Genomic DNA, 144,179 nt, shown 5'->3' on the forward strand with positions numbered 1-144,179 from the left:
TGCCCACCTGCATTTTTTATTTCCTTCACAAGCTAATTGTACAATATTTCAGTCTGATTCTTTTTGTACAGCAAAATAACGGTTTGGTCATGTATACTTATTGTGTATCTAATTTATATTTTAATATATTTAACATCTACTGGTCATCCTGCCATCTAGGGGAGGGGTGGGGGGGGGTAAGAGGTGAAAAATTGGAACAAGAGGTTTGGCAATTGTTAATGCTGTAAAGTTACCCATGCATATAACCTGTAAATAAAAGGCAATTAAATAAAATAAATAAATAAAATTCCACAACTTTTAAATCTAAACAGGAACCTTTAATATCAACTTTAGAGAACAACCCACTATCATTACTGGACTAGAACCATCATTTCCGATCCAATAAACATTTATTAAGCACATACTATGTGATAAGCACTGTACTAAATCTGATATTATTATTATTATTATTATTAATTCTAAGGAGGACCATACACTTAAGACAAGTTATTAATTGGGGTCCATGAATTTGGGGTTTGTTAATCTATATTTTGGTAACTATATTTAGTTGTAGGAATAGTTATGTAGAGTATTAGATAGAGTACCAGGTCTGGAGTCAGGAAGACTCTTCTTCCTGAGTTCAAATCCAGCCTCAGACACTTACAAGTTAGGTAACCTTGGGACAATCAATCCTCTTTGCCTCAGTTTTCTCAGCTGTAAAATGAGTTGGAAAAGAAAATGGAAAATCATTCCAGTATCTTTGCCAAGAAAACCTCAAATGGGGTCACAAAGAGTCAGACGTGACTGAAAAACAACTGAACAAAAACATATTTAAATGTAATTGGTTTTATTTGTAATCCTATGCATTTTCTTTTCTGCATTTAAAAACATAATTCTGAGAAGGGATACATAGGCTTTACCAGATTGCCAAAGGGATCCATGAACAAAAATGATTTAAAAACAACAGATGGTAGGAGAAAAGGACCCAGTTGAGGAATCTCAAAGACTTTGCCATGATATTCTTTTTTAACTATTTTATTTCCCCCCAATTACATGTAAAAATAGTTTGAACATCTTTAAAGTTTTAAGTTCTAAATTCTACCCTTCCCTCTTTGTTCCTCCCTGAAATACTAAGCAATCTGATATAGGTTATATGTGTGTAATCATATAAATTATTTCCATATTAGTCATTTCATGCAAGAAGACAGGAGAGAAGGAAGGAAGGAAGGAAGGAAGGAAGGAAGGAAGGAAGGAAGGAAGGAAGGAAGGAAGGAAGGAAGGAAGGAAGGAAGGAAGGAAGGAAGGAAGGAAGGAAGGAGAAAGAGAGAGAGAAAAAAGAAAGAGAGAGGAGAGAGGGAGGAAGGATGAGAAGGAGTTCTTTTTCTGGATAGCATTTTTCAACAGGAATCTTTTGAGATTATCTTGGATCACTGTATTGCTAAGAATAGCCACGTCATTCATACAATATTGCTGTTAATGTATACAATGTTCTCCTGGTTCTGTTCACTTTATTTTGTATCAGTTCATATAAATCTTTCCATTTTTTTCTTAAATTATCCTACTTGTCATTTCTTATGGCATAATAATATCCATATAATCATATACCACAACTTGTTCAGCCATTTGCTTCCCAGCTCTGATAAATCCTTTGCTAACGCCTTATTTAAGCACTGAGGAGTGTCCATCAAGGCTAGTCACCTCAGCACACCTTGTCAGGAGCCAGGTAGGATGATCCACAATCCTCCTGCAGTGTGCTGATCCTTGTCAGGGCCCTCTCCAGCCAGACCAGGGACAATTCAGAAGAAGTCATTTAAGGATAGCTTTGGATGCTGCTATCCGTCGAGTTGTCAAACATGAGCTTATTTAGAAGGGCCCTTGAGGTTCAAAGTCCTCTTTCACCCTCTTCTTCTGGTCAATCCTGAAGTTGTCTTTCTTCAAAGTCAGGCCCTGTAAAGAGGGCTCAAAATACAAAGAGCTTGTATAACACTTGAATGATTTCACAGTTGCTGAGTAAGACTTGGAGAAGTGGTTTTGTTTGGCAGGCTGTTTCACTAAAGAGAATTACAAAGGTTTTTTGAAGCAGAAAAAATGGTCAGGGGATAGAAAGCAGAGAAGTGTTTTGGTTTTGTTATTTGTTGTTGTTAAGATTAGAATTACCAAATTCTGCTGGTTCTTTTCTTAGTCTTAATAGCAGCGATCTAGCCCCGGAGGTGACAATAGACCTGCTAGAGTCCTGAGACAGAATGCAGGTCTGTCCTGCTAGTTTTGTCATCTCTAGAGTTAAGAAAAGTGACTGGCAATTTAAAGTTATTTGTGCATTATTTTTGCTTCTTTGAGAATCATGAATAGTTCTTTTTTCCTTTCCTTCTTCTTTCCTTCCTTCCCTAAGTATTATTGTGTCTCAAACCAATTTGATAACTACTGAGGACAACAGAAAAAAAAAAAAAAAAGTAAAATAAAATCTCTTCCTGCATCTATATGCACAAACACTCCACACAGATAAAGAATCTGTCCTGGAATCCAGAAGACCTGAGTTCAAATGTGCACTCAGGTACTTATTAATTGCTACTTTTAACTTCTGTTTGCCTTAGTTTCCTCATCTGTTAAATGGGGGCGATAATAATATCTAACTTGCAGGACTGTTGTGAGTATCAAGCAATATAGTAATTGTAAAGCCATGATCACAAGTTAGTGCTGTATTAGCTATATTATATCAATTAGCTATATTATTATTATTATTATTATCTTAGCTCAGTATGGTATAGGAGAGAAACTAAAATTGGGATTTTTTTTTAATGCCAAAGAAAATGTCCACCAATCCATGGCAAAGAACACCAATTTCAACTACTCCCACTCCTTCCATTTTTAGTTCCATTTGCTTATTGGGGCTTTGCATGGAGATCACACCCTGAAAAGGAAAACAGCAACACTCCACTAAGCATAATTTTATGTTACTAATTGCTACCTTCACCCCAGGCATTAAATGAATATAAATAGCTTCTGTGTCCTCTCTCTAGCTGCCCTGGGATATAAGTGCTTAAGTACCTAAAGATATAACCACTATAAACAAATCAACTTGAAAGATGGTTAAAAGCAAATTAAGCAGTAGCTTTCCTTACCTACTGAAGTTTCCAAGTGCCCCTAAAGCCTCTCTCTGTGCCCCCCAGCCAAAACCTCTTTAATAAATTATACTGAAATAATAGCCATGATCCGGCCTCAAAGAGCACAGGTATTTGGTTTGGATAAGTGCTCCATTTGGTCTGCATTTACACCTAAACCCTCATTCCAAAAACAAACCCCCAAATTATGGAGGCCAATTGAGGTGAGTGCCTGGGCTACAGAGCAGAGGGAGATGGATAAAAGCCAAAGTGGGGCAAGGGGTTTGCTTTCTCACTCTTAAGTCTGTTCTGGTTAGGAAAAAAAAAGAACCACAATTGGCTGCCTGAGATTAATTGTTCTCATTTCTTCATGACTTCTCAGGACAGGCAAAAGTTGGACTCTGATTTTGGCTCTGAAAGCTTAGAGTGATTTCTGTTTTCCTTGAAAAGATATTATATTTGAAAGCACTATATAAAATATACCTCCCAAAGACCCTTACTGTTTGTGAAGGCAAAAACCCGGTTTAAAAAAAAAAAACCCTCTGATGTTGTTGTTTGCTTGCATTTTATTTTCTTTCTCATTTTTTCCTTTTTGATCTGATTCTTCTTGTGCAGCAAGATAATTATATAAATATATATGCCTATATTGGACTTACATATATATTTTACCATGTTTAACATATATTGGATTACTTGCCATCTAGCAGAGTGGGTGGGGGAAGAAGGAGAAATTGGAACACAGGATTTTGCAAGGGTCAATGGTGGAAAATTATCCTTGCATATGTTCTGAAAATAAAAAGCTTCGAAGTCAGGAGGACCTGAGTTCAAATCCAACCTCAGGCACTTAATACTTGCTAGCTGTGTCACCCTGGGCAAGTCACTTAACCCCAATTGCCTCAACAACAACAACCAAAAAGAAAAAAGCTTAAGAAAAAGCTTAAGTAAATTAATTAATTAAATCCCTCCTGACATCATCTGTGTATCCTCAGACTTCTGTTTCCTCATGACTAAAAGAAGGTTGGATGGACCACATGGCCTTCCCTCCAACTCTAGACCTATGAGATAACCATTCCCCAAACCTAGTGATAGATAACTTTAAATACACTTTGTTGATTTTTTTTAAAAAATCCTCCCACAGAAGAATGAATTTTTATATATCCAGTTGCATCCTAGAGTCTCTTAGATGAAAAGAAAATGATGATAGGGATTCAGTTTGAAAAGAAGGCTCCAACTGTCATTAAAAATTGAACTGCTTCCCGTCCTTGTCCCCCCAATCAACTTCTTCAGTTGACAAAGATCACTTCAGGACGATCAAAATGCTGTTAGCTCTTCGCTGACCATTTCTGACAGTGGGTCGTCACTGTTTATGCTTTCAGGTACGTCATAACCCTAGACATTTTTCATCTTTAAACCTTTTCTTCCCTTTTATGAGTAAAAACTCGCCTACTGTGTTACGTTCAGGAGCCACACTTAAACCAACAGATCAATAACTCAACACTGACACCCACTGGTCGGCCTTGAAATGCACAGAACCCATTTCTTTTCCCCCCTCCAGGCAACAGCAAGGCTGCAGGTGGGTAAGATGCACCTAAACACCATCAATAATAGTGGAGAGAGAGCAGGCCTTGGAGTCAAGGTGACTTGGATTCGAGTCTTGATTCTATATATTACTGCCAAATAAACTGGGCAAGTTACTTAATGTCTTCGTGGCTCAGGCACTAAGACTAATGGCTACTTCCATCATTGGAAAGGTTTTCCATTCCAAGGGGGCTCCTCACATCCAATAAATCTCAGATTTCCCCATCCCCTAAAAGAAAAAAATGACAATGGGAAATTATTATAAACCCCAGTTCACCAGGGACTATCTGAAGACTATCCCTATACCAGTATACTGGTATGACTCACTCACAGATGAAGGCTTTGGAGTGTCACATCAGAGAGAGTCAGAGGTAGGGACAACTCAGAGGCTATCTAGCCCAACACATCCTCGAACAAGGTCCTATAGACTCAAAGAGTCTCAAAATTGGAAGGAAGCTCAGTGGCCAACGAGACCAATCCATTCCTGAACAAGAATTTCCCCTACAATATTTTCAATAAGAGGTCTTCCATCATCCATCCTTTACTTACTGGCCTCCAGGGAGAAGAATCCTCACTTGTAAAATGAAGAAGTTGGACTAGATGTTATCTGAAGTCCCTTCTACATTTGACCTTCCGATTCAATGGCCTCCAGGGAAAACTCATTTCACTATGGGATAATTCTAAATTTTAGGAAGGGTTTTTTTTTCCCTTTATATCAAATTAAATTTGTTTCTTGGCAATTTCCATCATTGTTCATTTTTCTGCCTTTTAGGAACAAAGAAAAAAAGAAACCCAATCCGGGGATAGCCCCAATTTATATGCCCTGTGAGTTCAACAGATGCTCAAAGCCCTTTCCTTTTCTGATTGTACAACTATAAATATTCTTCAGCTTATCAATGGCATTCCTAAATTTAGGGACCCAGAACTCAATTCTGGCCAGGGGAAAAAATAAGCAATATTAATCATCTTTCTAGTTCCAGATAATTTGCATCTCTTATTGCAACCTTCGATCACATTAGCTTGTTTTCAGTTGCCATATCAACCAACACTTATCTCATCCTGAGCTTTTAGTTCACTAAAATTCCCAAACTATTTACATACAAATTGCAATGTAGCCATGCCTCACCATCTGGTACTTATGAATATTCTTTTTTAAACCAAAGAATAAAACAAAACTGATTAAATTTATTTCCCCCCCAAAAAATAGGGATAAGAATTCTACAAATTGGATACCAATACCTTCTATACCTTTATCTAGGCTGTTGGCAAAAAAGTGATAGAGAATATAGAATGAAGTACAAATTTTTGTTGCAGTCTAATAGAGACCAGACCTAAAAATGACATCAGATTATTACAGAGTATATTGCTGGTAGCAGCCATTCAACTAGTTCTAAATCTATCTTACTGTACTGTTGTTTAGTCTGTATCTCTCTTTTCCACAAGAGCTCAATAAGATTTTGTCAAATGACTAGCTGTAATCTAGATAAATACACACATTTCTTTCATATGCCAATCTCTGGACTTTGTCAACAAAGGAAATAAAATTTGTCTGGCAAGACCTCTTCTTGAGGAGACCATGATGGCTATATGTGATTTCTGTTTCCTTTTGTAAATGTTCAAAACATCACTTTAATAATGTTATAGAAATCTATCAAAAATTAAAATAAAATTTACTAGTCTATATTCATTTCCCTTTTTATGAAAACAAGATTATAGATTTAGATATAGAAGGGATCTTACAGATCATTTAAAGTAACACATTTCATTTATTTTTTCTTTTTTCTTTTTTTATAATTTTTCCCCATCTACATGTAAAAACTTTTTCTATATGTACATTATTTTTTACATATTTCCATATAAATCATATTGACAAAGAAAAATTAGAGCAAAAGGTTTCCCTTTTGAGAAAAAAAACTGAAGGGAAAAAAGGTGGAAAAGTATGTATTAATCTACATTCAATCTCCATAGTTCTCTGTCTAGATGCTGGTGGCATTTTCCATCCAAAGTTTATTGGGATTGCCTTGGATCACGGAACTGCTGAGAAGAACCAAGTCTTTCATAGCTGATCATCTTATGATCCTGCTGTCACTATATACAACATTCTCCTGGTTCTGCTTGTTTCACTCATCATCAGTTCATATAATACTTTCCAGGCCTTTCTAAAATCAACCTGTTCATTATTTTTTATACAACAATAATATTCCATTACTTTCATATACCACTCATCTTATAAGTAAGATATATGTGCTCATAGAAGCTATGTCACACAGGTTGTCTAAATGCACAAAGACACAGATCACAAGCAGCTTCTTATTTCTCCTTATTTCTCAGCCAATTTCTAATTTTAAAGCTTAGGATTCTACTTATACTTTTTCTTAGTACTATGAGATCTGTTCTCTCAAAATATAAGGCATCTAGTATACTAGACTGTCCTATCCTCTATCACAAATTTTAAGGTTGAATGCTCCTTTTCCCAGAAAATTCCAGTGATTTAGACTTCAGAAATCAGTTGATTCTGTGGCTGAAAATCAGAGTCTGTTAACAAGTATCCATTTTACCATATTTTAGAAGATTAAATAAGGATTAAGGCAAACTAAGAGATTATTGTATGAATTGTTGTATTGGAGGTCCAATAATATAGTGGATAATTGTATTTTTTTCTCCTGTGCCAGGTTTATGATTGGTTTCCCAAACTTCATATTTATTTACTTTTTTTCTCTTCTCAAGAACTATACTCTAATGATAAAATTCAACCCAAATGTTCACTTCTATATAAAGACGTTTCTGAATCTCCCTTGCTTCCTGTCCAACCAAACTGTCAGTATTTAATTATCTTTAAAATAGATTTTTTCTATTTTAAAAATAGATTTGAAATAAATATATTTTGTTCTATCACCTAGATTTCTTGATGCCTTTTCTCTTTCCTCATTATTTCCCAGAAAGCCAACTCTTTTTAACAAAGATTTTTAAGTACAAAAAAAGGAAAAATCACCTAATTGATGAATATATAGGAAAAAAAACCCGATATGCGTAATGTTCCACACTCACAAATCACATCCCGTTCTCCACATCTCTGCAAAGGAAATAAGAAATATTTCCACTATACTAGTGGAAATAATAGGTGAAAACTTTAAACTCAGAAAAGCTGAGCAGTTAGCCAGGCTCTTTCTCATAATGTCTATGGATTTAATTTGGTGCAGGCTCTCCCCTTAGCATGTTGGATGCTGGAGTGTAGTTTAAGCAAGAGCAGAAGCACTTAAGTTTACCATAGATGCCACAAAATTGCAGGAAGGAGGTCTCAATTCATATTTGCTGCAATCTTTGTTTAATTGTTTATTTATGGGTCTGTGGCTTTGGGCTGTTCTAAAATACTCACAGAATCAAAGACTCTTTTGAGTCAGAAGCCATCTCAGGGACAAATTGGTCCACCTTATATCTTCTTTGAAACTCTTAACAGTGGTCATTCAGTCTCTCATTTGCAGAGGAAAGTCCACAGTTTCTGAAAGCAGATTGTTTCATCCTGGGATATCTCTAATTGTAAGGAAATTTTTCTTTACATCAAACCAAAATTTACCTCCTTTGAAATTTCCACCCATTATTCGTACTTGTGTTCTTATGAATGCTAGACTTATAGTCAGGAAGACTTGAGTTCAAATCCAGATTCAGACATTAGCTGTGTGACCTTGGGCAAGTCACTTAATCCAATTTACCTCAGTTCCTCATCTGTAAAATGAATTGTAGAGGGAAATGGCAATTCGTGCTTTGCCAAGAAAACTCCTAATGGAGTTGCAGAGAATTAAACACAACTAAGGTCAAACTGAGCAAATCCAGACCCTCTTTTATACTAAGTAGTAGTATAAATATAGAAAGCATAAATGTGCTTTTTGAGACTTGAATGCTGAAGATGAAAAATATTCCCAGTTTCATCACTTGATCATCATATGGTAAAGGTTGATTATTGAATTATCATATTCCTATTCCTCCCTCACTATTTCACTCACTTTCCTTTATAAACTCTAGCATGGAAATGTTCTTCCTAAAATGTGGCACCTGTATTGAACCCAATTTTACAGATGTGGTCTGCCTGAGACAAAATACAGCAAGGATACTACATCCCTTGTTCCAGATACCGTGTTTTTCTTCACACTGCCTAAGATTTTTTTAATCCATGTAATAATGTTAATTCATGTTGAACTTGCAATGCATTAAAACCACCAGACCTTGTTCCGAAAAGTTATTGTTCAACCATAAATCCACCATGTTGTACTTTTGAAACTGAATGCTTGAAAACAAATGTAAAAAAAGTAGAATTAACCATATTATACTCTATTTTATTTGATTCAGTCTGATAAGCATGTTACTTATATCTTTATACTAGTCAATGATTAAAATGTTTTATAGCAAAGGGTCAAGGAGAGATCTCTGAAGCACTCCACCAGAGACTTTACTCCATTTTAATATTAACTCAATAAAAATCACTCTTTGGCTTCAGTAATTCAACTCTTTCCCAATTTAACTAAATCTGTAATACTTTAACACACACTTCTTTATAACAAGGAAAACGTGAAAAATTTTATCAAATGCTTCATAGAAATCTAAATTAATTTACAATATTGTATTTTTAACATTCTCCTAATTTACTAGTCAGCAACAATTTTTAAAAAGGAATGGAGCTAGTTTTGTATTGCCTGTTCTTTCTGAAGACATGCTATCTGTGAATGATAAACACTTCTTTTTCTAAATGCCTAAAATATGTCCTTTAAATAACTTTTAAAAAAATTTTCAACAAAGTCAAAATCAGAAGCCAATAATCTGAAGATTCCACCACTTTTTTTAAATGGGTATACTTATCCATCTTCAGTTCTGTGGTGTCTCTCTGATTATCCATGAATTTTTCCACAATCACCACTTGTGCTGAGTCACTTGGTTAAATTATGAACAACTGCTTTAAAAAATGGGTTTTCTGAGAATAGGATTTGGAATATAAATATAGAAATGTTATGTTCCTGCCCAAGGATGAAGTGTACTTAACACAGGCCAGTAAAATATTTGTCTGGAACATTGAAAATATAATCTTAAGGAATTTAAACCTTAAGGGAAAGATTGAGACAAAGCTAACTATGTATATCCATTAAGCAATATACTATAAAGACTAAGAATGATATTGGAGGGTAATAAGTGATACACAGAATTTTGGAGAAGATAGTCTAAGAAAACCTATTAAAAACTCCATGGCCCCAAATGAATATTGCATAAAGTATAGTCAATAAAACAAGATGTACACAAGAAGTCCTAAACCAAGGAGGCAAATTTGACCATACAGGGATCACTGAGACTTGAGGAGATGAGACTTATGACTGGAATTTTACTCTGAATGTGTTTAAGAAAAACAAATCAAATAAATAAAAAGAAACCAGGATAGCATTGTACATCAAAAAGGTATACACTTAAGAAGAAATGCAAGAATCAGAGCAGTCAAGTATGGAGGGGGCAATATTTGGGAAGAGATCAGTGGAGTTAGAAAATTAACAACTATGTCATCAAAGTATTCTATTGACCATGTACAAGAAGGAAATAGAAAAACAATTCAAAATCTGGACACAGAGGCATGATATTCAATAGCAATGATAAGTCTTTAATTACATGTATATGTTCTAGAGCTCTCTTTCTGCCAAAAAAATTTAATGATCATAATATCTTTCAAGAGTTGGAAAAACAAAAGGAATGTTTCTTTTCCACATATGATTTTTAAATGTGAGGGAAAAAATATGAGGAAAAACTCATTGCTGAAGTAGAGATAAAGGATAGTATGATAAGTCCTTCTTTTTAGAGCTTCAGATAGCAAAGGTTAAAAAAGTCAGGAAGAGTCTGGCATGTACTTTAAATTTTAGAAAAGCACATTTCAAAGATTCAAAGAATGGATAGGTAAGATCACATGAGCTAAAATTCTATAAATCAAGCCAAGCTTGGACGGATGAGAAATTCCCAAGACTAGAACATTGTGCTAAAACTAACAAGATAAAATTTATTAAGGATGAAGGCAAAGTTTTAAATTTAAACAATTAAAACAATTAATTTCATAAGTCAAGATAAGAGAAACATGATTAGACAGCAATTGGAAAAAGAGCTAGGAATTTAAGAGAACTAGAAAAGTTCACTAAAAATATAATTTTTTTAGTTGCTAAAACTAAAAAATACTGTTTTAACTTTAAACTGCATTAAGAGAAGTATATCTCTCAGGAATAAGCAGGGTGTTGTTTTTCTGTTCTCTGAGCCTTTGTCAGATCACATTGAGCATATCACATTCAATTCTGGAACCACATTTTTGGAAGGGCATTGAGAACATCCAGTAAAATCAAAATGAAGGGGAATAGATTGGTTGATAGAACTGGGGGTGTTTCTCCTAGAGATGTCTCAGAAGAGACATGAAAGGTATCTTCAAGGATATGAAAGTCTATAACTTTGTGCAGCTAAGGGCCAGGTCTGATGTTGAGAAGACTTAACTGGACTCAGATATTTAGCAGTTGTGAGATGCTGGGCAAATGACTTAATTCTGTTTTCCTCAGTTTCCTAATCTATAAAGTGAGCTGAAAAACCCTAAATGGGGTCATGAAGAGTCAGACATAATTGAAATGACTGCACAATAACAACTTGGAAGAATTAATTCTCAGTCTGGTACCAGAGGACAGGACTAAAAGCAATGAGTGGAAATTTCAAAGAGGCAAATTTGGTTTTGTGATATATGAAAAGTCTTAGAGACGTAATTTCTGAGTAATTAGCAATTGTTTTATTAATTATGGTTAGCAAATAATTACTAAAAAGAGGTCAGTGGTATTCTCAGGGACCAAGTACAAATCATGGGGGAACACCCAATCAGAAAAGTGAGTGTTCCCAACAGACAAAAATCAGCTCTAATTAACAATTAATGAAAGAATGAGTATTATAATGAGAGGTGGGATTATTCTAATGAGGTGCTGGGTAAGTGACTGAATCATGTCATAAATGGACAAAGACAGACTCATCTCAAGCCAGACTACCCCCCCCACCAGGTAATCTATACAAAAGGATCTATTCTCCACCAACAATGAATAATGGTGGGGTAAGATGGTCTGGGTATAATGAATTCTTTGGGCAGGATCAAAAGTGCCTTTGAGAGACTGGATTCTGAGTGAAGAAACAGAAAGGAAAAAAAAAACAAACCTGGATTTCTAGTCCCCTCCCCCATACTAATTAGTTTTTAATATAAGAGAAATAAACATTTTAGTTTTATATTAAGAAAAATTTCAATACAAGTAAAGTTCTCCAAATTGAGAATAAATAACTCATTGAATGAACTACTTCAAGAGGCACTGGAGGTCATGATGAAGATATCTACAAAATAAAGATGCTACAGTTGTGACTCTATCTTGGATATGGGTTAGAACAAAATTTCTTAAACTGCAAGTCTTGACCCCATAATTGAATGTGGGAGTCACTAAAACTTGGCAACAGTCAAAGGGATCAAATATTCTGCCAAGATTTAATTCTTTTTGTAAAAATAAACAAGCACATCCATCTCATAAATATGCAGATTTGCTTTTGTCTTTAATAAATGGTAAAATTATATGCATACCAAAGAATTGTTTTAAAATAAATTTATTTCTGATGTATTATAAGTAAATGTTTGATTTGAATTCCTGTGTTATATATCTATATAAATGGCAAAGAAATTTCTCAGGATAAAAGGGGTCATGAATGGAAAAAGTTTAAGAAGCCCTGAGTGAGAAGGTTGCTGAATATTTCTCTGAAATATTATGATTTTAGAGCCTTTGATGAGCTAACTGAAGCTAGATAGGGGCTCTCCAACTATTCCTGAATTTTCTTGCATACTGATTCCCTATTCAGCATTTTTATTCCTCTCCTTGTCTAAAGATAATTCTTCTATACAGGAAAAAAATGCTTTGCTTTCATTCCTTCAGCCTCTGCTATCATATCCATTCCAACCAGCTGTTTCTGTTCAGTTCACTCTTTGATATAGTAAAAGCCTGTTCTTCCCCCTCATTGACAACCTCTCTTCATTATGATCATTAGTCCTCCTGATGAGACTTTTTATCCATCCTCATATTTCTGCTCTCTTAATGCTAATATCTTCCTTATGAGATTATCACCAATTTATCCTGTAGTTTTGGGGGGGGGTTACTTGTACTCCTCCATAAAATTGTAGCTCCAATTGCAGGAAAGGATTTTGCCAATTTTTGACTCCTCACCTCTTAGGATAGTTCCTTAGCATATAATTAGCAACTTTAAAATATTTCATTTTGTTGTTTTTGTGAATTGGTGCATACATTTGACTTCTGTGTCTTGGTTCAGAGGAATATTTCTTGAGTAAAAGAACCAGAAGCCAGTTTTTGAAGGCTGTGTCCAGGGTTCAAGCAGGGAATCAGTTTTCCACTTTATATTAAGAAGACTGTAAACTATGGAAGGATAGGAATGGCTTCTTTGATTTTTACATCCACTACCACAGTGCTCTTCACAAAACAGAACCTTAATAAATGTTGTTCACTGCCTGTTCTCATGACATTTTATTAATAATGATGAGGACTAATGGATTACAACTCAGGCTTCCTCAGGCAAAGTTAATGAGAATCCATTAAAATTCTGGACAGCTGGATGCTAGCTTCTTCTCTGGGGTAATTAGTGACTTCTCAGAGTGTACTGTTAGAAAAAATTCATAGATTCATGAGAATGTATTCTTTTATATGTTTATGAAGGTCGAATGAGGAAAAAATTGGGAAAATTTTTTTTCCTCCATTAGCTGACATGGTGGGAAAAGAGAACCAGTGCCTCAAAAAAAATTGATTATTTTTTATTTTTAACTAGCATCTTTGAAAAACATTTTAATGCCTTTTTAAGACAAGGAGCAATTAATAAGGAAACAGGAGAGAAAAGAGGAAAAAAGACAAAGAAAAGGAGAGAATAGTGTAGAAAAGGAAAGGAGATTCTTCCCCAGTGGAAGAAAAGTTACTATGAAATTTGCTTTTAAATTTCAGAAACTCTCAGTAGTTTCTGAATCCTTGACCACGATGATAATCTTTTTAAAATATTAGATATTCTTTCTCTTCACAGGAGCCTTCATTTGGAACTCTAGGATGGTTGATTTATGACTGATTTTTCAACAACAAATAATAATTAAAAAACAACTCTCATAATAGACTTCATTTACAAGTATGAAGATGAAGAGTAATTTTCTATAATATGGTAATAGGAAAAAAAAATCCGGTGACAGTTGCTTTGAGAAGCCTGAAAATAGTTCACTTTAGGATCTGTTTATTCAAAACAGCCAGTAAATGACTAACAAGTACTAGATTCACCTCACTGATTGGTCAATTGATTGTTATCCTTTGTTCTTGAAGAAAACCAAAATGACCTAAGTTAGGGTCAAGTTAGAGTATGTTCAACTGTGGCTGGTCAGACCAATATGAGCTTGAAATGCTCTGTCACTGGTCAGACACAGATAGGCCCTGTGAACATTTGTAGTGACTTCTCTAACTTTGAACATCTTTCCTTTGGGCTAATTTACTTCATAGAGCACAGAACTTTCCCCAATGAAGGCACGCCATGCTGGGCAGTCCTGGGCCAGTGTTTCCCATGGCATGCAATCAATGCTAAAGTTAATTAAGAGAAACCTTGAGAGTGTTCTTATATCCCCTTTTCTGATCACTTTATGAGTGTTTGCCCTGTGTGAGTTCTCCATAACATAATTATATTGCTAAGCGTACATTTGGCATTTTAAGAACATAAGTGCTGCTTTGATGTCTCTTTTGGACTAGTTATTAGAAACACTCTCATGTTCAAAATTCATAGGACTCTGCACTTCTTGGAGTTCCAATAAAGAAGAGTCTTTTGGTTTGTTTTAAAAGGAAGACCTCTTAGCAAAGTTTTATTTGGGAATTAGAATATAAAGTCTCTTTAGACACAAAATAAGACTTTTGCCCAGAAAACTACAGAAAGCTTTGCAAACAGAACTTTTGAGAAAAAATTGTTTGAACTTTTTTCTTTGTTTTGGAAAATAAAAGGAAAAAAACACAAAAGAATAGAGGTGGGTATGAAAATGGCACCATAGTGAAAAGGGCTTTGGTGGTGTTTTTAAGTATTTGAAGAAATTTAGTTTAAAGATATGTTTAAGATAGAAGAAACCTTGGAGAGTCTGAAGATCCTTTTCTGCTGAATATCTGCTGAGTTCTATAACCTGGTTCAATCTCCTTATTTTGAAAATAAGGAAACTGAAACTTAAAGTCTGTCTCTTGGTAACACTAAAAGAATCACACAAAGTACACCCAATTCAGAGCTGTTATTTTATTTTTTTTTAATTTAAGAGCCTTTTATTTACAGGTTATATGCATGGGTAACTTTACAGCATTAACAATTGCCAAACCTCTTGTTCCAATTTTTCACCTCTTACCCCCCACCCCCTCCCCCAGATGGCAGGATGACCAGTAGATGTTAAATACATTAAAATATAAATTAGATACACAATAAGTATACATGACCAAAACGTTATTTTGCTGTACAAAAAGAATCAGACTCTGAAATATTGTACAATTAGCTTGTGAAGGAAATCAAAAATGCAGGTGGGCAAAAATATAAGGATTGGGAATTCAATGTAATGGTTTTTAGTCATCTCCCAGAGTTCTTTTGCTGGGCAGAGCTGGTTCAGTTCATTACTGCTCCATTGGAAATGATTTGGTTGATCTCATTGCTGAGGATTGCCAGGTCCATCAGAACTAGTCATCATGTAGTATTGTTGTTGAAGTATATAATGATCTCCTGGTCCTGCTCATTTCACTCAGCATCAGTTCTTGTAAGTCTCTCCAGGCCTTTCTGAAATCATCCAGTTGGTCATTTCTTACAGAACAGTAATATTCCATAATATTCATATACCACAATTTATTCAGCCATTTTCCAACTGATGGACAACCATTCAGTTTCCAGAGCTGTGATTTTTTCAAACAACTGCACAAAGGGCTCCCCAAATACCTGAATGTACATAGACATCAAAGGATAACCTTGTCTATAAAATAATGAAGTCAATGGTCTCTAAGGAAAGGGAAGCCTTAAGAACACAGATGATTTGGCCTGCATTGATCAGATTGATAGTGTACATTTGAGGCAAGATTCAAACACAAGAATCCTGACTCATGATATAAATCTTGACTCATGTTTTCTCTCGGTCATGTTGTGTCAGTTTGTGTCTTTAATTTGAATGGAGAATGTTTAAGATGTAAAATCAAAGAAATATGTTATTGTCTATTTAATTCCAAAAGGAAGGCTTCTTCCTTGGAAATTCATCTTGGTAAGAATATTTATTTCATTCATTCATCGAATAGTAAACATTGGGTCTTGGACTAAAGGGAGTCATGCAGGGAGTAGTAAATAATATCACAAATGGAGCTGTGGTCTAAGTCATTATATAATTTTCACTCCAGAAAGTACTTTCCACTTGACTTAGTTATTCTGTTGGTCTGGCAAGTTAAATACAGTAAGGTAATTTTTCACTGTGTCTCATTAGGGTAGAACCTCAACTGTACAAAGGACTGAAATCTCCCACAAATTCACTCTATTTCTTCATTAAACCAATGAATATGTAATCTTATATTCAAGGAGGTCATGGAAGGGCTTTTCAGACAAGAAACGGGGCTCTTTAAGAGAAGTGCATGTAACTCAAGATGGAAACATTTAACCAAGAAAAACAAATTGATTTTGTGGATCTCATGAAAATGATTATACTTAATTGGGTGATCTTATTTTAAAAATCCACATTAAAAGAATGGGGGAAGGGGGAGAAGAATACCTATGTCTAAGTGTCTTTGAAACAAAAATTTAGCTGAGCAGAATGTCAGGATTCATTTAAGAAATCACAGCTGCATAAACAATGTTTATTCACTACATGAAGAGAATTTATAGCATTTGTCATGAAAAAGTAAATACTTTAGAGGCTCTGTTTGTGACATGGTGTCATTCTTCATAATATTTTGAGCCAACAGGCACAACAATAGATCAATGGAAGAAGATTTCTCACGATATTTGGGGGTAGCAAGTACTTTTGAAGTTCAAACATTTCCCATTTCTCATTGTGAAAGGGGTCCTGACATTTAGACAACACCCACACTACTCAGGGGAATAGTCATGTTGGGGGGGTGGAGACACCCCCAGAAAGATGATGTTCTGTGGGGCCATGCTCACCACAAACTCTCTGACCTATTTTCTGAAAGAGGATAATCTCCTGTTGTACCATTAAGATAAAAGAAATGGCTGGATTTTCCAAAGAATATCAGTAGCATAGATGATCATTCTAAGAATTGTTTTCTCTCAGGTCAGAGTGTTTTGAGATCTGTTCCCTCCAAGTAAAGGAAAAATTTCTTCATTATCCACATTATCCAGTCCTATTTTCAAAGGGATAAGGAGGGGGGAAAAGGGAGAAGAAAGAGAATTCAAATGCTCTGAAGTTTATAATTTATTTGAATGTTTTGGCAAAATTTGCATTAAGTATCCCAAGAGATTTTTAAATTACTAAATCCTAGTAGAATTTCAAAGCGATTAATAATGTTTCCTTTTTAATAACCTTGTCCCTAGAATTTCATTATAAAAAAAGAGCTTTAGAAAAGGAAAGATTCTGGACATTTTCAGTAAAAAGTAATGGTGCCAATAAAAAGACACTGTCAAGTTTTGTTTTTTTTTTGGGTGGGGAGAGTGGGGGGGAACAGGGGAGGCCATCAGGATCCAATGACTAGTCCAGGGACCTGAAGCTAAATTTGAATTCAGGTCCTCCTAGTTCTATACTATGTAACCATCTACTCCAAGTTTTATTTCAGATATCTGCACTTAGCCCCATTCACATTGCCTCCTTTTTTTCCCTCACCCCTAGCAATTTCACTGGGAGCATGATGACAAACTAGACATCTAGGGGCTGTAAAGGCTTGATTCCATTCCACATCAGTTAACAAATGGACATCAAGGAACTACTCTGTGCTCAGCCAGGTAGGGGAGCCGGAGGGCGAAGATCTTTGTTTCCCCTTTTCTTCCTTTCTTTGTTCTTCCCTCTCCAGGAAATACAGCCTTCTGTGTCCTCGGAATCCTGCTCCGTCTGTTACCTGTCTTAATCCCATTGAGCATAAGCTTCTTGAGGGAAAGGACAGGTGTGATGTTTGTCTTTATATCCATGACATCTCACCAAGCTTTCAGCACGTGGTCCAGATGTGAGTTCTTTGGTGTCCAGAACCGGAAAGGAAAGTCCCCCATCAATGTCAATCAGCAAGCATCCAGCAATTTAGAATCTTAGCATTGATGAGGTCATTGAATTTGGTTTGTTTTGGGGTTGTTTTTTTTTTGGGGGGGAGATAAGAAGGGAGGGACTATCAAGGTTAAGTGACTTGCCCAGAACCACACAGTAATTGTCTGAGGCTGGATTTGAACTCAGGTCTTCCTGATTCTAGACCTGGTGCTGGCACTGAGATTTTATTATTTTTGTTGTTATTGTTATTTTTTAATTACCTGAGTTAGCGCAGCCAGTTTATGCTAAAGGCTGCACTTAAATCAGTCATCTCAATTTACAGCCTATACCCGACTGCCTCTTCATGGTATTTATGAAGCACATAAATTGAACTAAAATTAAATTAACCAGAGAGTTGTGTTATTTAAGATTTTAATCTGAATGACAACTTAGAATATTTAAGCTGTTGGCTTAAGTCAAATTCTAGCATTAGAAGCAGCCTGACTTTGTTCTTTAGTCATTTTTTAATCGTGTCTGACTTTTTATGACTCCATTTGGGGTTTTCTTGGCAAAGATACCGGAGGGATTTGTCATTTCCTTCTCCAGCTTTATAGATGAGGAAACTGAGGCAAATAGGGCTAAGTGACTTGCCCGGGGTCAGACTTCTAGCAAATTCTGAAGCCAAATTTGAACTCAGGAAGATGAACCTACCTGAGTTCTATCCCCTGTGCTATGTAGTTGTGATAGACAGACAGACAGACAGATAAACAGACAGACAGATAGATAGACAGACAGACAGACAGATAGATAGATAAACAGACAGACAGATAAATAGACAGACAGACAAATAGATAGGCAGACAGATAGATAGATAGATGGATGGATGGATGGATGGATAAATAGCTAAATAGATAGATGGATGGATAGCTGATAGATGGATGGATAGGTAGATAGATGTGTATTCCATAATATGTGATAGCATATGTGTTATGTGTATATATATATATATGCATATATATATATATATATATATATGTATACAATGTTTTTTGGAGATGTTACTGCTATTATTCCCATTACTTGGAAAGCGAGAAGTAAAAAATAGAAGTAAAAAGGAAACTGAAAAGGTCAGTCTAGGGACTAAAACTCTTTCCATACTGAACATGTGAAAAATTACTTATTAAGATCCTCTTTACACATCATCCTCCTAGACAATCTAGACAGAACTGTGCAAAGATTCATTTTTTTTTATTTAATAGCCTTTTATTTACAGGATATATACATGGGTAACTTTACAGCATTAACAATTGCCAAACCTCTTGTTCCAATTTTTCACCTCTTACCCCCCCCACCCCCTCCCCTACATGGCAGGATGACCAGTAGATGTTAAATATATTAAAATATAAATTAGATACACAATAAGTATACCTGACCAAAACGTTATTTTGTGCAAAGATTCATTACTGACTCTTCTACAGTGGGTTTTCTTGCATGTGGTTCCTTTTAGGATATCAGAAAGGCTAAACTGTTAAGATGGAATAAAGATGGAACCATCCAAACATTTTTAATGTGACAAATAAAAAACAATGCTTTGAAAATAATTCAAAAGCAAATTATGAAACTTAACTTATTCCTAACTACAGTCTCCTCTTGATATCTTGGAAGGACCAGAAAAGATTTGAATTATCTCAAATGCTTCACATGTGTATAAATAGTACATTCAAATGAAATTCTTCTTAAAATGAAAATGGACATTTAAAGGTCCAGTTGAAATATTAGTGCAGAAACTAAATGGTTTTGCAAGTTATTTAAAACATTTTCTAGTGAAAATATTATAGACAATTTATCTTATATAAAGCATTACTTATTTTATTTTTTAATTTAAATTTTATTAATCTCACCTTTGAGTTTCAGAATTTTTAATTTGGTATTTAATTGGAGGGTTTTAATTTGTTCTTTTCTAGCTTTTTTTTGTGGCATGCCCAGTTCACTGATCTCCTCTTTTTCTATTTTATTCAGGTAGCTGTTTAGAGATAAATAATTTCCCCTAAGAAGTGCTTTGGTTGCATCCCCTAGGTTTTGTTATGTTGTCTTGTTATTGTCATTCTCTTGGATGAAATTATAAATTGTTTCTGTGATTTGTTGTTTGACATTCATTTTTTAGAATTACATTATTTAATTTCCAATTGGTTTTTAGTATATCATTCCCTGCCTCTTTATTGAATATAATTTTTATTGCAATGTGGTTTGAAAAGAAAGCATTTACTATTTTTGCCTTTCTGCATGTGATTGTGAGGGTTTTATGCCTTAATATATGGTTAATTTTTGTGCTGAGAAAAAGGTGTATTCCTTTCTGTCCCTATTCAATTTTCTTCAGAGGTATTTATTTTTATTCTTATTATTTTTATTCCATAAATATCAAAATTCCAAAATATTAAAAATACATGACAGATGTACTTAGAATCCATACACAACATGAGTTCTCGTTTCATCCCTTTATACTTTTCTTGTCCCAAATTCCCATCCCGTTAGTGGAGAAGCTGAGAATAAAAGCTGGAAACCACTAGCGAAGAGGTCATTGGGGAAAGAAGATATCTAATCCATCCTTGAATAATGAGGAATTAAATTCCCTATAAATGAATTTCATTTTCCCCCCATATGAAAAGTATAGCTACAATGTAGCAGGTTAACTAGAAAAAGGATTTTTAAAGTAGCTCTTAACTGGGTATTCTACAACAACGGGGAACAATAAATAATTTAGGGCCATTTAAGGCTAAGGCTCAGAGTGTTCTATAAGCTCACTTGGTTTTAAGAAGTAGGTGTGAAGAGATTTTCTTTGTTTTCAGTACAGTCTATGAAAACTATACTCTGTCTGGATACTGTTCACCTCCCATAATATACTTATCCCATGTTAATTTCACAATCTGCTTTTCCTGGTTTGGTTTGAAATAGGAGTTCCAGTAAATATTTCTCCATACAAAACAGGAATCTTCATCATGTCTTTTTATATGAAACTCCATAAAAATATACTTTAAGCCATCCAAAAACCAATAATCCACATTAAAGGGAACCAGCTTCCAATTTTTTTTCAAAAAGGAGAAAAAAATAACTTTTTGAAAGCACATATATTCTCTAAATTGGGACAAAACCTCTGTATGTGAATTTTCTTCATATTAGAACACACCTGGGTAGAGAAACTTATAAGGAATGTTTCAGACACTCAGAATGTTTTATAGTCCAGTTGCGAGCACTAGGAATATGCTTTATAAGTGAAAAGGCTGATGCTGCCTTTATCCTAGCTAGGTCAGTGTCACCACTATAATATTTTAAGGAGTCTCATGTGAACATGAAATATGGGAAATCACTTAAAAGGACAAAGTCACATTTGGAAATATTGAGATCATGATGTGTGTGATATTACTTGGGAAAGAGAAATTCACATGTGGAAATGTACTCTATTAGATCAAGATTAATAAAGAACTATCATTTGTGTTTTCATTCATCCATTTTCAAAAATAGGATTTTCCAGAAATCATTTTTGTGTCATGGATGATTAAATAGTGAGGTTTTTTCAACTACCTCTACCCTTTCATTTTACAGATGAGCAAACTGAGACCCAGAAAGGAACAATAATATGTTCAAAGTCACCAGACAGCAAGCAAGTAGAAGAACTGGGTCCCTTCACAAAGCTTTCTAATCTCCAATCTGGGTCTGTTTTCTACTCTGGAACATTCATGTTACATATTGATCCTTCTCTTAGTTATCCACTTCTACAAAAGGCACATTCAAAGGGCTAACTAGCTGAAATTCTACCTGAGGTAAATTCAGTTCAGGTCTGAGGGTGGCAGTAATCCAGCATTGCCTAAAGTGGCAGACAGAGGTAGTTAATATCCCCTACAGTCACAGGACTGGAAGATGAAGCATGGAGGAGGAAACATACCTGCCCATTCTTTCATCCTAATTCCTTAAGTCTATACTGGCTGGGGATAAAGCCCAATATTGTTCTCATTAGTTAACAGGAATTCTAACTTGGTTTTTTTCTTTGTTTTTATTAAAGCTTTTTATTTTCAAAACATATGCATGGATAATTTTTAAACACTGATCCTTGCATAGCCTTGTGTTCCAAATTTCCCCCTCCTTAACCCTACCCCTTCCCCTAGATGGCAGGCAATCCAATAAATGTTATACATATTAAAATATATGTTAAATCCAATATGTGTGAATATATTATGTGTGAATATATCTATACAACTGTCTTGTTGCACAAGAAAAATCAAATAAAAAAAAGAATCATGGAAAAGAAAACTAAATGCAAGTAAACAACAACAAAAAAGAGGGAGAATGTTCTGTTCCACACTCAGTTCCCACAATCCTCTCTCTGGGTGTAGGTGGCTCTCTTCATCATAAGATCATTGGAACTGGTTTGAATCATCTCACTGTTGAAGAGGGCCACATCCGTCAGAATTGATCATTGTATAATATTGATGTTGCCTGTGTATAATGATCTCCTGGTCCTGCTCATTTCACTCAGCATCAGTTCTAAGTCTCTCCAGGCCTTTCTGAAATCATCCTGTTGGGTCATTTCTTCAGAACAATAATATTCCATAATATTCATATACCACAATTTATTCAGTCATTCTACAATTTAGGGGCATCCACTCAGTTTCCAGTTTCTGGCCACTACAAAGAGGGCTGCCACAAACATTCGTTCACATGTGGGTCCCATTCCATCCTTTAAAATCTCTGTGGGATACAGACCCAATAGAAACACTGCTGGGTCAAAGGATATGCACAGTTTGATAGCCCTTTGAACAGAATTCCAAACTGCTCTCCAGAATGGTTGAATCAGTTCACAACTCCAACACTGTATTAGTGTCCCTGTTTTCCCACATCCCCTCCAACATCTGTCATTTATCTTTTCTTGTCATATTAGCCAATCTAAGAGGTGTGTAGTGGTATCTCAGAGTTGTCTTAATTTGCATTTCTCTGATCAATATTGATTTAAAGTACCCTTTTATAAGGACTAGAAATGGTATCAATTTCTTCATCTGAGAATTGTCTGTTCATATCCTTTGACCATTTATCAATTGGAAAGTGGCTTGAATTCTTATAAATTTCTTTATATATTTTTATATATTTTATATATTCTTTATATATTTTCTTTATATTTTATATATTTTAAAAATGAGACTTTATCAGAATCCTTAAATGTGAAAATATTTTTAAAGAAAGGAGACAGGAAAAAAATTTCAAACTCAAAATTTTAGAAAATAAATGTTAAGATTTGTTTTTCATGTAATTGAAAATAATTTTTCTTTAAAAAGAAAAAGAACAAAAAAGGTGATGAGGGGACATAAGCAGAGCTGGTTTATGACTGCTATGATAAATATATGAAGAAGTTCATAGTTTCAAATACAATCCCATTTTTGTTCTTTTTTATATAATGAAATGTTCATATTTTTTCACAGATGCTAAATTCACAATTAAAAGAAAATTTAAATGAAAAGAGGGAAAAGTCTTAGCAAATTGAATTGGAACCTATTCCAACAAATCTCTTCAATGCAACTCAAGTCCTCTCTTTCCCAATCTGTTTCCCACAGAAGCCAGAAGTCATAACTGGTCATAGTTGGTCTGAAAAAGCCCTGAGAATTTGGGTGAATTGCAATCTCAATAGAAGTCATCAGTGTGATATAGCACCCAAAAAATGGAATCTTGGGCTGCATGAAGAGAGACACTGATTCCAGGAAAAAGAAGGTGATTTTTATTTCTGTAGCCTTTTGTAGTGTTTGTTAAAATATCTTTCCCAAAGGTGACAACAGTGATATCACTTTCTCAGAAAAAGAGGGAGAGTGGGGAGAACTGAATAGCAGGAGGGCAAAAAAATGGCTGAAATGACCCTGAGTCCTCAAAATACCAGGCAAGTCAAAACCTAGTAGCTTAGCTCCTTCCAGGTACCATTGCTGTTGGTCTGATTTCGGAGGTTGGCCAACAGTAGCAGCAAGACCAACAAGAAGCCTACTGGGGACAGGGACTATTTTCACATTTTCTTTGTATCACTAAAGCTGGGCAGTGTTTCCGGCATATTGTAAGAATTTATGTTCTCTGATTAATTTATTCCAGTTGATCATGAATGAGATTTATTCTAAGATGACATCTCTGAATATTTACATTTGTGAGTCAACTGCTTAGCAAAAGTGGTGCTTTATCTATTTGGCAAGCTTTATTCTTTACAATAAACCCATTCCAGAAGTATATAGAAGACAAGTGAACTGTTTGGGAAAATGAACAATACATCCAATGATCTCATGTTGCTTATTCTCACAAAAATTCATTCTTTTTAATAAGTGTTCCCATGGCAATGGTATATGCTTTTGAAGCATGGATAATTCTATGATAATTGATCAACTGTTCATCATGAACTGTACCAGTTGATCAACATGAACAATCCCAGGGAATCATCATCTCCAGAATTCCTTCTGTTCCACTCAGGGAATCATACTAATATTCTTTGCTAGGATACCCCCAAAATCACCTCCAGAAATCCTTCTGTTCCATTCAGCAGTACGTGATGCTTATAGCAATTCAATAGATAGCCTGATGGAAATATGACAGAGAAGGGGAGAGTAGAAATATGGTGATGATATATTCCAGATTTTCTAGGGAAAGAAGATTTCAAGACCAAAAAAGTATATTTTCTTTATGAAAGGAATATCCTTTCTTAAATACGTGCCTTGGTTTGGATTTGGAAAACATGGTCACCATAAATTTAAAGGAGATAACAAAACATATCTTAGGAACCACCCATTAATAGTAATCCTCTGATTAAAATCAGGAATCTCTGTACCTCTGAAGCAACTGGATTTTGTTGATTCTTCCTCAGTTGCCTTAATTTATTTAAAATTCCATTTTCATCAGTTAAAAAAAATGATAGGATTCAGTTAACAAGATAACTGGAAGTAATAGATCAGTTACAAAATTTTCCAGCCAGTCTTTTTTTTTTGTTATATGGTCAGTGAATGGCTGGAGTTGGCAGATGTGGCCTTGAGGTCACAGGTGCACAGCTTCTCTGACTCAGCCTATGGGCATGCATCTCCCTAAATGATCAGGCTTGCTAGGAGTAACTTAGGACTGTGAATATTCTTGGCCTGAGATGCTGTTACATTTTGTAGCAAAATTCAGGGTGGTAAGGAAGATAATGAACATAATCAACATCTCCATTTGTTTTAAAGGCCGCAATACTGCTAAATAACGAGATTGCCTGAAGCTTTTTATGGAAAATTCAGCTACTAAGCTAAGGGAGAACTAGTGAACTATGTGCTTGATTAGGGGACCTAGAAATGTTCCTGGGGCTACTGCAAGAATTATGAAATCCCATGATAAAGTGTCATTGAAGCACTACAGAGACAATTTAAATTTAATTTAAGTTGAAGAACAATTTCAACTACATCAAAAATATTGTCATCATCTTCTAGGGATTACCAGCTAGAAAGCTGAATGAGAAAGTAATATAAATCTGTGAGTATCTACAAGGAAGACTATATTTAGTTGAACTAGATTAAAAGAATATAATTCTTAAAAAAAAAAAGAATTAGATCATCTCACACTGTATTAACAGAGAACAAAAAGTCTAAAATACTGAAGGACGAATTAAAAGCGTTTAAGATTTGGAAAAGTTAAAAAAAAAAAAAAAAGGTATACCATAATGAAACTAATGATCATTAATGTAGTCACAATACAAAAAAGGGAGGAAGGAGGGACCAAGAGAAGAAGGGGAGAGGAAAGGGAAGGAAAAAGGTATTTCTTTCAACATTTTTATCTAGGGCTAGTTCATCTCCCTTCCCCCCAAAGAATGATTTGGAAGCAGTTCATAGACTCATCAAATTCTTAGAGATCATCTATTGCACTTTAAGACATGCAAGACCCATTACGTTATCTCAGTTATCACAACTATTTTGTGAAATAAATATTATTACATACATTTTACAGAAAATAAAACTGAGTCTTAAAAAAGTTACACAATATGCCCAGGATCATACAACTAGTAAGTATCTAAGGCAAAGTAAAAAAACAAACAAACAAACAGTGTTTATTAAATGCTTACTGTGCTATGCTAAACTATGCGGATACAAATACAAAAAACAAGATAATTCTTGTCAAGAGGCTTCCAATCTAATGGAAAAAAACAATAAATAAAAAGAAGCTCAGAGCAAAGAGGAAGGCATTTATATAATGGAATGGTGTTGAAATCCAGAGTCAGAAAAAGAGCAAAATGGAGCTCTTGGCAAGAACTCACCAATGGAAAAAAGGGACTTGGGGGGAAGGGCTCATTCTGATATATTGATCAGGTGCTGAGTGAGTTCTAGGATGGGATAGCAGTTGGGGCAGGGTGAGAAAGTCTGCAAAGGCAAATCTAAGCCTCACTCTTATGTCTAACACTTTTTTTTTATTTAATAGCCTTTTATTTACAGGATATATGCATGGGTAACTTTACAGCATTAACAATTGCCAAACCTCTTGTTCCAATTTTTCACCTCTTACCCCACCACCCCCTCCCCTAGATGGCAGGATGACCAGTAGATGTTAAATATATTAAAATATAAACTAGATACACAATAAGTATACCTGACCAAAACGTTATTTTGCTGTACAAAAAGAATCAGACTCTGAAATATTGTACAGTTAGCTTGTGAAGGAAATCAAAAATGCAGGTGGGCATAAATATAGGGATTGGGAATTCAATGTAATGGTTTTTAGTCATCTCCCAGAGTTCTTTCTCTGGGCATAGCTGGTTCAGTTCATTACTGCTCCATTGGAAATGATTTGGTTGATCTCGTTGCTGAGGATGGCCTGGTCCATCAGAACTGGTCATCATATAGTATTGTTGTTGAAGTATATAATGATCTCCTGGTCCTGCTCATTTCACTCAGCATCAGTTCGTGTAAGTCTCTCCAGGCCTTTCTGAAATCATCCTGTTGGTCATTTCTTACAGAACAGTAATATTCCATATATTCATATACCACAATTTATTCAGCCATTCTCCAACTGATGGACATCCATTCAGTTTCCAGTTTTTAGCCACTACAAAAAGGGCTGCCACAAACATTGGTGCACATACAGGTCCCTTTCCCTTCTTTATAATCTCTTTGGGATATAAGCCCAGTAGTAACACTGCTGGATCAAAGGGTATGCACAGTTTGATAACTTTTTGAGCATAGTTCCAAACTACTCTCCAAAATGGTTGGATTCATTCACAACTCCACCAACAATGCATCAATGTCCCAGTTTTCCCACATCCCCTCCAACAATCATCATTATTTTTTCCTGTCATCTTTAGCCAATCTGACAGGTGTGTAGTGGTATCTCAGAGTTGTCTTAATTTGCATTTCTCTGATTAATAATGTATGTCTAACACTCTTGAGGAAATAAAACAAGAATATTTTAGGAGAGTTTGTGATCTGCTCAATCACAGTTGTCAAGAGTCAGAGCCAGGATTTGAAGTTGGGCCTTTGCCCTCAGAGCTGGTATTCTTTACATTGCATTGCTCTGCCGTCATTACTACTAGTAGCTTCCAGCAATAGTCTCCAGCAAGAGAGACTGAGACTTGGGAGTTACTTGATGTGAGCCCCATAGCTGGCACCTGAAACAAAATTTAAACTCAGTGGATAAACTATCAGTGGATAGAGCACCAGCTCTGAAGTCAGAAGGACCTGAATTCAAATCAGGTGTGACAGTTAACCCTTCCTGGTTGTGTGACCCTGGGCAAGTCATTTAATCCCAATTGCCTCTGCAAAAAAAAAAAAAAAAAAAAAAGTAAACTCAGGTTTACCTGATATCAAATCCAGAATGTCATGTAAGAAGTGGGAAGCATGGGAAGTCTCCAATGTGACGATGCAGAGGGAAGTAAGCAACATCAAGAAGATACTATATTAATGACTATAGCAGCATAAATGAAAAAAGCAGAAACAAAAGCCAGAACTGAATTTATGGCCCCAAAGGAGAAAGGCAAGTGTGTACTGCTCTCCATTCTTGGCAGAAGTGGAGGATAATGTAGGTGGAACAATGAATATACTATTTTGATTGATTAATGTGGTGTTTGATTTTGTCAAACTGCTTCTCCCCCTCCCTTTTTTTTATTCTTTCTCATAAGATATGGTTTAGGGGGGACAGGAAGGGTTAGGAATCTATATGTAAATGAATTTGAATAAAATATAGAAATAATTTTAAATTATTGCAATAAAAGTAAAATTTAATTAATAAAAAATTAGGAGAAAATAAAAAATTTTAGGGACAGAAAGGGGCCTTTTATTGTAGAAATCTATAGTTTAATTCCTTTCTATTATAGAAAAGGAAAGAAATCCACAAAAAGATCACACACATAAGTCGTGGTAGAGAGTGAATAAATTCAGGTCTTTTCACTTCAAAAATGTTTTCTCACTACCCCATACATTAAGGCAGATGACATAAAGCATCAGTCTGCTAAAACACTGTATCTTTCTCTACTCTGTATATATGTAGCTATCTGCACATCACCCCCTCCATTCAAATGTAAACTACTTGACAAGGACAGAGACTTGAGTTCACCTTTCGCTGTATTTTCAACATTTAATAATGATTTCCTAATTTCTTGGTATTTATATCCCCAGCCTTTAGCACACAACCTGGTTTGTAGTCGGCACTTAATAGATGTTTATGCAATGAATTATTTTATTGTATTGGGAAAATGAATTATTTTATTGTGGTGGGAAAAAAGTTTGAAGAGCTAGTCAATAACCATGTCATTCCAAGTCTAACAGGAAAAGTCCATTTCAATGTAAATTAACTTGATAAAAGACTAATAAACAAGTTAATTTGAAAGCTCCCAAAGTTTTCAACAAAGTAAAACAGGACATCTCCCTAATTCAAGGATTCAGGGGATTTTTTTTTTCCAGTGGAAAACTTAAAGGAAAGAAGCATTTGTTAAGTGCCTACAATGTAGCAGGCTCTGTATTAAGCAGCTTATTAAATTACTCATTTGATCCTCTCAACCTTGGGAGGTAGGTGATTATTATTATCCCCATTTTACAGATGTGGAAACTGTTGTGATTTTTCCGGAGAGACACAGCTAGGATAAGTATCTGAAACTGGATTTGAACTCAGACCTTCCTAATTTCAGGCCCCATGCTAGAAGAGGAAAAGAGACAGGAAGGGGAGAGAAAGAAAAGGAAAAGCCAGAGGAAAAACCCAATACTATCCTATGGAGAAAAAGACATCCCAGGGACTTGACCTATTTATCTATATCTTCATTTTTCATTTTTATATTCTTAAAAAATGTTTTTAAAAAGTCTGATCTCTGATAGGACTCATTGTTCAGAATTGAAGAAAGTGATTTTCCCAAAGTACAGGTAACCCTGTCACCCCCCTCCTCAAGAGACAACAATGATTCCCTATTATCTCTATGATCAACTAGAAATTCCTCTATTTGGCCTGGTGCAGCATTACTAAATATTACCTTAAATATTACTATTATGCATGCACTTTGTGGTTCAGCTAAAATGACCTTTTTTTTTCTTTTCCTCTCAGCCCAGCACTCCATCTCCCACCTCTTTGCATTTGCACTGGCAGTTCCCCATACCTGGACCACACCTTCCATCACCCTTAGAATGCTCAGTTATTGTTTTTTCCAAGAACCCCTTTAGGTACTATCTTCGTCCATGAAAGAATTTTTGATCTTCCCAGCATAGCAAGTACCTAAATGCTTATGATTGAACCCCACTGTGACTTTGTAAAAACTATTGAACTCTCATGAGCCTCAGTTTCCCCATATGAAAATTGAGAAAGTGAATGTGGATACCTGAGTCCTAGCTCTCTAAGTCTATGATTCTCACTGACTGTGAATGTTGAATCAAAGACATTCCCTCTGCCTTCATTATTCTCTAAATTCTAAAAGAAGTCACCAGCATTGCCGTGGCTAAAGTCCTCTTTGAATATAGACAAGGACAGCCAACAACTACAAAACTTTGACATTTGACTTCCTTTAAAGTTATTTTGTTTGTTTTTCCATTTAAAACTTCTTGATGTGGTCTGCTGGACTGGGGAGAAGGGAATGAAGGCAGGAAGCCTCATAAGATGACCAGAAAGAATCTCAGAGCACACAAACTGCAATCCTTTCATTTTAGAGTTGGGAAAACTGAGGCTCAAAGACATGGGTTTTCTGGTTCCAAATCTAAAGGTTTGTACACTGGGCCATATTGCCTTTGGAACAATGAGGATAAGGGAACAGAGGGAGAAAGGAGGCAAACTGGCCATATTGAGGAAAGTCCAGTTTTAGCTCACTTGAAAATAGATTGTTAATAGAGATCCCTTGAAGTATGAGCAGTACACATCCAGCACACTGTCCCTTAAGCCATCATTCAATCTCATCACCCCAAAAATGTGGAGACTGAAGGTTTACTTTGCATCTCATTTTCACTTAAAATAATTCCTTGAATAATTCAAGAGTGAAAGCATCTATACATTTCCAGCAGACATCTGACTTTGTCAAAAATATTTTAATACCCCCTTCTGTTTTGTGACCATTCATTTTAACATATGTTTGTGTAACTGGATTTTTAAATGAAGGAGGTAAAGCTTCAGAATTGAGAACATAATCATTTTTCCACTCAATTGGATATACTTTTCTGAAAAATCAAAATACTAAATAAATTGAAAAATGCATGTAAGGGGAAAAAAAATGCACCAGACCCCAACTACCTATGAAACACAAGCTATTTTCTCCAAGAATGTTACTTCCCATTTACACTAGATGTAGCTTGTATATACTCATTTTTATATTCTCTCCTCCATTAAAATGTAAGCTCCAAGAGGGAAGGGACTCCTTTTGCTTTTCTTTGTATTCTCAATTTTTAGCATAAGGGTGTTCTTAACAAATGTGGATCAACTGATCTAGTCTCTGAGTATTAGAGGTGGGGGGGGGGGGAATATATCTCAAGAAGTTATCAAGAAATTCCTTCCCTTTGGTCTTTTCTTTCTGCTCCATTTCTATATTTTGTTTTGTCTCTATCTTTCTCTTAGAATTTAGTTTAACATAAATATTCTTTAAGGCAGATGTGTGATTATCTGTAAGGAGAAAAAAGTGTAGACCAGGATTGCCTATCTAAGATCATTGTGAGGAGAGAGGAATCCTGAAAACATTTCTGAGTGGTAGATAGACCTGCTGTAGTTTAAATGACCTGTCTATGCTCCCAGAACCAAAAATCAATATAAAATCTAAGATCCTGATTGTTTCTTATTAATGAGAATGTGCAGCATTTTCCCCACTCCCAACCCTCCAAATACAATTTCCCAATTTTTTAGGAAATGTTACACTCATAAATTTTATTCCTGTCTCATAAATCTTATACTGTTTCTATTAAGTGGTATAGGAATGTCAGAAGTTTAACTGACCTCTGTTCTAGGCACAGTCTGCATGAAAATGCTGGAAACCTAGGGAAAAACTAGCTATGTGCCTATGTGAGCTACTAAAAATCCAAAAGACACTTTTCCTCTCTTGTCAGTTGGAAATGTTTGCGGGAGGCTGGCCTCTACATCCACTTCTCCCTCTTTTATCACAAAATTTCCTACTTTTAACTGGGATGTATAAAAACAATTTTAAAAGAAAGCTGGAAATTTTCATCTCAGGCCATAATGACACAATACTTATATTTTATTTAGCATCTTTTATTCCAAGTACCTTAAATGGGATTATTATCATTTCCAATTTCCAACCAAGGTACTTAAAGCAAAAAAACTTGTAAGCTATTTAGTAATTGTCAAACAGTAAAGACGCTAAACCAGGAACAAGAATCAGAAGTATTAACACAAAGTCTTCAAATTTCTAAAGATTATTCCTTTACTAGGAAATGAAATAAATTGACACTCTCTCTTTTATACACAGCAACAGAAAACATATATTGATTATAAATATCACATTTATGGCTCAGATTTTTATTAATAATAAAACTTTAGACACAAAATAGCCCTAATTAAACAAGAAGACCTCTAATGGAAAAAATATGTAACAGGTCAAAAAGAATATCTGATGTAGAACTTAATGCACTTATCCAATCATATATCCAAAGTAGACTATATTCCTATTCATAACAAGCCAGAAAAATGGCAAAATCCCCGAAAATCCTAACTACCTGCTACTGATTGTTGTAAATGGGGATAGAATTATGAGAGATCTGGATGACAGCCCTCAATTCTCCCAGATGTAAGGATGCTCCGGGTTCAGTTTGTTATCAAGACTTACATACAATATCTACTTGGTTAAAGCTTAAGGCTGGACAGTCAGGGAGGGTTATGGCTTGCGATCCAGAAGATTGCGGAGAATCTGCCTCAGAGCAATGTTGGCCATGGCACTGGGGTCCGGGGGGAGGCTCAGTAATGAATGGATCAGCTTCTTGATGATGGTCTTCAGGCATTGGAAGGCTGCGTTCAAATCTTGGTCAAAGCTGTGTCCCTCTGGCTGTAGGGCCATGTGACTGCAAATGTTTCTAAACTCAACACTATCCTTTAAAAAGAATGAAATAAAGCAAAACCAAAGAGAAGAAGTTAATACAAGGTAATGAAGTAAAAATGGATTCTACTAAATTCACATAATGATCAGGAGGGCTCTCAACTTTGGGCGGGGAGGAAGGGATGTGTGAACTTGTATTTTTTTTAAATAACTATTTCAATATAATTGTTTCCTTTGTAGTCCTATGTATTTTATTTTGTATACTTAAAAACATTTTTCTTAAAAGGGTACATAAACCTCATCAAATTGCCAAGGGTTAAGAGAGGGAAGCATATTAATTTTTTTGGATTCAAATTTTCTACTATAATGATTTATATGGATGTTTTATATGACTGCATATATATATATATATATAAACAAGACAAATTGCTTACTGTCTCAGGGAAGGGGGAGGGGAAAGAAGAAAGAACAAAATTGGAAACTCAAAACTTTTTTTAAGTGTTAAAAATCGTTTTTACATGTAATGGGAGAAAAATAAAATTATTTTTAAAAATGCATTATAAATATTTCAAATCTTTATCAATACATAAAGAACAGAAAAGGGAATGGATAAAAACCATGGAGTTCTAGTATGTAGTTAGTTTTTAAATATGTATTAATTTTAACAAGACAATAGCAAAACAGCTGCTGGTAATATTCCCTTTTCAGCTGCCTGATGCTCACTTCTAAATGTTTTTAAATGTTTCATTGACATTTTTCTTCTTCTTTTTGGTATCACTATTACTAACTCACAACACCTTCCTAATCTCCCACCCCCTAAACCAGGGGTCCTCAAACTACCCAGATGCGGCAGCTGAGGACGATTATTCACCCTTACCCAGGGCTATGAAGTTTCTTTATTTAAAGGTCCACAAAACAAAAACAAAAAAGTTTTTGTTTTTACTATAGTCCGGCCCTCCAACAGTCTGAGGGACAGTGAACTGGCCCCCTATTTAAAAAGTTTGAGGACCCTTGCAAACCCTACCTTTTCCAACAAATAGGTATAATTAAGAAACATGTCAACACTTTTAGTGACTGTCTGAAAATTTGTCTCATTCTGCACCTACAGTCTATCACTTCTTTGCCAATAGGCAGGAAGCATGTTTTATCATAGGTTAACTATCATTTTAGTGCTTAGGAAAAAAGGGGAGGTGTTTGTGTTTTTGTTTTTTTTTTGTTTTTGTTTTTGTTTTTTTGGTGCAACATGGCTATAGCTTCCTACGCAATTCAAGAGCACAGAAATTTGTCTCCATCCATATTAAATGCAAAATAAGCACTTATTAAATGACTTGACTGAACTTGACAATCTCCTAAATCTGCATTTGAGAAGCAGACCAAACTTTTGTACAAAAGGAAAAAAAGAATTCAAAAGCAACAAGCAAATGGACTTTCTGAATGGAGTCACACAATACCACGTGTGGGTAACGTGCCTAACAGGCAGTCTCTGATAGCATCCATCACCCAAATAAGAGGAAGATGCCTTTAAAAATAGTTATGTGGGCTTTACTGAGCTCCTAACACAATTGCAGCTTTTCTTTAGAGAACCTCAGAGAAAGCATCTTTGGGGAAGTCACATACATACATATATACACACACCCCATAAAATTCAGCTGCTGAACTGTATTGCCCCCTTATTCCCTGAGGAAACTTTGAGTCTCTGTTGAGTTCTGCAAGACTATTTTACTATTTTGGTATTTCCTTCCAATTCTCTCTAAAATATATTAAAGGTCAACGAAAACAAATTAACAGGGGAAGCCTTTCCGTGGGACTATTAGGACCCAAGACAGAAAAAGAAAAACAGGTGATTGTCTCTCTTCCTGTCCATAATCGAGAAAATCCAAGGTGGGGGCCCCCGGTTACAAATGACCTCAAGCTGAAACCCCTACTGTTTTCATTTCAGAACAATGGAAGTCCACTGAGAAATCATTTAAGGAACCAGAGTATTAACTGGCCCATACTCTTCTGTCAGAGACTCACATAATAAATATTTGTGATGATTTCATTTAAAGTGTTTTCCATTCAGCCCAGGAGCATATCCCTCCCAACAGCTTTTGTTTGTCAAATCCCATATGTTCACCCAGACAAGTTAATATCCTAGATGGTGATGGGAACCCCTTGCCAAAATTAGAACTCCCTGTTTTTTCCCCCATTTGGATGAATCTAAAACCTAGGTTCAACATGTCCTAATGTTGATGAAAATTTGTGCGAGTGAATATGAAATGTTGAGCCATGAGAACCCTAACACATGGCCATCCTTGGTATAACATGGTGATCTGGAAAGCTGCCCCTCCTTATATCTCCTCCAGCTGATCTTTTTTTGGTACAAGGAAGTAAATCCTCATGTTAATCTCAGAAGACTTCTTTTTTTTCCCCTAATTACATTTTTGTTGTCTTGCTTTATATCACACACATTTCTCCAATGGATTCCCTCCCCTCTCCACTTCCTAATGTCACTTCTTATGAGAAAATAACTAGCAAAACTAACCAAAATAGTCACAGTTTCACATTACATGCACGTTATTCCATACTCAGTCTCCCATCCCTGCAAAATGTGTTGTGGGGTATCTTTTTGCTATTCCTTCTCTGGGGTCGTTTAGTTATTCCCATTTCGATTGTGTATATTATTTTCCTGGTTTTATTTATTTCACTTTCTATCAGTTCACATAAAATATTCCTATGCTTCTCTCTGTATTCATCATATTCATCTCTTCTAACATAGTCATATTCTATTACATTTAATTGGTCATTCCCCAAACAAAAACATCTGTTTTGCTTCCAATTCTTTGCAATTACAAAAGGAGCTTCTATAACATTCTGGCTTCTTTTTATCTATAATCCCAATGAGGTATATGTCTAATTCTAACTGCTTTTTTTCAATACCAGACTCTGCTGTCTGAATCAGGCTACAGATACAGCGACTTTGGTGAACTGATCAGGAGTAACTAAAAAGAGCTCTCTGGGCTCAGTTCCAATAAACATAGCATCACAAAGGTGTGAATCATTTACCCTTTCAACATAAGTGTTAGCCCATAATCATAAGCCTCTGGGCCAGACCTGGAAACTAATTCTCAGATCATCCGTATCACAGGCAAGGGTTCTAAAGCCAGTAAATACTTTGTTAAATCAGGTTTGATGTTGAGATTAAATAAAGTACTTTTTTAAAAAGGTAAGAATAATTCTATTTTATTGCTGGGGAAACTGAAAGATTGAGAGTAAACTGATCTGGCTAAATGGTCCCTCATATGCTATGGGGACTTCAAAAGGTATAGGTAAGCAGAGAAAAGAGAGATTAAATATTTTAAGCAAGAAGAATCATCTTAAAGACCAAATGCTTGGTCTAAGGAATGACTGTATTTTGCCACTTAGTATTATGCCGAATTGAACCCGGGCCCCAAAACACTACCACTTTGTCACCTAGCTGCCTCTAATGGGTCTAAAATCCATCTTAAATCTCCAGCTCTCTCTTCTGCTTTGGATTTCTTTCCCTAATGAGTGAACAGAAATCTTGAGATAAATGCTCCTAGCCTTTCCAGCTAACTTATAAGCAAAACTGGTCACTGAGAGCTCTAGGGCCTGGTTTCCCAATGGGAAGTGCTTCTTGCAACCTTTCTCAAAGGAGCTCTCAATCACCAAGATGGTATGCAGCATCCTCTAGCTGCCCAGAAGATCTGGACCGGAACTGAGTGGCTCAGCTCCCACTTAAAAGTGATATCTATTCTCCCACCATTCTTTATCTCCTAAACAATTATCATAAGACAATGGGATTCTATGGTTACCGTTTGAGTATTCTTTTAAAAATCAAAGTATTTTGTGTTCTAAGCATCTTTAGATATAATCAATAGTTTGCCCTATATCCAGAAGTGTACTAGTAAACAATCAGCTCTCTGGTGGGGAAAGTATGCTTGACATATTTTCAAGTTTAATCTGCATTATTAACATTTTCCTCATCACTTTCTTAAGTCTAGACAATCAATAAAAGAAATCAAGCCCTTCTGGGTAACATCTGCCAATTTCCAAGAGTTTTGTGCCCAAACTGAAATTTAACAACGGGCTCTTGAGAGTTGGTTAGAGCTGGCTCTCTTATGTATGCCCTTGCCTATACTTGATCTACTTTACAGAATGAATGAAATTCTAAAAAAGGTTGTCCTATTAATCCCTTTGAGGGAGAACCTCGCTATCAACCAAACTTGGCATAAGGAGGCTTTCTTGGAATAACTCCAGATGACAGCATGATGGGTTGCCTTTCCTAGTGAAAGCCAAGAGTGGGAAAGGGGAGCCCCTTATTGGATATACAAATTTAAGTAAGTTAGTCAGGCCCTGTCTTCAAGGTGTTTACATTCTAATGGGGGAAGGAAGGAGAGGCATGAAAGAGGGGTTTGCTGCACAGTGTGGCTAATGACAGGAAGAAAGGAAAAGGGCTTCAATTCAGCAAATATTACTAAATACCCTATTTGTAAAAAGCATCACAATTAGAATACCAGGGCAGTCCAGCGCATAGAGTTCTGGTTCTGGAAGGAAAAGCACTTATCTCCCCAAGTTTAAATCCACCCTCAGACACTTATTAGCTGGGTGATCCTGAGCCAGTCCTCAGTTTCCTCATCTGTAAAATGAGTTGGAGAAAGAAATAGGAAACGACTCCAGTATCTTTGCTAAGAAAATCCCAACACAAAGAAGCAGACATAATACAAAACTCCTGAACAACATCCGCTACTTAGGGACACAAAGCTGAAACCCGACAACAGATCCTGTCCTCAAGGAGCATAAATTATCCAAGTGCAGTGATTCTTAACCTTTTGTGGGACATAGACCCCCCCCCACTGACGGACTGGTAAAACTCATCAGAATATTTGTAATTAAATACAGTAAAATAAAATGCTTTGAAAAAGAAAATCAATTATATTGAAATAACCACCAAAATATTTTAAAAACAAGTTCACGGTCCACAGACTAAGGAATCTCTATTATATAGGGATGTGGTATTTATACAGATAATAAGATAATGCAGAATATTAGGAATAAATTAGGAATTTTAGGAATAAAAAAAATCAAGTAAAATTCAAAGAGAAACTTGGGTCACTGATCTCTACATATGGATCCCTATGAGATACTTAATTTTCAAGTTCAGTGTTAAATCTTTTCTTTTTTTATTTTGTTCCATATTTCCCCTATACATTCTATTCCCAATCCATTCTAGCAGTACTGCGAAGCATTGTGGGTCAGCTGCTGCTCATGGACCTGGGGTTTACCCACCCACCCCCCAAGCTAGAACTTGATGAAAAGGATCTTCAGGGAACAATGTTGATGATGAGCAGAGGGACAGATATGGGAGATCAAGGGATAACTCTCCACCTTGGCTAGGATGTCAAATGAGTAAAGAATCATGTCAAATAAGACTAGCAAAATAGATCGCTGATGATCTCCAGGGGTATTAAATGCAAAGCTAAGGAGTTTGTATGCTTTAAGCAAATGCTCAAAGCCTTTCCTCTCTTTTTAAAAAAATTTTAAAGCTTTTTATTTTCAAAACATATGCACAGAAAATGTTTCAACATTAACCCTTGCACAGTCTTGTGTTTCAGATTTTCCCCTCTTTCCCCCATCCCCTCCCCTAGATGGCAAACAATTCAATGTATGTTAAACATGTTAAAATATATGTTAAATCCAATATGTATAAACATATTTATAATACCATTATCATGCTGCACAAGAAAAATCAGATCAAAAAATAAAGTAAATATGTAAGAAAACAAAAATACAAACAAACAACAACAAAAAGAGTGAAAATGCTATGTTGTGATCCACCCTCAGTTCCCATAGTCCTTTCTCTGGGTGTAAATAGCTCTCTTCATCACAAGATCATTGGAAATAGCCTCAATCATCTCATTGTTGGAAAGAGTCATGTCCCTCAAAAATGATCATCGAAAATATTGATGTTGTTGAGGCCTTTTCTCACCCCCACTTCCTGTTATTCTAGAAAGAGATTCTGACATTAAAGTTCTTGCTTCCCAACCCTGTCTCAGTTCCAGTTAGGATTACCCTCGGCTCTCCAACCCCAACCCTGGATATCCCCACCAGCAGCCCCCTGGCTGGAGAAAGGATGCTGAATGGGGCCACTGCGGATTTAGGTTATCTCTCCTCACCTGGGCCTTCACTACCTCCAGGCAATCCTTTCCCTTCCCTAATTGGCTCTCTAGGGCACTCCTTACAAAGCCCATTATTTCACACCTCTTCCCAAGCCTCCCACAAGAACCTTCTCCATTTTCCTTCTTAACACAAGGCCTCCCGCCCAAACTTTACTGAGAAAAATACTACCCTTTTCAATAATACCAACCCTTGGGTTGTTTACTCACCCTATTCCCCTCCCCCCAAAAAAAAATCTTACTGCATTTGTACTTTTCAAGTTCATTTCCACCCTTTCCACCCTAAATCTTCAAAGTCCCCCTTCTGGCTGACATCCTTGCTGACTAAACATTGTTCTATGACAGCCTTTAAAAATTTTTCACTCTACCTTGCCATCCTTCCAAGATATATATATATATATATATATATATCACACACACACACACACACACACACACCAAATTCCTTTACAAAATAAAGCTTTCTACGTTTATTTTTTTTCTGCCTCCTGTCCTTTCAGGCAGCTTCTTTTTCGCTTGTGATTAACCCAAGGAATTTCTTACTACCCAAAAAGTATTATAGCCTGAAGAAATAAGTGCACAAAAACGTTGGGTTCGGAGCGTTTTTTAATTGTCATTTTTTTTTCTTTAAATAAGTCAGATACTTGATACAGATGCTTGAGAAAAAATAGAATGTTTTAGAGAGGAGGGAGGAGTACAGGCGTCAAACTCATTCTACAGTTATTTTAAAGACAACCCTGGAACTGTATTTGGTGACAGAATGGCAGACCTAGGGCCTTAAAAAAATAATAATAATAATAATTGGCACTGACATCCCAACCAAATCAGCATGCAGAGGCACTTTTTTTGTTACTTTTTAAACAAATAAAACAAAGCTTACATGATCATGTTTTTCTCACTATTACCCATTTCTCTGACTTTTATACAAGAGGTGTTCTAGTCTGGCCTGTTGCTCACTGCCTGGTGAATTTTAGACAAAAAGCTCAATTACTTAGGATCCCCCTTGTGACCTCAAGCAAAGTAGGGAACCCAAGTCACAACTGTTCAAATCAGAGCCCTGTGGCTGAAATAGGGAGACCCATGTGTAGACCCCACCACAAAGATAAGACCTGCTACATCAGCTTCCGACACCCTAAAAGACAAGCCCACACCAACCAAAGGAAGAAAGAAGACAAAACTATTTAAGAAAAGCTACTTAAAACTCTCAGCAGAATCTTACCTGCCCCTTGGCCCCCAACTTCCCTATAAACTACATGGTAAATATTCCCCAAGATCGGCCAGTTTGATCTCTTACTCCACCAGTGGTGACTACAGAGCTGACCTAGTCTAAATACGTGTAATCTAGGGGTGTGGATGACCCCAACAGTACTCTTCAGCCACCCCACCCAATCCTACGAGGTGTTAAACATGGGGGACCCACTCATTTTATCTATGGTCAAGGAGCCTCCCTAATAAATTACTTCTTTTTTTGTAAATGGAGAAAACAAAAGCCTGAAAGCCAAAAAGGATTCAAAATTCTTTTTCACTTGACCATTTTCCCCCAATATTAAGAAACTCTCATATAAATTATAGAGTTAGAATGATCGTGAAATCTCACCCAAATTTTATAAATGTCTTTTCAGTATACCTGAAGGGCTTGGTTAACTGGAAAGAATCTAAATGACAAGCATTCACAGATAGTAGTCTATGGTCATAAAGCTACTTATCTGAAGCCACAGAGGGTTATCAAACTGTGTATACCCTTTCACCCAGCAGCGTTTCTACTGGGTCTGTATCCCTAAGAGATCATAAAAGATGGAAAAGGGATTATGTGTGCAAAAATGTTTGTAGCAGTCCTTTTTTGTAATGTTGGCAAGCAACTGAAATGAACAATTCTTAATAAGTGTAACCTTTTACCACTTTAAACATCTCAGATTGACTAAGATGACAGGAAAAGATAATGATAAATGTTGGAGGGGATGTGGGAAAACTGGGACACTGATAAATTGTTGGTGGAGTTGTGAAGGGATTCAGCTATTCTGGAGAGCATTTGGAATTATGACCAAAGAGCTATTAAACTCTGCATACCCTTTGATTCAGCAGTGTTTCTACAGGGCTTATATCCCAAATAGATCTTAAAGGAGAGAAAAAGACTGACATGTGCAAAAATGTTTGTGGCAGCCCTCTTTGTAGTGGCAAGAAACTGGAACCTGGAAAGTAGATGCCCATCAATTGGAGAATGGCTGATTAAGTTATGATATATGAATGTTATGGAATATTATTGTTCTGTAAGAAATGACCAGCAGGATGATTTTAGAGAAGCCTGGGGAGACTTATATGAACTGATGCTGAGTGAAGCGAGCAGAACAGGAGATCATTATACATGGCAACATCAAGACTATACAATGATCAATTCTGATGAATGTGGCTCTTTTCAACATTGCAGTAGTTCAAGGAAATTCCAATAAACTTAGGATGGATAGAGCCATCTATATCGAGAGAGAGGACTATGGAGACAATGTCGATCAAAGCACAATATTTTCACTTTTTTGTTGTTATTATTTGTTTGCTTGGGGATTTTTACCTATTCTCATGGGTTTTTTTTTCCCTTTTGAAATGATTTTTCTTGCCCAGAATGACAAATATGGAAATATGTTTATAAGAACTGCCCATGTTACCCTACATTGTATTTCTTCATGTCTTGAGGAGGGTGGAGGTAAAGAAGGGTGAGAGAAAAATTTGGAACATAAGATTTTGCAAGGGAGAATGTTGAAAACTATCTTTGCTTGTATTTGGAAAAATAAAATGTTAATGAGAACTAGAACCTGTTAGTCATTAGAGTAGAAGCTTTCTGAATGGGTTAAGAGAACTCCATTTCACAGGATGGAAAATACTACCTCTTAAAGATAATCAAAACATTGTCTAAAGTTTTTAAAAATTAATAAAAGTCTAGTTTAACACTTCCAGCTAGACAGTTTCACTATAAGCCTAGAATAATAGCAAAGATAATGTGACTGCTTAAATGACATCCAAATCTCATGGATTCTGAGACAGCATTCAATGAATTTTTTTAGTTAATTATATTTTTTAAATGGTATTTTTAAAAATGAAAGTGAAAGATCACCTGAATCTATTGTCTGGCTGACTAACATCTTGAAAAGATTAGAAAGGAAAATTAAAAGTACAGAGACCACATGTTGACAAAGGCAGAATTCTCATTGAACCTCACTTTAGGATTTCAAAATTTGATTTCGACTGTGTTGGAGGGAGAAGAAAAAAACCTTCCATGGGAATTCATCTCAAATTATAATGTCAATGACTTGATATGTTTTGAATATTCTGTGCAAATATTCACAACATAAATTGAAGTATTTACGAGTCTCTCCCTGCCACTTTTGATTCCATTTTAAAAGTTATTCCTTGAGCTACCTAAATTATAAATCAGTCTGTACTGTTTCTCCTTTCCCCTCCCCCTTCCAATCTCCTCTCTCACTTCCCTTCTATTTCTCCCCATACCTCTCTTTTTTTTTTTTAACAACTCAATTCAGTAATCATTTATTGAGAATCTACTAAATACTCTGAAAGGTACTGGAGGACACAAACATATATAGCACATGGTTCCTATTCCCCTGAATTTAGAGTCTCTCTTATACATGATAATTTTATCTCATGTAGAATTCCAAAGAATTCAATTAGTTTCCCACCATAGACAAAATCTTTGAATTTTAGGATGTGATGGGATCTTAAGAGACATCTAGTACAAACTCTTTATTCTATTTAAAACCTAAGGGATTAGTAATTTGATTGACTCACAAAAAGTCAATGAGCGTCTGGAAAAGGTACAATTTTCTGAATCATGATGGGTTTAAGCCACTGATAGAAATCAGAGGCCAATATCGATAACCAGTGACTAATAAAGTGTCACATTTAATACTTGATATCCACACCATCATATAGGGAAAAGCTTACAAACTAAGAGATGGGAAAGGCAAATAATAATCTAAAATATTTCTCCCAAAGAGGTATGATGCAACTGGGTACAGCAAATTATCCAGGTAAACTCAACTATCTTCAATTTTATGATGTCCCTTTATTGATTTGCACGTCAGATGGCCACAAATATTGTGTTTTTTCCAGAAAGTATATCAAAGACTCACGCCAAGTCATTTCTGTCAAAATGCTGTGAGGAACTGAAATTTATTTTTGTCACCACATGTTATCCAAGGTATGGCTGAATAAAAGATTCTGGAGATGAAATGATTTCCCCTGATTTCTTTAAATAATGAACAGCCTTTTTCCTCCTCCATTTTCTTGTGATGGTGAATATCCTACATTACTCTCTGAGGGAGTCTGGTGGATTCTTTCAACCTAGTCTATCCCTTGATCTTACTCCCTCTGGGAAATTTAATTAAGCAGTTGCTTGAGAAAACAGCAGTTGCTTTTTCTTCACCTTTTTTTGATAATCCAATGATTATTAAGTTCTCTCTCTAAGTAGTATCCTCTAGCTTCATCATCCATGCTTGTAAGATTTTCAAGTCCTTTTTTCCAGTTGAATTGTTTTTTGGTCTGATTTTCAGCCATTTTTTGCCAACTGGTATTTCAGCTTGAGAATTTTATTTCTTATTCCCTTATTCAAATTTTCCATTGCTTTCTCCATGTTATTGACTTTTATAATTTTGTTTTATTTTTATTGATGAAAAATGATATCATTATAGATGCCAGATCTTTCTTTACTAAAAGTTTTATCATCCAAGTTCATGTGTCTTATATTGTTAAGGCCGTGTCATTTCTTGGGATGATACAGTTAATTTGTTATTCCCCCATTCTTAGAATTCTCTCCCTCCTCATCTCTGCCTCCTGGCTTCCTTCAAGTCCCACCTTTGACAAAAAGCCTATAAGCATTAATGCTAATACCACCTTCCCTCTGAGACCACTGATAATTTATCCTATCTATAACTAGCTTATACCTATTTTCTTGCATGTTGTTTAAGATCAGGCAATTTTTTTTTGGCCTTTGTGTTCCTAGCACTTAACACAGCACTCTGACATTTAGTAAGCACTTAATAAATGTTTGTCGATTTGATTTCTTTATAGGACACATTATATTTACCATTTGGGGGAGGATTATTTTCTTCTTCTGTTTGCTCATTTCCTTGCCCTTTCCTCTTCTTTGAGGCTCTCTCTTTGGGGGATTCTTGGGCTGCTCCCCTCCTTTTAATTGATTGTTTAAGAATTTGGCATTTTATCTCTTTCATTTGAGAGTGTTGAGTTCTTCACAATTTCTCACTCCTTTAACTTGTCATAAACCTACCTCTGTTTGTTCTTTCTTATATAGCAGATATATTTTCCCCAGAAAAAATCATATTCCGATTTTTATTTTGAGTTTTCTATCTTCTGCCCATAGGTCCAACTCCTCTTCTCAGACTATCTCCCAAGTCTATATAATCCAGAGCATCAGAGCAGGGAAAGGAAATTCTCCCCAATTTTCAGCAATGGTCATAATGGACACCAATTTACTCAATCCTCTCTGAAGCCACTTATTAGCAAAGTTAAGAATAATCCTGGGCTCAGGCAAGACCCTCTGGAATCCCTCAGGGAGTGGGAAGTATATAAAAGAGAAGAATGCTTCTGTCTTAGAAGAACAACTTTAAACAAATCATTCTCTCAGCCATATTACACTATAACCCTGCATAATGCATAAAATTTTCATAGAACTGGAACTTCACAGAGCACAAAGCAGTCGCCAGTTGTGTTTCATGAACTCAAGGTCACTTCTTTATAGATAAGTAGCAGTGTGTTAATAAAACACCCAATGAAGAGCTCCCCAAAATCTGCCAGTCACCATAAAAAAAAAATCATTGTCCACAGGAAATTAAACATTTTTACTTTGGGATACATGCAATATAAACCCTTCCATAAGCTCTCTATACTCCCATGTATTTGCTTAGAGGACGGTATCATTTTTAATTGGAAAAGCCCAATGAAAAAAGTCATTTGGGATGACCAGTGCCCCCCATTCAGGGACGTTTGCCGAACATTCCCAACAAGGTCAAGTTGACAGAAATGTTTTCAGAGCTTTCTCATAATAATCTTTTCCAATCGTTTGTATTTTGGAAAGCTGGGTTGGGGGGTACTGCTTTTCATATCATTCATATCATAGGGAATTATAGAGCTATAAACGAGTTTCTTGTAAAAGTCAGTGCGCACATGGAAAATACACGCCAGGCAGCCTGTGGTTAGCCACCAAGTCTCTTTCTAATACAGAAAACACAAGTTTGTCCCAAGAACAGAGCAGTCCTCGGGGTACAGAGACGGTTCACATAGCGTAATCATGAGCGCCGATTTCCTCCGTGGCTTTGTAATGATTTTTTGGAGTCACGGTTCCCAAGTTTGCAGAAATTGGCCCTGCTCCTCAGAAGTAAAAACGCAACACACTCGTTATCAATGTCTGTATTTCTCCGGGCAACAGGAGATCCGCTCTGACAATGTGCAAATAACATTAGCAGAGAACTTGGAAGTCAGAGTCCAGAGCCGAGGCTCACACAGAAGGCAGGAAAGCAGTGATTCCTGGGGATGGACAGATGAATGGACAGACGGGGTCAGAAGTGAGGTGACAAATGTAGAATCATAGAAGATGGTGATATACAATAAAAAGTGAAAACCTCTGCCTACCAGTAACCCTTCCTTAGCTCTATCTTTCACAAATATGGCTTTAGAACATTTATTAGATTTGGGGTTGAGAAAGGTGTTTAAATATTACAAAGAGAAGTTCTTTTGAAATGATTTTAAGGTGTCCTCTATCTTTTGCTGCGAGTCACTTAAGTCAAATCTGATTTTCTACGACCACATTTGGGGTTTCCATGACAAAAATACTGGAGCGTTTTGTCATTTCCTTCTCTAGCTCATCTTACAAATGAGAAAACTGAGGCAAAAAGAATTAAATGATTGCCCAGAGCCATAGTCAGTAAACGTCTGAGATAGCATCTGAACTTATGAAGGGGAGTCTTTCTGATTCCAAGCCTAGTGTGCTCTATCCACTGGACCACCTAACTGCCCCAATTATTACTCTATTACCCACATTTAGATTTGTCATCAGGGCAATTAAAAAAAAAAAATTAGCTTCTATCTATCATCTTGCCACTTCTGGATTGCCTCTAACTCTGAACATCACTAGTTACTAATTAAATGTTTTCCTTTTTCCTTCTTGGATCTGGGTCTTTCATTAGCATAGAAAGTTCTGGTGAGAAATGTCCACTACCAATACATGGTCTGCATCTCTAGAGTCTCAGAGGAGTTTACCTAGAATACTGAGAGGTTAAATGACTTGGTTTGACTCACACAGCCATTAATGTGTCAGATATAGGCCCTCCACCTAGCTCTTCCTGATTCTAAGCCAAGCTTTCTATTTCCAGGGCCAAAAGAATTTTGTTTGGATTTAAAAAAAAAAAAAAAAGAACTACAATGAATAATTACCTACATTGGGAAGTATCCAGAAAGGCTTCATAGAAGTGGAAAATGAATTGGACTTTAAAAGACCAAATAGGAATCCAATAGAAAAGAAGTAGAAAGATATTTTAGCCAATGGGGACAGAATGAGAAAAAAGTATGATGTCAGAGAAACTTTTTTCACTTATAAATAACCCTTTCCGAGGAAATGTGTTTGAATTTGTTTTAGAGAGGGAAAGGGAATAGAGACCCTCACTAGCAAAAGGCATAACAGAAGAGAGCCCCGGAGATACTATGAATGCTGCCAGACTGGTCCTCTGCCCTCCAAAGGAGAAAATACTATTTCCACCCTTTTTTTTTTTTTTTTTTTTTTTTTTTTGCTCTTTGCTTTCATTTTGATTTCTTCCTTTTTTTCCTTTTTTATCTGATTTTTCTAGTACAGTATGATAATTGTGGAAATATGTATAGAAGAATTGCACTTGTTTAACATATTACTTGCCATCTAGGAGAAGGCATGAGGAGAAGGGAAGGAAAAAATTGGAACAGTTTTGCAGAGGTGAATACTGAAAATTATCTATGCATATACTTTGAAAATAAAAAGCCATAATTAAAAAAAAAAAAGAAAAAATACCAGATAGAGGAAAACTAATTAGGAAAGATTTGTGTCTAAGAAATCTACCCACTCTAAGAAAAAGAGAGCATTAGAGAAAAACCAGGGTGCTCGGAAGAGCCAGGTAAAAATAACCAGCCAAAGAAGTCCTGTAAGCATAACCCTACTAAATGAAAAAGAATTTTTAATCTGGCATCTAAAACTCAATTTTTAAATTAATATTTTAAAATTTTTAAAATTAATATTCCAATAATTCTATTTTAACATAATTGATTTCCTTTATAACTCTGTGTGGTTTTATTTTCTGCATTTTAAAATGTTATTCTGAGATGGAATCCAGGGCACAGAAAAGGGTAAGTACTCCAATATTAACAGATTTATCAGAACTGGACCCTGGGCTTTACCTAGGGTTTAAGAAAAAGAATTGATGCCCCATGCCAAATTTGCACAAGTATTCTGCCCCTACTTTACAGGTGCAGGAAAATTCTGAATCAAGTAGTCTCAGTATTATTAACAGAAACCGTCTCCCTGATCCAGAACATGGCTCATTATTTCCTCCTAAAAAAAACCCCGATTTTATACCTTGGTGCTATATATTAGGCTCCTTTTCAAAAAGCTCCAAGTTATTGCAGTGTCTATTAGCAATCTTAAATAGTGGTAAGAATACCCTAAGCAAGCAGGCTACTAAGAGGCCAGAGATATTAAATGCATCCTTCCTCTTCCAAGGGCAGAGCAGTTCTGAGGCATTGGAGTTGGAAGGAAGGACAGTGTGAGGGGAGAGCTCTGAATGTAGGAAAGAATGACAAAAGCCAAGAGCCAGGAAAGATATTTGGCATTCAACAGGTCACAATGATCCTCACTCAGCTGTAAAAGAAAGTCTTGGACTGATGTGCTTCAAGCAGCTGCAAGCTGAGCCCATGGTCAAACCGACATTACAGGCTTGGAGGCCCTGGCTTGCATCAATAACCCTGTCAGAGGATCCTTGTTTCCCGTTTTTCCCTCAATATAAACACACAGTACTAAGCCTTTGGGGTTCAGAATACCACGAAAAAGAAAAAAACCCTCTAGGGTCAAAACTCACTCGTGCACAAGAACGGATGGTTCATATTTCTCTTTCAAAAGCACTTTACTAAAGACTTTTGCTACAACTCTGTAGATAGGACCTGCATTATCTCCAATAGCCAATGACAGGGATATTTCAAAAAGGTTAAATGACTTGTGTACAATCAGATGGTTAATTAGTATTAAGATTCTTAGGGACCCGTATGTGCAAAAATGTTTGTGGCAGCCCTTTTTGTAGTGGAACTGGAAAATGAATGGATGCCCATCAATTGGAAAATGGCTGAATAAGTTGTGGTATGTGAATATTATGGAATATTATTGTTCTGTAAGAAATGACCAACAGGATGATTTCAGAAAGGCCTGGAGAGACTTACATGAACTGATGCTGAGTGAAATGAGCAGAATCAGGAGATCATTGTACATGGTAACAAGAATATACAACGATCAATTCTGATGGACGTGGCTCTCTGCAACAATGAGATGATTCAAACTGGTTCCAATTGTTCAGTGATGAAGAGAATCAGCTACACCCAGAGAGAGAACCGTGGGAACTGAGTGTGGACCATAACATAACATTTCCAATTCTTGTTATTATCCACTTGCATTTTTTTTTCCTTCTCAGGTTTTTTTTAACCTTCTTTCTAGACCCAATCTTTCTTGAGCAGCAAGTTAACTGTATAAATATGTATACATATATTGTATTTAACATATACTTTAACATATTTAACATGTATTGGACTACCTGACATCTATAGCAGGGGAATGGGAGAAAGAGGGGAAAATTTGGAACAGAAGGTTTTGCAAGGGTCAATGTTGAAAAAATATCCATGCATATGTTTTGTAAATAAAAAGCTATAATAAAAAAACGACTAAATTATTTTGACTCTTCCATAAAATCTTTCCTTTGTACCATCTTCCCTGATAAAGATAGGAATCCAACACCAAAGCTAGTGAAGTAGATCTCCTATATTCATGATTTCAATGAATCTACTGAACTCTAAGATGTATAATCTTACTTTCCCAGACTGTAAACTACCCAGTAGAATGATCACCAGCTTCAGCCCATGTCCTGTGTTCTCTTAAATAAAGCTATGACTTCATATGGATCATGTTTCTTGCTTTCTCTATGAGTGAGAGAGAGGGTAAAGGAAGGAAGAGCATTTAGAAAAAAAAATTGGTGTTAAATACATAAATAATACTAGGGAAATATTGGAAGGCATGATCTTCAATCTGGCTAGCAACTAACAGAGAAACAAAACAAAACACCATCATACTAAGTAGAAAGAATTGCCAATGCTGCCTCATATGCTGGCCATCATCAAGGTACATTGCCCTAGTCATTGTGTTTGCTGGAGAAAAATAGTTGCTCCTTTAGCCATATGTTTTCCCTCAACCTCTACCCATTTTGCTGATGTTAAAAATACAATTATTTTTGATTCAGCAGTGTTACTACTGGGTCTGTATCCCAAAGAGATTATAAAGGAGGGAAAGGGACCCACATGTGCAAACATGTTTGTGGCAGTCCTTTTTGTAGTGGCAAGAAACTGGAAACTGAATAGATGCCCATCAACGGGAGAATGGCTGAATAAGTGATGGTATATGAATGTTATGGAATATTATTGTTCTATAAGAAACGATCAGCAGGAGGATTTCAGAGAGGCCTGGAGAGACTTAGATGAATTGATGCTGAGTGAAGTGAGCAGAACCAGGAGATCATTTTATCAACTGTGATTGACTTGGCTCTTTTTAACAATGAGATGAATCAAGGCAATTCCAATAAACTTGGGATGAAGAGAGACATCAGAACCCAGAGAGACTGAATATGGATCAAAGAATAGTATTTTCAGATTTTTCCCCTCTTGACCTGATTTTTTTATACAACAAGGCAAAAATGGAAATACTTTTAGAAAGATTACACATATTTAATTTATTGCAGATTATTTGCTGTCTGTAGGAGGAAGGAGGTAGCATAGCAAGGGAGAAAAATTTGGAACACAAAGTCTCACAATAACAAATGTTGAAAACTATAGGCATGTATTTGGAAAATAAAACACTTTTGAAATTTTTTTTTAATAAACAGTCCAGATAACAAATTACAATATCTAAACCATGCTAATTTTAGTGGGATCAGGAGCCCATATGGGATCTCTTAATTGAATCTGGGGGTCCACAAAATTATTATTATCAATAAATGTTTGAAGATTTATATACTTTCATACCTCAAGTCACATAAAAATTTCTTGAACAAAAAGGAGTCATGGATAGAAAAAGTTTAAGAAGCCTCGGACTGGAGCATGAATGGAGGAGAGAAGTTGAAAAAGCAACATTAGTTTGGGCCAAAATAGTATCAGTCTTTGGGATGGGGGAGATTGCACTGAGATACATTATAATGAAACTACATGAGGAGCCTTAGACTCTTGGTACTCAAAATAAAACATTTAAGAATTAAGGAATCAATAGCTGAATTATTAATATAAAGTATTAAAGTGTTATTTTAACAGAAGTTTATATATATATGTATGTATATTATATGTTTTCTTTTTTCTATCTACTTTCTTTTCTGTACTTGCAAACTCATCCATCAGAACAGAAACTCACTATAAATAAGGATTATGTCATTCTTTACATTTATACTCCTGGCACGTAGCAGGATTGATCATTGTTATATCCTCCTCCATACTGAAATGCCAGTCATCCATCATGTAATACACACAGCTCAGTTAACTGCATATGTATGCCCTTAACAATCCTTTCCCTTTCCAGTTAGCATGGGCCTGAGACAAGATCTTCTGTGATTTTGTTGTTATCTCATCAATTTAAAGAATTCCAGATTTCCCTTCTTAGAAATATAACTGTAGAGAATATCTAATCTAACCCTCTCATTTATAAAGATGAGCAAACCAAAGTCCAGGGGAATTAGAGCATAGGGTACCAGTGGTGAGGAAAGCAAGATGGACTTGAAATCAAAGGACCTACGTCTAAATCTTGGATCTTCCACTTGATAACATGGGACCTTTCACAAAGTTACAACCCCTCTAAACCTTAATTTTAAGAAAGGTAGCATGGTGCAGTGGATAGAACAAACTGGACCTGTGTTCATATCCTGATTTTAAAGTTTACTAACTATAGGACCCTGGCCAAGTCATTAAAAAAAAAAATTTGTGCCTCAGTTTCCTCATCTGTAAAAATCAGGTTAGGCTCAACAGTTTTGGATACCTCTTCCAGATCCCTATCCTTTGATCCTAAGTGACTTGCTTAACACAGTAATAAGGAAAGGGAGATTCAAACATCTTATCCAACTTTCCTATTTTATACATGAGATATTATACCTTGATGACTCATTATTTAACATACAGATCTGGAAACAGAGATTGTTTCTGGATTTAATGACTTGCTAAGTTCAGCAAGTCAGTAATAAATGCCAAAGCTGGGCCTCAAACCCAGATCTTAAATTTTCACACAACACACCGACTGTCTCATAACACTTATCTAGGTGTAAGTTTCAATGCAGTTTTTAAAATTTCTATTTTATTTTTAATTTTGGGAACAAAACAATATAGTTTTTAAAAAATATCTATCAGATGACTTAAAGTCACACCTAGTGTATAATAGCTTTCCTTCTAATATATAAGAACAGCAAACGCTGGGTATTACAAAATTTATCTCATACTATCATTTAGCTTCCTGTTAAACATGTTTAAAAAGTCCTTTGGGCACCTGTTTGACCACCAAGACTCTAGAAGCAATACTGCAGCTAGAAGATGCCTTGGAAATTATTTTTATTTTACATTATTTTATCTGAATACTTTCGTTTTACATGTAGGATAACCAAAGAAACTGCTTCATCACCCATCTAAGTAAATAATTGGCAGAGTACTTTATGGAGATACTGCCAATCGGCAGTATTTTTTTAAGCAGTTTGCAACCTTAAGAGGGAACAGGTGCCATACAAACATAAGCTCTTTTACTTAGCAGGCATTTAATATTAATATTCACACTTCAACACTTTGGGCTTAAACCTTCTCAGCCTGCTCAGTAAGTGGCCAGATTATTGACTCAGTAGTCCTCTAAACCCCGTGGCAATCCAGACTAGTAGTGAAAATAAATGTAATTCATGGGTGTGAAAAAAACTTTAAATGTTATAAAGATAATTTAGTGAGGAAAACAGCCAGGTGATTTACTAATCCCACCTGCACCACAGGAAGGCCATAGAAGGCTGAAGCTGAAAGGGGCCTTTGAGACCAGAGACCAACTTTGTATCTTGGAAAGTGAGGAAACTGAGGCAAAGTGAAAGGAAACCTTTTGTCCAAGATTACACACAGTTTAAATTAAGAAACCAAAATCTGAACCAAGCTTCTGTTCCAATCCATCAGAAAATTTAATTCCTGGTATACAAGAAGGGCTATATAAATATTTGTAATATATTAAGGGATGACCTTAATCAACTGTTCTCACATCCATACAGTGAGGGGGTGATGATTTCAAAATCTGGACTCAAGGCCATTCCTATTCACCAGAAAAGTATTTTATAAATGTTAATTAAAATAATTTTTAAGACTCGGACTATTTTCATACCTACAAGCATACAGCAATGGTGTAAATTTCAAATTCTGAATCCAGGGCTCTTTCCAATCCATCACAAAAGTAAGTGCTTGGTGCCCAGCAAGTGCCATATAAAATGTATTAACCTTATATGTGTATATATTTGTTATCATTAATATCATTGATTTTGTGGTTATTAAATGATGAGATTGGCCAATTGTTTTCATACCCAGAAGCACAAAGGAGTGATGACTTCAAAATCTGAACCCAGAGAGCCTCTTTCCAATTCACCAGAAAATTGTTTTACAAATGTAAGCTAATTATTATCAAGCTTACCGTCTGGCTGTTTTCATATTCAGATGCATATGGCTGAGATGCCACTTTCAAAATTAAAATTCTTTCTAATCCACCACAAAATTAAGTGCCTGACACAAAGCAAATACCACATAAACTATTATTATTATTATTATTATTAAAGGGCCTTTCCAAGCCACCGCAAAACTGACTATATTGTAAGCCCTATATAAATGTTGATATTAACGTTATGATTAGCTTGGCCAACGGTTTTCACAACCAGAAGCACAAAGAGGTGGTGATTTACAGCCAGGAGGTAAAAAAGCCACAAGAATAAGCAGGATCACTTGCCCTCTGCTCCCAACTTCCATTTGCGGAGGATGCTAACACAGCAGGAAAAGGGGGACGAGCCAGGACAGGATGCTCTCTTGCCTCCAGGACACGCATGCACACGCATGCACACACAAGCGTGCACATGCACCCCTACGCACGCTTTCCCCGTGCATCTTCACTGGCAGGGACTACTTTTCTTCCAGGATGTTTTTGCAATGCACTGTTCCAAACCTGCCACTGCCCTCCTTCCCTTCGGTGGCTTAACCCCACTCCCACTCGCGCTGCCCCTCGGTTCTGGCCAACCCAGCGTAGGGTCCGGGGGTGAGAGGTCAGGGCTAACCCTGGGGCCCAGCAGGGGATTACCCCGCGCTGGGAGGCGACGAGAAACGGGGTAGGGGGTGGGAGGAACTTACTTTCAAGTAGATGGGGAAGCCCAGTTCCTGATGCAAGGGTTTTAGGATGGTCTGCTCCACCCGGATAAGCTGAGAAGTGGACTCGACGACGCGGCCCAGCGAACACTGACCGCAATCCCCCGCACCTTCCGCCTTCGCCACGGCCGGGCCCCCGCCCTTTTCTCCGTTCTCTCTGGGGCCTGGCTGCCCCGGGGCTGCGGACACTTGCTGGGAGTAAAGCAGGTCGTCCTCCTCGTCCCTCTGCTGCTGCAAGAGCCGCAGGGTCTGCAGGGCCACTATCTGGTGACTGATAGCGACCTGGAGGCTGCCAGTGGGGGCCATGGTTGCCCCGGGGTTTTCTGCCCTACTCCTCGCGCAGGTGAGGAATGAGAGAGGGCAGGAGCGGGTGATTGAGGTCAACAGGGTCACATTTTCCGCCAGTTCCCTTCCCTCCCGCCCCTACTCCCCAGGAGCGCTTCTTTTCTCGCTGCGTGTGGCCGCGGCCCCGCCCCCCTCGACCTGTAATCAATGACTTGTTGGTTTCAGCTCCGGTATGGAGCCCTAAAAGCGGTCCGGAGTCCGCTCGTGCCATACGGAGCGTTTCTTTCCTCCCTTTTTCGTAAGGATCCGGTTGGATGGGGCCCCTTTATTATTTCTGCACATATTTGGGGATGCGAAAAGAAAAGCTCCTCTTTGGGGAGAAAAGCTTTCTCTTCGGCCCTGTGGAGGATAAAACGGAGCGCTAAAGGGACTAAGTGTGAAAGGCCCGCAGGGAAACTCAGAGAAGCGTATCTGGAAATCTAAACTAAAAAGCTATCATTTCTCTCCCGGCTACAGCGGCTTTTTTTTTTTTTCTGGGAACTATTTGCAGCAATACAACATTGCAGCAGTTTGTTTGCAATAGGATTTTCACATGTTCTCCTCCGGTGATTCTTGCTGCCTTTGCACCTGAAAGCCGGATTGCTAGGCTTTCTGGAGGAAAAAAGAAAAAAAAAAAAAAGGTTTAAGAAGGAAAGAAGTTGAAAATCAGAAAGAGGAAAGAGTCGCACCTGAACTAACTCGAGAAGGAGCATTCCTGGCACCGCAGAGTAAGCCAGAGGATCCTATATGTTTTTGTAAGAAGGTCCCAAAGGATTTAAGACAGCAACACTTGATTCTAAATCCATTTCTATGCTGTGAACCCGGGGGCAGCTGTACAAATATTTGCTGTTTTTAATTAAGTCTAACATTGCTACTTCCTTGATTTAAGTTAGGTCAAAGAATTGGCAATTTTATGCTTTGGTAGACGAAGCAAACTAGCGGTGTGCTGTATTGGTGCTTAAAAAAGAATAGAAAGTAAGAAGGAATAGAAGTGGAGCCCCAATTCAAGGTTCCCTAGCTCCCTGTTTTCCTTTCCTCCCTCCTTCCCCCCCCCCCCACAGCTTAAGTGTTCAATTTAAAAAAGGGCCTTAATGGTCTTTGCTTGGGATAATTTTATCTAAACTTGCAGCTTGCTCCCAAATTAAATTTTAAGGCATGTTTTTCATGTTCTTTGAAAAGGCCAAGACCGTTTCTTTGATCAGGATTGTCGGCTCACATTACCATTTTAATCACATCACTGCAAAAGTCCCTTCTTGTTCAGCAGAATTAAGCTGGATAGATTCCGATTTGCTGACTGTGATTACAGGGCAGTTATCTTTCACTGGATCTGTATTTGCAAAGCCACAATTTTGTCTATGGCACATCCTAAGGACCAGATTGTGCATGTAGCAGTTTTCAGAGGAGTAGCACAAAATGTTTCAAAGTAGTTAATTAGTCCCTACAATAAGAACCATGTGTATAGTTTACAATCCCCTCCAGGCACAGCAAAGCTGGAGTAAAAAAAAATTGGGGTTCAAAAATTAAAAAGATGGGATGAGCAGATTTAAAGTTTCGTGGAAGGCAAAACTTAATTTTAAAAAAATTCAGAGCTGTCAAAAGGAAAGTTTTTCAACCCAATACTGGGAGGTTTTCTAGCAGAGTCCTCTGGATTCCTTATAGATGTTCATAGTTAGGTGTTAGTTGGGCCAAGTGACCCTTGAGGAAGTTTCCAAACTTCAATTTATGTAAGTAAAGGAAGAGAAACTGGAAAAGCCAGAAAACAAGATCTCATGTTTCCAGTAGGAAAGATGACTTGGCCTTTGGGGGAAAAAATAATAGTGGTCTCAAATAGGATCTGAAGACAGTTCTGAGCTGAAAAAACCCAGATTAATGAGTGTAATCAATCTAGAGAAACTGCCATTTAATATAAGGGAGGCAGCTGTGGTGTTCTGTAACAGAGAAATCAAGTTGGCATTAACCACATACTAGCTATGTAATATTGGCCAGTCAATTAGTCTCTTCGAGCCTCCGTTTTCTCATAGGGAGTGGGGAGTAGGGATGATAATTATTCTGCTATTTCTGTTGCCTGGTTATTATGAGGATAGCCCTTTGTGAAGTGCTGTACCAGTGTGAGTTATCACCAGGCTGGGTTGTTGCTACAAAGAAACACATTTCTAGCTGAATTAAGGGGCCAAGGTCAGCAGCTCACCAAAAGACAGCCCAGAGGGGAAGGATGACTAACTGTCCCAAGAAAGGAAGAGCGTTAATGGGGTAGTAGCCCAGTGGTCCATGTTAGGAAAGCTTCCAGAGTACTGCTTCTAGAATTACTTTGCGCACTCCCAGATTACCCTCCCATAAAGCGAAAACTGCTACAGATTACTCTCTGTGGGACATCCCACTAACTTTTAGAAGCTCTGCTTCTAGTGCCTGGCAGGAAAGGAGAAATTGTGGGATGGTTGGAAGAAGGAGGAAAGGAATTCCTAGGAGATTGAAAGCCCCCCAAAGTGAAAACCTATTCCCAGTCATTGGGCAAGTGAATACAGTGACAAATCCCTGGCTCTCCCAGATATGGCAAAAGGCTTTTCCCCCTGTAATCCAAAGTGATGGTGTGTTAACAAAGGGTGTTGGGTCTAATATTAAGTTTTTAAAGAAATTTATATCATACATGTGATATAGCAGGACATTCTTGCCCTTGGAGCAAATTCAATTGAGTTTGGATGGTCAGTATCACAGTGGTGTAAGGATAGTAGGGCTAAAGAATATCATCCAGAGAAAGGAAGTGGGAGCAGTTTATGGCCCAGACCATTTATTTATCACTTCCACAGAAAGGTAGCAGGAAGAGGAGGGGAGAAAGGCGCAATAGTGATGGGATCCTGAAGTTGTCTGTTATAAAGTAAAACTAATAAGAATTTATTAAGGAACTACCATGTGCCAGCTAGCGTTCTAGACATTGGACATACAAAACCAAAAATGAAACATTTTATTCCCTCAAAGGATTTTACTCTATCCAGGAACATAACTTCCACATAAATAATTGTGCAATAGTTTGGTGTGATGGATAGAACACTAAACCTGGCACCAAAAAAAAATTAGTTCAAATAAGGAATTTGATTCAATAGGAAAGAAAGAATCATTAGAGGCATAGAGAAAAGTAGAGAGTCTGAAGAATAGGAAGAAGGCCAGTCTAGAAAGAGGGAGATTGGTAAATATCTGTGTACTTAAATACAAATGTATGTGTGTGTGTGTGTGTGTGTGTATGCGTGTGTTTGTATAATATGTATATTTATATATATATATATATATATATATATATATATATGTGTGTATATATAGGTATCTTCCCACATTCTACTATATATATAATTCTATATATTATTTGTAATATTAATATAGTATATACACTTGTATGACTATTATAATATATAGCATAGAAATATTTTATATAATAATAAACATTATAATATGTGTGTAACTTACATATACAATATATATGATGTATATGTTATATATAATATATACTAAATATAGTATAATATATTATAATGTATACATGTTTGTAATATATGTGAATATATACATGCCAGTATATATAATATATACAATAACATTGAAAGGTAAATTGGGGACTGCTTATGAAAGGTTTTAAATGCTATACAAACAAGTATATCTTTTATCCTAGGCAATAGAGGAAGCTATTGGAGTTTATTAAGTAGAAGAGTGACATGGTCAGACCACTTTAGAAAAATGACTTTGGCAACTGTGTAGAAAACAGACTGGAGGATAGGAGGAGAAATTGGAGATAAGTAAATCAATGAGAAAATTATCGCAATACTCCAGGTAAGAGGTGATAAGGATCTGAGATAAATGTATAGAAAAATGGAAATAGACATTTAAAATATTTTAGAGGCCAAGTACATCATAACTTGGCAGCTGATGAGTTATATGAAGTGAAGAAAAATAAGAATTAAAAGATAATGTGAAAATTACAAAGCTGGTTAACTGGAAAGATGGCAGTCTGCTCAAGTGGATTTGGAGTTGAAGAGTAGGAGACAGAATGATGGTTCAAATCGAACATAAAAAGTTTGAGATGGACCATCAGTATAATGTTTCCAATAGTCAATTGGTGAAATAGAACTGGTGCTTAAGAGTCAAGGCAATAAATATGTAAGTATTTATTTTGGTCCAGTCACTAAGCTAAGGTCTAAGGATGTAAAGTCAAAAATAGGATCTTGCACTCAAGAAGCTTACAGTCTGATGGAGAGACAACATAAAAAGAGCTATGTATAAATAAGATATATAGATATAGATGTTTGGTTACCTAGATATAGATATATGATATGGATACACACACACACACACACATATACACACACACACACCTGGAGATAATCACATTAATCACAAAAGGAAGAAGGATTAAGGGAAATCAGAAAAGGTTGGTAGAAACTGAAACATCTTCTGAGATTGAGGAAACCAGGGAATCCAGGAGATGGAGATGTGGAAGAAGAGCATTTTAGACATGAGCAACATCCAGTGAAATGTCATGAATTCAAAGAAGTAATGTGATATGAGGAATATCAAGAAAGCCAGAGTATCCAAATCAAGATAGTAGGTAAAGAGAATAGTAGGCATCTCATTAAACTTAATATATCAGAGATTGAATTTGTTATCTTTTCTCCTAAACCCTCCCTGTTCTAAGTTGCTCTATGTTTGTCAAGGACACCACCATACTTCTAGTCACCCAGGCTTGCAGCCTCTCTTCATTCCTGATCCCCCACTCTCACTTCAAATGCAATCTGTTGCCAAAACCTTCAGATCTTTCCTCCTAACCATCTCTTGAGAATACTCTCTTCTCTCTTTTGTGGCCTTCATCCCCTCAAATCTGAATTATTTCTTTTTTTAAAAAAATTATTTTCCCCAAATTACATGTAAAAACTATTTTTATCATTTGGTTGTTGAAAAAAGGACCCCCATGTGCAAAAATATTTGTGGCAGCCCTTTTTTGTAGAGGCAAGGAACTGGAAACTGAGTTGGTGCCAATCAGTAGAGGAATGGCTCAATAAGTTCTGGTATATGAATATTATGGAATATTATTGTTCTATAGAAACAATCAGGAGGATGATTTCAGAAAGGCCTGGAGAGACTTACATGAACTGATGCTGGGTGAAATGAGCAGAACCAGGAGATCATTGTATATAGTAACAAGATTATATAATGATCAATTCTGATGGACATGGCTCTCTTCAATAGTGAGGTGATTGAGGCTTATTCCAATGATCTTGTGATAGAGAGAGCCATCTGCTCCCAGAAAGAGGACAATGGGGACTGAATGTGGACCACAACATAGTATTTTTTACTTTTTTCTTGTTGTTTGCTTGAATTTTGTTTTCTCTCTCATTTTTTCCCTTTTTGATCTAATTTTTCTTCTGCAACATAATAATTGGGGAAATATGTATAGAAGAATTGTACATATTTAACATATATTGAATTACTTGCTGTCTAGGAGAGGGGGTAGGGAGAAGAAAGGAAGAAAAAAATTGGAACACAAATTTTGCAAGAGTGAATGTTGAAAACTATGCATATGTTTTGAAAATAATAAGCTTTTAAAATTTTGGTTGTATTTTTTATGTTTTGATAGGAAAATTATATTCCTCTCTTCCTGTGACAGTAAGTAAACAGATACAGGTTACATATATGCAGTCATATAAAACGTATTTCCATATAAGTAATTTTTTGAAAACAAAACAGAAGAATTGACGAAAGGAAGGAGGGAAGAAAAGGAAGGAAGGAAGGAAGAGAGAAAGAAAGGAAGGAAGAGAGAAAGAGAAAATCCGTCAGTCTGTATTCACATACCATGCATTTTTCATCATGAGTCTTTTGGGATTGCCTTGGATCATTGTATTGCTGAGAAGAGCTGTCATCCACAGTTGTTCATCATACAGTATTGTTGTTACTGTATTCTACTCATTTCACTCTGCATCAGTTCACATAAGTCTTTCCAGGTTTTTCTGAAATTATCCTGCTCATCATTGTTTATAGCACAATGGTATTCCATTACCCAATTGATGAGCATCCCTCAATTTCCAATTCTTTACCACCACAAAAAAGATGCTACAAAAATTTTTGCACAGGTAGGTGTTTAATAAGTGTTTTGTTGACTGATGATAAATTAATAAGTGTTTTGTTGACTGATGATAAAAAAAATAAAAGAACAGTTTCTGAAAAGCCAAACTCAGGCTAAGAGATAGTATATAGATCTGAGAGTCATCTGCATAAAGATGGTAATTAAATCAGGGGAGCTGTTGAAATCATCAAATGAGAGCTTATAAAGGGAAGAGAAGAAGGTTTGAGAGAGTCTGGAAGTATAATGACAGTAAGGGGACAAGGTTAGACAATTTCTCTCTGAAAAAGCAGCATGGGGAAAGTACATACCTCGGGTATTGATTGATGCCCTGGGAAAATGTCCTAAAATAATTATAGCTATGGAAAAGACAGTTTTAAAACTGCATGTGAGTTACCTAAAAGGGGACAAATTTAAGCATTTTTTGTGTTTGGGGGGGGGGGTCAGCTTTCTTCTGAAGATATCCGGGAAATTCTAAAGTGCTGTCATTAACTGTACCCCAAGATAATTGAATGAAAAGAAAAACACAACCAATGAGCTAGAAGGGGGGAAGTAATTATTACTACTTCAAATTAGCACTGAGGAAAAGCATGCATAAAAGGTACAACTAGATATAAAGATGGAGAGTAAAGCAGAAAATAGAAGAGTTAAGAAAAAATATAAACTCACTAAAATATTATAGGAGTATTTTTTGTAGTTTTAAAGAAATCCGAACAAACGAGATGTCCATCAATTAGGAATTGGCTGAACAAATTGTGATATGTGAGTGCAATGGAAAATTACTATGCTCTAAGAAATAATGAATGTGATGAATAGAGATAAGGGAAGACCAAATGAACTGATACAATGGAAAATAACTTGAACTAGGAAGACAATATACAAAATGATTACAACAAAATAAATAGAACCAAAAAGCAACTGAAATAGAATGTTGTGAAATTACAAAGAATAAGCTTGACCCCAAAGAAGATAAATGATAAGATGGCTCTTCTTATTTCTTCTGCAAAGTTAGGGGTTTACAGATGTAGAATATTTCATATGTCAGATTTCTCTTTGATTCATTGATTGGCTTAATTGAATTTTTCCCTCATCTTTTTAATTTTATTCTTATTCTTCATTGTAAGGAATGGTTCTTTGGGGCAAGAATGATATAGTCATAAAAAGTAAGTAATGTTAAAACAAAAAAATATTAATAAAATCTCTGAGGGGGGGGTAATAAAAATTGAAAAAAAGAATAGATTCAGATCAGAAAAAATTAGCAACTAAAACCATGGTCATTTTTATTTTTTTCACTCAACTATTTTAGCAGATGATGCTGTCAGAACAATTAAAAACCGCCTAGTGGGTATACTCAGGCACTGTGGAGTCCTTGTAACCTTGTTTGGACTTTCATACCTCTTCTTAAGAGAAACACCATCAGCTGAAATGTGGGCTTTATCAGTGGGCCAGCAAGAACTCAGGTCAATACCTGGGTTCCCACTAGTTTTGAAATGTACACCTGATTTTGATCCATGAGTACAATTTTGATGTGAATGCCCCAAATTTGATGATAATGCATGTTGGTGTTGGAAAATGTACATTTCAGAGTCGCTTATGTGACCACAATTTGTTCAACCAGTTCCCAGTTGATGGACATCTATTTTGTTTGGACCTCTTTGAAACTACAAATCCTATAAATATTTTGGTAAGTTTATATTTTTTCTTAACTCTTCTACTTTCTGCTTTACTCTCCATCTTTATATCTAGTTGTACCTTTTAAGTATGTTTTTCCTTAATGCTAAGTAGTGCTGGAAAAATCATTAGCCTTCTATCTTAAAACCTTAAGCCATATAGTGAGTGCCTTGATATTCTAGGCAGTTCCTCACAATGACCTTCATCTCAAAGCCTGACATATAGTACCCATGAAGGAAATAGTTTCAGGGCAGTTAGTCCAGTATTCCTCTCGAACAGAAAAAACTGTGATTTTAAAAACATGTAGTTATTTCTTAAGTCCATGGCTCCTGATTCTTGGCTTCACATGTATTTATTAGTACCTCTTCTAGCTAAGGTGAAATAAAATAAATTATTTTATTTATATAATAAAATAAATTAATAGATATGGAAAGAAGAAAAAAATTGTTAGTTGTTGTTCATCTGGTAGTCCAACCCAAGACTATCATTTCTTTGATGTCATATGTTTACCAATTAATAAATTGGGAACATGGGATGCTGTAAAATACAAAATAAATACTTACTGCACACAGAAACCATTTTACTTGGCACTGATAAAACAACACAAAAATATTGCCTCCAATGGAAAATGTCAGGACTTCCAGAAGATAATTTCAAATTGGAAAAATTGTTCTGATTATTGTAGTGTTAGAATGGTTGAATTTAGCATTCATATCAGAAGTTTTCCAGGTGTTTCAACTTAACCATGATGCAATTTAACAAAGGTTTACTAAGTCTCTGCTATATGGAAGGCACTGAACTACATTAAATGTACAAAGATAAACATAATACAGATCTTGTTCTGGAGGAGCTTGCAATCTAATAATTGGAAAAGACAGACATAATTAATGAGAAAGAGAAAGTCAGAGAAATGCTAAATATGAGTTTGGGTAATAAAATCAGAGGGAAAAGATTGTTTTCAGGATGGGAGAGAAGTCTCAAGGTGATATTGGCGCTAGCCATTGTCTTAAAGGAAGGAAAGTTCCTCAATAAATGGAAACAAGAGTTGGAATGGGGTTCATGAGCACATGCCTAGCAGAGAGAATAGCAAAGAACAGTAAGCAGAAGAGAGCATTTTGAGAGTGATAGAATGCAATCCAGGTGGGTTAACTCTAATTTTGTTTGGCTGACTTTAAATAGGAAGAATTCAGTCTGAGGTGGTTAGACAGATAAGTTGAAATTTTTATCCATTTCAATTTTTAATATTATATAATTGTCCAAAGATACCTCCTTAAGGAGAGGATTTTGCTTCGAAGCCTTGTCACATTTCATTGCTCTATGTCAAGGGTCCTCAAACTATAGCCTGCAGGCCTCATAGCCCGCTGAGGATGTTTATGCGGCCCGCGGGGTTATGGCAAAATCAGACCGGAAGTGACGTTTGACCTAAACTCCCATTAGTGACGCCCACTTCTGGCACTGGGCTAAGGCGGCAAAAACAGTGTGAGACGATACTGAGGTGAGGTGAGTTCCCAGACTGGGGTGTGTGGTGTGGGGAAGGAGAGAGATGCAGAAGATGGAGAACTGATGGCCCACGGCCTTGTACAGTAACGGCAGCCACCACAACAGACAGGCGTGGGGGATGCACAGTGCATGCTGCGTATGTCACCGCCACTGCAGGGGGAATTCACTGCAGCAGTGAAGGTTGGAAGCGGGAGCATGAAGAGCGCAAGAGAGAGTGCGGGGAAACTGAGGAATCACAGCGCAGAGGCAGCTTGGAGGAAGTTGGGCATTACAGTCTGTATGTCTCTGTGTGGGCAAAGTTATTGCTGGTATATTGTTTTGGTAGTGCTGTGTGTGTGTGAGTGTGTGTGTATATATATATATTATATATATATATATATAATATATATATATATATATATGTATGTATTTTATTAATAGCAATCTGGAATCTCTAGGAAATAATGATGTCAAGAAAAAGAAAAAATTGACTCAAGAGTATAGGATATTCAAAGAACAGTGGACTTATGATTACTTTTTCATGCAGTACAAGGAAAGAGCTGTATGTCTGATATGCTAGACACTATATTCTGTGTTCCAAGAATATAATTTGTATCAACACTATGAAACTCAACATAAAGATAAATATGATTGGTTGGAGAAGTGAGAAAAGATAAAAAATTAAAACTTAAAAATACATTGACAACTCAGCAAAATACTTTTGTGAAGCAGAAGCAGCTAAATATTTCATCACTGCGAGAAAGTTTTCAAGTTTCAAGCTAATAGCATGCACTGGCAGACCATTTGTGGAGGGAGAATTTGTTAAAAGAATGCCTTCTTTCTGTTGCCAAAGAGATGTGTCCAGAGAAGGCCAATTTATTTAGTACAATGAGTCTTTCAGGACCTACAGTTACACGGAGGACTGAAGAAATGGGAGACAATCTGCATCAGCATTTGCAAAACTCCATAAAAAAATTTCATATTTTTCCTTGGCACTCAATGAAAGCAATGATGTTCATGATTCTGCGCAACTTCTAATTTTTATTCATGGGATGAATGATTATTTTGAAGTCATAGAAGAGCTTGTTGCACTGCAAAGCATCAAAGGAACAACTACAGGAAAGGATATCTATGAAAAGGTTTGCCAAACTATGAATAGTTTGAAGCTGGACTGGGCTAAACTAGCCAGCGTGACAACTGATGGTGCTCCTAGCATGTGGGGGTCTAAGAAAGGAGTAATTGCTCACATTAATCAACAGATGGACAAACATAACCATTCTCCTCCAATATCCATACACTGCCTCATCCACCAACAAGCGCTGTGGAGTAAATCACTGAAGTGGGACTCTGTTATGAAAATTGTGGTATCTTGTGTTAACTTCATTAGAGCTAATGCACTAAATCACAGACAATTTCAGGAATTTCTGTCTGAGCTAAATGTTGAGTATGAAGATGTTCTATATCACACAAGTCCATTGGCTGAGTCGAGGGAGAGTTTTGAAACGTTTCTATGACTTACTTCCACAGATTACAACTTTTCTACTTTCAAAAAACAAAGAAGTACCAGAGCTCAATGATGCAGAATGGAAATGGCACCTTGCCTTTCTGACAAATGTAACAGAGCTACTCAATAATTTCAATATGCAACTTCAAGGAAAGGGGAAGCTCATCTGTGATATGCAATCACATGCCAAAGCATCTGAAGTAAAATTAGGCCTCCTCATCAAACAAGTGAAGGAGGAAAACTTCTGCCATCTCCCCACAACTCAAAATCTGTTAGCAGAAAAACGCTAATTGCATTCCCAAACAAAACATGTGTGGATTCACTGGAAAAATTGCAAAAGGAGCTCCAATTAAGATTTAAAGAGCTTCATCTCCATGAACAGGACATACAGCTTTTCCATAGCCCATTTTCTATTGACATTGAAAATTCCAATTTACCAAATGGAACTGGCTGAACTGTAGAATTGTGACTCTCTGAGAGACATATTCAAGTCAACCAGCCTTCATAATTTCTATGCATCTCTCCCCTCTGAGACATATCCTCATCTCAGGAACCATGCACTCAAAATGGCAACCGTCTTTGGCAGCACTTATGTCTGTGAACAGACTTTTTCTAGAATGAAACATTTGAAATCTCCAACCAGATCAACTGGTTGCACTTGCATCACTTGTTACGACTAGCAGTGACAAATATGGAACCAGACATTGGCCATCTCATTAGTCAAAAGCAGGCCCATAGTTCCCATTGAAATACTGGTAAGTTTGTTGATTTAACTTTACTTCATTTTAAATATTGTATTTGTCCCCGTTTTGTTTCTTCACTTCAAAATAAGATATATGCAGCGTGCATAGGAATTTGTTCATAATTTTTGTTTTTCCTATAGTCCGGCTCTCCAACAGTCTGAGGGACAGTGAACTGGCCCCCTTTTTAAAAAGTTTGAGGACCCCTGTTCTATGTAGATACAGTCATAGTAAGAAAAGGCAATGTATGGAATAAAATGGAGACTAAAGGGTGACAATAACATCTGTGTCTTTCCACTCCCTTGCCCCACCACATCTAATGAGTTATCAAACTTTGTCATTTCTAACAAATATTTTTCACATTCCTCCATCTCTACTCACACTGCCATTCACCCTAGTTCACACCCTCATCAGCTCTCTTTGACTAATGAAATAACTTCCTGATTTCCTGTAGTCTCTCCTACTTGGCTAGAACTTATCTATCCTTGGTCATCTCATCATATCATACCCATGTGTTGTGATACGGGAGCCACCTGCCAGTGGCTGCTGGAGGTCTAATTCAGACCTGTAGAATGGATCTCTTTATGTGAGAGGATGATGATAATGATACAAGGAGACTGAGAAGCAGTTGCTGTTCTCTGACCTCTCTCCTCTTCCCTTTGCCTCCAATTTATTCCATTCCCAATTCACAAGGAACATCTGTGAAGGCTGCTTTGCAACTCCTTCAGAGGTGTTATGATCCACAGCTGCGGAGGCTCTCAGAGAATTGACCTGCCCCCTCACCTAGGCATGGTCCTTAATTCCCTGTTTTTTGTTTTATGGAATTACTATTATTTCCCCCCCACAGCATGGTCAGTAAGTTTGTGCATTAGCTATTATTTGAGTCCACATGCTAAGGTATCTGAGTCCACATGCTAGGGAGTCCAAACAGCACTATAGCAGGTGTTGAAGCTTGTGAAATGCCATGGAGGCAAACTTTCAAATGGAGAAGAGGACTGTAGTCAGAACAGGCATTTAAGTCTCGCATCAGTCTCTTGGCTTCACCCTTTGATGTGTTGGCTCATTTAATTACCCCAACTAAAAAAGTCTTACTGGGGCTCTTCTCCCTTTCCTTCCCATGGGTTACCAAAGAAACTCTGGGAGGATCTTACTCACAAACAGCTCTCAGGTGCTGCTGGTTCTTTGTTTCTTGTGATTCTTGTGTCCCACCTTTGAGCACCACTTGTGTATTAATAATTCATATTTGTATAGAAAAGAAAATATACAAAACTCTTTTTCCATAAAAACCATAAGTGCTGGTTTTGTTGCAAGGGTAGGCATTTATACCTCCATTTAATATAATCATATAAAATGCAGACTTTCAATGAACCAAATATCAATCAAAAGACTAAAGTACTAGGAAATACTATCTCTCCCATTCTTCTCCATCCATCTCCCCCCTCTTCCTCTCTCTTCTCTTCTCTTTTCCTCTCTCTCTTTTTCTCTTTCATCTCTCTGTTTCTCTGTCTCTGTCTCTCTCCTCTCTCTCTCTCCCCCTTTCTCTTTCTTTCCCCCCAAGAAGTCATTCAGAAAAGAAGAGGCTATCCCTAGGAATAGAGACAGCTTAACCATTGACAACTTGGACACAGATGGTTACAGAGGGGAGGAAGTGGCTTCAAAGAGTGTGATCTTTTGCACCAGAGGAGAATAGTAACTATAGGGATGCACTACTGTTTAACTATTTGCTCACCAAAATTGCATGACACATTTTTTCTCCATTACTAAAGTGTGGTGGTTTTCTGGAGGCAGCCTTAGTCTCAGTTGAAATAAATAATTACTCCAAAATCACAGCCAGCTGATAAAAATGCAAACGTTTATTTCTCCTTCCAAAATAGCTTGGTTAGTTGAGGTCTAACTCTCTGCTTGGTTCCAAGAGATCTTGCAGTTTTGTCCTTGGCTTCTGCCTCTGCTTTCTTCAACCTCCAGCCAGCACCAAGTTGGAAGATGCAATGAATCTCTCTTGCCTCGAAGATAGGGCTTGTAGGCTTTCTTCCAGAGTGCTCTGCTCCGACCCCAGTCAATATTCACAAGAGAACTCTTTCGAGAGGCTTACTGGAGCTGTATTTATGCTACTTCTCTGAGAGTGGGATTGTGGGATATCTCCCAGCATGCTCTCTGAAATCTCCCAAACATGTGAGCTCCATTGAGTACTTAGATACTTATAAGCTCTCTAAAGGTGTGAACACAAGCATTGTTTCCATCAGTTGTACTTAGTACCTAGTTTCAAGTTCTGGCCCAAAATATCTTCTTCTAAGATCAAATCAATCATATTGAACCATACTAAATTAGATAATTATTGTTTCTATCAACTCTAATGGCTTAATACTTTGTAAAGATTCCAACACTAAAGTCTACTCCAGAGAGCATAAGTGCTGCAAATCTCCCAGTAACAAAACCAGATTCAAATATAATGAAGAAATATGAAAATCAATAAAAATAGAACAAAGTTGGTTGTTTTCTAAGTCACCAGTGATGTTTCTTTCTTAAATTTAATGCTACTGCTTTAGATGATCTAAAAAACAATAAATCAAGCCCTGATTTGTAGAATTTGCTGATTTCTGAGGTATAAATGCTAATGCTAAAATTTAACAATTGACTTTGAAACCAGCCTAAACTGGTTGTGAACCCTAAAAAGACATTTGTTTTCAGAGTCCAAGAGCTGCACCTAAGGGGAACTTGGTGAGCATTTCACAAAGAGGGAAAAGGACTTCTAGAAAGCAAGGAGTTGTGATTTACTCTTTGCCACATGTGCTTTCCATACTTGTGACCTCCTTTGCATTTTAAGTTTGACTCTATTATCCCTAGCAAGAATATTTTTATAACTATTCTCATTATACCAGGTCAGGAAATATTTTTTCCAAATTTTAATTGTTTGCCTGTTTGCTCATGGGGAACATGGGTTTTCTGAGCATGAATACTAGGAATATTAGGCCCTTCCCATAGAACTGACAATAAAAGTAGCATCTATGATCTAGAAATCTGGTCTACCAAAGTGAGTGGGAATTGGATAAGTGACCCCAGAGGGGTACTACAATATCAGTTCTGCAAATTAAGAAATTGAGACACTGATACTTGTCTTGGGGTCATATAGGTACTAAATATCCAAAACAGAATTCAAATACAAGTCAAGCCTAGCATGCCATCTATTACACTATGTTCCTTCCTCCTTCCTTAAACTAATCTCATCAGTGACAAATATCAGGTTCTTTTTTTCCACCATGTTTGCAGAACATGACACAGAGCCTTTCACATAGTAAGTACTTACTAAGTGGTGTTGACTAAAGTGAATTGACTTTTAAGATGCATTTTATTGTTCTGGATAAGGCAAACACTGAGACTGTGGGTAGCAAGGTGAGTTGCAACATTCTTTTAGGCCACTGAAACGCTAGTAACAGGGACATGTAAGTGGTTTGTGAATACCAGACTGAAGTCAGAAAAACCCATCTTTATAAGTGGAAATCTGGCCTCAGATACTAGCTATATGACCCTGGGCAAGTCGTTAACTATATACATACATACACATACACATGTATATCTGTGTATGTATACATATATATTATATATATCACTAGATATAGATATATCTCTTTATATACATACATTATATATATATATATGTAGAAATTCATTTGTTTGTTTGTATATAGTTCCTCATGTGTAAAATGAACTAGAGAAGGAAATGACAAACTACTCCTGTGTCTTTGCCAGTGAAAGCCTAAATAGGGTCACAAAGAGTGGACATGACAGAAACAACTGAACAATAATAACAAACTCTAATGAGCTATTGTGACCCTCCCCTTAGTTCTACTAGAGTCCTCTCTGCTTGCACCATTTTCATAGTGTTGATAGAAGAAAAGATTATTTGGATTGTATCCAGACACTTAAAGACCATTTTCCTATTCCATTTTTTTTCTTTCATTCTTTTTCTTTCTTTCTAAGAAAATTTCTTCTCATGTGCTTTGCTGTAAGTCTCCCCTGTCAGTCTTTGCTGAGTGAACAGACGTGAATTTTATCTACCCTCTCATTATGGGAATTATCTGCCTCCCCTACTCCCCCCCTTTGATTTCCCTGAGCCCTTCTCTGTAGCAGTGGTAATGAGAGATGGGCACATGGCTCTTTTGTGTAGTTTCTGATACAAGACCACAACAGGGGATCCTTCCATGAGGTCCAGATTTCATACTGAGGGATTCAATAGACACCTTTGTAAGTTTCTGGCTCTTAAATGGTGTTTGCACCAAGGGAGAACTAAATAAATCAGTTTTTAAAACTGGATTAGTGCCTCCACACTGGTCCTTGGTGCTAGGAAAACAAGAAAGACTGACGAAAAATTGCTTATTTCATTTGTCTCATCTTTTTTTTGGTTTTAATCAAAATATTATTAAGTGCCTGAAAGAGTTAAAATCAGGGAAATACATATTTTGAGAATAAATATGTTTGTAGAAAAGGAAAAAAATTACTATTTTGTTGGAAGAGTAAAATGATATTTGAAAATGTATCATATAAAAAATTGGAAAAGTTTCTTATTAAAAAAAATTGAACTTCTTCTAGCATCTTCCCTGTCAGTGACCACTTATTGTTTGCTAATAATGGACCATGTGAGCCCTTGCAGAGACTAAGATGCCAATCAAAGCTTAATTAGAGAATTGGCCATATAGCAAACATTGGTTAAAGAAATTATGTGAATTGAATTCCTTTCCTGCTGGTACTTCCCATCTAACTGCTAAAACTACAGTCAAAAAATTTAAGTATTTATATATGCCTCAATTCAATAAATCTATATCTCCTATTAGAAAAGGTAACTTTTGGTGTCTCATTCCTGACTAAGGATGGAAAATAAACATTTCCCCCTCTAAGCCTCGGGGAACTATCTGAGACAACACATTTTAGACTGGTTTTAAGCTACTATAGTGAAAGAAGTTCTTGAATTGATGAAATATAGGACTCCTTTAGCAAGAAAGAAAATGGAGTCTTCTTTTTTCAAGGTATCACTTCGCATTTGGACGCATTTAAAGGTATTAAACATTTATTAAATAATGTCTTGCCTTGAAAACTCTTTCTGAGACTGCTATAGGGCTTAGAGGGGGAAATGATATGCCCATGATCAAATATTAGGTGTCAAAGATAGGATTTGAATTCTAGTCATTTCAAGTCCAGAATTATTTTACCTTATGAAATGCAGCTTTACCAGTTTTTTGAAAATGCTTCACTATTGTACATATATAAACTAGCATTTACTATGTATCATAGCATTGGAATAAGCAGCTTTACAAATATAGTATCATTTGATCCTTACCAAAACTCTGGGTGCTAAATATGCTCATTATCCCCATTTTCCATTTGAGGATACTGAGGTAAACAAAGATTAAGTGACTTACCTAGGGTGACACAGCTAATAAATTATTGAGTAGGTTTGAATTCAGATTTTCAAGACTCCAGGCCCAGTACTCTATCTATTGTTCCACCTAACTGCTTAAATCTTGAATAATTCGATTTCCCACAATTCATATTTTCCAATTTTTATAATATCTCTTCCACCCCAACTCAGTCCCTGGAAAAGCATAAAAGAGATTTTTTTTTTACTGTAGCTTTCCCCTACCTCATGCAGCAATAGTATATGAACCTAAGAGGAAACTAAAGAATACGTATTTGCTGTAAAGAATTTGAAATCTCAGAATCCGAGAGTTAGAAGGTAACTCAGAAGTCATCTAGTTCAATCCACACAGAGACTCTAATTGTTAGAAAGATTTTGCTGACATCGCAGCTCTAGATTTCCTTCTTTGAAACTTCCATATATTTCTTGGTCCAGTTCCCTTTCCACGCCTCACTCCCATTTCATTGCTTATGTCTTCTCCAGACTAACTATACCCCCAGTTCCTTCCAGTGATTCTCCTATGACATGAAGCTGAGGCTCTTCACCATACTGGTTGCACTTCTCTGGATGCTTTCCAGCTTATCAATGGCCTTCTTAAGCAGTGGTACCCAGAGCTGAACATAATAAACTAAACAAAGGCTAGTAAAATGGAACCATCCTCCCCCCATTCCATGTCTTTCCTAAATTCAATCTGAGATGACATTTTCTTTTTGTTGCCCATATTGTACTGATCATTCTTATTGAGTTTTCAGTCTACCAAAATATCCAGATCTTTTCCAGACAAGCTCCTAACCATACCACCTTATTTTATGTTTGTGAATTTGATTTTTTTGTACCTAAATTAAAAACTTAACATTTTTATTTCTACTCCTCATTTAATTAGATTCAGCCCATTGTTCTAGTTTATCAAGATCTTTTTTTTAGATCCATGTGTTAAAAAACCAGAGACCAAGATCAGACGCATTAGGAATTCTGCAGGAGATAATTTGACATTAAATGAATGAATACTTTTGAGACTGGCCATATAACCAGTTCTGAATCCATTTAATTTAGAGATTCTTACCTGGGGCCCATAAACCACCAAGGGTTCCTTGGTCAAATTTTAGCTGATTAATGATTTGATGAAAAAAATTGAATTTCTCTTTCAATATAATTGGTTTCTTTTGTGATTCTATGTAATTTATTTTATGCTTTAAAAAAATATTCTTCTGAGAATGGGTTCATCGGCTTTACCAGATTTCCAATCGCTCAGTCATTCAAGAGATATTCATTAAGCAGCTTCTATGTGTTAGGCACAGTGAAAAACCCTGGAAATACAAATATGAAAAAAAAAAAAAAGAAATCCCATGCTCTCAAGGAGTTTACTATCTAAAAGAGGATAATACCACACTAAAGAAAGCTGAACAGTAGGGGAAGGAGAGAGGATACCCAGTGCAAAAAATTAGGGAGACTAGCCCAAAGGAGAGCATCTGGGGGAAAGAGAAATCTAACCTGGAAGCCCTCTTTGAACAAATATTTTCCTAGGAGTCCTTGTTCTTCCCTCTAGGCTTCCAATTGGAGGAACATCAATGAAGATACTGATGAGGTATTAGTAACAAAGCTAATGCTACTCAAAAGATTTCCTAGTGGTAAGATTTCCTAGATGCATAGTACCATCCAATCCAAAGATTGGTGGGAACCAACCTGATAATGGGAAATAATAGCTGAAGGGAAATAAATTTTCAAAGAGTCCCCGATCAAATAATATAAAATAAAGTAAAATAAAAAGAATAAGAATAGTATAAAATTTTTTATCAAAATATGCTACAAGACATACTTATATCTAGGACATTCATATATATTCCCCTACCATATAACCATGTAATTTACATATCATATATAAATAAATATGTAGATAGAGCATACATTTATAGTCTTCTATCATATAATATATATATATATTAAGTAGATATTACTAAATACATTAATATTAGATTACTAATCAATATCTAATACATGCATATCTTTATGCATGTATATGCATATCTCATATATCTCATATAATACATATAATATATTATTTATGTTATATATATCTCATATAATGTATCTATACATTATCTATATCTAACATATCTCATATAATACATAATAGGTATATATTACATAAGACATAATTTGTTGGCGTACATAGACATTATATCCATAAAGAGTGATCAACAAAACTACTTCCTCGAGCAGATCATTTTTTTTTTTATTTAATAGCCTTTTATTTACAGGATATATGCATGGGTAACTTTATAGCATTAACAATTGCCAAACCTCTTGTTCCAATTTCTCACCTCTTACCCCCCGCCCCCTCCCCCAGATGGCAGGATTACCAGTAGATGTTAAGTACATTAAAATATAAATTAGATACACAATAAGTATACATGACCAAAATGTTATTTTGCTGTACAAAAAGAATCAGACTCTGAAATATTGTACAATTAGCTTGTGAAGGAAATCAAAAATGCAGGTGTGCATAAATATAGGGATTGGGAATTCAATGTAATGGTTTTTAGTCATCTCCCAGAGTTCTTTCTCTGGGCATAGCTGGTTCAATTCATTACTGCTCCATTAGAAATGATTTGGTTGATCTCGTTGCTGAGGATGGCCTTGTGCATCAGAACTGGTCATCATATAGTATTGTTGTTGAAGTATATAATGATCTCCTGGTCCTGCTCATTTCACTCAGCATCAGTTCGTGTAAGTCTCTCCAGGCCTTTCTGAAATCATCCTGTTGGTCATTTCTTACAGAACAGTAATATTCCATAATATTCATATACCACAATTTATTCAGCCATTCTCCAACTGATGGACATCCATTCAGTTTCCAGTTTTTAGCCACTACAAAAAGGGCTGCCACAAACATTCGTGCACATACAGGTCCCTTTCCCTTCTTTATAATCTCTTTGGGATATAATCCCAGTAGTAACACTGCTGGATCAAAGGGTATGCACAGTTTGATAACTTTTTGAGCATAGTTCCAAACTACTCTCCAAAATGGTTGGATTCGTTCACAACTCCACCAACAATGAATCAATGTCCCAGTTTTCCCACATCCCCTCCAACAATCATCATTATTTTTTCCTGTCATCTTAGCCAATCTGACAGGTGTGTAGTGGTATCTTAGAGTTGTCTTAATTTGCATTTCTCTGATTAATAATGACTTGGAGCATCTTTTCATATGACTAGAAATAGTTTCAATTTCTTCATCTGAGAATTGTCTGTTCATATCCTTTGACCATTTTTCAATTGGAGAATGGCTTGATTTTTTATAAATTAGAGTTAATTCTCTATATATTTTGGAAATGAGGCCTTTATCAGAACCTTTGACTGTAAAAATATTTTCCCAGTTTATTGCTTCCCTTCTAATCTTGTCTGCATTAGTTTTGTTTGTACAAAAACTTTTCAGTTTGGTATAATCGAAATTTTCTATTTTGTGATCAGTAATGATCTCTAGTTCTGCTTTGGTCATAAAGACCTTCCCCTTCCACAGGTCTGAGAGGTAAACTATCCTATGTTCCTCTAATTTATTAATAATTTCATTCTTTATGCCTAGGTCATGAACCCATTTTGACCTTATCTTGGTGTACGGCGTTAAGTATGGATCAATGCCTAGTTTCTGCCATATTAGTTTCCAATTTTCCCAGCAATTTTTATCAAACAGTAAGTTCTTATCCCAAAAGCTGGGATCTTTGGGTTTGTCAAAGACTAGGTTGCTATATTTGTTGACTGTTTTATCCCTTGAACCTAATCTATTCCACTGATCAACTAATCTATTCCTTAGCCAATACCAAATAGTTTTGGTAACTGCTGCTCTATAATATAATTTTAGATCTGGTACAGCTAAGCCACCATCATTTGATTTTTTTTTCATTAATTCCCTTGAAATTCTTGACCTTTTGTTTTTCCATATGAACTTTGTTGTTATTTTTTCTAGGTCATTAAAATAGTTTTTTGGGAGTCTGATTGGTATAGCGCTAAATAAATAGATTAGTTTAGGTAATATTGTCATCTTTATTATATTTGCTCGCCCTATCCAAGAGCATTTAATATTTTTCCAATTGGTTAGATCAGACTTAATTTGTGTGAAAAGTGGTCTGTAATTTTGCTCATAAAGTTTCTGATTTTCCCTTGGCAGATAGATTCCTAAATATTTTATATTATCAGTAGTTACTTTAAATGGAATTTCTCTTTGTAACTCTGACTGTTGGATTTTGTTAGTGATATATAAGAATGCTGATGACTTATGTGGGTTTATTTTATAACCAGCAACTTTGCTAAAGTTGTGGATTATTTCTAATAACTTTTTAGCAGAATCTCTGGGGTTCTCTAAGTATACCATCATGTCATCGGCAAAGAGTGATAATTTGGCTTCCTCATTGCCTATTCTTATTCCTTTAATCTCTTTCTCAGCTCTTATTGCTATAGCTAGCGTTTCTAATACAATATTAAATAGTAACGGTGATAGTGGGCAACCTTGTTTCACTCCAGATCTTATTGGGAATGGTTGCAGTTTGTCTCCATTACATATGATGCTTACTGATGGTTTTAAATAGATGCTGCTGATTATTTTAAGGAAAAGTCCATTTATTCCTATACTCTCAAGTGTTTTTAATAGGAATGGATGTTGGATTTTATCAAATGCTTTTTCTGCATCTATTGAGATGATCATATGGTTTTTGTTAATTTGGTTATTAACATGGCCAATTATATTGATAGTTTTCCTAATATTGAACCAGCCCTGCATTCCTGGTATAAATCCTACTTGATCATAGTGTATTATCTTGGAGATGATTTTCTGTAGTCTTTTTGCTAATATCTTATTTAAGTTTTAGCATCAATATTCATTAGGGAGATTGGTCTATAATTTTCTTTCTCTGTTTTCAGCCTACCTGGTTTAGGTATCAGTACCATGTCTGTGTCATAGAAGGAATTTGGTAGGACTCCTTCATTCCCTATTTTATCAAATAATTTATATAGCATTGGGGCCAATTGTTCTTTAAATGTTTGGTAAAATTCACATGTAAATCCATCTGGTCCTGGGGATTTTTTCTTAGGGAGTTGTTTAATTGCCTGTTCTATTTCTTTTTCTGAAATGGGACTATTCAAGCAATTTACTTCTTCCTCTGTTAGTCTGGGAAGTCTGTATTTTTGGAGGTAGTCATCCATTTCACTTAGGTTATCAAATTTATTGGCATAAAGTTGAGCAAAATAACTCCTTATTATTTCTCTAATTTCCTCTTCATTGGTGGAAAGTTCTCCCTTTTCATTTTTAAGACTACTAATTTCATTTTCCTCCCTCCTTTTTCTAATCAGATTTACCAAAGGCTTATCTATTTTATTGGCTTTTTCATAGAACCAACTCTTAGTTTTATTAATTAGTTCAATAGTTTTTTTACTTTCAATATTTTTAATTTCTCCTTTTAATTTTAGAATTTCCAATTTAGTTTGATTGGGGGTTTTTAATTTGGCTTTTTTTTAGTTTTTTTAGTTGCAAGCCCAATTCATTAATCTTTTCTTTCTCTGTTTTATTCAAGTAAGCCTCTAAGGATATAAAATTCCCTCTTATTACCGCTTTGGCTGCATCCCACAAATTTTGGTATGATGTCTCATCATTGTCATTATCTTGAGTGAAATTATTAATTGTATCTATAATTTGCTGCTTCACCCAATCATTCTTTAAGATGAGATTGTTTAGTTTCCAATTACTTTTTGGTCTATTTCCCCCTAACTTTTTGTTGAATGTAGTTTTTATTGCATCATGATCTGAAAAGAAAGCATTTACTATTTCTGCTTTCTTGCATTTAATTTTGAGGTCTTTATGTCCTAATATATGGTCAATTTTTGAATAGGTTCCATGAACTGCTGAGAAGAAAGTATATTCCCTTCTATCTCCATTCAATTTTCTCCAAAGATCCAACATACCTAATTTTTCTAATATTCTATTTACTTCTTTAATTTCTTTCTTATTTGTTTTGTGGTTTGATTTGTCTAATTCTGAGAGTGCAAGGTTGAGATCTCCTACTATTACAGTTTTGTTGTCTATTTCTTCTTGCAACTCTCTTAACTTCTCCTTTAGGAAGTTGAGTGCCATACCACTTGGTGCATATATGTTTAATATTGATATTGCTTCGTTGTTTATGCTACCCTTTAGCAGGATGTAGTTTCCTTCCTTATCTCTTTTAATTAGATCAATTTTTACTTTTGCTTGATCTGAGATAAGGATGGCTACCCCTGCTTTTTTGACTTCACCTGAAGCATAATAGATTTTGCTCCAGCCTTTTACCTTTACTCTATATGTATCCCCCTGCTTTAAATGTGTTTCTTGTAAACAACATATTGTAGGGTTCTGACTTTTGATCCAGTCTGCTATCTGCCTCCTCTTTATGGGGGAGTTCATCCCATTCACATTTACGGTTAGAATTACTAAATCTGTATTTCCTGCCATCCTAATAACCCCAGATTGTGCTTTACTTATTCTTGCCTCCCCCAACCCTCTTTCCCCCTTTTAAACTTATGTACCCCTCTTGTATCACGATACTTATCCTCTTTATAATCCCTCCCTCCCCCCCTTTGAGTCTTTCCCCCTTCCTTCCCTTATTACTCTTTTTCTTTTCCCTTTTCCTCTCCCCCGTTTTTAATGAGGCGAGAGAGAATTTTCTCTAAAACAAATGTCAATTATTTTTTCTTTGAGCCAACTCTGATGAGAGTAAGATTCACACAATGTTCCTCCCCCTCTCTAAATTCCCTCAGATATGATAAGTTTCCTTAGCCTCTTTGTGGGATGTGGTTTCCCTCTTTTTATCCCTCCTTCCCACCTTATTCTGCCATCATCCCTTTTCCATATCTACTTCCCTTTTTTATGTTATATCAGTACAATCAAATTATACATGTATTCTTTTTGTATATCCACAACAGAAATACAATTCTCAAGAGTTATTTTTACCTTTTCTGCATCTCTTGAGTTCTATTCTTGGAGATCAAATTTTTTGTTTAGTTCTGGTTTTTTCTTCAGAAACAAATGGAATTCATTTGTTTCATTAAATGTCCATCTTCTTCCCTGGAAGAAAATGCTCAGCTTAGCTGGGTAGTTTATTCTTGGCTGCATCCCAAGTTCTTGTGCCTTTCGGAATATCATATTCCAGGCCCTTCTTTCCTTTAATGTAGAGGCAGCCAGATCTTGGGTGATCCTTATTGTGGCACCTCGGTATTTAAATGGTTTTTTTTTGGCTGCTTGTAAAATTTTTTCCTTAATCTGATAGTTCTGAAATTTTGCCACAATATTCCTTGGGGTTTTTATTTTAGGGTTTCTTTCAGAAGGTGTTCGATGAATTCTTTCAATGCCTATTTTACCTTCTGATTCTATTACATCTGGGCAGTTCTCTTTGATGATTTCTTGTAAAATAGTATCTAGGCTCTTTTTTTCATCATAGTTTTCAGAAAGTCCAATAATCCTCAGATTATCTCTCCTAGATCTATTTTCCAAGTCTGTCGTTTTTGCAAGTAGATAATTCATGGTTTTTTCCAGTTTGTCATTTTTTTGTTTTTGCTTGACTGATTCTTGCTGTCTCAATGCATCATTAGTTTCAATTTGTTCAGTTCTAATTTTTAAAGAATTATTTTCTTCATTAGCTTTTTTTACTTCTTTCTGTATATGTCCAATTGAGTTTTTGAATGTATTGTTTTGGTCTGTGGAATTTTTTTCCATTTCACTAATTTTTTTTTTAGTGAATTATTTTCTTTTTCCAATTCACAGATCCTACTTTCTTGCGTGTTCTTTGTCTTTTCCAATTCACAAATCCTACTTTCTAGTGAATTCTTTATTTTTTCCAATTCACAATTCTTACTTTCCTGAGATTTTTTTATTTTTTCCAATTCACCAATTTTGTTTCCCTGCACTTCCTGGGAATTTTTTAACTTTTCCAATTCGTATTTCAGGAAGTTGTTGCTCTCTTGTAAGGCTTCTCTTTCCTTTCCCCATTTATCTTCTAACTCTCTTTTGAGACTTTTAATGGTCTCTTCTATGAGAGCATTATGTAAAGGAGGACAGTCTGATGCATTTTTGCTGTTTGAGGTCTCTTCAGGTTTGCTGACCTGCTCTTTTTCTGCATAGAAGCTGTCGATCGTTCTTTTCATCTTTTTATTCATGTTTTAAAGCCTTTAGGGTAGGTCTCCTAGGCAAGGGGGTTACCAGCTTCCTCTGCAGAGCAGGGAGAGATGTAAACCGATTTCCAGCTCCGAGGTATGGGAGTGCTCTGAGTGAGAGTTTTCCCTTCCCCCAACAGGAAGTGGATTCAGCACTGGCCGAGCTATTGAAGTGCCCAGTTGGGCTGTGTGGGTTAGCGATTGCCCTGGGCTAGAGACTAAGGGGTGAAAGTGTCACTGCCCCAGGCTGGAGCCTCTTGTGGGACTGTGAGTATTAGCAGCTGACCACAGACCGCCCTGAACTCTGCCCCAGTGTCTCTGCCCAATGCAAATCGGCCCTGGAAAAGCTTTATGGCCCCAAGCCGAGCTCCCCACTGGGCAGATTGGAGGCTAACCCGGGCTGTGTCCTCCTGCCCTGCAGGATCACAACTGCCCCAAGGAAAAGCCTCATACTGTGGGTTGGGGCTGCAAGCTTGTGCTGAGATCTGTGCTTTCACTTTCGGTTTGAGGCTCTCCTCGGAACCTAATTTCTCTCCCCGTCTGTGCTGATCTTCCAAGTGAAATTGATGAATACTGAAATAGTCCCATTTTAGAAAAAGAAATTCAACAAAATCAACTCTGTAAGAAAAAAATTTCTAGGGCCAGACGGATTTACATGTGAATTCTACCAAACATCTAAAGAACAATTAATTCCAACACTATAAAAACTATTTAGGAAAAGAAGGAATCCTACCAAATTCCTTTTATGACATAGATGTGGTGCTGATACCAAAACCAGGTAGCATCAAAACAGAGAAAGAAAATTATAGACCAATTTCCCTAATGAATATTGATGCAAAAATCTTAAGTAAATGCTATTAGCAAAGAAATTACGGCAAGTTATCCCCAGGATAATGCATCATGATCAAGTAGGGTTTATATTAGGAATGCAGGACTGGTTGAAAATTAGGAAAACTATTAGCACAATTGACTATATCAATAATCAAACTAACAAAAATCATGATTACCTCAATAAATTCAGAAAAAGCATTTGACAAAATCCAAAACCCACTCCTATTAAAAACACGGGAGAGTATAGAAATAAATGGAGTTTTCTTTAAAATGCTCAATAGCATTTATTTAAAACCATCAGCAAGCATCATATATAATGGGAATAAACTAGAACCATTCCCAATAAGATCAGGGGTAAAACAAAGTTTTCCACCATTATCATTCAATATTGTATTACTATTATAATTCAATATTTATTTAAAATATTAGCTTTAACAATTAAAAAAAAAGAAAAAAGAAATTAAATGAATTGAGAAAACCAAATTATCACTCTTTGCAGATGATATGATGTTATACATAAAGAATCAACTGAAAAACTACCAGAAACAATTCACAACTTTAGCAAAGTTGCAGGACATAAAATAAATCCCCATAAATCATCAAATTTTTAAATATTACCAACAAAGTCCAGCAAGAAAGAGATACAAAGAGAAAAATTCATTTAAAATAACTATAGATATTAAAAATATTTGGGAGTCTACCTGCCAAGGCGAAGTCAGGAACTATATGAACACAATAACAAAACACTTTCCACACAAATAAAGTCAGCTCTAATCAATAGGAAAAACATCAAGTGCTCATGGGTCGGCTGAGCTAATGTAATAAAAAGTACAATACTACCTAAATTAATCTACTTATTTAGTGCCATACCAATCAAAGTCCCAAGGAATTATTTTATAGAGCTAAAACAAATAATAACAAAGTTCATCTGGAAGAACAAAAGATCAGGCACTTCAAGGGAATAAATGAAAAAAATGCAAATGAAGGTGGTCTAGCTGTACCAGACCTAAAACTATATGATAAAGTAGCAGTCATTAAAACCATTTGGTAATGGCTAAGAAATAGATTAGTTGATAAATGGAATAGGTTAGGTTCATAGAACAAAATAGCCGATGAAGAGCAATTTAATGTTTGACAAACCCAAGGGCCCCAGCTTCTGGGATAAGAATTCACTATTTGACAAAAATTGTTGGGAAAATTGGAAAATAGTAGGGCAGAAACCGGGTATTGACCCACACCTAATACCCTAACACCCTATACCAAGATAAGATCAAAATGGGTTCATGATTTAGACATAAAGAGTGATACTATAAGCAAATTAGAAGAACAAAGAAAGGATAGTTTACCTCAGATTTGTGGAGAAGGAAGGAATTTGTGACCAAAGAAGAACAGGATTCATAATTGAACACTAAATAGATAATTTTGATTATATTAAATTAAAAAGGTTTTGTACAAATAAAACTAATGCAGACAAGAATAACAGGGAAGTGATAAACTGGGGAAAAATTTACATCTAAGGGTTATGATAAAGGTCTCATTTCTAAAATATTAAGAGAATTAACTCAAATTTATAAAAATTCAAGCCATTCTCCAAATGATAAATGGCCAGATGAAGAAATTGAAACCATTTCTAGTCATATGAAAAATGCCCTAAATCACTATTGATCAGAGAAATGCAAATAAAGAGAACTCTGAGGTACCACTACACAGCTCAGATTGGTTATGATGATAGGAAAAGATAATGACAAATGTTGGAGGGAATGTAGGAAAACTGGGACGCTAATACATTGTTGGTGGACTTGTAAACTGATTGAACCATTCTGAAGAATAATTTGTAACTATGCTCAAAAAATTATCAAATTGTGTCAATCCTTTGATTCAACAGTGCCATTACTGGCTCTATATTCCAAAGAAATCCTTTCTGTAATGACAAGGAACTGGAAATTTAGTAAATGCCCATCAGTTGGAGAATGGCTGAATAAGTTATGGCATATGCATGTTATGCAATATTATTGTTCTGAAAGAAATGATCAGCAGAATGATTTCAGAGAGGCCTAGAGAGACTTAAATGAACTGATGCTAAGTGAAAAGTGCAGACCAGGAGATCATTATACATAGCAACAAGACTGTGCCATGATCCATTCTGATGAAAGTGACTCTTTCCAAAAATGAGATGCTTCAGGCCAGTTCCACTGATCTTGTGATGAAGAGAGCCATCTACACCCAGAGAGAGGACTATGGGAACTGAGTATGGATCACAACATAGCATTCTCACTTTTTGTTGTTGTTTGCTTGCATTTTTTCTTTCTCATTCTCCTTTTTTAATCTGATTTTTCTTGTGCAGCAAGATAATTGTGGAAATATGTAAAGAAGAATTACACCTGTTTAACATATATTGGATTACTTGTTGTCTGGGGGAGGTGGTAGAGTAAAGAAGGGAGAAAAAAGTTGGAACATAGGGTTTTACAAGGGTGAATGTTGAAAATTATGTATATGTTTTGAAAATAAAAAGTTTAAAAATAAATAAATGGATGGATGGATAGATGGATAGATGTATAGGTAGATAAATAAATGAATGAATGAATGAATAAACAAGTAAATAAGAAATCTTCTCAATGTATTGAAGGCCTTCTTCACATTCTCTTGATGTCAAAAGAATACTAACAAAAGTGAAAGCCTGTAGACTATCCACTATTTCCCTCATTGTGGCACCATGATCACTTCAGCCACAACCACATATTATAGATTAGCTTAAATAAATTAAGGTCAAGAACCAGCTTTCCCATTCACTGTAACTGTCTCTTTTTCTTTCTCTGTCAGCCTTTCTGTCTCATCTGAATCCAAGCTCTCCTACTTAACAATCAATGTGACTTTCAGGCAAGTTTGTTGATTTCTACGGACCTCAGTTTCCTGATCTGTAAAAGTAAGGGTCCTAACTAACTGATCTTTAAAGTCTCTTACAACTCTAAAATTTTGATTCCTGAATGCTGGATCAATGAAGTTGAGCTTATGGTTTTTAGGATGTCATATAATCATGGTAATGAAATCCTAGACCAAAGCTTTATCTTATTTTATCCCTATCCCCTCAAAACTACAGACCACCTATTTTTAGGACAGTGAAAGTGTATGTGCTCACTAAATCCTAAATGTAGTCTGAAACTAAATCCTCCTCACTCTAAATACCCGCCCTATCCCTTCAGAGCCAACACCCAGTATGTACATGTTGCTGAGAAACAAATGTTCATGGTGCTCCTGTGGGGTTTTCAATGTTATCAGAGTTGTTAAAAAAGACTCCACAGCTGTTATTTTCCCTGGCATGTGAAGTGCACAGTGGGTGTTCCTGCAATATTTATAAGCACTTACCAATATGCCTCAAAATAACCCTAAGAATGCAATTACCCACAAAGAAGCTGGTTCTTAAGCAAGTTCCTTTAATGATACCTTTTATTATGTAAAGAGATGATTGTTGATTGTATTTTTGGAATATTATCTATTCTGGATCAGTATCAACACAGATTGCCACCTTCTTTGCCATTTATAGTTTTAAAGAATTGTCCAGAATTACTTTTACCCAAGTAATTTTGATACCCCATTAAGATACTTCAGTTATGATCTGATATACCAAACAGGATTTTCCCAGTCATAGAACATCTGGGACTGGGAAGTCTGGAATTATCAGGTATGTCTAGAAAGAAATCAGGAAGAAAAAAAAAAAGATTCTTTTGTCCCTCAGGCCAACCATCAGATTACAGGATTTGGGGTTGAAAGGGACATTAGGAAGCACTTAGTTCTACTCCCTCACCTTACAAATGAGGAAACTGAGGTTCAGAAAGTTTGGTTGGCTTGCATAAAGCCATATCATTGAGTAAAAGGATGTGGGGGAGAGAACAGAGTCAGAGAGAATTTCTATCTTCTGACTTTGAAGTTTCCTATCTTTTTCAGGAAATGCCAATAGCTGAGGAGTAGTCAATGGTAGTGAAGAGATAAGTGAGAGATGTTTTATTTTTTGTCTGTGTGTGCCCAGCACCCAATACTAGTGCATTATGATCAAAAACCTTCGATTTTGAATTAAGAATCATCAGTGGACAAGATACAGGTCTGAACATCATCTACATCATGGGTAAAATAGGTTTAATAATACCTACACCCCTATCCCAGAGGGTGATTGTAAAGTTCAAATGAGGTAATTCTGTCTTTTGTTTCTTAGCCTTTGTACGTTAATTATTCCTTGAACGAATATCTTCATCATCTCCTTCTTAGAATCCCTAGATTCCTTCAAAATTCAGCCTACCTCCTTTACTCTTTTCCCCAGAAATTACTACTCCAGAAATTACCTTATATTTACTTAACTGTATATGAGTTGTTTCCCTGATAGAAAATAAATGCCTTAAGAGCAGAGACTGTTATACATTTGTCTTTATTTCCCAAGTACATTACACCCCTTGCATTAAATAGAAACTTGATGAATTCTTGTTGAATTCAATTAAATTGAATCTATGTTAAAGTATTAGAGATGTAAATTGTTATTGACTTGTTTGCTTTCAATGATACTGACCTGGGACCTGGAAGACATAAATTCTAGCATGATCTCTTTGACCAACTAGCTGTGTAATTTTGGACAAATCATAGAATCTCTCCAAACTTCACTTCTATTCAAACAATGAGAGGATTAGAAGGGATCTTGGCTACAAGACTACAATTTTGTTTCTTCACCTATAAAGGAGGAGCTATGACAATGATCATAGTTTAAAGTTAATAATGTGAACTCCCAAAAGGAAAAAAAAAACAAGTTGGCATATCTGGATATACAAGTAATTCTATCAAATATTTAAAGAACTGATAAATCCAATGGTGAATAACTAGTCACAAAAATAAAGAAAGAAGGTATTCTGCCAAAGTCATCATGTGTGACAAATAAGACTGATGCCACAAATAGGAAGGGATGAGGAAGAAAAAATCCTATGGACCAATATCACTAATATTGTCCAAAAATATTAAGTAATATATTAACAAAGAAATGATAGCAATATGTTCAAAATTATTCACTATGACCAGATTTTATTTAAACTAGGAATTCAATAATAATTCCTCATTAGAAAAAATATAAACAGAATAAATTTATAAATAACAAGAAAATTAAAATTGCATCACTAATGACATAAGAAATGGCCTTCAACAATGCTATCACTTATTTACATTAAAAATATAAACCACAAGAAAAAATTGACTCTTTAATATGATGTAAAATATTTCTATAAATAGTTCCTAGCATTCTTTGTTAACAGAAACAATAGAAGATTTATTGGTGAGGACAGTAGTAAATCATGGATGCCCACTAGCTTCCCAATTATTTTACATAATGATAGAAATGCTAACAACAAAAACTGAACTGAAGAATAGGCAAAGAAGGAGCAAAATAATCTCTACTTTCCAATGATATAATTGACTTTGAAAACCTTAGAAAATGACTGAAAATTTGAAATAATAGGAAAGTTGCAAGATGCCAAAAACACTTGAAAATTATCACCCTCTTTTCATTTTACTAACAAAATCTAATAATAAACTATAGGAAAATAAATCAAATTTAAAATAATAAGATTTTTAATTTTGGTCCTTTTCCTGATCTCTATTTTTATATTCAGTTTGTGTACATAGGAGTTGTCAATTCTTTAAAGATGTGATAGAATACTTATAGGTTGATTTGGATTTATAAAACTTCAAACAATATTTACAGAAATAAAAAAGAACTCAGTTATTGGAATAATATTGATTACTCTTGACTAGGCCAAACCAATGAAATAAAAATTATACACTTACCTACCTATCCTCAGGCTCTGTGATATCATCAGTTTAGGGGATTTCCAGATATGGAAACTCCTCCCAATAGCAAAGATTGGTAATTTAACTTACAATCATTAGAGAGGGACCTGGGGCACTGACAGGTTAAATTAATTGCTTGGAATTATATAGCTAGCATGTGCTAGAAGTAAAACTTGAACCATACTTATCTTGACTTAAAGACAAGCCTTTTCTCTACTGGATCATGCTGATGCCCTTCTCCACTCCCCCAAAAGATGATAGTATTTGAATTATTCCACAAATTTCATATTATAGTAAAATAATAACAGGCTTCTTTATAAAATTATACAAGATAATTATTTATTTTGAGGGAAATCTAAGGTAAACAGTATCAAAGAATATAATGGAAAATGAGGGGAAAAGGAAAACTTGACACTATCCAATCTCAGAAGACATATAGAGCAGATCAAAATTACCTGGTACTGAATTTTTAAATAAAGTAGGAAGGAGAAAGAAATGAGAGTAATAAGGTTTAAAAACAAATGTGCATAGCAGCCTTGCATTGTGTAATGCCCAAAGGACAAACTTCTGAGCGTGGAATATTTTATTCAACTATGATTGCTAGGAGAACTTTTTAAATATAAAACAATATAAATGTAAACAATCAGAGAATGGAATATTATATTTTTCACAATTGTAGATGTGAAAAAAAACTTAAAACTAGTCAAAGGCTGGAAAACATCATAAAAAACAAAATTATACTACCTTGGTCATACAAAATGAAAAGACTATACAATAAAATCAATACATGTAAAATTAGAAAAAAATATAGATTAGGGAGAAAATCTTTTCACTAGATAATTGATAAAAGTCTGACATCAAGCTAGGGAATTGACATACATATGTAACATTAAGAGCCATTCCTAATGTAACTAACAAGATAAATTGTAGCTATCACCATAAGACAAGAAACCAAAATGCTCAACAAGGTGGCAGATTTGGGAATTAATAGTAGTGAATTATAATCCCTACTGTGCATAATGCTTACTCAATCCTACACCCCCACCAGTCTACATATTGTAGAAGGGCACAAATATTGACCCATAGTCAGACACTCGAACCCACTTAAATTTTTCTGCTGCTACAGCCGATTCCAAAAAACATCACCTGTCTTTACATTAGCATAGTTACAAGCAGTGGACCTCAGCTCTCCTAAGGAACACACAACAGAAGGGAGGAGTCCAATAGGCAGGAATGGAATATGGTCAGAGTGAATTAGTGTCCTCAAAGTTAGAATTCTGCTAAAAAAAAAAAAAAAACTACTCCATCATCACCCAATCATGAAAAAGCAGCACACAATGACTAGTATCAGAACCAAATCCAGGTCAGGAAATGGCAGAACTCAGAGCAGAAGAGCAGCAATCAGACTTTACTATCAATTAAACCACTTTTGGACCCACTGAAAGCTTGCACATCCTCAGCCTATTCCTGAGATCCTAGAATAACACAACACTCAATACCACAAGAAAGCAGCCATAGAACTAGCACAAACCTTCCTTCCAGAAGTGCCAAAGAGCCCAGCCCTACTCAGGAAACAGGCTAGAAAAATGAGCAAACAAAAAACCAGAATTCCACCATTAAGAGTTATTATAGTGGCAGGGATGTTCAAGATAAACTGAGAAAAAGAAAATGACTCCAAGTAAAACCTCAAAGAAAAACTCAACATAGATACATATACCTAACTAGAATTCCTAGAAGAGATAAAACAAGGGGTTTTTTAAGTTAAAATGTTTTTATAAATGGAATGAGAGTGCTTGAGGGGAAAAGATTGGAAATAACAGTGAAGAAAGAATTGGAAAAGGAATTACCAGCTTGGCATAAAAGAAACAAAACCTCACGCAAGCAGCACACTCCCTAAAAATTTGAATATATCAAATGAAGTCAAGAACTTCATAATCCAACAAGAAGTATTAAAACAAATTCAAAAGACTAAAAATGGAAGAAAAGGTAAAATATCTTAACAGCAAATACAATTGGTCTTGAAATCAAGGGGGTTGAGGGGGGAAATTTAAGGGCCATTGGATTATCCGAAATACCCTGACACACTCTCTTCCTTTCCCTCACAAAAAAAAAAGCTTTGACACCATATTTCAGGAGTTTTTAAAAGAAAATTATCATATATCTTAGAACCAGAAAGCAAAAAATTAATAGAAAGAATCCACTCTTCTCCTTGAAAGAAGCTCCAACAGAAGATTCTAAGAAGTATTTTAGAAAAGCAGGGGTCCTCAAACTACTGCACATGGGCCAGATGCAGCAGCTGAGGATGATTATCCCCCTCACCCAGGGCTATGAAGTTTCTTTATTTAAAGGCCCACAAAACAAAGGTTTTGTTTTTACTATAGTCTGACCCTCCAACAGTCTGAGGAACAGTAAACTAGCCCCCTATTTAAAAAGTTTGAGGACCCCTGCGAGAGTTTCCAAGTAGAAGCAGAGAAAAAAAATAACTCAAATATGAAGATACCCTGTTAGGATCACACAAAATAGAGCAGCCATCAATATAAAAGAGAAGAAAACTTGGATTACAACATCCCAGAAGACAAAGAACATTATTCCAGCCAAGAATAATTTACCCAGTACAGCATAACCTATATCAAACTAATACATTCTTGGTGGAGTTGTGAACAGATCCAGCCATTCTAGAGAGCAATTTGGAACTATGTTCAAAAAGTTATCTAACTGTGCATACTCTTTGACCCAGCAGTATTTCTACTAGGATTATATCCCAAAGAGATATTAAAGGAGGGAAAGGGACCCACATATGCAAAAATGTTTGTGGCAGCTCTTTCCGTAGTGGCTAGAAACTGGAAACTGAATAGATGCCCATCAATTGGAGAATGGCTGAATGAGTTATGATATATGAATGTTATGGAATATTGTTTTATAAGAAATGATCAAGAGGATGATTTTAGAGAGGCTTGGAGAGACTTACATGAACTGATGCTAAGTGAAATTAGTAGAACCAGAAGATCATTGTAAACAGCAACATCAATATTATATGACAATCAATTATGATGAACATGACTCTTTCCAACAATGAGATGATTGATGCCAGTTCCAATGATCTTATTATGAAGAGAGCCATCTATATCCAGAGAGAGAACTGTAGGAACTGAATGTGGATCACAACATAATATTCTCACTATTTTTGTTGTTGTTTCCTTGCATTTTGTTTTCTTATTTACTTTTTTTTACCTGATTTCTCTTATGCAGCAAGAGAATTGTATAAATTTGTTTATACATATTAGATTTAACATAAATTTTAACATGGTTAACATATATTGGATTGCTTGCCTTCTAGGGAAGGGCTTAGAGGGAAGGAGGAGAAAATCTGAAACACAAGGCTATGCAAGGATCAATGTTGTCAAATTATCGGTGCATATGTTTTGAAAATAAAAAGCTGTATAAAAAACTAAGTCAATATTATACTAGGGGAAATTTTTTTTAAGTTTTAATGACATAGAAGATCTTCAGACATCCCTGATGAAAAAATTATAGCTGTATAAAAATTTTGAACTTCAAGAGGATTCTGGGAAGATGTGGGATATGTCAGAACACTTTTGGTTCTTCAGATTTCCTTCACAAGTTGTGAACTGATCCAGTCATTCTGGAGAGCAATTTGAAACTATGTCCAAAGTGGCACTACTGAGTCTGTATCCCATATAGATCATAAAAGAGGAGAAAGGAAGGGGAAGCTACTTGGTGCAGTGGATAGAGCACCAGCCCTGAAGTCAGAAGGATCTGAGTTCAAATATGATCTCAGACACTTAATACTTCCTAGTTGTGTGACCCTGGGCAAGTCACTTAACCCCAACTGCCTCAGCCAAAAAAAAAAAAAAAAAAAAAAAAAGCAAAGGATCCACAAGTACAAAAATGTTTGTAGCAGTTCTTTTTGTGGTGGCAAGGAATTGGAAATTTAGTGGATACCCATCAAATGGCAAGTGATTGTATAAGTTGTGGTATATGAACATAATGGAATACTATTGTTTTATAAGAAATGATAAACAACCTGATTTCAGAAAAGCCTGGAAAGATTTACATGACCTGATGCTGAGTGAAGTGAGCAAAACCAAGAGAGAACATTGTACACAGTAACAGCAAGATTGTGTGATGATCAACTATGACAGATAGCTTTTCTCAACAATACAATGATCCAAGACAATTTCAATAAACATGAGATAGAAAATGCCATCCACATTCAGAGAAAGAACTGTGGAGACTGAATACAGATAAGTATTTGGGGAGGTTGATTGTTTTTTCTTACTCATAAGAGTAAGAAATTTTGGTTTTGTTTTGATTTTTCTTTTACAATATAACTAATATGGAAATATGTTTGAAAGGATTATACATCTATATCAGATTGCTTGCTGTCATAGGGAGGGGGAAAAGAAGGAAGGAAGGGAGAAAAAATGTTGGAACTCAAAATCTTACAAAAGTGAAGGCTGAAAACTATCTTTACATGTAATTGTAAAAAAAAAAAAAAAAAAAAAAAAAGTAAAAATGCAAAAGAAAAATTCCTACACAAAAAAAGATGGATTAGCTCAGAGGGAACAAAGAACAGTGAAAATAAACAAAAGTCAACTTTCTTTTAAGACAACTTAAGATCCCTAGGAAAGACCTGACCTTCAGGAATGGAGGTTTGATCTGAGTGAAGCTTAAAAATCTCCAGGTCTACTCTGCAGAATCAACAAACATGCCCGAGGGGCAGCTGGGTTTGGGAGGCAGATTTTGCCTTAGAATCTTTCATCTCATGGACAAGGTAGGGGTGTGATGGTTCAATAGGAAAAGGTTGAAGGACATTTCACAGTTAAAGGACACCACGCCCAATGGCTTGACCAGATGCATCCCAGCCTTGGCTTCTACTATGGAGGAGAAGGAGCTAGCACACATCTGGTGGCTGCAATAGCAGATGGGTGGGGACCGTGCTGGCTATGGAAACAAACAGGAGAGAAAAGTTACTCATTTCAGTTCCAAGGAAGAGAAGACAGTTGTATGCAGCTCCTGGAGCAAGACCATTTGTGGGCTGAAGGCCCTAACTGTAGTTTATGAGTAGGGAGAGGAGTTCAAGATTGATTCCTGGGATAGACTTCAGAAAATAATAATAATGATTTGAGTCTTGGAATGTTGTTCCCTATACCACAAGACTAGAGCTTAATTACACTAATAGCTGCTAAACACAAAATAAAATAAAAATGAATAAGCAAACGAAAAAGAATCTAACCATTATGGCTACTATGAGAATAGAGAATCAGATCTGGGTTCATATTCAGAGGAAGATAATGAAGCTAAAAAAGCCACTTGTTTTTTCAATGAAAAACATTAATTGGTTCCTTGCACAAAAAGAGTTCTTAGAAGAATTTTAAAAAGTACTTTAAAAGTCAAGGAAGAGAGACAGAAGAAAAATTAGGGGAAAAAAATAAGAGCAATCTAAGAAAATCAAAGAATTTATTAAAAGAAAGTCAACAAACTTGAAATAGAGAATCAGAAACTTAAGGAAAAAAATAATTCCTTTAAATAATTAAAACTAGACAAAGAGAAGATAATGATATTCTAAGACACCAAGAAATAATCCAACAATTAAAAGAAAGAAAAAATAGAAGAAAATGTGAAATATTTCATCATAAAAAACAAGTGAACTGAAGAACAGATCAAGAAGAAATAATTTAAGAATAGTCATATTTCCTGAAAATTACAATAAAAAAGAATCTTGATATGATATTGCAAAAAATTATCAAGGAAAATTGACCTGAAATTCTAGAACAAGAATGAAAATCAGAAATAGAAAAAAAAAATACCAGTCACCACCTGAAAGATATCCCAAGAGGAAATTTTAAATAGTCAAGTTTCAAAGTTCACAGGTTAAGGTAAAAATATTGGAAGCAACAAGAAAGAAACAATTTAAATATCATGGAGCTACAGTAAGGATTACATGAGCTCTATGAGCTACGTTGTTGAAGGACCACAGATTTTGAAATACTATGTTTTGTAAAGCAAAAGAGCTGGGGTTTCAACTAAAAGTAGCTCACCTAGAAAAGTTAAATATAATCCTGAATGGAAAAGAAAATGAATATTTAACAAGCTGAAAGACTTGACAAAAACAAGAGAACTTAAAGAAAAATTCACCATATAACATTGAGGAAAACTATAAGGAAAACATTAAATACCAAATGTAAGTGACTCAATAAGGTCAAATTATTTAGTTCTTATATATCAAAATATTAATAGTTCTTTTATGACTATCAGTATTTGGGTACTTGGAAAGAAGAAAGGTTTGGACTGAATTAAGTAAGATGGAGTGGTTCTAAAAAATGAAATTGTATAGGTAGAGATAAAAAAAAGAGTACCTATATAAATGAGGCATAAAAGGATAATTGATACAGAAAAAACTTGTAGAGGGAAGAGCAGGTAGTGCAAGAACCTTACTCTCATCAGAAATGGGTTAAAGAGAGAACAATATAAAACTCTTCTAAATTTGGAAAGAAATAAGAGAGTAAAAAAGATAGGGTGGGTAGAGAGGAAAAGGAAGATACTCTTAGAGGGGTAAATAGATTGAGGAACAAGAGGACAAAGTAGCAGGTGGAAATAAAGCAGAGGAGTGAGGGAGATAAGAATAGAGTGAGAAGGATAGTGAGAAAAAAATAGGAATAAAATATAAAACAAGTAAGAATAAAATATAAAACAAGCTAGAATGTAATGGGATGAATTTATCATGAAATGGAAACTGATGGCTGATTAAAAATTTGAATTTAACAATGTTACTTTCAGAAAATACTATAAAAATGAGACACATACACACAAAGATAAAATAAAGGTTAAGAATAGAATGTATTATATAAAAGAACAGAAGTAGTAATCATGATATCAGATAAAGTTAAAGCTTAAAAAATTAATAAAACAAAAAATAAGGAAATTAAAACATATGTCAGCAATATTATTCAAAATTGTTTTAGATAATTTAAAATATTTAGACAGCATAAAATAATTGAGACTATACCTGCCAAAACAGGCACAGGAAATACATGAACATAAGCATAAAATGCTTTTTATACAAATAAAGTAAGATCTAAATAATTTAAATCTGTTATTAATGGGTAAGTAGAGCCAATTTAATTTCAAAATGACAATTTTGCCTGACTAATCTATTTTTTAATGCCATACAAATTAAATTATTAAAAATTATCTTACTGAGTAAGAAAAAATAGTTCATTTGGAAGAACAAAAGGTCAGAAACTTATTATGAATTATATTATAATCTTAAACTATATTATAAGGTAAGGATATTATTGAAGTGTAAAATGGATAATTTTGATTATTTTAAAATAATATTTTATTGTTTAAATAAAATCTGTGTAGCCAAGAATAGGAAAAATGCAGAAAATTGTGGGGGTGGGGTTTTTCATAGACAGTGGGTAGGAATATTGTTGGGGTGTAGAAAATGATGAACTGGTTAATTCTTTTAAAAAGATGGAAAGACTTGGATTTAGGAAGGAAGTTGTTGTTCATTCTAAAAACAAAAAGTAAAAATAAGCATAGTCTGAAATTGTGTGTATATGTGTAGGGGAACATAATTATATATCAATAACAGAAATATATGAAAAATACATTAGTAATCAAAGAATATGAACATTTCAAAAAATGAATTGCAAACTTTTAACAACCATGTGAAAAAATGCTTCAAATTAATAATATTAAGATATTGATGACTAATTGTTGTTGGGCAGCTAAGTAGTTCAGTGAATTATTAGTCTTGGAGTCAGAAGGACCTGAGAGCAAATCCATTCTCAGACATTAGTAGTTATATGACCTGGGTAAGTCACTAAACCTTATTTGTTTTCATTCTTCATCTATAAAATGAGCAGTAGAAGGAAATGGTAAACCACTCCAGTGTCTTTGCTAAGAAAACTCCAAATAGCATCATGGAGAGTTAGATATGACAAAATGACTTAACAACAAAAACAAAACAATCATATGAAAGATGTTTCAAATCATCAATATTAAGAAAAGTACATATATTACACACATATATGTATACATATATGTATATATAAAACATGTACATATGTTCCTATATATTATATAATATATGCATATACAAGGCCAATTTCACTTCATACCCAACAAATAGACAAAGTTGATAATAGGCAATGTTGGAAGTATTGTGGAAAGATAGGCACACCGTCATATTGTTGGTGCAGTTATGAATCAATCCAATCATTTGAAAAAACTATTTGGAATTAGGCAAATAAAGTGACTAAATTGTCTGTACCCTTTTATCCAGAGGTTACATTAGTAGGCATAAACCCCAAGGAGTTTATTCAAAAATAAGTAGATAGTCTCCATATAAATCAAAATATAGCAGCAGTTTTTTATATAATATATAGGAACATATGTACATGTTTTATATATACATATATGTATACATATATGTGTGTAATATATGTACTTTTCTTTAAGAATGTGTGGGAAAACAGAAAAACATAGAACGATTATGAAATGAAGTAAGTAGAATCAAAAAAACAATGTACACACTGATCACAAGAAAAAATTACTATGGTGACAAGAAAGATCAAAACATACACTCTGAAGATGATAACAAAACTAAAGCTCCTACATCCAAATCCTCCAAGAAAAATAAGAATTGGTCTCAGGCTATGAAAGAACCGAAAGGGGAGTTTGAAAATCAAATAATAGAAACAGAAGAAAAATTAGAAAAAAAGAATTGAGAGAGTAGTGCACAAAAAGAAATACAAAAGGTTAATAAGTAGAAGAATGCCCTAAAAAGCTAAATTGGCCAATTGGGAAAGGAGGTAAAAAAGTTCACTGAGGAAAATAAATCCTTAAAAATTGGAACCGAGCAAATGGAAAGTTGTGACTTTATGAGAAATCAAGATAAAATAAAGTGTAGCCCCAAAAATGAAAAAAATGGGGAAAAAAGTGAAATATCTCTTTGGAAAAACAACTGACCTAGAAAATAGATCCAGGAGAGAAAGTTTAAAATTATTGTTCTATCTAAAAGTCATGACCAAAAAAAGTACCTGGACATCATAAGAAATTATCAAGGAAAACTGTCTTGATAATCTAGAATCAGATGGTATAACAGAAATTAAAAGAATGTACTGAGCACTTACTAAAAGAAATCCCAAGATGAAAATTCTCAGAAATATTTTAGACAAATTTCAGAACTCCTAGTTCAAGGAGAAAATATTGCAAACAATAAGAAAGAAGCAATTTAAGTATAGTGAACCTACAGTCAAAATAACACAAAACAACATTAAAGAACTGGACAGTTTGGAATATGATATTCTGGAGAGCAATAGAGTTAGAATTGCAACCAAGAATAACCTACCTAGCAAAACTGAGCATAATCCTTCTGTGGAAAAGGTAGACATTCAATGAAATAGAGGATTTTCAAGCATTCATGATGAAAAGACCAGAACTGAATAGAAAATTTTATCTTCAAATACAGGACTTTGGAGAAACATAAAGAGATAATCAGAAAAGTGATATCATATGCTGAATCGATTTATATTTCTACATAGGAAGGTCATATTTGTAACTCATTAGAACTTTCTCATGACTATGGCAGTTAGAAGGAGTATATATATAGACAGGCCACAGGTGTGAGTTGAATATGAAGAGATAATATCTTTTTTAAAAAATGATGAAATTAAGGGGAGAGAGAAGAATGTACTGAGAGAAGGGGAAAGGGAGAAGTGGAATGATATAAATTATCTGCCATAAAAAAAGAGGCAAGAAAAAGTTTTTACAGTGGAGGAGAAGAGGAGGAAAGGATGAATGAACACATTTTACTCTCTTCAGAATTGGCTCAAAGAGGAAATAATGGCTATAGAAATTCATCTTACCCTGCAGAACAATAGGAAGGAAATGGGATATGGGAAGAGAGGGAGTGATAAAAGAGAGGACATATTGGGGGAGAGAATGGTCAGTAGCAAAACACCTTTGAAGAGTGACAGATGAAAGGAGAGAGAGAATAAATGGAGGAAAATACAAAAGCAATAGTAATTGTAATTTTTACAAATTACCATTTTACAAATTTACAAATTACAAATACAAACACAATTACAATTACAATTGTAACTGTTTCTCTGATAAGTCCTCTTTTCTCAAACATAGAGGGAACTGAGTCAAATTTATTTAAAAAAAAAAAAAAAAGGTAAGAGTCATGCCCCAAATGATAAATTGTAATGCTGGAAAAACTGAAGCAAGATAGAGATTAGAGAGTATTTTAATATTTTAATTAAAAGGAAAAGATTTACTGGAACCAAATGGATCCATGGTTTGGTCCCAGGGCTGAATGAGACTATGGTCTCCAAGAAATCCAGCAAACAATGTGAGTTCTCAATGACCTATATACACGTGGCTCAGGCTCAGGGGGTAGACTGAGGCAGGGGTGTAATCAGCATGCTGAGAGCGGGAACAGGACTCTGACAGGGTGGGGTGAGCTATCGGAGATGGGATGACATAATGGGGGGAGGTACTCCCAACATGGGGAGAGAAATCTTGAAAGACAGTATCTGATATTCTGATAGCTTGGGATGGGGAGAGGCATTCTGATATTCTAAGACATAAGATCTTTTATCCTTATCAAATATTCTCATTAAGAGGGAGGGGTGGTTTTGCAGTACAATTATAAACTGAGGCAGAACACTTAGGGAAACTGAGGCAGGACTGGGTCAGGATAATTAGGAAATTGAATCAGAACAATAAAAGAGAACTGTGGCATAACAAAATATTTAAAAGATATGATGTATGCCCAAAGGGCATATTCTTTGACCTAACAATACCATTATTAGGCATGAAAAACAAAAGTGATTTTGAAAAAAAAAACATAAAAATGATCTATATGTACAATATATATAATGTGTGTGTTTGTGTGTGTATGTGTGTGTATATATGTATATATATATATATATATATATATATATATATATATATATATTATATATATACATATCAGTTCTCTTCTCAGGACCAAAAAAAACAGGAAATTGAGGGGATGCCCATCAATTGGGGAATGGCTAAATAAAGTATGGTTTGTATCTGTGATTTGATATTGTTCTATGGGGAATGATGAGCAGGATGTTCTCCGGAAAGAAAAAAAAAAGCCTGGAAGGTCCTCCATGAACTCAAGCAAAGCAAAATGCACGAAATAATAGCAGTATTCTGGGATGACCAGCTTTAAATGACTTTGCCATTCTCAGCAGTACAACAATTCACAATGCTCTCTCTCTCTCGCTCTCTCTCTCTCTCTCTCTCTTTATTTTTCTTGAAGATTTTTTTCATTAAGGTGGGAAATCTATGATTTTATTTTCACAATATGACTTTTATGGAAATGTTTTGCATAGTTTCACATGTGGTTTCTTAATGGGGAATCAGGTAGGGATAAAGGAAAGAATCTGGAACTCCAAAGTCTTTAAAACAAATATAAAATAAATTGTTTTAAATGTAACTGGGAGAAAATATTAAATAAATTTTTAAAAACAAAAAAAAATTAGAGAAAGGCCCATTAGAACTAACATTAGAGGTGTTAAACTGGCATAGATTCTAAAAGAAGGAAATTCATTATTGGAAAGTCTATAGGAAGGTGAATACACCAATTCTCTGCTGGTGGAGTTATGCATTGATTCAACAGTTTGGAAATCAATTTGCAATTGTGCATGAATACAGAGTAAATTGTTTACATCCTTTCATCCAGATTACACTATTGGGAATATATTCTTAGAATGTTATTAGCAAGAAGAGAGTCAAATTTACAATAACAACAACACAAATTTATAGCAATATCATTTGTGATAACAAAAATCTGGAAACCAAGAATGTCCCCAAAGATTGGAAAATGCTGAAGCAATTTGTAGAACATAAAAATAATAGAATATTCTTGCATTGTGAGAAATATTGGATACAAAGAATTCAGAGAGAAATTATAAAGTTTTGTTTGAAATGATGCACAGTGAAGAAAACCGAAAGAACAATATATGAACTGAGGCAACTATTGTAAATAAAGTAAGAATGGAAACAACAAAATTTCATTCAGTTACAGTGGTTAGTATTAATATCATGCTGTCAGTTAAAGGACACATTCTTCTTTTTTGTAAATAAGCAGTAATCTAAGTAATATAATCTTAACCTGGAGTCCTAGATAGATTTCAGGATGCTTATGGAGTTGGATAAGAAAAAAGTAGATCTGTATATCAATGTAACAAGTTTCTTTTGTAAGAACATACATATTTTCTTTAACTTTGTACATTTTAAAAAATATTCTAAGAAGGGCATCCATTGCCTGTTCCAAATATCAATGGCATACATATATACAGAAAAGGTTAAGAGTCCTGGATCTTGGTTTTTGTTTTATTTTATTTTTCCCCTACTTTATAAGGCAGATCAACTGGGTGTCTGCTGGGCATTGTTTGTTAGATCTAAACAAAGTGTATTAATGTTTTTAAACAATAAATAAAGCAAGTTAAAAATTGCCTCTTTAATTTTAAAAATACTAATCCTAATATAGACTAAGCCCTATAATGTCTCTTTGGGTTTTCAGGTTCCCAAAATAATCTTTCTACTCCCTATAAAACCTGCCAGGTCTTTAAAATGACCATATTATAAGATTTGAAATACATTTTAACCAATCTGGGCAAGGAGAGAAACATGGAACAAATGATCCATTGGATATAAACTCAGCCAGAGTTGAAATACAAGGGGAAAGGAATAGAAATCTCAATAACTAGTTATAGTCAAGGCTTTCAAACCCACAAGGTTTGGGTGGTCTCAAGATTCTGGATCAAGTCTTTCCCAAGACACGTTTGTCCATTTCATCTTAAAATAAACTTACATTATTTTTCATTTTCTGTGGTTTGAAAAAGAATGATTCAAGGCTAATAACATAATAATAATAACAGGCAACATCCATCTAAAAGAATAAATCACTAATCAAAATGAGAAGGACTTGGCATTGGAGAATGGACTACGCCTGCCTGGAGGGGAAAGCTTCAGGCTATAAGAACAGAGAATTTGAACAAGAGTTTCTCTGTGTATAAATCCCTTGTCCACTGATGAGGGCTTTATGAACTTCTCTGCATTTTGTCCTGACATAAAAGTGCCTTGAGCTTGTGGATTCAGAGCAAGTCACCCAGTAGATATACTAACCCTAAAAACAATAGCCCTTTCAAAACTGTAATTACTAATGCTTTTGAACTGCTGAATCAAGTGCTGAATTCTGAATGTCTTTAAACTCAGCTCTCTCCCCAAAAGCAATTACCTTAAGATCCAAGCACCCACATGTCACTTTTGTGATAGGGGACCTGAAAAAAAAGATCATCGTTTGACTCCAAGTGTGCCTACATTGTACAAGTTTTTTGCAGTCTAATATTTGGAACAGTTATTCAGGAGCCAATTTATTAGAGATAATTTATTCCAGATCCTTGCTGGAATAAACAATGCTCTTGAGTATCCACAGATGTTTAGCCAATAGGGAACTGACTGGCTACATGAGTTTCTACACATCTTTTAGCAAAATCAAAAACCCACACACAATACCCAGCACTCGGAGCCTTCATGTGGATTTGAGACATTCCCTGGGGCCTTAAACAAATGAATGGATTACAGTCATTTCTAGATGTAATTTTTTCATCTGTGACAGATATAATATGGATAATGGCATTCACTTAATAAGCAATCCAGTATAATTTAACAGAACTTAACAATAGGAGTTACAAAGAGTTTTCACTGCACTAAAGTTTCAGAACACAGTATAACTGACAGAAACTTGCAGAAGGGAAATGACTAACCTACAATTGGTGTCATACTGAATTCATCATTATATTGTTGTTATTGTTATTCTTTTAATAGCCTATAAGAATCAAGAATATTTATTGAGTGGTTTGACATGGTTGGACTAAAATATTAAGAATTTAATATAAATAATCTTTCTTGTTTCATGGTACTTTTTATACTCTATAATGACGATGATGATAACTTACATTTATAGAATGCTTCATTGTTTACAAAGTATATGTATTTCCTCAGTTGATTCTCAAATAGCTTTGTGAAGTAGACACTATTATTGTCTCACTTTTACAGAGATGCAGGGCTACATAGTAGGTAGAGAACAGGACCTTGCATCAGAAAGACCTGAACTCAACCCTACCTCTAACCTGTATTGGGTCTATTGGTGAGTCTGCCTGACTCAAGTGTCTCTTCCCTGCAATTCAGCCTCCACCAGCCATCAGAGTGATTTTCCTAAAGAGAAGTTTGATAATCCACCTCCCTATTCAACAAATTCCAGTGGCTTCCTATCACCTCCAGGATCAAATACAAAATTCTGTTTGGTGTTCAAAGTCTTAAGTATCCTAGACATCCCATACCTTTACAATTTTCTTATATTTTACTCCCCAATATGTACTCTTTGATACATAAACACCACTCCACCATCTGATCCCCAAACAAGGCATTCATTCAGTCTCTCAGCTCCAGACTTTTTCTTGCTATCCCCTATTCTGCTGACTTCTCTTATTTCTTTAAGTTGTAACTAAAATACTATCTTTTATAAGAAGTCTTTCCCAGATCCTATTATCCGTAATGCTTGCCTTCATTTAATTATTTCCTAATTATCCTATATATAGCTTCCTTTCAATATATTTCTTTACAAGTTGTCTCTCCTATTAGATTGTAAGAACTTTAAGGTCAGGAATTGTCTTTTATTCCTTTTTGTATCCACATAACACAATTCCTGGCACATAATAGTATCACAATAAAAGTTGATTGATTATTTGGTCATGAAAAAGTAACAAGGTAATGAATTAACTATCTGTGTTGGTGAATGGAATATCTCTATACTAATAATAATCTGAATAAACAGCAAGTTATAGATAAGCAGACTGAGGCACAGAGAAACTATGAATAGAGTGACTAAGGGACATAGAACTATAAAGAGTTTTAGGTAAGATTTAAATCCAAAGTCAATCCAAGTCCAATATTGTATTCACTATGCAATACTGAATTCCAGATTAATTTCTAGAATATTTAGTGTATTAATTAAAGTATTTGGATACTTTAAAATTGATCATCTGGGGAAAATATCATGGGTTAAGCACAAAACACATATTTCTAACCCAGAACTCTCTTTATGTGTAAATTGAGTAGATGATATTCTATGTAGTATAACAATCTTGTTTTCAAAATTCCATTTAGTCTTTCATTCTCCCTAAAATCTGAGGATAAGTATTCCCTAGACAAGTGTTCTTTGAATCCCTTCATTTTCTCCTCCAAGAAGGAGATCATAGAAATAAGACCTTCATCAGAGACATTTGATGTACATTCCTCCTCCCATTCTTGTTTCCCTTCTGATTTTAACTATATTAGATTCGTTTTAGCAAAAATTTTAAAATTTAAATAATTAAAATTGTCTATTTTGGAAAAAACCCAGAATTTCCTTTAGGACTATGTGACTGGATACATGTTGTTGATGGAAGTGGTCATCCATTTCAATCATGTCCAATTCTTTGGGATCCCAGTTGGGGTTTTCATGGTAAAGATACTGAAGTGGTTTTCCATTTCCTTCTCTAGCACATTTTTGCAGATAAGGAAATTAAGGCAAACAGACTTAAGAGACTTGTCCAGGTTCACACAGGTAATAAGTATCTGAGACCAGATTTGAATTCAGGAAAATAAAGTCCTCTTAACTCGAGACTCAGCAACTCTATCCACTCTGCCACCTACTTGCCCCACTGGATTCATGGCTAGATGTATAACGAATGAATGATGATTTCATTCAGTCATCAATGATGACTGCAATGAGGGAGATAATTTCTCCACATTAAGATCCCAGTCTAATTCTTAAAATGGGGACCACTGGACTGAATTGAAATTGCTTTCAAACTTTAGGTGTTTTCTATACTTTTATAATTTACACCCTCTTCAAATTGCATAACTGTACTATAATATCACAATTTGGCATTGTGCTATCCCAAAGAATTCATAAATTTGAAAAGTTCCCTAAATTAAACTTAAAATTTAACAGTCAAGTGGGGAAATAAGGTCAAGGTACGGTGAAAAAACCCACTGAATATAGAGTTATAAAGGACCTTTTTCTGCTATTGATTACCTAGGTATGTGAACTTAAGCATATCACTCACTTTTCTATAAAACTCAGTTTATATGTTGGATTAAATAACCTTCCAATTCAAAAATGAAGTCTATTAGCACATTCCCATTTAGATAAGTTCTAGTTTAGATTATGAAAATGAAAAGAACTCGAAAGCTGTGGAAAGGAAGAGCAAAATACCAAGACTTTTCAGAAGTTCTCACAAAGGCACACAGGATGAAATGCTGTCACACCATGTTGATGATCTGGCTATCATGTGTTTTTCATCTCTTTAAAATATGCAGTCTACATCTCTGTAGTCCTAGTATATCAACTGACATATATATAAATATCATCTCCAACCAGAACAAAGTGTAATGGTGACTTCAGGTCCTTTTTTCATATTGGTTCCAGCCACAGAAGTATCATAATTATGTCTCAAACCTTTTTGAACATCAATGTCTTTGGATCACTTAGTGCCAGATTTTTTAAGTGATGTAACTGCTGTCCACACACTACTTACTATTCCCAATTCAAGTAGCTCATCTAAACCAGTTTCACCCATTAGAGATCTTCCTGAAATCAAACTAATCTTTGTAGCTTCCTTGGTCTCATATGTGAATGTTCAACCTAGCTGACACCTAAAAGATTACAACACAGAAATAGAATATGGGCATTTTTACTGTGTACACAGGCTCACTTATTTTGTTTTGTTTGTTTGGAGGGCTAGTTTTTTCTATTTAATATTTTATTTTTTCCAAATTACATATAAAATTTTTTTAACCTTAATTTTTTCTAATTTTGACTTCCAAATTCCCTAACTCCCCACCTCTTTATCCTATCCCCTCATTGAAAAGGCAAGCAATTTGATATAGGTTGTACATATACAGTCATGTAAAACATATTTTCATACTAATCATATTGTGAAAGAAAATACAACCCCCCCAAGATAAACAAAGTTTTAAAAAGTATGCTTCAATCTGCATTCCAGTGTCATCAGTTCTTTCTCTGGGAGTGGATATCATTTTTTAATATAAGTTCTTCAGAAATATTTTTCAGAATTGTATCATTGTATTGCTGAGAATAGTTGTCACTTACAGTTGATCATTGTACAATGTTGTTGTTAGCATGTATAATGTTCTCCTGCTTCTCCTCATTTGTCTTCATGTAAATCTTTCCAAGGTTTTTCTGAAATCAACCTGCCCATCATTTCTTAAAGCACAGTAGTATTCTATCACAATCATATACCACAATTTGTTCATCCATTGGATCCCCTCGATCCAATGAATCTAAGGCATCCCTTTGATTTGCAATTCTTTGCCACTACAAAAAGAGCTGCAATAAATATTTTTGTATATATAGGACCCTTTCCTTTTTATTTTTTATCTCTTTAAGATACAGACCTAATAGTGTACTGCTGGATCAAAGGACCTATCCAGTTTCATAGATCTTTGGGCAAGGGTCCAAACTGCTCTCCAGAGTGGTTGAATCAGTTTACAATTCCACCAGATGCCTTCCAATATTTGTCATTTTCCTTTTCTGTCATACTAATCAATCTGATAGGTATGGGACTGATATCTCAGAGTCTTAATTTGCTTTTCTCTAATCAATAATGGTTTAGAGCATTTTTCCATATGATAATAGAGAACTTAGATTACTTCATGTAAAAACTGTTTACTCATATCTTTTGACTATTCATTAATTGGGGAGTGACTTGTATTCTTATAAATTTGATTCTCTATATATTTTAAAAATGAGGCCTTTATCAGATAAACTTGATGTAAAAAATTTCTTCATAGTTATGAGTACTATGTATTTCCCTCTATCCATTTCCCCGTTGATCCTATTCGCTCCTTTCACCTTATCCATTTTCAAAAGTGTTTTGCTTACTACCTTCCCCAATCTGCTTTCCCAGTTCAACCTTCTCTTATCCCTTTTCCCTCTTACTTTTTTGTAGGTTAAAATAGATTTCTATAACCAACTGAACATGTATATTATTCTCTTTTTGAAACAATTCCAATAAGAGTAAGATTCAAATGCCCTCTTTTCTTCCATCCTCCCCTCCAACCACTGTAAAAGCGCTTTCTCATATCTATTGTATGAAATAATTTACCCTATTTTATCTCTTCTGTCTCCCTTTTCCCAATTCATTCCACTTTTTTATCCCTTAATTTTGTTTTTTTAAGATATCATCCCATCATATTCAACTCATATCTGTGTCCTCTATGTACATATGCTCCTTGTAATTACCCTAATAATGATAAAGTTCTTAGGAGTTAGAATTATCATGTTGCCATGTAGGAATATAAATAGTTTCGTTTTATTAAATTGCTTGCTATTTTTCTTTTTTTGTTTACGTTTTTAATGTTTCTCTTGAGTTTTTATTTGAAAATCAAATTTTCTATTTAACTCTGGTTTGGGGTTTTTGTTTTTTTTTTTTTAATCGGGAATACTTAAAAGTCATCTATTTCATTAAATGCCTATTTCCTTCCTGAAGGATCTTATTAGATAGGTGATTCTTAGCCTATCTCCTTTGCCTTACAGAATATAATATTTTAAACACGTTGATCCTTTAATGTAGCAGGTGCTAAACCTTAGGTTATTTTGACTGTGACTTCCCAATATATTAAGTCTTCAATTCTGGCTGCTTAAAATATTTTCTCCTTGATCTAAAAGCTTTAGGATTTGGTCATAATATTCTCATTTTGGGACCCCTTTCAGGAGGTGACTGATATATTCTTTTAATTCCCAGTTTACCCTATAGTTCTAAAATATCAAGGCAATTTAATTTAGCTCACCTAGATCATTTTCCAAGGAGATATTTCACATTTTTCCTGTTTTCCATTCTTTTGTTCTATTTTATTATATCTTGATGTCTCATGGAGTCATTAGCTTCTTCTTATCCAATTCAAATTTTTAAGGAATAATTTTTTTCATTGAGTTTTTGCATCTTTTTTTCTAATTGGCTAATTCTGCTTTTTAAGGAGTTCTCATCAGTGAAATTTTGCCTCTTTTTCCATTTGGCTTATTCCATTTTTCAAGATATTATTTTCTTTAGTATTTTTTGAGCCTTCTTTGCCAAATTGTTGACTTTTTTTCATGATTTTCTTGCATACTTTCATTTCTTTCCCCAGTTTTTCCTCTACTTTTCTTATTTTTAAAACCCTTTTTGAGTTTTTCCAGAGTCTAAGACCAATTCATACTTTTCTTTGAGGCTTTCGATGATAGAGCCATTTTGCCATTATTGTCTTCTTAGTAAGTATGTTGATCTTTCCTGTCACCACAATAACAACAACTTCAGGTTCTTTTTTTGTCATTTAATCATTTTCCAGTATGTTTTGATTTTACTTTTAACTTTATTTTAAAGTTGGGTTCTGACCCCAAGATGAAGAAGACTCTGTCCCAAACTTCAGGCACTTTATGCAGCTAATTTTCAGAGTAGTTCTGAGCTGCTGTAAATTTTCAGTTCTTCTAGAGTGATCATAATCTAAGGAAAGATATGTTTGCAATTCCCTTGGCCTGTGTTCTACTCTGTGAGTGACCACAAGCACTCTTTTCTGCCATGAAACTATAATCAGGGTCTCAGGATTCCACTTCTTGTGCTATCTCAAGCTGCTAACATGCCTCCTTGCCCTAGGACTGTGATACATACTGTAATCCAGAACTATGATCCACAACTGCAGCCCAGGATGAAACATCATCCTGAACCCAAAGCCAGGGTAGAGACCTCTGTAATCTCCTTCTGACAAGTTATCTAATCCCCTTAGTATCTGTAGAGTGAGAGCTCCAGAAGCTACTGCTGATGATTCAATTGTCCTCATGGCCAGTTACTATGCTGGAGCCTTGCTGGGGCATTGCCCGGGCTGGACTGTACTCCACTTTTGCCCTCGTGCAACAGACCTTTCCTACTGACCTTCCAGGTTGTCTTGGGTTGGAAAATTGCTTTCACTCCATCCTTTTGTGTGTTCTGCCATTTCAGAATTCATTTGGAGGCATTATTTTAAAGTTTTTTGGAGGGGAATTTTGTAGAGCTCAAGTGAGTCCTGCACTTTCTCCTCCATCTTTACTCACTTACTTTGAAAAGGAAAAATATAGAACTTGGAACATAGGATAATTATCATAGTATCTAAGCAATGAGAGATAATGGGGCATAGAGAAGATTGTTTGAAAGCCTGCCTCAGAGGCAGGAAGACCAGGCTAAAGTCACTTAAAGACTTAGTCTCTCTAATAAATGCTCCAGGCAATACTCTAACAATTACTATTAATTGCAGGGCAGACACTTAAGTGAAGGAAGTTTCCTCACTGGAAATTCTCTATAATAATGAAATAACAGATCTTTTATTATGGCAGTAATAAAAAGGCAGTATTGCATCAGAGAGAAAGAGAGAAGACTGATCTTTGAGTACTTACTACGTGTTAGGTACTGAATTAAGCATTTTACAAATATTATCTCATTTAATCCTCACCAATAATCCAGAGACTATATATATACGTGTATGTATGTGATATTTTATATCATATATATCTAATATTTATGTAGAGAGAGATACAGTTTTATAAATATATATGTATACATATAAACATATCTATCTATATCTGAATCTTGTTTCGAAATCGTCTTCCTAATTTCAGGCCCAGATCTAGAGTATATAAGTAATATTCTATTTTACACACACACACACACACACACACACACACACACCTTATATATATCTATATATCTATCTATAGATAGATAGATAGATGAGGAAACAAAGAGAGGCACAGAGAAAGAGAGAGAGAGAGATAGAACCAGAGACACAGCAACAAAGAGAATATATAAGTTAGGTATTAATAAACCCTTAATTAATTTGAAGAATAAAGTGTTTTCATTGCTGAAAAAATTGATGATACCAGACAAGGAACATCTTGTGATTAGCTGAGAGAATTAGATTTATCTTTAGAATACTATAATATGGCAAACTAGTTCATAATCAAAAAACCAGAAGCAGACCAATATGGTAAAAAGGAGCCCTATACAAGTCAGAGAAAGAGAATCTTGAAGTAACCTTGTAAATATGGGAGTTCCATCATGATCATCAGAAGAACTTATATTCTACCAGCAGGATGTGACATCTATAAAGGTAAGAATAATTTAAAAAGCAGACTGTGCATTGGGTAAAGAGAATAGATAAAATACTCTGAGAAAACTGTGTGAGAACATATCTTAAGTATTATAGTGGGGTGGGAAATGAAGGAAGACTTCTGGGACAAGGTGGCTCCTGATCTGAGTTTGGAAAGAAGAGAAGAATTTGAAAGTTTGGAGGGGAAGCATTCTGAAAAGATGGTAAAGTAGATCAGAAATGTCCAGACTTTCCCAGTTTCTTCCACAAATAAACAGAAAAGCCCCATGAAATTGATGAGGTTTAGATTTAGAGAACCAAAATGAAATTCGGGTTTCTGGTGGTCAGGGAGTTAAATGATAAGGTCTAGTAGCAAGTTCAGGGTTCAGGGAACCAAATAGAGAGGTCTGGCTCTCCTGCAACCCCTTGGGATTTCAGCGCAAGGGTAGGGAGTTTTGGGGACTCCCTTCTATTAGCACAGAGGTTCTCTGTAAAGGAATTTACAGACCCAAAAACCTAGATTGATAAAAGAGGTTTATTATGGGGATTGGAAGTATAAAGTCTGGTTAGGAAAATAGGTGAGGATAAAGAGAGGATGGCACCGAAAAAGAATATTATTCCAGTGGGCAGATCTATGGAAAATGGAGTTTTGCACTGAGAATGCAGTTCTCAGTGGGCAGAAAGTCCTGGTGGCTGAGTAGGCCACCGAGGTCCATCTGCAAAGAATGGAAGCTTATTATATTGCTTCTCTTGGTGGAAGTTGGGAAACTTGAGTAGATCATCAGAATGGGGCTGGGACAATGGGAGCAGATCAGAACCCGTGGGGGCTGGGAGAGCCCAAGTTGGTTCAGATCCAGTGGGGGCTGGGACAAGCCTGGATCTCCTTTTAGAATTCAAAGGGGTGCTTTTGACCAGGATTTATGAATCAAAAGCCCTGGCTTTCTAGACTGAAATGCTTCAGCCAGGAGGGCCTAGGAATCTGAAAAGAATCACAGATTAATCTGAAAGGAATCACAAATCAATAGGAAATAGTTTCTTAAAGGGTAGAGTAGAAAAAATAAAGCAAAAATAGAGAAGTCATTCTCCTAAAATAACCTAAGACCGCTATGGAAAAGACTAGCCCTCCAGGAGGTGTGAGTAAAGTACAAACTCCTCTGGACCAACTCCACCGAATTAACAAGTAGTAGGCCCTGAGAGCAAACTGTCAGGAAACAGTAGGCCTCAAGAAATTTCACCTCATAAGCTTTCATCTCAGAGTCTCCCGAACTTTTACCTTACAAACTTTTATCTAAGATTGAAGGAACCACACACATACGATTTCAGGAAGCCAATGTTGACCAGAAGTGGTCCTGGATTGTGGCTGTGGATGAGGAGTTCACACAGAGTGCAGTATTTCAGAGAGAAAGAACATTTTCAGAACAGCATGATGGGGGTCCCTAACTGTGGCTTGAGAGAAGAAAGAAGTCTCTGAGGTTGAGCTTCCAAACAGAATTCAGAAAATAGCAGTAAGGAAGAACTGCGGCCTAGGGCAACATTACCCACAATTTGGGATTAAAATCTGATTATAATAATAAGCCCTAAAAATAAAAATTAAATAATATATTATAAAAATGAGTAAATGAAGGAAAAACAATCTGATCATAAGTAGCTATTTTGGTATTTTAAAAAGTCTGAATTCTCCTTCAGAGGAACATAGGTTAAAAAAAAAAAAAGCCCCTCTTACCTCAAAAAGTAAGATCAAATGGTCACAAGCCCCAAAAGAGTTCTTGAAAGAACTGTAAAAGGAATTCAAAAATCAATTAAGAAAGATTGAAGAAAAATTAGAAAAACAAACAAAAGCAATCCAAGAAAATTATAAAAAGAAAATGAACTGAAAAAGTGGATACAAAATCTTAAGGAAGAAAATATTTCCTTGAAAATTAGAATTGGGCAAGAGGAACAAATGACATTATAACTCACCAAGAAATAATAAAACTAGAAAAAATAACAGAAAATCTGAAACATTAAAAAAAAACCCAGCTAATCTGGAGAACAGATCAAGAAGAGACAATATAAAAATTGTCATGATACCTGAAAGCTTTAAATAAGAGGGCAAATAGAAATTGAAAAAAAAAAAAAAGCCAACAGAAAACTATAGTTCACCATCTGAAAGAGATCCCAGCAGGAAAATGTCATAGTCAAGTTTCAAAAGTTGCACATTAAAGGAGAAAATATTGTGAGCAACAAGAAAAAAAATTAATTCTCTAGTATAGTCAGAACTTCATAAGTCCTAGCAGCTTTTATTCTAAAAGATCATAAGTCTTAGAACATTATGTTTTGAAGAGCAAAAGAGCAGGGCTTGCATCTAAGAATAACTTTTCCAGAAAAGTTAAATATAGTTCTGAATGGAAAAAAAGCAGACATTTGAATAACTGACTTTCAAGTACTTGTAACAAAAAGACAGGAGCTCAATGGAAAACTTGAAATAGAAGAAGCAAAAGAAATACAATGAAAACATGAAGGACTAATTATATGGCACTCAAGTGAAGATTAAACTGTTATATATGTATAGATGTATTCATGTTTGTAGGGATCTCTATCAATTGAGGAATGACTAAACAAGTGGCAGATGGTAGTGATGAAAAACTACTGTGTTATAAGACATGATCTTAGATCAGTGATCTTAAAAAGACATGGGAAGACTTATATGATGAATATGAATGAATGGATATGGATTGAAAAGTCAAGTGAGTAGAACCAAGAGATTATTTTATATGGTAATAACAATATTGTTTTGAGAATGACTTTGAGGGGTAGCTAGGTACTCAGTGGATAGCACATTGGCCCTAGATTCAAGAAGACCTGAGTTCAAATCCAGATTCAAGTGACACTGGGCAGGTCACATAATCCCAAATATTTCATCACCACCATATATCAATTGAGAGAATGGAAGTTAGGAAGAAAGTTAGGAAGGAAGTCAGGAAGTTAGGAAGGAAGGAAGGAAGGAAGGAAGGAAGGAAGGAAGGAAGGAAGGAAGGAAGGAAAGAAAGAGGGAAGGAAGGAAAGAGGGAAGGAAGGAAAGAAGGAAATAGAGAAGAATATTTCAAACAGAAGAAACAAGCAAGCCCTTGCAAAAGCATGAAGGTCAAATATGGAATGTTACATTCAAATAAGAGCTAGAATTCCAATAGTGCTGGAATATGTTGTATGAAAGGAACTAATATAAAATAAGGCTGGACCTCTTGAATTGGAGTAGAATAAGCACCATGTTCCACAGAAGTGGAATCTAATGGCTTTCAAAACCTCTTCTTCAGTTGGAAATTTGGCTAAAAAGGCATTGACTTCAAAGATACAAGCAATGACTTCATCAATGATTGATGACAGAACGTTGTGAACACTAAGTGTTAAGCCCATCTCTCCAGGATCATGTTCTTATCCCTAATTAATGTGACTTCAACCACTGAATAGTTGAGATGCATCATAGGCCTTTGGCCCATAAATAGTCTTCAATGCACCATAAAAGCCCTTTGGATTGCTACTCTCAGCATAAAACTGAATTTCATCTGTGTTCTTACTGAGCCAAGAATCCTGCATCTCTCTAAGCTTCTATTGTAGCTTCCTTTTGATAGAATTGAATGCTACCTTTTTTTTAGAGATGAATGAACTATTCTGCTGGCACATCCTTTGGAGTGCTTGTTTTTTCATTTAACAGTTTCTTGTGTGTTTGTGTTTGTTCTGGTGTTTGTCTTGGTGTTTGTGAGTGTTCTGACCCAGTTGAGCAAATGCAGTGCTGTATACCAAATTTCTGAAAGCTGCCCCCTCCTTTTCTGCCCCACTTTTGCCAACAGTATATTGGCTCAACTTACCCTCCAAATTGGCAACAAACTATTTCTCAGAGAAGTGCTCTAATCTGTTGACATTTACTCTTCTGGTAGTCTTTTTGCCTTGGGGTCACCACTTTTGCTAAATGCAAATATTCATCTTGGAGAAGATAAGTCTATGATCAGTCCCTCACTCTGTTCCTTGTCACTCTCAAATCCTGTCTATCTCTTCTCCTTACAATGATATAGTCTATTAAATGCCAATGTTTGCTGTAAGGGTGGATACACAAAGTCTTATTGCATTTAAATAAAATGGAAGATATTGTGAATTGTGGGAATGTATTTTATTTGTGTATATGTGTGTGTATGATATAGATACATATACAATATATGTAACATATGTATGTATGTATTTATGTGTATATGTATACATATATAGGTATATGTATACACACGCACACACATACATATATATAATCATTTTATAAACAAAAATAAGGAGAGAAAGGCTTAGGAAGGAAAGAGATAATTTTCCTTTTTGACATTCTGAGCTTACCAGTAGCATAGTCAGGTAGAGATGATCAGGAAGTAACCCAACATTCTTGCTTATAAAAGTGACAGCTCCTGACCACCAACCTTGTTCAGGCCCTAAGTGACTCCAGAAGTCTAGGAAACTTTACTGGTAATATCCTGGCCCAATAACAGCGAGCCCTAAATTATCGGTGCTTGTAAATGGAAAGGTAGTCTCCTGGATACTGATCTTCAAAATGTATCGGCATAGTAGAGGACCTGACCTAGAGACAGGAAAACCTGAATTCAAATTCAGCCTCAGACATTTACTAGCTAAAGCAAATCACTTAACCCTTCTTGTCTCAGTTTCCCCTTCTGTGAAGTATTAATAATAATAGCACTTACCTTGTAGTGTTACTGAAAGAATCAAATGAAGTAACCATTGTAAGATATGTGCTATATAAATGTTAGCTATCATTATTATCAGTGTGTTTAGGACAGCACTAAGAAATTTTAATCTTTATTGGTATGTTACTGAACAAGTAAACCAATTTAGGCAGAATTATCGTTTTTTTTTTAATATTAGCTCAGCCTAGCCAACAACAATTGATGTTTTTCCAATTGTTTAGATCTGATTTGATTTGTGTGAGAAATGTTATGTAATTGTATTCATATGGTTGTTGGGTTTGTCTTGACAGATAGAGACCCCCAAGTATTTTATTTTTACAGTAATTTTAAATGGAATTGTTCTTTCTATCTCTTGTTAATGGGCTTTGTCAGTAATATATAGAAATGCTGATGATTTGTGTGGATTTATTTTATATCCTGTAACTTTGCTAAAGCTGTGAATTGTTCCCAGTAGATTTTTGGATTATTTTCTAGGATTCTCAAGTATATCATTCTATCATCTGCAAAGAGTAATTGTTTCATTTTCTCATTGCCTATTCTAATTCCTTTAATTTATTTTTCTTTTCTTATTGCTAAACCCAATATTTCTAGTATAATGTTGAATAATAGTGGTGATAATGGGCATCCTTGTTTCATCCCTGAATTATTATGATTATTATTAAATTTTAATTTAACTAATGAATTAAATTATTAAAATCATTAAGAAATTTTAATCTTGGACCTCAATAGCTTCATCATTTCCCAGTGCTACTTGGAATCTGTAATTTCAGCTACCGACCAGAACTCTGTCATTCAGACTCTTTGAAGAAATGTTTCTCCCTTATATTCTTCTGGACTCTAGCAAAAGATTCAGTCTTATCATTACAAAGCAAGATGAGCCCACAGGAATCCAGCATCCCATTCCCAACCCCAGACCTTCAGTGGGTTTGACTATTTCCCAGGAAAATATAGTCTTGTCAAGATGACTGGTGTTTTAGTTCTAATCCCCAGCAAAATTCTGAGTGGAAAAACTTCATGATGCTTCTGGCTTGCAGGTGTTGTTGGAATTATCCAGCCATTACCCCCTCAATCATTTTTCCCAGGAAGGGGTGGTTAGAGACCAGGGGGTAGCTGGCAAGGTTTCTGACAACATTGAGTTGTATATAAATCAGGGATGGACTACCACATTTCATGATGGTTGGATGAATGCCCTGAATGAAGGAGCAATTCATAGACTCACCAAGAAGTGACGTTCAGGTGTGTTCTTCTCTGGACAGGATGGGCAGAGTGCCAATTCACACATGGGGCAGTATGTGCCCCTCTTCTCATCTTTAGGTCTTCTGTTAAAGGTTACTGGTGCACATGCATTTTGGATTGGATTTGCTTCCTGATCCTGTTGACTTTTTTACAGCTTAAATACAAGTCTTTTTTCAGAGAACAGGGTTGTCCCAGGAGGAATAACGGCAGTTTGGATTAATCACCTGTTGGACAGGCAATAGAGGAGAACGGTAATGTGGCTTCTGATCCCACCATTCAAAGAAACTTTGAGTAGTTCCCCAGGTGTGACCAGCTAGAATTTAGTCCTCTTCCTTCCCATATGCAATGATTTAAGACTTTATTTTCCCAATGTTTCAAGCCCCTTACCTGGAAGTAATGTTACTACATAACTTTTGAGTACAGGTAAATAGAAATGTTGTATTTTCATGGAATATACCAAAGAATTGAAGTAGATGCCCTCTTTGTTATCCAAACTACTAAAACAAGACAAATCTGGTCCTTTAAGGAGTTTTTAATAATATATAGGAAGGTATTATTCAAGGGTAACTTGACTTCCCTGAGAGGGCTTCAAAAACAGAATAGTTATGAAAGAAAAATTTCTTCCAAAGATGGATTGCTTCCCCCCACACACAAAAAGCTAAACTATTTAAAATCATATTGCAGAAAATGACATGTGAGGATCATGAGTGAATGAAGGACAAAACAAAATAGCAAAAAAAGTGATTGAAGGAATTGCAGGCATTTATGCTGGAGAAGAGAAGATATAGGAGTAGATATGGTAGCTGAATTTAAAAATCTGAAATACTATCCTGTAGAAGGCTCAAATTTGTTCTGCTTGGTTCCAGAAGATAAAATGAGGGTATAAGTAATAGAAATCCTAGTTTTAGATTGTGTAAGAAGGAAAAAACCCTTACAATTAAAAAAATCTTTATCTCAAGAGAAGGTAGATTCCCCATTACTGGGAACATTGAGGCAGAGGTTGTATGGCTTCTTGTAAAGGACATTAGAATAAAGATTCTTGTCCAAGAATGAATGACTCAGGATAGATGACTTCTGAGATCCCTTTCAACTCTGAGATCCTATAATTGTGTGGAAAATGTAATTAAAAGACTTTAATTACCTAGTCAGCTATTGTTAACATGCTATAATAAATCAAACTGGGAATTACTAATTCAGGTTAGTGGCAGGCTAATTGTAAATAAAGAACTGATTATCAACAGACTAAAGAAATTATTTCCATTCAAAACTTTGCTATAAGTTGGGTCATACTGAACTGGAGTCCTTATGTGCAATAACAATTTAAGAAAAAAAAAGTATTTTTATCAATCAATAAAGTTCTTAAATAGTTATCCCTCATTATGATCTTCCAAAGTAAAAACCCTAGAGGTAGCTCCCTATATAGGTGATTAATCTCTGGAAAATAAGGGAAAAAAAAATCTCCTCTACTCTGAATTCAGAATCACAGAATTTTTAGGATGACAAAGAAGCTTTGCAAATAATCCAACAAATCTACCCAGATAAACCCCACTATAACAAATAACTATAACATAAAAATAGCTATTATGGGCCAAGATGGCGGAGAAGGCACACGCAACTTTTTAAGCTCCTCTCATACCCTCATGACCAATTATTAAATTCAGCCTCAAAAATAGCGGTTGAAGATTAGAAGTACAACAATTTACCAGCCGAAGATAATCTGGAAGATCACCAGAAAAGGTTTGTCCTGAGCAGCAGGAGCAGACCAGCACAAGCAGGGATACAACCAGAGTCTAAGGTCTGGAGTGGACCAGGGGTATGGGTGGCCTCTGTGGTTAGAAAAATTATAGAGATGACTCTGCCATAGGCTGACTGCTCTGCATTGATTACAAAGCAATAGACCAGCAGAGAAATTAAAGCCAAAGGTAGAAGACACTCTAAAAAATGCCAGTACCTAACAAGATCTGGCTATACCCACCCCAAACTGGAAGTGACTCAGCACAGACCACAGCACAGCTGTGCAACTGCATTCTGCAGCATGGGCCAGGGCAGTCACAAATCTGCACAGCAGGGGGGTACAGCCTGGGGCAACCTCTAATCTGCACAGTGGGGACTTGGCCTGGGTAATAGAACTTCTGAAGTCTGACTGTGCTTCCCTGAGCAGAGAGACTTCTAGTCCTTGCAGAGTTATTCGCTGGTCAGCTGCTAATACCCACAGCCCCACAGCAGGCTTTGGCTTTAGGTAGTGATACTTTCATTGCTCAGCCTCTAGTCCCAGGGCAGTCGCTAATTCCCACAGGGGGGTTCTTCGCAGGGCACTTCCACAGCTTGGCCCCATGCTACCTAGGTCATTTCCAGTGAGGAACTTTTTCCCAAAGAACGCCCATACCTCACCACTCTTTGCAGCCTGTTTGCAGGACAGCTACTGTCCATACATCTATCCCTACTCTGCAGAGGAAGGTGGTAACCATCTTGCCCTGAAGGCAGATCCTACAGGCTTTTAAAAAAAATGAGTAAAAAAATTAAAAGGACAATTGATAGCTTCTATACAGAAAGAGAGCAGGTTTTCAACCCTGAGGAGACTAATAGCAAACAGTCTCCAGACAAAACTGCAAAGGGGGATGTAACCTGGTTCCCATACACAAATCTCTCCTAGAAGAGACTATTAAAAATCTTAAAAGAGAGCTAGAAGAAAAATGGGGAAAGGAAAGAGAAGCTATGCAAGAGAGTAACAACTTCCTGCAATGTGAATTGGAAAAGGTAAAGAACTTCCAGAAAGTGCAGGGAAACAGAATTTGTGGATTGGAAAAGGTAAAGAAATTTCAGGAATGTAGGATTTGTGAATTGGAAAAGATAAAGAACTCCCAAGAAAGTAGGATTTGTGAATTGGAAAAAGAAAATAACTCACTTAAAAAAAAAAATTAGTAAAATGGAAAAAAATTCCATAGAGCAAAACAACTCATTTAAAAACTTAATTGGACATATACAAAAAGAAGTTTAAAAAGCTAATGAAGAAAATAACTCATTAAAAATCAGAACTGAACAAATAGAAATGAATGATTCATTGAGACCTCAAGAATCAGTCAAGCAAAACCAAAAAAATTAAAAATTAGAAAAAATGTTAAATATCTTCTTGGAAAAACAACAGACCTGGAAAATAGATCTGGGAGAGATAATCTGAGGATTATTAGACTTCCTGAAAATTATGATTAAAAAAAAGAGCCCAGACACTATTTTACAGGAAATCATCAAAGAGAACTGCCCAGATGTAATAGAGTCATTAGGGAAAATAAGCATGAAAAGAATTCATTGAACACCTTCTGAAAAAGATACTAAAATAAAAACTCAAAGAATATTGTGGCCAAATTTCAGAACTATCAGACTAAGGAAAAAATATTACAAGCAGCCAGGAAAAAACAATTCAAATACCGAAGTGCCACAATAAGGGTCATACAAAATCTGGCTGCCCCCACATTAAAGGATCAAAGGGCCTGGAATCTGATATTCTCAAAGGCAAAAGAACTTGGAATGCAGCCAAGAATAAACTACTCAGATCAGCTGAGCATTGTCTTCCATGGAAAAAGATGGACATTTAATGAAACAGATAAATTTCATTTGTTTCTAACGGAAAAAAAAAAAAAAAACAGATCTAAATAAAAAATTTGATCTCCAACCATAGGGCTCAAGAGAAGCAGAAAAAGGTAAAAGGAACTCCTGAGAACTGTATTTCTGTTGTGGATATACATAAAGCCACATGTATAATTTGATTTTACTGATAAAACATAAAAAGGGAAGTAGAAATGGAAAGAGGATGGTGTCAGAAAAAGGGAAAAGGGGAGATAAAAAGAGGAAAACTACATCCCACAAAGAAGCATAGGAAACCTATCATCTCTATGGGAATTTAGAGAGGGGGAGTAACATTGTGTGAATCCTACTCTCATCAGAGATGGCTCAAAGAGGAAATAATTGACATATTTGTTTTACAGAGAATCTTCTCTCACCTCATTGAAAAGTGGGATAGGAAAATGGAAAAGGAAAAGAGTAATAAGGGAAGGGCACAAGAAAGGGGAAGGGATTCAAAGGGAGGAGGGAGGGATCCTAAAGAGGGAGAGCTGCATGATGCAAGTAGAGCCCAAAAGTTTAACACTAGGAAAGGGAGTAAGGGGGAGCAAGAAAAAGAAAAGCATAATCTGGGGATAATAAGATGGCAGGAAATACAGAATTAGTAATTTTAACCATAAATGTGAATGGGATGAACTCTCCCATAAAACAGAGGCAGACAGCAGACTGGATCAAAAGTCAGAACCCTACAATATGCTGTTTACAAGAAACACATTTAAAGCAGGGAGACACATACAGAGTAAAGGTAAAAGGCTGGAGCAGAATCTATTATGCTTCAGGTGAAGTCAAAAAAGCAGGGGTAGGCATCTTTATCTCAGATCAATCAAAAGCAAAATTTGATCTAATTAAAAGAGATAAGGAAAAAAACTATATCTTGCTAAAGGGTATGCACCAAGTGGTATAGCATCTGATTTCAAAACTAAAGGAGAAGTTAAGAGAGTTGAAAGAATAAATAGACAGCAAAACTATAATAGTGGGAGATCTCAACCTTGCACTCTCAGAATTAGATAAATCAAACCACAAAACAAATAAGAAAGAAATTAAAGAGATAAATAGAATATTTTAAAAATTAGGTATGATAGATCTTTGGAGAAAACTGAATGGTGACAGAAAGGAGTATACTTTCTTCTCAGCATTTCATGGAACCTATACAAAACTTGACCATATATTAGGACATAAAGACTTCAAAATTAAATGCAGGAAGACAGAAATAGTAAATGCTTTCTTTTCAGATAATGATGCAATAAAAACTGCATTCAACAAAAAGTTAGGGGTAAATAGACCAAAAAGTAATTGGAAACTAAATAATCTCATCTTAAAGAATGAATGGGTGAAACAGCAAATTATAGACATAATTAATGATTTCACTCAAGATAATGACAACGATGAGACATCATACCAAAATTTTTGGGATGCAGCCAAAGCAGTAATAAGGGGAAATTTTATATCTTTAGAGGTTTACTTGAATAAAATAGAGAAAGAGAAGATCAATGAATTGGGTTTGCAACTTAAAAAGCTAGAAAAAGACCAAATTTAAAACCTCCAATCAAATACTAAACTTGAAATTCTAAAATTAAAAGGAGAAATTATTAATATTGAAAGTTAAAAAAACTATTGAATTAATAAATAAAACTAAGAGTTGATTTTATGAAAAAACCAATAAAATAGATAAACCTTTAGCAAATCTGATTAGAAAAAGGAAATAGGAAAATCAAATTGTTAGTCTTAAAAATGAAAAGGGAGAACTTTCCACCAATGAAGAGAAAATTAGAACAATAATAAGTAGTTACTTTGCCCAACTTTATGCCATTAAATTTGATAACCTACGTGAAATGGATGACTACCTCTAAAAATATAGGCTTCCCAGATTAACAAAGGAGAAAGTAAATTGCTTAAATAGTCCCATTTCAGAAAAAGAAATAGAACAAGCTATTAATCCCCAGGACTAGATGGATTTACATGTGAATTTTACCAAACATTTAAAGAACAATTAGCCCCAAAGTTATATAAACTATTTGAAAAAATAGGGAATGAAGGAGTCCTACCAAGTTCCTTTTATGACACAGACATGGTACTAATACCGAAACCAGGTAAGTTGAAAACAAAGAAAGAAAATTATAGACCAATCTCCCTAATGAATATTGATGCTAAAATCTTAAATAAGATATTAGCAAAAAGACTACAGAAAATCATCCCCAGGATAATACACCATGATTAACTAGGATGTATACCAGGAATACAGGGCTGGTTCAATATTAGGAAAACTATCAGTATAATTGGCCATATTAATAACCAAATTAACAAAAACCATATGATCATCTCAATAGATGCAGAAAAAGCATTTGCTAAAATCCAACATCCATTCCTATTAAAAACACTTGAGAGTATAGGAATAAATGGGCTTTTCTTTAAAATAATCAGTAGCATCTATTTAAAACCATCAGTAAGCATCATATGTAATGGAGATAAACTGCAACCATGCCAATAAGATCAGGAGTAAAACAAGGTTGCCCACTATCACCATTACTATTTAATATTGTATTAGAAATGCTAGCTTTGGCAATAAGAGTTGAGAAAGCGATTAAAGGAATTAGAGTAGGAAATGGGGAAACCAAATTATCACTCTTTGTTGATACTATGATGGCATACTTAGAGAACCACAGAGATTCTACTAAAAAGCTATTAGAAATAATCCACACCTTTAGCAAAGTTGCAGGATACAAAATAAATCCACAAAAGTCATCAGCATTCTTATATATCACTAACAAAATCCAACAATTAGAGTTACAAAGAGAAATTCTATTTAAAGTAACTACTGATAATATAAAATATTTAGGAATCTATCTGCCAAGGGAAAATCAGACACTATATGAGCAAAACTTCAAAACACTTTCCACACAAATAAAGTCAGATCTAACCAATTGGAAAAATATTAAATGCTCTTGGATAGGGCAAGCAAATATAATAAAGATGACAATACTACCTAAACTAATCTATTTATTTAGTGCTATACCAATCAGACTCCCAAAAAACTATTTTAATGACCTAGAAAATAGCAATGAAGTTCATATGGAAAAACAAAAGGTCAAGAATTTCAAGGGAATTAATGGAAAAAAAATCTAATCAAAGTGGTCTAGCTGTACCAGATCTAAAATTATATTATAAAGCAGCAGTTACCAAAACCATTTAGTATTGACTAAGAAATAGACTAGATCAGTAGAATAGGTTAGGTTCAAAGGACAAAACAGTCAATAGCTTTAATAATCTAGTATTTGACAAACCCCAAGACCCCAGCTTTTGGGATAAGAACTCACTGTTTGACAAAAATTGCTGGGAAAATTGGAAATTAGTATGGCAGAAACTAGGCATTGACCCACACTTAACACCATACACCAAGATAAGGTTAAAATGGGTTCATGACCTAGGTATAAAGAATGAGATTATAAATAAATTAGAGGAACATAGGATAGTTTACCTCTCAGACCTGTGGAAGAGGAAAAAATTTATGACCAAAAAAGAACTAGAGATCATTATTGATCACAAAATAGAAAAATTTGATTATATCAAATTGAAAAGTTTTTTACAAACAAAACTAATGCAGACAAGATTAGAAGGGAAGCAATAAACTGGGAAAACATTTTTTACAGTCAAAACGTTCTAATAAAGGCCTCATTTCCAAAATATATAGAGAATTGACTCTAATTTATAAGAAATCAAGCCATTCTCCAATTGATAAATGGTCAAAGGATATGAACAGAAAATTCTCAGATGAAGAAATTGAAACTATTTCTAGCCATATGAAAAGATGCTCCAAGTCATTATTAGATGCGAATTAAGACAATTAATTTGAGATACCACTATACACTCTCAGATTAGCTAGGATGACAGAAAAAAGATAATGCTGAATGTTGGAGGGGATGTGTGAAAATTGGGACACTGATACATTGTTGGTGGAATTGTGAATACATTCAGCCATTCTGGAGAGTAATTTTGGACTATGCTCAAAAAGTTATCAAACTGTGCATACTCTTTGATCTAGCAGTGTTACTACTGGACTTATATCCCAAAATGATCTTAAAGGAGGGAAAGCGACCTGTATGTGCAAAAATGTTTGTGGCAGTCCTTTTTGTAGTGGCTAGAAACTGGAAATTGAATGGATGCCCATCAATTGGAGAATGGCTGAATAAATTGTGGTATATGAATGTTATGGAATATTATAGGTCTTTAAGAAGTGAGCAGCAGGAAGATTTCAGAAAGGCCTGGAAATGATTATATGAACTGATGTTGAGTGAAATGAGCAGGAGCAGGAGATCATTTTATACTTCAACAACAATACTATATAATGATCAGTTCTGATGAATGTGGCTCTCTTCAACAATGAGATGAAGCAAATCAGTTCCATTTGTTCTATTATGAAGAGAACCAGCTACACCCAGAGAAAGAACTCTGGGAAATGAGTGTGAACTACTACATAGTATTTCCAATCCCTCTGTTTTTATCCACTTGCATTTTTGATTTCCTTCACAGGATAATTGTACACTATTTCAAATTCTTTTTTGTACAACAAAATAACTGTTTGGACATTACATATATTGTATTTAACTTATACTTTAACATATTTAACATGTATTGGTCAACCTGTCATCTGGGGGAAAGGATGGGGGGAAGGAGGGGTAAAGTTGGAACAAAAGGTTTTGCAATTGTCAGTTCTGAAAAATTACCCATGCATATATCTTGTAAATAAAAAGCTATAATTAAAAAATAGCTATTATATCCGTTTAAAGATCTTTAATGAGGGCTCCTCACCACCTCTCATGATAGTCATTTTTCACTTTTGATTAGCTATAAATGTTAAAAAAAAAAAAAAAAAGTTTCCTGGCATTAAGCCTATGTTTGTCTCTCAAATTTCCACTAATCATGTCTAGTACTCAGATCAAACAGAACAAGTCTAATCAATAGCTATTAATATAGCTATTATATGTTTATGAGTCTTTCCTCCTTTTTTTCCTTAACTATTATGGGCCATGTTAACTCTGAACTTGAAACAAGGATGTTTACAAGGTTCTAACTAAGTGGAATTGATGAGACAATGGTTATCTAGTTTAGCATGGTTCCATATGATTGATTTAATCTTACAACAAATAATGGTTTCCTAGTGATATAATGATTGGTTTATATTCAGTGTGGAGCATTTAAGTAATGACTGAGAGCCCCAGAAGAGAAGCTTTCAGAGGCCAGAGAGGACAGAGGACTGGAGGCAGGGAGATTCATTCCATCTTCATCAGCACCATGGTTGGCCTGTCCTCCTGCGTTTTCTCCACTGAAACCAAGACTCCAGAAGGCACCTAAGAAAGCTAGCTGAAGCCGCAGGAAAAGAGACAAAAAAGAAAGAGAAAATAAAGGATTTTGATTTTAACCCCTGGCTGTTCTTCTGGTGATTACTGAACTGAAAAGAAGGCTGCTCAGAGACCCCAAGAAAACTGAACAGAAAGAATTTTACATTTTGGAGCCTGAACATGGGACCAGGAACCTTCATCTGTGACCCAGAAATTAGAGTGAGTACAAGAAAGAAACTCTGAAAAGGGCTAAAATAGTGCTTCACCTGAAATGGGGACAAATGTTTAGAAAGGAGCTTTTTTCAATTCAAGGAAAATATGTAGAGAATATTGCCAGACTTATGAAAAACCAAGGTTTGAGTGTAACTTGAGAGCAGATCATTGAACTTTTAGAAACAATACAGTACACATCTCCTTGGTTCTCTAAGGAAAAAGAATTAGAACCAGAAGAGTGGAAATTAGTAGGAGAGCAACTATGTGAATACTACAGTGATAATGGATCTGATTCAATTTCCAATAAAACACTTTATACATATAACTTAATACAACTGGTTTTAGGAAATTATATAATTTATAGAATAAGGAAAAAGAAGAAAGTGCAGGAGGGGGAGGAAACTGATAAACTAGGTGAAAAGGATGAAGAATCAGAAGAATGAAGTTAAATAAGATGCTGATGAAATTAAGGAGTGTGGTGCTTCACAGCAGGAGCCATTAAGGCATTCTCCATCCCCTGACCTACCCCCCTCAATTAACACTTCATGGGTGGAGGGAGAAGGAGGAGGGGAAGGGGCAGTGACACAATCAGCACCACCTATGAAGCAGCCTATGACAAGATTACAAAAGGGCACTAGTTAAAGCTCAAAAAGAAGAACAGGATATATCTGATTTAAAAATAAATACATACCCTGTGATTGAAGAGCTTGACTCTTGAGGTCAAAAAAGGAGAAGATATACTCCTTTTGATCTGAAAAAAAATGAAGGATTTGAAAAAGGATTGCATTCTTTATGGGGCTACATCATCTTATGTTAAGATGTTACTAAAGAATTTGGATTATGAAATCTTAAACCCCAGTGATTGGAAACCTATAGCAAGGACATGTTTAGAACCTGGACAAAACTTGTTGTGGCTTTCAAAGTATCATGAACTTTGCAGGATACAAGCCCAACATAATAAGGAAACTGGAGTTATTATACAAATCACCTTTGACCAATTAGCAGGTGAAGGTCAGCATGCAGATGCTATAGCACAGATTAATTGCCCCATTAATTAATGTGCTTATACCCCATATGAGCAAATTGCTCCTGCTACAATCAAAGCTTAGTGTTCTCTCCCAGAAAAAGATGGAGGGGAAGTCTTCACAAAAATAGATCAAAGTCCCAATGAACCTTTTGATGATTTTGTGGGATGTTTGCAAACAGCTGTCACAAGAACCATTAGAGAAAATGCAGCTACAAGAATTATGATAAGACAACTGGCTAAGGAAAATGCTAATGAGGTTTGCAGAAGAATTATATGGGGACTACACAAAATACTCCTTTAAAGGAGATCATAAGATGCTATGCTACAGTGGGCACAGATGCTTATTATACCCAGACTATGATGAACATGGGAAGACAGAGTCCCTTTTGGCAAGGGACTTCTAGAGAAACTCATTGTTGCTTTCAATGTGGAAAAGTTGGACATCTGAGAGCTCAATGTAGGCAAAAACATAGAGTGAGAGGACAGGGTGAGAGAAGACCTAAAATTTTATGTCCAAAATGCCACAAGGGCTTCCACTGGGCCTCAGAATGTAGATTGACCCAGGGAAATGAGAGGCAGGGCCCAGCTCCAGGGCACCAAGTGGGGCAGGATGGCAACCAATGTTACACCCAGAGAGTCTTTAGAAGTTCAGAACTCTGATATGATCAATCAGCCAAAAATCAAACAGATGACAAAAAGGAATTACATGATCAATCAGCCATAAAGCAATCAGATTTCAGAAAGGGATTAAAATTGAAGAGAATATAGGCTTTTTAACCTAACAGAAGGGCAGTGTCCAGTGCAAGCAGCTCCAATGTAATTGCCAGGTGATGAGGAGAGATCTAAAAAATGGTAAATAGAAGGGAATTAGATAGGTTAACTGCTTGGGAGAAAGGGTTTATTTGTATCTCTATAGATGGAGAAGGAATCAGATGGGTGCCAACGAGCCGTGTTCGCCTTGTCCATTGGAGACAGAAAAAAAAGAAAAACCTCAAAACAAAGAAGAAGACCTAAGAAACATCTGACACTGAAAGAGCATGACTGATAATGAGACTGTTATAAAACTTCAGAACCAGCAGGAATCATCGGATTCTCTGAGACATGATAAGATTGATACAGGACTTTAAAACCTGCAGGGATCATTGGATTCCATGAAGTAATGGACAATAGATTGGTTTTGGACTATTTCTAGAACTTATTGTCATATATAATTCCTCATGTTGATTCATGTTATTTGTTACATAACTACTAGCCTGTATTCCTATGTGGTTATTTAATTTATGTAATTATGTGTAATACCTCCCATATTGATGGATTTATGTATACCTATTTCAGGTGAGACCCTTTAGAAATCTGCTAACCTGATTTGATTCCCCATTTCCTTTGGTGTTTTCATCTCCCTTCCTGAGACATCAGGGAGAGCATGATTACCTCCTTTTCACCCCTTTTTTGAGGAGTCAGAGAAAGTGTTATCACCTCCTTTTGGGGGGTTCTCACCTCCTTGAGAAGTCAAGAAGAGTGACAATCTTATTTTCTAAAACAAAAGAAAGCAGGAGATGTTACAGGCCAGAACTCTGAACTTGAAACAAAGGATTCTTACAAGGTGCTAAGTCAGTGGAATTGATAAAGACAATGGTCATCTAGTTTAGCGTGGTACTCTAAGTTCAGTATGACTGATTTAATCTTACAACAAATAATGGTTTCCTAGAGATATAATGATTGGTTTCTACTCAGTGTGGAGCATATAAGCAGGGCCTGAGAGCCACAGAAGAGAAGCTTTCAGAGGACAGAGAAAATAGGCAGAAGCTCAAACTTTGAGAACCAAGGACAGACATTCATTCTATTTTCAGTCAGGCCACTGATGACAGGCTCTCCTCCTGCATTTCTCCACTGAGACCAAGAACAGTCTGAAAGTCTCTCCAAAAAGCTGCCCAGCTCCAGGAAGGAGATAATAAAGAATCTGGACTATAAGAAAGCTAACTGGGCCCTAAGAAAGGAGATAAGACTTTGAAAGAGATAATAAAGGATTTGGATTTGGATTTGAATCCTGGCTGTTCTTGTGGTGATTCCTCTGACTTAAATGAAGGCTACCCCAGGAATACCGAACCAAAGAGAACTATACACTTAACTATTCCCAATTTCTTCAACCCATCTTCTTCTGACATGACGTTGAACATAATGGTTTCTTTTCCTCTGGACCCTCTCCAATTTAGCATTTTCCTTCTTAAATGCTGCCTCCCAGAATAAACACAATAATGCAGAGATGGTCTTACAATGACAGCATTTAAAAGAACAATCCCTCCATTCATGGTTCACATTGCTGATATACCCTGAGTTTGTAGACCCCCTAAAATATTTGTGGTGCAGTTAGGTGGTCCAGTGTATAGAGTACTAAGCCTGAAGTCAGGAAGATCCAAGTATAAATCTGACCTTGGAGACTTACTAGCTATATTATCCTGGGAAAATCACTTAACCCTTGTTTGCCTCAGTTTCTCATATGTAAAATGGGGACACACTGGAGAAGGAAATGGCAAATCTCTCCAGTATCTTTGCCAAAAAAACTCCATGATGAAGAGCCAGACATAACTGAACAACACCAAAACCCTCTAAATCTTTTATAAGCCAACTGTTGTCTAACCTCTTCTTCCCAATCTCAGTTTGTGAAGTTGATTTTGTGAACAAAAAGAAACCACTTTCTTTGAGACTACTTCACTGAGAGGATTTGCATTGATGGCTTGCTCCCATAAGGTAGCTAATCCTAGATCAACCTAACAAATCAATTCTAAGGCACTAGCTTTTTCTAGGACTGTCACCAAGCCCAGACAGAAATTTTAACTGAAGAATTTGAAATTATTAAAAGTAGTTGAATATTAGGACTAACATGGGTTACATGTGGTTTACAAACTGCTATTATTGGATAGTTTGTGAGTTATGATATATGTATCCTATATTCTGTGTGCATTTTTTTCTTCATTCTTATTTGGGTTTGGCAAATAAATTAGCTAAGATTAATTTCTTGTAATACAAAGTTTTAATGATTGATATTCTTGAAGAATTTTTCATTACTTTCAGCTGCATTGAAGTTAGATCAAAGAACATTTTTTAATATGAAAAAAATTAATCAAATGTACCATAACAGCTCTGTAAAATTTAAAGGTTAGTAGAAAGCAGGAATTATAAGTTGAAATTTTGATTGTCAAATCCATTTAATCAGATATCCTTTTAATAAAAAAAACAAATTTAATGCTCTTCCTAGGAATATGTTACCATAAAAAATAACTGGGCAAGAGCAATGACAAAAGTATTTTTAATTTTTTGGTTTGTTGGACCCACTTTCTTGACATAGTGAAACTCTAACCTCATTATATTGGAGCTGGTGGGGAAAAACGTATTTTAAGTTAAATTTTAGAATTCAAAATTGATTTGAACCATTTTGTAGAAAATAATGTTGAATCAAACAATATTCTAGTCTCTGAATCTATACAAATAGTTCAAAGGTGTAATGTTCTCTGTTTGTTTTCTGGGGGTCTTTGGGGCAACCTTTATTTCAGTTCAGTAATCACCACAAGTGCAGCCAGGTGTTAAAGTCCAAATCCTTTACTGTCTTCTTCAAAGTCCTATCTCCTTCACTTGGGGCTTAGCTAGTTTTCTGGAGTGAGAGTGAGCTCTCACCTGTCTACTCTGCCCTCTGAATCTCTCTGAATCAAAGGTTTGTGCTTCAGCCTCTGACCACCACAAAGGTGGACAATGAAATGAATCTGTCTCAGCCTCCGAGAGCTTCTAGTGTGCTTATTTTCTCTGGCCCTGAGAGCCCCTCTCAGGGCTCTCAGTCCCTACCTATATGCTCCACACTGAGTATACACCAATCATTATATCACTAGGAAACCATTATTTGATGTAGGATTAAATCGATGCTAAACTAGATAACTATTGTCTCTATCAATTCCACTGACTTAGTACTTTGTAAGAATCCTTTGTTTCAAGTTCAGAGTTCTGTCCCATAACAAAAAGATAGTTAGCATTATTGATATTACTGAAATTATAATGAAATTGAAAGAAAGTTTTAGTTTAAAGGATATAATGTATATGAGGATGAGAAATAGTTTATTAGAAGATCAAAAATAAGATTTAACAACAAATTTATTGCACAAAGACTTAACAGATTGGGATGCAACTCCATTTGTCAAATCATGGTTGAATTGCAAACAGAAATTGGCTACAAATATATGAATTCAACAAAAATCAATAAAAGCATTCTGTGAGAATCAACTGATAATATGGAATTAAAAATAAAGAGCACTGAATATTTTATTAGTAGAAGTACATTCCTTTATATAAATAAAATTATTTTAAAATGTGTGTACATATGTATATACATATGTTTGCTATAAATTATTTTTGTTGTTGTGAGTCATTTTAGTGATGTCATATTATCCATTATTCTATTTGGGTTTTTCTTGGTAAAGATACTGGAGTAATTTTCCATTTCCTTCTCCAACTCATTTTATAGATAAGGAACAAGATAAATAGGGTACAGTGACTTTTCCAGAGTCACATGGTCCTCCTGACTCCAGGATCAGTGCTCCATCTACTGTGCTATCTAATTGCCCTAAATTATATATATAATTACATATAAAATTATATTATTTTATGTAAAATTTATAATAAACTTGTATACATATTTATTGTGCTGATTTAAGCTTTATTATAAATTATATAAGTAACTTTAAGCCATACATACTTACATTGCACATTTTGGGAAGGAAAGAGATGGCTATTAAACATTTACCAGCATACCACTGATATTATGAATAACTTAAAAATTCATTATTCATGAGCTATAAATGATATTGCATAGGGTTTTTAGATTTTCCCCCCAAATTTGAAAGGAAATCATCAGTTTCTTAAAGAGCATTTATCAAGTGCCTATTTTGTGGCAAGGGCTCTGCCAGGTGAGAAGGATACAACAAGACAACTATGAAATGATACCTGCTCTTCAGAAGCTTTAAAAGAAGGCACACAACTAAGATGTAGGAATTCTGAGTCAGTTTCAGATTGGCTAGTGAGTCAATCCTCAGCATAGTTTTATTTTTCAGTACCTCAATTTCCCTATCTTTAAATAAAAAATGATAATTATTTTTACCAAAGGGATCCAAGATTTTGGGATGAAAGAGTACTGTTATTTAGATCATATTACTTTCTAGCAGCTACAAGATCTACTTTTTAAGTAACCATTACAAAGACAAAGGCAAGATCTAAATGTTTAGAACCTTTACAGAGGTACTGTGAGTACAATGAGCACAGGGGTGAAAAAGAATCATAGTTACATGCCATATACTACATGCAAGAGACTCTCCAGTGATCCTCCTACCATGCTACAGCTGAAGGGAAAAATTAGATGATTATACTGATGCTTCCAACAAATATTACTGCTCACAAGAATATTTAGCTATTAGCTGAAAAAAATGGAAAGTTTTTAATCTAAGGAAGAACAGAAATGTAAGAATCTCCAAATATGGAAAGGGTTGCAATGTGAGAAAAAAAAAGGATTGTATTTGGCCTCCAAAATTGGAATTAGAAGCAAGAGATAAAAGTTATAATGAAAGAGATTTTGGCTCAAAAATTTCCTGATAATTAAAAATGTCCAAATAGGGTGCCTCAGAAAAGAGTGGGTTCTGAATTATTAGCATTTTTCAAAGAGAATGTTGGGGAAAAACCAATAGAATTGGTGTTAACACTGATAAGTGTTACCGTCCTATTAATATTAAATGAAGAGTAGATTATTAGATTATAGATAGAATAGCTAAGTGAATTAGGAGAACTTGATAGTGTCAATACCTGAAATTTGTGTTTATAGGTCTTTAAGTTTATGTCAATGGAGCACAAGACCTGGCAGGTTCTACCATATTGGAAAAGGTTGCAAATATGTTATCAGCAATAGACTTGAGTCTATGGTCTGTCTAATCAAACAAATTGAAAAACATCATCAGGACATTGGCCAGTTAAGTGATGAATTTTGTTTTTGATGGTGTCAACCCATAAAACAAAGAAGTAGAAAAAATGGCAAGCACTGTGCAGTTCCCTTGTAGTGACAATGGCAGAGTCTAAAAAAGAAAGTAGTAGATACTAAGTCACAATTTTTATGATACAATGTATCAGCTCCTTTAGTTAATTTATTTTTTCTCTTTTAAATATTTTTATTTTCCCCAGTTACATACAAAATGATATTTTTACATCTTTTTTTTTAAATTTTTGAATTCCAGATTCTCTCCTTTCTCCCTCCCTCAATGAGAAGGCCTATGTGAAGTTATGCAAAACATTTCCATAAAATTCATGTTGCAAAAGAAAATATAGGTCTTCCCCCTTCCATCACCACCCCTCCCAAAAAAAAAACTTCAAGAAAAAAAAAGAAAGTATGTTTCAGTCTCAATTCAGACACAATCAGTTCTTTGAGTATGGATAGTATTTTTTATCATTAAGTTCTTCAAAGTAGTCTTGGATCATTATATTCTCAGAATAGCAGTCATTCATAGCTGATTATTCCATAAATTTGCTTTTAGTATATACACAGTACATTTCACTTTGCTTGAGCTCATGGATTTCCAGATTTTTCTGATAGCATCCTGCTCATCATTTCTTATAGAACAATAATATCCCTTCATAATCCCATACCACAATTTATACCCCCATTCCCGAATTGATGGACATCCCCTCAATTTTTTTTTCTTTGAATTGAGAAAGGGAATTGCTATAAATATTTTTATACATGTAAGCTCTTCTTTACAAAAATCTCTTTTCAGATTCATGCCTAGTTATGACATTATTAGGTCAAAGGATATGGATTATTTTATAATCTTTTGTACATAGGTCATATCTTTTGATCATTTATCGAGTGGGAAATGGTTTCTTTTTTAAAAAAAAAATTTTGACTCAGTTAAAAAATGAAACCTTCATTTCTTCAAAATATTTTTCGTAATTACTAGTTCTAACTATATTTCCCTCCTGTTTATTCTATTCTCTCTTTCTTTTCAGCCTGTCCCTTCTCAAAAATTTTTTGCTTCTGACAAACCCCTCTGTCAATGTGCCCTCTCTTCAATTATACTCCTTCCTTTTTCTTATCCCCTTCCCCTCCTAATTCCATGTAAGGTAAAATAGATATTATTATTATTATTATATAGATACTCATATTGAATGTGTATGTCATTCTCTCTTTAAGTCAATTCTGATCAGAGTAAGGTTTACTCACTCCCTTTCTTCCCATTATAAAGCTTTTTTTTCTTACCTCTTTTATGGCAGATAATTTACACCATTCCACTTCTCCCTTTCCCTTTCTCTCATTACAATCCTTTCTCACCCCTTAATTTCATCATTTAAGAAATATATTATCCTTCATATTCAACTGACACCTGTGCCCTCTGTCTATGTATACTCTTTCCAACTGCCATAATAATGAGAAAGTTCTTATGAGTTACAAGTATCATCCTCCCATGTAGGGATGTAAACTGATAGACTCTTTTTAAGCCCCTTATGATTTCTCCTTTCTGATTACTTCCTTATTCTTCTCCTGAGTCTTGTATTTGAAAATCAATTTTTTATCCAGCACTGGTCTTTTCATCATGAATGCTTGAAAATCCTCTACTTCATGGAATATTCACCTTTTCCCCTGAAGGATTTTATTCAGTTTTGTTGGGTAGGTGATTCTTGGTTGTAACCCTAGCCCCATAGCTCTCCAGAAAAATATATTCCACACCCTCTGGGCCTTTAATATAGAAACTGCTCTTGTGTTTTCCTGATTGAGACTATACTTGAATTGTCTCTTTCTGGATGCTTGGAACATTTTCTTCTTGACCTGAAAGTTCCAGAATTTGGCTATAATATTCTGGAGAGTTTTCAATTTGGGATCTCCTTCACAAGGTGATCATTGCGTTCTTTCCAATTTTAATTTGTTCTATGATTCTATAATATCAGGACAGTTTTCTGTGATAATTTCTTGAAAGATGATGTCTGGGTTCTTTTTTTGATCATGGTTTTCAGATAGACCAATAATTTTAAAATTCTCTCTCCTGGATCTATTTTCCATGTCAGTTGTTTTTCCAGTGAGATGTTTCACTTTTTTTCTATTTTTTTCCTTTTTCAAATTTTATTATATCTTGATTTCTCATGAAGTCATTATCTTCCATTTGCTCAATTCTAATTTTTAAGAAATTAACTTTCCTCAGTGAGCTTTCTCATTTGGCCAATTTTGCTTTTTAAATCATTTTTTCTCCTCATTAGCTTTTTATATTTCCTTTTGCATCACTCTCATTTCTCTTCTCATTTCTTCCTCTACATCTCTTACTTGATTTTTTTCAAAATTCCCTTTTGAGTTCTTCCATTCCCTAAGACCAATTCTTATTTTTCTTGGAGACTTTAGATATAGGAGCTTTGACTTTGTTACCATCTTCTGAGTGTGTGTTTTGATCTTTACACCATGGTCAGAATCTCTTTCTCTTCTTTATTCATTTTCCCAACCTATTACTTGGCTTTTAACTCTTTGTTAAAGTAGGGCTTTATTTCCAGAGTGGAGGTGTAATATCCCAAGCTTCAGGAGTCTTGTACAGTTGTTTTCAAAGATCCTTGCTAGGATCTGTACTGTGAGCCAGCACTCCTGCTATATTTGAGTATGGGAAGAGTCCTGCCACGGTGCCAACAAAGAGGCTCCAGCAGTCTGCTCTGACCAGCTGTCTGCTCCTCCCCTTCCAACCACTACTGCCACTGCTGTGAGCCTGAACTGAGGCTGCCCTCTCACCTTCCTGCTGAGTTGTCATTGGCCTCTCTGGGCTGAGTGGTGTGGAGATCGCTGCCATGTCCTAGTTTCCTGGGCCCTAAGCTGTGCTGGCTCAGCCTGCACCAAGATTGTGCTCCAGACCCACCACATGTAACAGACCCAGTCTACCAACCTTCCAATCTGACTTTGGCTGGAAAATTATTCCACTCAGTCTTTTTGTGTGTTTGGATGCTCTAAAATTTGTTTAGTGTCATTATTTGGAGGGGTCTAGGGAAGAACTCAGGCAAGTCCTTACCTTCATCTGCCATATTAGCTCTGCCTTCAATTCCTTAATTTGGAAGGAAGAAAGGAAGGAAGGAAGGAAGGAAGGAAGGAAGGAAGGAAGGAAGGAAGGAAGGAAGGAAGGAAGGAAGGAAGGAAAGAAGGAAAGGAGGGAGGAAGGAAAGGAAGGAGGAAGGAAGGGAGGGAGAGAGGGAGGGAGGGAGAGGGAGGAAAGGGAGGGAGGGAGAGGGAGGAAAGGGAGGGAGGGAAGGAGAGAGGAAAACTTGACAAAATCAAGGATGGTTTTACGAAGTAAAGAAATACAATTTAAAGTACATTAGTGATTATAGACCCATATACATATCTAATCACCCCCTTAAAATATTTGTGCACATAATCTTCAAATACTTGGAAATATATCCTTGATAGAAAATATGAAAATAAAACAAACTTTAGCAAATAATATTCTACAGCTTTAAACACACAACTTAACTGAAAGGTTCAGAGAATACTATCTTCTAATGTAATTATTTGTTGATTACAAAATTTATTAGAACCAATAGAGAAAAATATAAACTGAAAGGGTCTTCTCCATCAAAGACCTTCCTATATATATGTAACATTGTGCAAGATTTTTTGATAATAATAAAGAGGTGATGTAATAGGTAGAGCACTGGACCTAGAGTCAGGAAGAACTGAGTTTAAATCCACCCAGATACTTACTAATTGCATGACCCTGAACAAATTATAATTTCTGTTTGTCTCAACTTCTTCAATACTAAAGTGGAGATAATAGCCTTTATTTTCCAGTATTGTTGTGAAGATCAAATGAGACCATATTTGTAAAGTTCTTGGTACATAGTATTATATAAAATTTAGCTATTATTATTTTTATTGTTATTATTGACAGATGCATCAATAGCAGTGTCTTTGACAGCCATCTTATGATTTCATAAAATAAGGATATATATATTCATTAATATATGTTCAAATATCATTAGATATTTGCCACTGTTAGGGAAGATATTCAGTAAGTGGTCCAAACTGAAGAGAGAATTCCTATGGATAAAGAGACCCTGAATGAATAGAGCATCAGCCCTGAAGTCAGGAGGACCTGAGTTCAAATCAGATCTCAGACACTTAACAATTCCTAGCTGTGTGCCCTAATCCTGGGCAAGTCACTTAACCCCAGTCGCCTCAGTCAAAAAAAAAAAAAAAAAAAAAAAAAGAAAGAAAGAAAAAGAAACTCTAGAGGTCCCATGCATGGAATAGTACAGAGTATCCTAAATGAGGTTCATAAAAACTCAAAAGAGTTAAATTTAACAATATGCATAAAAATGGAGTTAACTCTGCAATCCTTCACTCCTGCATCTCCTTTTACTGAGGAAGGCAGCAAATACATATATAAATGTCAAAATCTTTCCAAGGCTACTTTTCCAATGCCCAAAAAAAAATTTTGACTGAGACCTTAGAGTCTAGTTGATTACTAATTTCAACTGTGTTGGTAAATGTTTAACAACTGATTGTTCAGAGAGTGGGAGTACACATAACATTAATATTTGCTCCTTCATTTTCTTGTCTAGATAATCAACAAAATAATAAATCAAGCTCTGATTATATAGTTTGTCCATTTCCAAAGTACAAATGCTTATAGCAAAATCTTAACAATTGGCTTTCTGAACCAGTTTGAGCTGACTCCAGCACTTTTTTGAATTCTGAGGAGGGTTCTTAGGTAATGCTGTGGGGATTTTCTGACATATAGTTTGTGAGCTCCCACCGGTATGTACACCAATTAACTCTGACTTATGCTTTTGAAAATTTCAGAGTTTAGGGGAGGGTTGTTTTGGTTTTTGTTGGGGTTTTTTTGCTTTTTTGTATGAAATATTGTAGAATCATGAGATAAAACAAACCTCAAACATTAAAAGACCTGGGTTCCTCAGAGATGATGGATTTAAGGCAGAATGAAACATATGAAACATATATTTTGGGACTTGTTTACTGTTTGCTTTTCTGAACTGTGTTTATTTTTTATGTATTTTGTTCTGATTTTTCAATGGAAGAAAAGAAATGGGAAAAGAAAATGGGTAGCCATAGTCTTAAAAAAAAAAAAAGCAGCAGCAGCAAAGAGATTATTAAAGTGTTTAAAGCAGAGAAAAGAACAGAAAACTATATTACTAAGAAACATTTTAAAAAAAGAAAAAGAAAGAAACAGATTAGCAGGAGAGCTTTGAAAATAATAGAATTTATACATACATGTTTAAAACTAAGCATCTGAATGAATATAATAAAAATCTTTTATTTTGTATGCAACCACCTTTTTCTATAATACACACATATAATTTACATATATTTATATATATACACACGCACACACACACACACACACACAGAAAGAGAGAGAGAGAGAGAGAGAGAGAGAGAGAGAGAGAGAGAGAAATGTTCCTATTTTGGAGTTTATCAATTGCATAATAATTCTTTAAGCTTTTGCAAACATGATGTGGGGTTGACTCTGAAGAGAAAACATGGGGAAAAGATTTTATCAGAGCAAAAGAGGAGACCAGAATAGAGTAGTTTGATTTGTCTTTTGTTTATTCTTTTTTTTTACTTGATGTGAATTCTCCTGTTTATAATGAGCGTTTCATTATTTGTGTTTTTATATCTCAGCAAATAGCATAGTGTGTAGCACACTGTAAATACTTGGATTATTAATTTTTAAGCCCTTGTTTCCTAATTTCACAGCTTAGTTGAAATTGTATTTACATAAAGCTTTCTTGATCACTGCTCCAGTCTCTGTGTCTGCTAAAAACTATTTTAAATTTATTCTTATAACGTTCTTATGCTACATATAAGTTATGTTCTATTATTTGTTTACTTATATTTAGTTTGGATATAATTGTATGTATCCATATTTTTTCTGTTGTGAGAACCTAAACCTTTTAAAGTCAGAAACCTTTTCATTTTTGTATTTATATTCCAAACACCTAGAACAGTATTTGGCACATGTAGGCAATTAAATGTTTATTTATTGTTTGATAATCATATATAGTTCACTAAGCATTTCAAATTACTATAACCTGTGTCCTAAAGTTTACATGAATCAGTTTGAACCTGGGATCTCTCAAATCGTTTTTATAGTTAATGCCTCCATTTATATGTTTCCCTTGGGACTATTAGAATATATTATAATCTATATCTCAGTCTGCAAAACTGTTAATAAAAAGAGTCCCAATTCCTAGTCAAGTATTCATCTTAACAATATATATTTGGGATATGAAACATTCTTGATTTTATCCCAAAGAAAATACAAACACATAGAACTCACAAGAGCCTTCAACAGTCAAGACAAAGTTCCTTCTCTGTAATGAGCCCCACTGGTCCCAGTTCCATCCTGTGATTGAAATACCCTTGAAAGAGAGATAGAAGACTTCAGGTGGCCAATAGGTTACCAATTCTTTTCCCATTAATCCTGTACCATCCCCAGGATGGGGAGAAAAGGTCCAAATTTGCTTCTCAACATTGTTATTCTGACCTTTGCAGTTCCTTTTGCTCCACAGGCATCCTTTCCTCTCCAGGATTTCCTCTTCTCCCTAAAAGAATTAGTCCAAGAATTTTCTCATTACTAAGTCAAGAAGCTGGGTCAGCAACCTGAAAGCATTCTGTAAAAACAGAAGTCACTCATTCTAACTCTTTTATCCATAAAACCATATGAGGAAACCGAGGCACAAAGAAATTAAGTGATTGGCTCTATGTTATGCTAGTAGTGAAGTGTAGAATGGAATTTCAAACCCAGGTCCTCTGTTCCAAATCTACTGCTCTTCCCATTACAACATGACTTTTTAGAAATGTATTTTGGTTGGTGGATGGAGTGTTGTTTTAAAGACAATTGCATTGTAGACTTGCAGTATAGAAATAAGTTTTACTTCATAAGATGGAGGTTGTAGCTAGTGCTTTTAGGTGGAGTGTGGATAGGACCTCATAAAGGGAGCCTAAATTTAAATTAGATCTTCCCAGTCTAAGTAAATATGAAAAGGCTGCCAAATCTTCCTGCATTAATCCCAGTGATCTCATATGTTTTCATCAAGAGTATTGAAAAATGTGAGAGACGTAGGGGGAGGGAGGTGTTTGGTTGTTTTTTTTTCTTTTCCATTTACAGATAAGGCATACGTGTAAAAGTTGGGGCTTTTAAAAAAATCTTTCAGGGGCTCTAGAATTTGAAGGAGGAAAAATTTGACACCCCAAAATAGAATGAAGATCCTTATAGACGGGCCTGGGTAAATGTGATTCCATATAGTGTATATTTGAATCTCAACAGCTGTAAAAATGAATGTGTTTTAAGCTTTGGGATGAAAGGGATTTGGTTTTGAATGAATCAGGCAAAGGAACAGAGAGAAAAGATGGATTTGCACATACAAAGTGCAAATGAAACCATCACTAACCATGGAAATATGGTAATGAATAAGGTAGTGTTTATCTAGGGAAAACTGTGGGGAGAAAAACCTTGCCATGAGTTAAAAAATAATCTTTCTGAGCTGTTACCTCTGTTAGCCATCAATTTAGGAATTATAAAATGACAGTGTTTTTGATTAAAGGATTATATTAATCTCGTTGCCAGCCATTTTTCTTATTATTTCATTTGATTAAAGAAATTGCAATATTGGTAAAGCTCTTAATAATTTTTTCAATAAGGAACATTTTAAAAAATCATTTTAAGATAAAGAATACTGGATTTTTAAAGTCCCAGATAAAAGTCATTTTATATAATGCTAATCAAATGTAACATTGCAAAATAGCAATATCATGAATATCATAATTTAAAATCATTCTATCATGATATTACAGTTAAAATGAAAATCAAGTTAAAATAACTTCTAGCACTTTAGCCAACACAAATACATACACACTTTCTACTCCACTAGTGACTTAACTATTCTCAAAATATTTGTCTAAATTGTTTTGCCATCTAGCACTGCCCTGTCCACCCTGACCAAGCCCACGTGAAATCAATTGGGCTTTCTGTATAGAAAGTCTCAGTGCTTCTGTGAAGGGGATGATGACTTGTCTGGTTGATTTTGGCTTTGGTCGTTGTATGCTTAGCTGTACTTCACAGTACACTTAACATTCTCTCTGAGAAGCCTCTCTGAAAAGGAAATGAGAGGAAAGGAAGGAAAATGTAAGAGAGGCCAGGAAAAAGGGGGTGAAAGATATCTAGTAAGAAGCATTATCTTCTTACTCAAGGAAACACCAAACACAGCCTGAGTGCACAAAAGGGAAGTGATCTTGTCCTTTTCTTATATCTGCCCTCCTTAGGGTTGCTTTAGATCTGGAAATTAGGGCTATTGTTAATAAAAGCAAATCTGTGACTTTTTACTCAGTGCAGGTAATTTTTAGATGCTGGAAAATAGTTTCATATGTACAATCCAAAGAGCAGGTGTCCAATTTCATTCTGACCCCCATCAAAGAGCTACAGTCAGTTCATTAAGGTCTCTGAAAAATATTGTTTGAACTGGCCATTTGACTTTCCGTATTCTGAGACTATTAGAATTCCAGTCATGATTCAGATTTTCTCACTTTGCAGTATGAGGAATCCAAATCTCTTGCAAGTGCTTTTTGTGTGAAAAAGAAATGATGTTAGAGAAACAGTGGCTCATAAGAAAAATATGAAAGTGGCAACAAAGAGAGAAAGAAAAAAAAGAGAAAGGAAGAAAGGAAGGAAGGGAAGGAGGGAGGGAGGGAAGAAGAAAGGGGGGAAGAGAGAAAGAAATGGATGAAGAGTGAAAGAAAGGAAGAAAGAAAGAAAGGTGAAAAGAAAGAAAGAAAGAGAAAGAGAGAGAGAGAGAGAGAGAAAGAAAGAAAGAAAGAAAGAAAGAAAGAAAGAAAGAAAGGAAGGAAGGAAGGAAGGAAGGAAGGAAGGAAGGAAGGAAGGAAGGAAGGAAGGAAGGAAGGAAAGAAGGAAGGAAGGAAGAAAGAAAGGAGGGAAGGAAGGAAGGAAGAAAGAAAGGAGGGAAGGAAGGAAGGAAGGAAGGAAGGAAGGAAGGAAGGAAGGAAGGAAGGAAGGAAGGAAGGAAGGAAAGAAGGAGGGAAGGAAGGAAGGAAGGAAAAAAGGAAGGAAGGAAGAGAAAGGAAGGAAGGAAGAAAGAGAAAGGAAAGAAGAAAGGAAGAAAAAGAAAGAAAGAAAAGATACAAAAAACAAAAACAATTGATATAAATATAATGCCTTTAAATGTTTGCTTTTATGTGACAGATGTTTTTAACCAAAATTCAGTGCTGGCAATCTGAGTACACTTATGATTTTAATTTGTGTTATATTCCCTTTTAGTATTGATGTCTATTTACAACATCTGTGAAGGCTCTATAACCTGAATTTGACAGGGGAAAGTTAACAGACTGCTATTGGAGTCTTTCCATTAAGGCCATGTAACAGACTGTTAACAAAAATCTTAAATAGCTATTCTAATCATCAACAGCAATCTTACACAAATTAAATTAGACCCAAAGGGCCCGATTAACTTTAAAATGCCTTGCAGACGTGTAACATAAATTTAACTTTTTTCCTGTGGAGTAGAAATTGGCTTGTTTGGTGCATGCCAGATTTGCAGTTTAAAAAAAAAAAATCAGCATGCAAGTCAGACTTATAATGACATGTAGGCAAGGTTCCATTTTCCTTATCAGGAAATTCAGGAAACCATACTTATGTGCCTAGAAGTTCAGTTAAGCCACAGACACCCATTTTTATGTGCAAAGTAAATGCAAACAAAAAAATTGGTAAAAATTTTCAAAAGATTTTTCATGGAAACACCTGTTCTTGCAATTAGCTCAGAAGGTACATATTTATGGGGAAAGGAGATATACATCTATTGGCATTCATGCTGAAATGACACTATCAATCAGAAGTAGGGTCATAACCAAGACTTCAACCATTCAGCCCCATCAATCAAAAAAACAGTTGAGCTCATGGCTTAAAATGAAAATTTCTACTTTAAATCATGGAAGAAAAACTCTCATTTCTCTATTTGTACCATAGCCTCAAGGGCATGTCCAGATGGAGTACTTGAATTTCCATTCACTTTAATCATGCTGTGGACCTTCTATTTGGCCCCTCACCTCTTGTTTGAGGTGGGTTTTCATAGATACTGGTTTGTGGCTGTACAAGAAATGTGTTTTTATCTGAAACAGTAATAGTAGTTCACATTTGTGGTGTAGGTTAAGGTTTTTTAAACTTTCTTTAGAATAATAGAAGTTAATAGGTCATTGGTTAGTACTAAATTAAAGAGACTATTTCTTTTCTTAATTTTTTTTGTTATACATGTATATTAAATTTTCAATACAAATCAGAAAAAAAGGAAAAATCATGAGAGAGGGAAAAAAACAGAAAAAAAGAAGTGAACATAGCATGTATTGATTTACATTCAGCATAATTCTCTTTCAGAATGGAGATCGTGTTTTCTATCCAAAGTTTATTAAGATGGCTTTTATTATTAATTATTATTATTAAGATGAAACACTGAAAAGAACCAAGTCTTTCATAGTTGATCATCACATATTCTTGCTGTTATTGTATATAATGTATTTCTGATTCTGCTTATTTTGCTCACCATCAGTTCATATAAATCTTTCCAGGCCTTTCTATAATCAGCTTGTTCATCATTTTTTATAGAACAATAATATTCCATTACTTTCATATACCACAACTTATTTAGCCATTCACCAATTGTTGGACATTTACTCATTTTCCAATTCTTTGCTACCACCGAAAAAAAGAGCTACAAATATTTTTTTCACATGTGAGTCCTTTTCCTCATTTATGATTTCCTTGGGATACAGACCTAGTAATGGCACTGCTGGGTCAAAGAGTGTGCACAGTTTTATAGCCCTTGAGCATCATTCCAAATTGTTCTCCAGAATGGCTGGATCATTTTACAACTCCACCAGCAATGCATTAGTGTCCCAGTTTTCCCACATCCTCTCCAACATTGGACATTATCTTTTCCTGTCAGCTTTGCCAATCTGAGAACTGTAACGTTGGTAAAGAACAGACTATTTCTAAAGACATACCTAAATTTTCACCCAGAGGACACTTCCCAAGGCCTATATCCTTACAGTTGAAAAGATAATAGTTCTCTTCAATTTTCTTTTAACCCTAAAGCTTTCAAGTCAAGAATTGGTTTTTTAAAAAAATCCCTAGAGAGGGAAACATACCATGATAAATCATACTGAATTATTTGTTTATTTGTTCTTTTCATTTTTGGTACATCTTAATAATCAGATAGTGACTAACCTAATTTCAAAGATTTTCTTCCCAGCACTTACCATATGGATTTTTAAAATATTATTTTTTTATTTATTTTTATTAAAGCTGATGATATGATGGTATACTTAGAGAACCCCAGAGATTCTACTAAAAAGTTATTAGAAATAATCCACACCTTTAGCAAAGTTGTAGGATACAAAATAAATCCACAGAAGTCATCAGCATTCTTATATATCACTAACAAAATCCAATAGTCAGAGTTACAAAGAGAAATTCCATTTAAAGTAACTACTGATAGTATAAAATACTTAGGAATCTATCTGCCAAGGGAAAATCAGAAACTCTTATATAAGCAAAACTACAAAACACTTTTCACACAAATTAAGTCTAATCTAACCAATTGGAAAAATATTAAATGCTCTTGGATAGGGCAAGCAAATATAATAAAGATGACAATACTACCTAAACTAATCTATTTATTTAACGCTATACCAATCAGACTCCCAAAAAAAGTATTTTAATGACCTAGAAAAAATAACAACGAAGTTCATATGAAAAAACAAAAGGTCAAGAATTTCAAGGGAATTAATGAAAAAAAAAATCAAATGAAGGTGGCCTAGCTGTACCAGATCTAAAATTATATTATAAAGCAGCAGTTACCAAAACCACTTGGTATTGGCTAAGAAATAGACTAGTTGATCAGTAGAATAGGTTAGGTTCAAAGGACAAAACAGCCAATAACTTTAATAATCTAGGGTTTGACAAACCCAAAGACCCAGCTTTTGGGATAAGAACTCACTGTTTGACAAACACTGCTGGGAAAATTGGAAACTAGTCTGGCAGAAACTAAGCATTGACCCACACTTAACACTGTACACCAAGATAAGGTCAAAATGGGTTCATGACCTAGGCATAAAGAATGAGATTATTAATAAACTGGAAGAGCATAGGATAGTTTACCTCTCAGACCTGTGGAAGAGGAAGGAATTTATGACCAAAGAAGAACTAGAGATCATTACTGATCACAAAATAGAAAATTTTGATTATATCAAATTGAAAAGTTTTTGTACAAACAAAACTAATGCAGACAAGATTAGAAGGGAGGCAATAAACTGGGAAAACATTTTTACAATCAAAGGTTCTGATAAAGGCCTCATTTCCAAAATATATAGAGAATTGATTCTAATTTACAAGAAATCAAGCCATTCTCCAATTGATAAATGGTCAAAGGATATGAACAGACAATTCTCAGATGAAGAAATTGAAACTATTTCTAGCCATATGAAAAGATGCTCCAAGTCATTATTAATCAGAGAAATGCAAATTAAGACAACTCTGAGATATCACTATATACCTGTCAGGCTGGCTAGAATGACAGGGAAAGATAATGCAGAATGTTGGAGGGGATGTGGGAAAACAGGGACACTAATACATTGTTGGTCAAATTGTGAATACATGATACATTAGTGTAAAAAACTGGGGGATAAACTGGCAAGATCACTGGAATCAGAGGCTGAAGACCTACATTCAAGATTTGCCTTTTTACCACTTGCTAGTTATATAACCATGGTAAGTCAATTCACCTCTTGAGTTTGGGGCACCCCTATAAAACTTAGATACTAAGTTTTAAATGGGTTGTTCTGTTCTTGGGAGTAAGAGATTTATACTAACAAAATCTCATTAATCATTTATTTATTTATTAGTTTATTTATCTAAGGCTGTAATGGGAAGGGGTAATCAGACTTATGATTTCATTGGTATAAAGCACAGTTTTTTAAACCTTTTCTGCTAACCACCCCTTTTTGTCCAAGAAATTTTTACATAACCCCAGGTACATAAGTATATAAAATAGGTGTGCAAATCAAACATTTACTGATAATAAATCATAATTTCACAATCCCACATTCAATTATAAAATCCCATATGGGGTTATGACCCACAGTTTAAGAAGTTTTATCACAGACTACTCATTCCCACTGTAATCCATTAACTTGTCATATTCATTACTTCTTTCAATAAAACTCAATTCAACAATCATTTATTAAAACACCAGCTATGTACAAAGCTTCAGGTTAAGTAGCAGGAGAAATGGAGTTTAGACTTTTTAAAAATTTAAATTTTTGCCTTTTTGGATCTTATATGTTTCCATTAGGATATGACCTATATATATATACTAATAACCATAATATATATTATGTTCTTAAAAGAAATCTAAATAAAGTATTATGTGAGGTTCAATAGGAAAAAGCTCAGTTCTGACTATAGGACATAGAGACAGCTTCCAGATGGGGTAATATTTGAATTGAATTTTTAATGATGTTTAGAAATTCAATAGAAGATGGAGGCATTGTTTACATATGAAACATCATGATCAAAAAGATGGAGGTGAGAAAGTATGTGGATATGTAAAGAAAGTAAAGAGTAATGAAGTTTTGTTGGAAAATAACAGAATAATTGAAGAGAAGGTCCTTGAACAGCAGACCAGTTGTTGTAACTAAGAAGTTTGAACTTTACTTAGTATATAACAGAGACGCATTGAAGAGTTTTAAACAGAAAACTTAAATGACTATATAGATTAGAAAGGAGGAAAACCTGTTAGGAAGATATTGTTATAGTCTAAACTCTAGATGGAATGATATTGCTTTTATTAGTTCGGTGGCAATGGAAACAAAGACAAATGTGAAAGAAATTGCAAAAGTTGCATCACAAAGATTTGGTAACTGAGTACTGTGTCTTATTTTTTTTACCTTTAATATACTATCAATCAATATACCATTCCCTATGGCGGGGGGGGGGGGGGGGGGGGGGGAGGCAGCAGAATGGTATCTTGGAAAGCACAGTAGATTTAGAAGCAAAGGATCTGGCTTTGCCATCTGCTAGCTGTACAACATTGAGTATGTTACTTTAATACTCTGGCCCTCAATTTCTTCATCTGTAAAAGAAAAGGATTGGTCAAAATCATCCTAAACTCCATTCCAAATCCTATGGTTTACATTTGGCTTGATAAAAGCATCAAACTGCACTCATGTAATTATTTCTTGCTCTGAAATTTTTTTATTCTACTAGTTAATTTTTTACAGTACCTGTTCTAATAGTTTTATTTTTAATAATGAGATAAAATGAAAAACACATGGCAATCTCTTATTTATATTAACTTATATAAGTTAAAATACTTATAACTGAATCATTGCTATATGTACTACCCATGGGTAAATTGCTTTTATTAAATCAAACTAAATGGTCATGGCACACTCCCTCCACCGGGTGGCAGTACATAAAAATTTCAGATTTCATAAATGGAAATAGAATGGAATGGAATGTTCATCATTTTCATTTTAGCCCTTTGGAAAACTCTCCCAACTCAAGCAATTATAACATTCATAAAAAGTCATGTAGATATATTCATTTTTTCATTCATATATTCAATACGCTAACGTGTCTACTATGTATATCTGTATATATGTCTACTACTATATCTACTGTGCTAGGGGTTGGGAGAGATAATAAAGTTTAGATAGACTCATTTCCTGCCCTCAAAGACTTTACAACCTAGTTAAAAGATTAATTATGTTTAGAGATTCAGTAGAAGATAGAGGCTTTGATGCCATGTGAAACATCATGAGCAAAAGAATGTAGGTGAAAAAGTATGGGGAATACACAATATTTCCTAAGCACATTAGGTAAATGAAAAACAATGTACTAAGTGATATTTATGGGGGAATGTCATTCATTACTAATAGGAGGAAAAAGAAAGCTTCATGAAAAAAGCGTGCATTTTATTGGGCTTTAAAGGATGACTAAAAAGTCCATTGGCAAAAAAGAAGGGGGGAGGGCATTCCAGATATTGGGAACAACATGAGCAAGTTCATGGAGGAAGGAGAATACAATACACATTTAATGGGACAGATGATGGTCCACTTTAGAAGGAATATAAAGGACATGCCAGATATGATAAGAAAAAAAAAAAGGCAGACAGGTAGTCTGGTGATTTCAACTTTTCTGGGTAGGCAGTAGGAAGAATCTTTTGTACGTTAATGACTATATTGTAGGTGTATATATGGATGAAAGAGTATTAACTGTCACAACTAGAATAAGACTATTTGAGCACAAAGATAAAGCTAAGGAAAATTCTTTACAGAGAGAGAAACTATTTGATGTATAGAGAGAAAGCTCAAAGGAACTCTTTCTGGACAGACTGGAAGGATCAACTTATCTCA

General features: G+C 35.3%; 1 protein-coding gene across 1 annotated transcript; it reads right to left on the reverse strand.

The window, feature by feature from the left end:
• Nucleotides 1-31,169: 31,169 nt before the first annotated feature.
• On the reverse strand, nucleotides 31,170-107,979 carry DLEU7 (deleted in lymphocytic leukemia 7). Its single transcript, XM_003764567.4, has 3 exons — nucleotides 107,854-107,979; nucleotides 53,236-54,186; nucleotides 31,170-32,434 (listed from the first exon to the last, which is right to left on the reverse strand). Exons 2-3 carry the CDS (start codon nucleotides 53,554-53,556, stop codon nucleotides 32,222-32,224), a joined length of 534 nt encoding a protein of 177 aa, XP_003764615.1. The 5' UTR covers nucleotides 53,557-54,186; nucleotides 107,854-107,979; the 3' UTR covers nucleotides 31,170-32,221.
• Nucleotides 107,980-144,179: the final 36,200 nt, after the last annotated feature.

The sequence above is a fragment of the Sarcophilus harrisii genome, chromosome 3, assembly GCF_902635505.1.
Source record: "Sarcophilus harrisii chromosome 3, mSarHar1.11, whole genome shotgun sequence".
NCBI lineage: Eukaryota > Metazoa > Chordata > Mammalia > Dasyuromorphia > Dasyuridae > Sarcophilus > Sarcophilus harrisii.

Bases quoted from the DNA above. Each gene is read 5' to 3' on its own strand.
- DLEU7 (XM_003764567.4), bottom strand. From the start codon at position 53,556: ATGGCCCCCACTGGCAGCCTCCAGGTCGCTATCAGTCACCAGATAGTG. The intron at 32,435-53,235 runs GTAAGTTCCTCC...TTCTTTTTAAAG, and splicing joins GCTTCCCCATCTACTTGAAA to GATAGTGTTGAGTTTAGAAA.